The following is a 144179-nucleotide window of genomic DNA, read 5'->3' as shown; positions in this document are numbered from 1 at the left end:
ATCCAGGTTGATCTCATCTCGAGATCCTTACCTCAATTACATTTGCAAAGACCCCCATTTGCAAATAAGATCACATTCGCAGGTACAGGAGTTAGGACTTGGACATATCTTTTTTGGGGACACGGTTCAACCCACTACATTTGCCCTTGGGCTCATAATCTTCAACATCAAATCCTCTGGTAGAAACAAATGGGGCTAAATTTATTCTTCGGTTCATTAAACATATATGGCCCCAGCCCTGTGCTTTGTTTGGAGGTCCATAAATGAAGGCTCCGGTCCTGCCCTCAAAGAGCTCATAGTCTTTCTGAGGGAGGAGCAGTCACCCGCCTCGTTTATGTGGAGGCTAAATGTCACGGGATGAGGATGTAAGTGTGCACTAACGGACTTGGAGAGAGAGGAGCCCTCAGGGTGCCTGAATTTGTGCTGCCTCCTAAAAGTTAAAAAGAAAAAAAATGCTGATTTGACCTCAGACTGACTAACATTTATTATGAATCTACTAGGTGTATTGAGCTAAATGAGTCCCTTACCTCAAGGGACTGTTTAGTGGGTGACGGGCATTGAAACAAAAGGAACATGCAAGATTATAAGTGGTACAAGGTGCCATCGCGTTTTGTTTAATTGGAACTACACTGTTATAAGGCCGTGGTGGTTCAGTGGTAGAATTCTTTCTTGCTTTCCATGTGGGAGACTGGAATTTCCTTTCCCAGCCAACGCACCTCATACACAGCTACCACCCGTTTGCTAGAGGAAGCTTGCATGTTGCTAAGACGAACAGGTTTCAGTGGAGCTTGCAGGCTAATACTGACTAGGAAGAGAGGCTTACACATATACTTCTGAAAATCAGCCAAAGAAAACTCAATGGATTACAATAGTCCAATCCCCAACTAATTATGGGGACGGCGCAGGACTGGGCAACATTTTCTGTTTTGCACGAGGTCATTATGAGTCAGTGGCCAACTCAGAGGGCAACTAACAGCAGCAACATACTCTTTTATAGTATTTTATGCATTGACCAGACAAATTGAAGACGTCCTCTGAATGGAATAGCTTTGTCCAGTATATATAGACAAAAATGTTGAAAATTAAAGCTCATTTTTTTTTAATAACTTTTATTAAGCTTCAAGTGAACGTTTACAAATCCAATCAGTCTGTCACATGTAAGTTTACATACATCTCACTCCCTACTCCCACTTGCTCTCCCCCTCTTGAGTCAGCCCTTTCAGTCTCTCCTTTCTTGACAATTTTGCCAGCTTCCCTCTCTCTCTATCCTCCCATCCCCCCTCCAGACAAGAGTTGCCAACACAATCTCAAGTGTCCACCTGATATAATTAGCTCACTCTTCATCAGCGTCTCTCTCCCACCCTTTGACCAGTCCCTTTCATTTCTGATGGGTTGTCTTCGGGGATGGTTCCTGTCCTGTGTCAACTGAAGGTCTGGGGACCATGGCCGCCGGGATTCCTCCAGTCTCAGTCAGACCATTTAGTTTGGTTTTTTTATGAGAATTTGGGGTCTGTATCCCACTGATCTCCTGCTCCTTCAGGGGTCCTCTGCTGTGCTCCCTGTCAGGGCAGTCATCGATTGTGGCCAGGCACCAACTAGTTCTTCTGGTCTCAGGATGATGTAGGTCTCTGGTTCATGTGGCCCTTTCTGTCTCTTGGGCTCTTAGTTGTCGTGTGGCCTTGGTGTTCTTCATTTTCCTTTGATCCAGGTGGGTTGAGACCAATTGCTGCATCTTAGATGGCCGCTTGTTAGCATTTAAGACCCCAGACGCCACATTTCAAAGTGGGATGCAGAATGATTTCATAATAGAATTATTTTGCCAGTTGACTTAGAAGTCCCCGCAAACCATGTTCCCCAGACCCCTGTACTTGCTCCGCTGACCTTTGAAGCATTCATTTTATCCCGGAAACTTCTTTGCTTTTGGTCCAGTCCAATTGAGCTGACCTTCCATGTATTGAGTGTTGTCTTCCCCTTCACCTAAAGCAGTTCTTATCTACTGATTAATCAATATAAAACCCTCTCCCACCCTCCCTCCCTCCCCCCCTTGTAACCACAAAAGTATGTGTTCTTCTCAGGTTTACTATTTCTCAAGATCTTATAATAGTGGTCTTATACAATATTTGTCCTTTTGCCTCTGACTCATTTCGCTCAGCATAATGCCTTCCAGGTTCCTCCATGTTATGAAATGTTTCAGAGATTCGTCACTGTTCTTTATCGATGCGTAGTATTCCATTGTGTGAATATACCACAATTTATTTACCCATTCATCCGTCGATGGACACCTTGGTTGCTTCCAACTTTTTGCTATTGTAAACAGAGCTGCAATAAACATGGGTGTGCATATATCTGTTTGTATGAAGGCTCTTGTATCTCTAGGGTATATTCCGAGGAGTGGGATTTCTGGGTTGTATGGTAGTTCTATTTCTAACTGTTTAAGATAACGCCAGATAGATTTCCAAAGTGGTTGTACCATTTGACATTCCCACCAGCAGTGTATGAGAGTTCCAATCTCTCCGCAGCCTCTCCAACATTTATTATTTTGTGTTTTTTGGATTAATGCCAGCCTTGCCGGTGTGAGATGGAATCTCATCGTAGTTTTAATTTGCATTTCTCTAATGGCTAATGATCGAGAGCATTTTCTCATGTATCTGTTGGCTGCCTGAATATCTTCTTTAGTGAAATGTGTGTTCATATCCTTTGCCCACTTCTTGATTGGGTTGTTTGTCTTTTTGTGGTTGAGTTTTGACAGAATCATGTAGATTTTAGAGATCAGGCGCTGGTCGGAGATGTCATAGCTGAAAATTCTTTCCCAGTCTGTAGGTGGTCTTTTTACTCTTTTGGAGAAGTCTTTAGATGAGCATAGGTGTTTGATTTTTCGGAGCTCCCAGTTATCGGGTTTCTCTTCATCATTTTTGGTAATGTTTTGTATTCTGTTTATACCTTGTATTAGGGCTCCTAGGGTTGTCCCAATTTTTTCTTCCATGATCTTTATCGTTTTAGTCTTTATGTTTAGGTCTTTGATCCACTTGGAGTTAGTTTTTGTGCATGGTGTGAGGTATGGGTCCTGTTTCATTTTTTTGCAAAGGGATATCCAGTTATGCCAGCACCATTTGTTAAAAAGGCTATCTTTTCCCCAGTTAATTGACACTGGTCCTTTGTCAAATATCAGCTGCTCATACGTGGATGGATCTATGTCTGGGTTCTCAATTCTGTTCCATTGGTCTACGTGTCTGTTGTTGTGCCAATACCAGGCTGTTTTGACTACTGTGGCTGTATAATAGGTTCTGAAGTCAGGTAAGGTGAGGCCTCCCACTTTCTTCTTCTTTTTCAGTAGTGCTTTGCTTATCCGGGGCTTCTTTCCCTTCCACATGAAATTGGTGATTTGTTTCTCTATCCCCTTAAAATATGACATTGGAATTTGGATCGGAAGTGCGTTAAATGTATAGATGGCTTTTGGTAGAATAGACATTTTTACTATGTTAAGTCTTCCTATCCATGAGCAGGGTATGTTTTTCCACTTAAGTATGTCCTTTTGAATTTCTTGTAGTAGAGCTTTGTAGTTTTCTTTGTATAGGTCTTTTACATCCTTGGTAAGATTTATTCCTAAGTATCTTATCTTCTTGGGGGCTACTGTGAATGGTATTGATTTGGTTATTTCCTCTTCGGTGTTCTTTTTGTTGATGTAGAGGAATCCAAGTGATTTTTGTATGTTTATTTTATAACCTGAGACTCTGCCAAACTCTTCTGTTAGTTTCAGTAGTTTTCTGGAGGATTCTTTAGGGTTTTCTGTGTATATAATCATGTCATCTGCAAATAGTGATAACTTTACTTCTTCCTTGCCAATCCGGATACCTTTTATTTCTTTGTCTAGCCTAATTGCCCTGGCTAAGACTTCCAACACGATGTTGAATAAGAGCGGTGATAAAGGGCATCCTTGTCTGGTTCCCGTTCTCAAGGGAAATGCTTTCAGGTTCTCTCCATTTAGAGTGATATTGGCTGTTGGCTTTGCATAGATGCCCTTTATTATGTTGAGGAATTTTCCTTCAATTCCTATTTTGGTAAGAGTTTTTATCATAAATGGGTGTTGGACTTTGTCAAATGCCTTTTCTGCATCAATTGATAAGATCATGTGGTTTTTGTCTTTTGTTTTATTTATGTGATGGATTACATTAATGGTTTTTCTGATATTAAACCAGCCTTGCATACCTGGTATAAATCCCACTTGATCAGGGTGAATTATTTTTTTGATGTGTTGTTGGATTCTATTGGCTAGAATTTTGTTGAGGATTTTTGCATCAATGTTCATGAGGGATATAGGTCTATAATTTTCTTTTTTTGTAATGTCTTTACCTGGTTTTGGGATCAGGGAGATGGTGGCTTCATAGAATGAGTTGGGTAGTATTCCGTCATTTTCTATGCTTTGGAATACCTTTAGTAGTAGTGGTGTTAACTCTTCTCTGAAAGTTTGGTAGAACTCTGCAGTGAAGCCATCCGGGCCAGAGCTTTTTTTTGTTGGGAGTTTTTTGATTACCATTTCAATCTCTTTTTTTGTTATGGGTCTATTTAGTTGTTCTACTTCTGAATGTGTTAGTTTAGGTAGGTAGTGTTTTTCCAGGAATTCATCCATTTCTTCTAGGTTTTCAAATTTGTTAGAGTACAATTTTTCATAATAATCTGAAATGATTCTTTTAATTTAATTTGGTTCTGTTGTGATGTGGTCCTTCTCATTTCTTATTCGGGTTATTTGTTTCCTTTCCTGTATTTCTTTAGTCAGTCTAGCCAATGGTTTATCAATTTTGTTAATTTTTTCAAAGAACCAGCTTTTGGCTTTGTTAATTCTTTCAATTGTTTTTCTGTTCTCTAATTCATTTAGTTCAGCTCTAATTTTTATTATTTGTTTTCTTCTGGTGCCTGATGGATTCTTTTGTTGCTCGCTTTCTATTTGTTCAAGTTGTAGGGACAGTTCTCTGCTTTTGGCTCTTTCTTCTTTTTGTATGTGTGCATTTATCGATATAAATTGGCCTCTGAGCACTGCTTTTGCTGTGTCCCAGAGGTTTTGATAGGAAGTATTTTCATTCTCGTTGCTTTCTATGAAATTCCTTATTCCCTCCTTAATGTCTTCTATAACCCAGTCTTTTTTCAGAAGGGTGTTGTTCATTTTCCAAGTATTTGATTTCTTTTCCCAAGTTTTTCTGTTATTGATCTCTAGTTTTATTGCCTTGTGGTCTGAGAAGATGCTTTGTAATATTTCGATGTTTTGGACTCTGCAAAGGTTTGTTTTATGACCTAATATGTGGTCTATTCTAGAGAATGTTCCATGTGCACTAGAAAAAAAAGTATATTTTGCAGCAGTTGGGTGGAGAGTTCTGTATAAGTCAATGAGGTCAAGTTGGTTGATTGTTGTAATTAGATCTTCCGTGTCTCTGTTGAGCTTCTTACTGGATGTCCTGTCCTTCTCCGAAAGTGGTGTGTTGAAGTCTCCTACTATAATTGTGGAGGTATCTATCTTGCTTTTCAATTCTGTTAAAATTTGATTTATGTATCTTGCAGCCCTGTCATTGGGTGCATAAATATTTAATATGATTATGTCTTCCTGATCAATTGTCCCTTTTATCATTATATTGTGTCCTTCTTTATCCTTTGTGGTGGATTTAAGTCTAAAGTCTATTTTGTCAGAAATTAATATTGCTACTCCTCTTCTTTTTTGCTTATTGTTTGCTTGATATACTTTTTTCCATCCTTTGAGTTTTAGTTTGTTTGTGTCTCTAAGTCTAAGGTGTGTCTCTTGTAGGCAGCATATAGATGGATCGTGTTTGTTTATCCAGTCTGTGACTCTCTGTCTCTTTATTGGTGCATTTAGTCCATTTACATTCAGGGTAATTATAGATAAATAAGTTTTTAGTGCTGTCATTTTGATGCCTTTTTATGTGTGTTGTTGACAATTTCATTTTTCCACATACTTTTTTGTGCTGAGGCGTTTTTCTTAGTAAACTGTGAGATCCTCATTTTCATAGTGCTTGACTTTATGTTAGTTGAGTCGTTACGTTTTTCTTGGTTTTTATCTTGAGTTATAGAGTTGTTATACCTCTTTGTGGTTACCTTATTATTTACCCCTATTTTTCTACGTAAAAACCTAACTTGTACTGTTCTATATCGCCTTGTATCACTCTCCATATGGCAGTTTAATGCCCCCTGTATTTAGTCCCTCTTTTTGATTATTGTGATCTTTTACCTATTGACTTCCATGATTCCCTGTTATGTGTATTTTTTTTGTTTTAATTAATCTTAATTTGTTTGTTTTTGTGATTTCCCTATTTGAGTTGATATCAGGACACTCTGTTTTGTGACCTTGTGTTGTGCTGAAATCTGATATTATTGGTTCTCTGACCAAACAATATCCTTTAGTAGTTCTTGTAGCTTTGGTTTGGTTTTTGCAAATTCTCTAAACTTGTGTTTGTCTGTAAATATCTTAATTTCGCCTTCGTATTTCAGAGAGAGTTTTGCTGGATATATGATCCTTGGCTGGCAGTTTTTCTCCTTCAGTGTTCTGTATATGTCGTACCATTCCCTTCTTGCCTGCATGGTTTCTGCTGAATAGTCAGAACATATTCTTATTGATTCTCCCTTGAAGGAAACCTTTCTTTTCTCCGTGGCTGCTTTTAAAATTTTCTGTTTATCTTTGGTTTTGGTGAGTTTGATGATAATATGTCTTGGTGTTTTTCTTTTTGGATCAATCTTAAATGGGGTTCGATGAGCATCTTGGATAGATATCCTTTCGTCTTTCATGATGTCAGGGAAGTTTTGTGTCAGGAGTTCTTCAACTATTTTCTCTGTGTTTTCTGTCCCCCCTCCCTGTTCTGGGACTCCAATCACCCGCAGGTCATCCTTCTTGATTGAGTCCCACATAATTCTTAGGGTTTCTTCATTTTTTTAAATTCTTTTATCTGATTTTTTTTCAGCTATGTTGGTGTTGATTCCCTGGTCCTCCAGATGTCCCAGTCTGCATTCTAATTGCTCGAGTCTGCTCCTCTGACTTCCTAGTGCGTTGTCTAATTCTGTTATTTTATTGTTAATCTTTTGGATTTCTACATGTTGTCTCTCTATGGATTCTTGCAACTTATTAATTTTTCCAGTATGTTCTTGAATAATCTTTTTGAGTTCTTCAACAGTTTTATCAGTGTGTTCCTTGGCTTAAAGCTCATTTTAATACTTCAGTTACAGTACAAACCCTCTTAACTGAGAGTTCTGACTGGTTTGTTGGTTAACTGAAAAGGTTATGAAAGTTAGGAATGATGAGAAGAAAGATATAAAAATATCCTGTTTAAATTTCAAACAGAGAAATATTCCCCCCCCCCTTTTTTTTTTAATGTAGGGTCATAGCTTTTTCCTGGAAAGTGGGTTCACTGACTGGGGTTCTCTGCCCTTTGTAGTATGAACCACATCCATGATGACGGTCTAGGGTTTCCAGTTTGGGTCTCTTTCAAGTGGAATGGCCATCAAGTGAAGGGTGAGAATGATGACAAGTCCTAGGGGGTGAGAGGTACTATTAAGGGGGAGTAGAGAGCTTTTCAGGGTGCTGGAAATGGATGATATCTTGACCCTTGTGGTGGTTAGAGGCATCAGAATCCATCAAGCTGCACACTTAAGATTAGTTCTGTGAATGCTATGACTCAATAGGAAATTAAAAAAAGGATTGAGAACTAAAGACACAAAGTAATCTGAGCGTTGAATCCTTCCAGGTTTTTACGACCTTTTTTCAGTCTTCACGCTTGTCTTGCCCACAGCTAATACAGTAGCAATTTTTTAAGAAGTACTCTTTATTGACTCCTTGCAAAGTAGTTCAACTTGGTTTTCATAGGCACAATGACTGTTTTTATGTTCTAATTTCATCTCTTGCTGTATTGCTTAATTAAATCACATAATTACAGTAAGTTTTAGGACAAACATGACTAAGTCTTGGGAAGCACAGAGCTGGCTTGGTGCAGCAGGTTGATGAGTGATGCAGGTCCTAGCCCATGGCATTCAGCAACCATCGAGGCTCACAGAGAGGCCAAGGAGGTCCATCCATCCCACCAATCAGACCAGAGGGGCCAGTGAAGAGAAAGTCAACTCCAAATGAAGAATCCTTGGGGGAAATCTTTTGAGTAAAAAATAATCAGCTCCCTAACTTCTTCTCACTTTTGTAAATCTAGATCCTTATTTTTTTCTAATTTGGCAACAGAGCTTCTGTGGAAGGGCGTGAACTTGTCACCTTGTTACCATTTATATTGCTCTGCCTCATGAGCCTTTGTTATCTGTGTATAGCTCAAGGATACAGGCACTGTCAGCTGTGATTGGGCTTTCCCATTAAATTATGATGCGACCTCTGCTGAGTTACTTCATTTTGCCTGTTTATTCACCTGTTAAATGGAAATATGAGCTTTGCCCTACCGCAAATAATTGCAGTGAGTGCCTAGTAATAAAACTGACCTCCCCAGGCAGCCCTGGGCCTCATCATCACTTTAGGATCATCAGCATTAGGGGGTCACTGACACCTCCATCCAATCAGCAGGGGAGGGCAGGGTATTGATGCAGAAAAGGTTCTTCAGTGTCATTTCATTTCTCCCTATTGAGGCCTTAGTGTTGTGGACTTGTCCAGGAATTGAGCTTCAAGGGCAACACTGTGATGAATCAAAGAGGAGAAAGATGAGAAGGTGGGAAGGTGAACCAAAGTACTAATTGGCACTGAATGTGGCCTCTCTGAACCCACTGCCTTAGGTGTGACTATTTACTTTCCAAAGGATTCTTCACAGTCCTGTCCCCAAATAGAGTTTTCCCTAATTTATTCAATGACGCTTTCATTCAAAAAAACAGAACAAAACCCAAACAAACAAACCAACAACTACATACAGAAACACAGCTCTTGTATAAGGTATGGGCCACCTTAAAAAAAAAGAGTACGTCAATCATACTGCACACATCAGTATGTAGAGAAGACGTGCTAGAACCAAATGGTTTGGTGGAAACCACAGGGGGTTGGAACTTTGGACTCAGGCGTTTCAACATTAGAATTCTGTTCCACCAAAGTGTAAGAACTCGGCACACTCTTTATCCCTATTTTATTGTTAAAGACCCTGTGCCTCCAAGGCTAGGCACAGAATCTTGGAGCTTCGAGGGGCTGCTGTGAGGATAAGATGAGTGAAGTTAGTAACAGGTTGGGCTCAGAGGAATTGCTCAGTAAATGCTAGCATTCCATCTCCTCTCTCCTGGCTCTTTCCCCTCAGTGAAGTGGGGTGGCAGATACATTAGGGGACTGGGTCTAGGTGTTTAGCGCAAATCAGAATTGCCAAGGAGCCCTTGTGAAAAACAAACATTCCCGGCACTACTGCAAGACAGCCTGATTTAGCAGGCCTTTGGGGTGGGGCCTAGGCACCTGTAATTTTCACAAGCTCCCTGAGCAATACAACATCAAGAAACAGGCCCTGAGAGTGGGCACTGGCTTGCACCCCTCTGGGAACCTGTCTCTTCCACCTGCTGCTAACACCATGTGCTAAGCTCCATGTCTCAATTCCTGCCCCATATCTCCTCACTGGGCTTACAAAAGTATACAGCATTAAAGAAGGCACAGTCTTGGTAGGACTGCTCTGTCCTCAGCCAGTGCGCATGCTTTCTCTCCTTGGGTCCTCCTCCGTGTCTCCAACCAGGCACCCCTGCCTCACCCAGGACCCCAAGCTACCGAGCCTATCTTTGGCCTGAGAATGTGCCCTGTAGTCCTAGCCCCTGGGGAGGTGGCTGTCCCTGCTTCATTGCACCTGTAAAGAAGCAATTGTTATTGCAGTTATCAGTCTGAGTCAGGGATGGTGGGCCAGAAAGAAATCCAAAAATCGACAATGGAGGGGCTGGTAACCAGAGAGGAAGCGCTGAGGGAATCTGCATGGTTGTCATCCTGATGTGCAGAAAAAATTGCCACATTTCTGAGGTGACCATGTCACAAAAAGCTTACTAGCCTGAAGTGTCAGGGTAATAATTCACATTTCTGTACCAGTTCTCCTTGGGTGTAATTTCTCATTAAAGTGCTCTTTGAATGAGCAAATTTTTTTTTAAATAAGGTTTTATACTTAGGGACTGTAGTTTCCTGAGGAGGAAAGGCAGACAGCTGCCACAGCTGCGGAAACAATGCACAGAGAGCAAGGAGATGCAGAACCAAACCACAGGGTGACCGCAGTGGGCGTTACCTGGTCCTCTCTGAAGCTTGGGGGAAGAGAGCTGTGGGCGGCCCCTTGTCTGGCAGACCATACAGATGTGGGGAGATTCCCCTCCCTCCACTCCCCTCATTCCATTCGGATCTGGTGCTGTTCTCAGGCATGTCTGTGTGGACACCCTAGGCCTCTTTGATTTTCTCCTCCTTTTACTTTTTCTAATTTGAGCAGCTCTAGGGTCTCTGTGGGTTAGAATTGACTCGATGGTGTTGGGTTTGGTTTTTGGTTTTTGGACACATTAAAAACGAACAGTTGCTGTCTAGTCTATTCTGACTCATGGCGATCCCATGTGTGTCAAGAGCAGAACTGTGCTCCATAGGACTCTCAGTGACTGATTTTTCAGAAGTAGGTCACCAGGCCTTTCTCCTGAGGCAGCAAATGAGTCTGAAATGCCCTCAATGTGTCTGAACTGCCCTCAATGAGTCTGAACTGTCATTCAACAGCCAACCTTTTGGTCAGTAGTGGAGTGCTTAACTGTTTGTGACACCTGGTACAGACACTTAAGTGGGACCAACTGGGCAGGTTCCATTTCTCCTTCTCCCACCCCCAACAAGCTTTCCTTATTTCTTGTTTGTGCTTCCCGTAATTTTAATTCAAATTGAGATAAAAAGCTGAGGTTCCTCCCTCAAGGAGGAGTAAGCCTGAGCTGGAGGTGGCTCCAGGGGAGAGAATGGTGGGAAGGGCAGGTATGTGCTCTCAGGTAAGAGTGGGCAGTCACAGGTAGTTCGCTGTGGCTGCACGTGACCCAGTGCTGAAGAAGGAAGTGAGGAGATAAAGGTGCTGAGGGCTGTGCCTGTGTTCTCATGGGTTTGGAATTCATCCGTAGGTGGTAAAATGCTGTCGAAAGGTTTTAAACCAAATCACATGAGGAGTTTCCAGCTCTTTCAAGCTCCTTTGCCTCTGGGCCTTTGAACCTTACTTTCTTTTTTCCAGGGCACATTACCCCAGGTCCAGACATCCTGATAGGCCCCACCCCAAGTCAGTAATAACCCGCCCTGCTTACCTAGTGGATATCACCTGCCTGTCCATAGGCACTAGTCCTGTCCTTGCCCCTCACTTCATTTTTACAGAAGATTAGGTCCCATAGTTTTCTCCTAGGAATTTCATTGTTTTAGGTTTGACATTTAGGTTTTTGATTCATTTTGAGTTAGTTTTTGTGTTTGGAGTAAGGTATAGATCCTGTTTCAATTTTCTGCAGGCGGATATACAGTTTTGCCAACACTGTTTATTAAAGAGACTGTCTCTGTCCCACTGGATGGACTTTGACCCCTTGTTGAAAATCAGTTGCCCATAGATTTTTGGATTTAGTTCTGAGTTCTCAGTTCTTTTTTTGTTTGTTTGTTATTGAGGTGGAAGTTTACATAACAAATTCATTTCTCATTAAAAAGTTAATACACAAATTATTTTGTGACATTGCTTGTCAATCCCGTGATATGTCAAACAATCTCCCCTTTTCCACCCCAGGTTTCCTGTTTGCATTTGTCCAGTTTTCCTATCCCTTCCTGCCTTTTCATCTTTGCTTTTGGGCTGGTGTGTTCAATAGTCTCATATTCATAATTGAACTATGAAGCATGTGCCTCACGTGTGTTACTGTTGGTCCTATACTAAAAAAAAAGCCCATTTCCCTCTAATCGATTCTGACTCATAGCAACCCTAAAGGACAGAGTAGAACTGCCCCATAGGGTTTCCAAGGAAAGCCTGGTAGATTAGAACTGCTGATCTTTTGGTTAGCAGCCATAGCCCTTAAACACCATGCCACCAGGGTTTCCATTGACCCTATGAAATATAGACCTGTCTAATCTTTGACTGAAGGGTAAACCTCAGGAGTGACTTCAGTACTGAGTTAAAAGGGTATCCAGGGGCCATACACTGGGGGTTTCTCCAGTCTGTCAGACCAGCAAGACTGTCTTTTTTGTGTGTGTGAATTTGAATTTTGTTCTACATTTTTCTCCTGCTCTGTCCAGAACCCTCTATCGTGATCCCCGCTAGAGCAGTTGGTTGTGGTAACTGGGCACCATCTAGTTGTTCTGGGCTCAGTCTGGTGGAGGTTGTGGTAGTTGTGGTCCATTAGTCCATCTTTCCCTTCGTCTTTGGTCTACTTCATTCTTTGGTCCAGCTGGACTGGGACAAATAGAGTATTGCAAATGGCTGCTCACCATCTAAGACCCCAGCTAATCACCAGAGTCAGATGTAGAACATTTTCTTTATAGACTATGTTATGTGAATTGAGCTAAGTGTCCCCTGAGACTCTGGTCCTCAGCTCCTGCCCAGTAGCTCAGTGTCTCAAGGAGATTGGATGTGTCTGTGATGCTTCCATGACTTTGCCCTGGTCAAGCTGTGCTGACCTCCCCAGTACAGTGTACTGCCTTACTGAGTTTTCAATTCTATTCCACTGGTGTATTCGTCTATCATTGATTATAGTGGCTGTATACTGTGTTTTGATATCAGGGAGTATGAGGCCTCCTGTTTTGTTCTTTTTTTTTTTTTCAATATTGCTTTGGCTATTTGGAGTTTCTTTCCTTTCCATATGAAGTTGGTCATTAGTTTTTCCATTTCAGTAAAGAATGTTGTTGGGATTTGTATCGGGATTGCATTGAATCTGTAGATCGCTTTGGGTAGTATTGACATTTTCACTATGTTAAACCTTCCTATGCATGAGCATGGGATGTCTTTCCATTTTTATAGGTCTATTTTAGTCTCTTGTAGCAATGTTTTATAATTTTCTTGTATAAGTCTTTTATGTCTGTGGTTAGATTAATCAGTAGGTATTTTATTGATTTGGAGCTATTGTAAATGGTATTGTTTTCTTGATTTATTTTTCAGAGCAGTCTTTGTTAGTGTAGAGGAACCCAGCTGTTTTTTGTGTGTTGATCTTGTATCCTGAAACATTATTAAGTTTTTCTATTAGTTCCAGCAGTTTTCTTGTGAAATCTTTAGGATCTTCTACCTATAGGATTATGTCATCTGCAAATAGTGATAATTTTACTTCTTCTTTTCCAATTTGGATACCTTTATTTCTCTTCCTTGTCTTATTGCTCTGGCTAGGACTTCCAGTCAATGTTCAATAAGAGTGATGTCTTAGGCTTGGTTCTCTAGAGAAGCAAAACCAGTAAAGCATATAAATATATATACATAGAGAGAGATTTATATCAAGGAAATGGCTCACATGGTTGTAGAGGCTGGAATGTCCCAAGTCTGTGGGTCAAGGTAGAGGCTTCTCCTGATTCACGTAGCTGCAGGGGCTGGGGAACCCAGGATTGGTAGGTCAGAGAGCAGGGCTCTTGCAGATAGGGGTTACCAGCCTCCTACCCTCTTCACCCATGGTCAATGATGTCCCAGAAAATGCCCAATGTTGTATGGATTTTTTCCATAAAGTTTTAAATGAAAAAATTTTTTTCTGAAATTGTCCTAATTTTTGGTGTGAAAATGCCCTTTTGTTTAATTCAGTACTGGTAATACCCCAATAGTTGTTGCTTTTTAAAAGTCCTTACTTGGCAAAAGAAAAAGTTGACCACTCCACATTGGTCCCCTAAAGTGTTCTAGAATATTCCTGGTCTACACACTCCCAGGGGCTGTGAATCACAGTTCTGAAGGCATCTGGCCCAGACTCCCTTCCCTGCTTCCTTGATTCCTCCTTTGGAAGGTGGCTTTCCCTAGCTCTGTGATGTTGTTTCTCTGTAGTGGCCACCATTCATGCAGAGCTGGTCACATCCCCAGGGGTCCTTTGCCTCACAGCAGGCACTCTCTGGGGCAAGCATGGCCTCTTAAGTTTTGGGGAAGTCAGTCACAGCTGCCTTGGAACTTGGAGAAAATCTTGGGCTGCCACTGTTATGTCTCAGTAACTGATAGAACAGAGACCAACAGAGCAGGGCCTGCTCTGTCACTTCAAACCACTGTTCAAAGAGCCACACTAAGGGCTCTTCTTGAAGGAGTAATCCCTCCACTGAGGAATCCAGGGTAGGGAACCATTGACAGGGGCTCTGGTGGGCCTAGGTACACTTTGTTGTAGGTACACTTTGTTGTCCTTTTGCCTGGTTGTCAGTGGAGGCCACCTGGGTGCACATCATGGTATTCACCTTCTGAGTTTTCTTTTCTAATAGTTCTCAGTGGTGGGAAAGCCATGGGCTCTCACCCTGTCCTCAGAGGGTCAAGCTGAACTCTACCTCTAGTCTTGTAACTCTAAGCCCCACTTGTCTAGTTAGGATAAGCCATCCTGGGTCCCACCATCTGAACCCAAAAGTGGCTCCCAGCAGCTCTGCCAACCTTCTCTTTCTCTTCTTCCTTCATTCTCACCCTGCCCCAGCTCCACCCTATGAATCACCTCAAGGCCATGGATCCCCTAAGTGAGCCTGTGATGGTGTCACCTCATCTGTAGTAGCGAGTGGTGCCTGGGGTTCTGAGTGAATCGTTGGACTCATTCTCACAAAAACCCAACACCTATGGCTAGGGTCCACACCTCAGACACTCTCATTAAGTAGGCATTGGTGGACTCTACCTATGGTGTAATGTTTATGGCTTTGTTAACAAATGAATATTAGGAATAAAACTAGTTGGTAAATTGGGGCCATCCAATATAACAAAATAATAACTGAAAAGGAAGAATAAAACCTTTTAAAACTAACTTACAGATTCTTAGGGTCAGCGCAATTACAATGATAACAAATTAAATAGACAAGAATAACAATGATAATAATAGCTAACCTTTATCTGGGTGCTAAGCATCATCGCTTGGATTTACTCCTCACAATACTCCTTTGAAGTAGGTATCTTCACTTTACCAATGAGGACATGGATGGTTATCTTCTAACTAGCTCAGACTCACACAACCAGTACATAATAATGAAGTAGGGTTCAAAACCAAGCTTATCTGATTAGCACTAATTATCACTGGTCTAGTAAGGTAGGGAAGTGCTGGTCAGTGAAGTAAAGTAAAAAAAAAAAAAAAAATGGCTAAAGTTCAACAAAAAATAGTAAAACACACAAAATCACAAGAGAAGGGCCAGTCAAAAGCAAAACATGAAGAAGAGGAAATTTCTCCTATGGAGGCCAGACTAACACAAGGAATTGATAATTTCCAGACTATGGTGCTAAATATGTCTAAAGAAAGCACAAAGCACACAGGAAAAAAACTAGTGAAGATCAGGAAACAAATGGAGGAACAAAATGAGAGACTCAACAAGGAAATTGCAAACATCAAAACAAAAGCAAAACAAAGAGAACAACTGGAATTGAAGAATAAAGCAACCAAATTAGAAAAAGCAAGAGAAACACTCAGCAGTAGAATGGAACAGACAGAAGATAGAATAAGTGAACAATAAAACAAAGACAAAAAGGAAAAAAGAAAAGTGAACAAACTGAAAAGGAAATGTGGGATTCAATTAAGAAATCTAATGTTAGAATTAATGGAATCCCAGGCCACTATGACAACATTAAAGGCATAGAAACAATTTTCCAAGAGATAATTTCCCAGACCTAAACAGAGAACCAAGCTCACAAATACAGGAAGCTACACAAACCCCAATCAGAAGAGACACAAAAAGATCAACTTTACACTATATCATAATGAAATTCTTGAAGACAAAAGACAAGGAGAGAATTCTGAAAGCAGCAAAATAAAAATGTAATATACCAAGGGTCTTTCATAAGAATCAGTGCGATTTCTCCCCAGAAACTCTTGAGTCCAGGAGACAAAAGAGTGACATACAAAAAATACTGAATGAAAACAATCACCAACCAAGAATTCTTTACCCAGCAAAGTTGCCATTCAAAAAACTAGGGGGAGCCCTGAAGCTATGGCCCCTGGATGCACTGTTAACCCAGAACTGAAACAATTCCCAAAGCCCACCCTTCAGACAAAGATTAGACAGGACTATAAAACAAAAAATAATATATGTGAGGAGTGTGCTTCTTAGTTCAATCAGATATACGAGACCAAATGGGCAGCTCTTGTCCAAAAGCAGGATGAGAAGGCAGGAAGGAACAGGAACTGGTCAAATGGACATAGGGAACCTGGAGTGGAAAGGGGGCGTGTGCTGCCACATTGTGGGGATTGTAACTAATGTCACAAAACAATATGTGTATAAATTTTTGTATGAGAAATTAACTTGAGCTGTAAACTTTCACCTAATGCACAATAAAACAAACAAACAAAACAAAGGGTAAGTCAAGACATTTGCAAACAAACAGAAGCTCTGGGAATTTTTCACTACCAGACCACCTTTGCAAGTATTACTCAAGGGAGTACTCCAAACGAAAAGGCAAGAACATTAAATAAATACTTGTCTATAAGCGAGAAAATAAATAAGAGGAAGGGAGATCTCCAAAAAATGCATCAATACAGGCAATCATAAGGACCAAGTATATGACATTTTTAGGGAATAAACTCAATAATTAAATCCTGCAAGCAATATAACATTGGGTTTGTAAGAAATAAGCATAAAGTAAACTTATTGAATATAGGTTGTATATTGATGTTAATAGAGACACATCAACAGAAATAGGGGAGGAAGGAGCATATCCAGAATAGATTTATTATGTTAAGATTGTATGTTCTTCATATGTTAAACATTGTTCAATTTTAAGTTGTGTAATGTGATATATGTGGTAATCACTAAGAAATCACCAAGAAAAAACATTCAGAAGAAAAGAAGAGATGGCAGGGGCAGGGCCAAGATGGCTGACTAGGCAGAAGCTTCTGCTGAACCCTCTTGCAACAAAGATCCGAAAAAACAAGTGAATTGATTACATATATGACAATCTACAAACCCTGACCATCAAACACAGAACTAAGGAATCAACCTGAGTGACGGGGGAGTGAGAGACCATGCAGAAGTAGCAACTAGTTGCCAAACCAGGGCAGTGCCCCAGCTCCAATTCCTTGGTGCTGTTCTTTGGCGTGAATGCAGTGGGGCTGATGGTAGTTTCCTGACACATGGCAAGCACAGGACACAGCCCTAACCCCTGGGGGCAATATCAGCGGGGGACCCAGCCAGCGTGCACAGGCTACACACACCTCTGGAATCTCAGATGAAACAGCCTCTCAACACAAGATAAGTGATTTTGTCTATTTTACCTCACTACTGTCTCCTTTCTATCTGATCGATCCCTCCCTGCCTGCTCAGCCACCAGTGAAAGGGGTCTGAGGATAGTGGTGTCTACCAGTCTTTGCAGGTACAAACATCTGGGTGCCTAAGGTACACCCACCAGAGCACTCTAGAGAACAGAGGTGCTCCTTCCTCACTAGCACTTGGGGGAAGGCTGTCAGCACCCTGCCCTCCTCAGAGTGTGACCCCCTGCTACTACCAGAAACCAGTGCATACAACCATCACCACTACTTCTCTAAAACAGTAGGTGAGAGCCTACACCACACACTAGCTGTCTGACTATCAGGACACCTGAGCTGATTCTGTTCAAGAATAGTGAATGGACTCATAAGCTCATATACCTGGTGACAGCTCTAACCATCTGGTAACAGGACATTAGTGCTTCAAAGGCTCTAATAATCAAGTTAGCACACTGTAGTAGCCCATCTGGGTATATTGAAACAAAGCAAAACAAGATACAACTCCGTGAGCAAATATAAAATAAATTATTACAGTAACTTATAGATGGCTCAGAGACCACAGTCAATATCAAATCACATAAAGAAGCAGACCATGATTGCTTCTACAAAACCCCAAAACAGAGAATCAAGATCTCTCCCAGATGAAGATATATTCCTGGAATTGCCAGAAGTAGAATACAAAAGATTAATGTACAGAATGCTTCAAGACATCAGGGACGACATCAGAAATGAAATCAGGCAAAGTACAGAAAAAGCCAAGGGATGCACAGATAAAGCAGTTGATGAAATTAAAAAGATTATTCAAGAATATAATGAAAAATTTAAGAATCCATAGAGAGACAGCATTCAGAAATTCAAAAGATTAACAGTAAAATTATAGAACTAGACAACTCAATAGGAAGTCAGAGTAGCAGAATTGAGGAATTGGAATGCAGAATTGGGGAGATGGAGGATAAGGCAATTGGCACCAATGTAGTTGAAGAAAAATCAGATAAAAGAATTAAAAAAAAAATGAAGAAACCCTAAGAGTGATGTGGGACTCTATCAAGAAGAACAACTTGCATGTGATTGGAACTCCAGGACAGGGAAGGATAACAGAAAGCACAGAGAGAATTACTGAAGATTTGTTGGCAGAAAACTTCCCTGACATCATGAGAGATGAAAGGATGTCTATCGAAGATGCTCATCAAACCCCATACAAGGTAGACCCCAAAAGAAAATCACCAAGACATATTATCATCAAACTTGCCAAAACCAAAGATAAAGAGAAAAATTTAAAAGCAGCCACGGATAAACAAAAAAGTCACCTACAAAGGAGAATCAATAAGAATAGGTTTGGACTACTCGGCAGGAACCACGCAGGCAAGAAGGCAATGGGATGATAAATATAGAGCACTGAAGGAGAAAAATTGTCAGCCAAGAATCATATATCCAGCAAAACTCTCTCTCAAATATGAAGGTGAAATTAAGTCATTTAGAGGTAAACACAAGCTTAGAGAATTTGAAAAAAACAAACCAAAGCTACAAGAATTACTAAAGGAAATTCTTTGGTCAGAAAAGCAAAAATATCAGATAACAACACAACACAAGAACACAGAACAGAGCATCCTGATAGCAACTCAGACAGGAAAATCACAAAAATAAAATAAGACTAATAATAAAAAAAGCTGAAAATAGGGAATCACTGATGTCATTATGTAAAAGATGAAAATAATCGATAAAGAGGGACTAAATGCAGGAGGCATAGATCTTCCATATGGAGAGGAAATCAATGCCATATACGGAGATACAAGTTAGGTTTATACTTAGAAAAATAGGGGTAAATGTTAAGGTAACCACAAAGAAGACTAACGATCCCATACTTCAAAATAAAAACCAAGATAAACATAAAGGCTCAACAAAAACAAATTCAACTACAATGAAAAAGAGGAACACACAATTTACAAAGAAAAACTCAGCACAAAAAAGTAAGTGGAAAAGTGAAATTGTCAACAACACACCAAAAAAGGCGTCAAAGTGACAACACTAAACTCATACCTGTCTATAAGTACGCTGAATGTAAATGGACTAAATGTACCAATAAAGAGATAGAAAGTTGCAGATAGGATAAAAAAACACAATCCAGCTATATGCTGCCTACAAGAGACACACCTTAGACTTAGAGACACAACGAACTAAAACTTAAAGGACAGAAAAAAATGTATCAACCAAACAACAATCAAAAAGAGGAGGAGTGGCAATATTAATTTCTGCAAATAGACTTTAAAGTTAAATACACCACAAAGGACAAAGAAGGGTACTATATAATGATTAAAGGGACAATCAACCAAGAAGATACAACCGTATTAAATATTCATGCACCCAATGACAGGGCTGCAAGATACATAAAACAGGCTCTAACAACATTGAAAAGTGAGATAGACAGCTCCACAGTTACAGTAGGAGACTTGAACACACTACTTTCGGTGACGGACATGACATCCAGTAAGAAGCTCAATAAAGACATGGAAGATCTAAATGACACAATCAACCAAATTGACCTCGTAGACATATACAGAACACTCCACTCAACAGCTGCAAAGTATGCTTTCTTTTCTAGTGCACATGGAACATTCTCTAGAATAGACCACATATTAGGTTATAAAGCAAGCCTTTGCAGAATTCAAAACATCAAAATATTACAAAGCATCTTCTCAGACCATAAGGCCATAAAAGTAGAAATCAATAACAGAAAAACCAGGGAAAAGATATCAAATATTTGGAAACTGAACAATACCCTGCTCAAAAAAGATTGGGTTACAGAAGACATTAAGGATGGAATAAAGAAATTCAGAGAATACAATGAGAATGAAACACTTCCCGTCAGAACCTTTGGGACACAGTGAAAGCAGTGCTCAGAGGCCAATTTGTGTCAGTAAATGCACACATACAAAATGAAGAAAGGGCCAAAATCAAAGAACTGTCCCTACAACTTGAACCAAGAGAAAGAGAGCAGCAAAAGAAACCCTCAGGCACCAGAAGAAAACAAATAATAAAAATTAGAGCAGAATTAAATGAAATAGAGAACAGAAAAACAACTGAAAGAGTTAAGAAGACCAAAAGCTGACTCTTTGAAAAAATTAACAAAATTGATAAGCCATTGGCCAGACTGACAAAAGAAAAACAGGAAAGGAAACAAATAACCCCAATAAGAAATGAGATGGGTGATATCACAACAGACCCAACCGAAATTAAAAGAATCATATCAGATAACTACGAGAAATTGTACTCTAACAAATTTGAAAACCTAGAAGTGGATGAATTCCTAGAAACATATTACCTACCTAAACTAACACAAACAGAGGTAGAACAACTAAATAGATCCATAACAAAAAAGAGGTTGAAAAGGTAATCAAAGAACTCCCAACAAAAAAAAGCCCTGGCCCTTATGGCTTCACTGCAGAGTTCTACCAGACTTTCAGAGAAGAGGTAACACCACAACTACTAAAGGTATTTCAGAGCATAGAAAAGGACGGAATACTCCCTAACTTATTCTATGAAGCCAGCATATCCCTGATACCAAAGCCAGGTAAAGTTACCACAAGAAAAGAAAATTACAGACCTATATCCCTCATGAACTTAGATGCAAAAATCTTCAACAAAATTCTAGCCAATAGAACTCAACAATGTAACAACAACAACAAAAAATTCACCATGACCAAGTGGGATTCATACAGGTATGCAGGGATGGTTTGACACTAGAAAAACAATTAATGTGATCCATCATATAAATTAAACCAAAGACAAGAACCACATGACTTTATCAATTGATGCAGAAAAGGCATTTGACGAAGTCCAGCACCCATTCATGATAAAAACTCTCAGCAAAATAGGGATAGAAGGAAAATTCCTCAACATAATAAAGGGCATTTATACAAAACCAACAGCCAACATCACCCTAAATGGAGAGAGCCTGAAAACATTCCCTTGAGAATGGGTACCAGACAAGGATGCCCCTTATCACCACTTTTATTCAACATTGTGTTGGAGGTCCTAGCCAGAGCAGTTAGGCTAGATAAAGAAATAAAGGGCATCCAGACTGGTAAGGAAGAAATAAAAGTATCTCTATTTGCAGATGACATGATCTTATACACGGAAAACCCTAAGGAATCCTCAAAAAAAACTACTGAAACTAAGAGAAGAGTTCAGCAGAGTATCAGGATACAAGATAAACATACAAAAGTCAGTTGGATTCCTCTACACCAACAAAAAGAACATCGAAGTGGAAATCACCAAATCAATACCATTTCCAGTAGCCCCCAAGAAGATAAAATACTTAGGAATAAATCTTACCAGAGATGTAAAAGGCCTGTACAAAGAAAACCACAAGACACTACTGCAGGAAACCAAAAGAGACCTACATAAGTGGAAAAACACACCTCACTCATGGGTAGGAAGATTTAACATTGTAAAAATGTCTATTCTACCAAAAGCCATCTATAGGTACCATGCAATTCTGATCCAAATTCCAATGACATTTTTTAATGAGATGGAGTTCCATTTTTTAATGGAAATCACCAACTTCATACGGAAGGGCAAGAGACTCTGGATAAGTAAAGCATTACTGAAAAAGAAGAACAAAGTGGGAGGCCTTACTTTACCTGATTTTAGAACCTATTATACCGCCGCAGTAGTCAAAACAGCCTGGTACTAGTACAACAACAGATACATAGACCAATGGAACAGAATTGAGAATCCAGACATAAATCCATCCACATACAAGGAGCTGTTATTTGACAAAGGCCCAAAGTCAGTGAATTGGGGAAAAGACAGTCTTTTTAACAAGTGATGCTGGCATAACTGGATAGCAATCTGCAAAAAAATGAAACAAGACCCAAACCTCACATCATGCATAAAAACTAACTCTAAATGGTTCAAAGACCTAAACATAAAATTTAAAATTATAAAGGTCATGGAAGAAAAAATAGAGATGTTAGGAGCCCTAATATACGGCATAAACACTATGCAAAACATTACTAAAAACACAGAAGAAAAACCAGATAACTGAGAGCTCCTAAAAATCAAACACATGCTCATCCAAAGACTTCATCAAAAGAGTGAAAAGACTACCTACAGACTGGGAAAAAGTTTTTAGCTATGACATTTTCGATCAGCGCCTGATCTGTAAAATCTACATGATTCTGCTAAAACTCAACCACAAAAGGACAAATAACCCAAATAAAAAATGGGCAAAGGATATGAACAGGCACTTCACTAAAGAAGACATTCGGGCCGCTAACAGACACATGAAGAAATGCTCACAATCATTAGCCGTTAGAGAAATGCAAATCAAAACTACAATGAGATTCCATCTCACTCCAACAAGGCTGGCATTAATTCAAAAAACACAAAATAATAAATGTTGGAAAGGTTGTGGAGAGACTGGAACACTGATACGCTGCTGGTGGGAATGTAAAATAGTACAACCACTTTGGAAATTGATTTGGTGCTTCCTTAAAAAGCTAGAAATAGAACTACCATATGATCCAGCAATCCCACTCCTTGGAATATATCCTAGAGAAATAAGAGCCTTTACATGAACAGATATATGCACACCCATGTTCATTGCAGCACTGTTTACAATAGGAAAAAGTTGGAAGCAACCAAGTGCCCATCAATGGATGAATGGATAAATAAATTATGGTATATTTACACAATGGAACACTACACATCGATAAAGAACAATGATGAATCCATGAAACATTTCATAACGTGGAGAAATCTGGAAGGCATTATGCTGAATGAAGTTAGTCAGTTGCAAAAGGACAAATGTTGTATAAGACCATTATTATAAGAACTTGAGAAATAGTTTAAACAGAGAAGAAAATATTCTTTGATGGTTATAAGAGGGGCGAGGGAGGAAGGGAGGGAGAGGGGTATTCCCTAATTAGATAGTAGACAAGTTTTATTTTAGGTGAAGGAAAAGACAATACGCAATACAGGAGAGGTCAACAGAACTGGACTAAACCAAAAAGAAAGAAGTTTCCTTAATAAACTGAACACTTCTAAGGCCAGCGTAGCAGGGGCAGGGGTTTGAGGACCATGGTTTCAGGGGACATCTAAGTCAATTGGCATAATAAAATCTACTAAGAAAACATTCTGCATCCCACTTTGGAGAGTGGCGTCTGGGGTCTTAAATACTAGCAAGTGGCCATCTAAGATGCATCAACTGGTTTCAGCCCACCTGGAGCAAGGAAGAATGAAGAACACCAAAGACATAAGGTAATTATGAGCCTAAGAGAAAGGACCGCATAAAGCAGAGACTACATCAGCCTGAGTCCAGAAGAACTAGATGGTGCCTGGCCACAACTGATGACTGCCCCGACAGGGAACATAACAGAGAACCTGTGAAGGAGAAGGAGAGCAGTGGTATGCAGACACCAAATTCTCACAAAAAGACCAGACTTAATGGTCAGGCTGAAACTAGACCATGGTCCCCAGACCTTCTGTTAGCCTAAGACAGGAACCATTCCCAAAGCCAACTCTTCAGACAGGGATTAGACTGGAATATGGGATGGAAAATGATACTGGTTAAGAATAAGCTTCTTGCATCAAGTAGACACATGAGACTATGTTGGCATCTCCTGTCTGGAGGGGAGATGAGGGCACTGAGGGGGCCAGAAGCTACCCGAATGGACACAAGGAGAGAGAGTGGAGGGAAGAACTGTGCTATCTCATCAGAGTGTATGGCAAGGTGTATGTAAATTTTTGCATGAGAGACTGACCTGATTTGTAAACTTTCATTTAAAGCACAATAAAAATTAATTTTAAAAAAAGAGAAGGAAGAAAGCAAAAAGGCTCATCACAAGAAAGCAGCCAAAAAAAAAAAAAAAAAACAGAAAAAAATCAGAATAAGAAAAAAACACTCAAAAACAGTAAAATGAAAGAGATGGACACATCATTTTCAGTGATAAATGTAAATGGTCTAAACACCTCATGAAAAAGGCAGAGAGTGGCAGGATGGATAAAACAACGTGATCCATCCTTTGCTGTCTACAAGAAACATGTACATAAGGAAACAGACTGAAAATAAAAGTATGGAGAAAAATATTCCATGCAACCAGTAAACAAAAAAGAGCAGGTGCTATGATTATTTCTCTTCATTGGATTAACAGACCCAAAATGAGAACCTGCTGCCAGAAATTTCAGAACTACCAAATTAAGCTTGTGTATTTCCAAGAATACTGACAAGGGACCCCACTCAACATTGCTGAAGGAGGCAGACACGTTGGCTAACATGTGTGCCACTGTTCACAAATGACAGAGGTCTTTTAGCTCAGATCAAAACAACAAAGACTGGCCTTTTGGCAGTTGTTTCCTGGCGTCTTTTTAGAAAAAGATGGTAGACATCTTAGGGGAAGGGATACCAGGTAAATGGGCATTGGGGGAAGAATGTTGTTGTAATTTAATTTATAAATATGTGTTACTTATTTCCTCATCCAAGTTTATCTCCGGAGCAAGTCATTCCTCTTCAGCAGGAAGCTCACACTGGGACTTGGTGGGTTGAGGTATTAAACCCCATTGCTAAAGAGCCAATTCCAACTCATAGTGACCGTATAGGACTTTCCAAGGATTTTTTTTTCCCTTCTTCTGCTTTTCATTGTACTTTAGATGAAGGTTTACAGAACAAACTAGTTTCTCATTAAACAGTTAGCACACATATTGTTTTGTGACATTGGTTAACAACCCCACGACACGTAAACGCTCTCCCTTTTCAACCTTGGGTTCCCTATTACCAGCTTTCCGGTTCCCTATTACCAGCTTTCCTGTTCCCTCCTACCTTCTAGTCCTTGTCCCAGGGCTGGTATGCCCCTTTAGTCTTGTTTTGTTTTACGGGTTTGTCCAATCTTTGGCTGAAGAGTGAACCTCAGAAGTGACTTCATTACTGAGCTGAAAGGGTGTCTGGCAGCCATATTCTCAGTGTTTCTCCAGTCTCTGTCAGGCCAGCAAGTCTGGTATTTCTTTTTGAGTTAGAACTTCGTTCTACATTTTTCTTCAGCTCTGTCCGGGACCGTCTATTGTGATCCCTGGCTCAGAGCGGTCATTGGTGGTATAGGGCACTGGCTAGTTGTATTGGACTCAGTCTGGTGGAGGCCATGGTACATGTGGTCCATTAGTCCTTTGGACTAATCTTTCCCTTATATCTTTAGTTTTCTTCATTCGCCCTTGCTCCCGAAGGGATGAGACCAGTGGAGCATCCTAGATGGCCACTCACAGGCTTTTAAGACCCCAGATGCTACTTACCAAAGTAGAATGTAGTACATTTTCTTTATGAACTATGTTATGCCAATTGAGCTAGATGTTCCCCGAGACCATGGTCCCCACAGCCCTCAGCCCACAAATTTGGTCCCTCAGGGAGTTTGGATGTGTCTATGGAGTTTCTATGACCTTGCCTTGTACAAGTTGTGCTGGCTTCCCCAGTACTGTGTACCTCTTACCCTTCACCAAAGTTAGCACTTATCTATTGCCTATTTAGAGTTTTTCCATCCCCACCCTCCCCTCCCTTGTAACCATCAAAGACTATTTCTTTTTGTGATTGACTTATTTCACTCAGCCCAAGACTGTAATCTTTACTGAAGCAGATTGCCTCATCTTTCTCCATGGAGTGGCTGATGAGTTCAAACCATTGATATTTCAGTTAGTAGCCAAGATACTAAAAAAAAAAATTGCTATAGAGTTGATTCTGACTCATAGTGACCTCACAGGACAGAGTAGAACTGTCCCATAGGGTTTCAAGGAGTGGCTGGTGGATTCAAATTGCTGACCTTTAGGTTAGCAGCCAAGCTCTCAACCACTACACCATCAGGGCTTCCAAGCTGAGGTATTAGGGCAGCTTAAACGGGGGAGAGGGACACAGTTTGGTCCAGTGGCCCTCCATCTTTAGACTGCTAGAGAGTCAATTCTCTAAGCTAAAATGTGGAAACTGGTTTTTAGCATGAATATCTGTCTTGTGTCTAGAATCTCAAAATTAGGAAATGATGTATACTTGGAAAGACTCATGTTTACTTTTCATGAAGAAAATTAATCAGGACCTTCCCTGATGGCTAAGAGTCCCTGGGTGGTGCAAATAGTTATGAGCTCTGCTACTAACCGAAAGGTTTGAGGTTCGAGTCCACCTGAGGTACCTTGGAAGAAAGGCCTGGTGATCTACTTCCAAAAAATGAGTCATTGAAAACCCAATAGAGCAGTTCTATTCAGACACAAATGGGGTTGCTATGATTTGGAATCGACTCAATGGCAACTGGCTTGGTTGTGTGTGTGTGTGTCCTGTTGGCCAGGAGCCCTGGTGGCACAGTGGTTAATAGCTTGGCTGCTAACCAAAGGGTCAGCAGTTGAAATCCGCCAGCCACTTCTTGGAAACCCTATAAGGCAGCTCTACTCTGTCCTATAGGGTCATTATGGGTTGGAATCAACTCGATGGCATCAAGTTTGTTTTTTTTTGGTTCTGTTGGCCTGGTTCCTAAGCTAATCCATCTGTCTTCTGCCAGGTTCGGTATGTGGAGAGCTACAAGGTGGGCCTGTCTCTGGCTCCCTGTACACCAGAAGCCAGAGGTGCAGAGGTCCAGGTGGAGCCGATCCTGAGTGCTGTCTGGTGAACAGCCTCAACTACCAGGTGGGCCTCTACCTGTCGGCTCTCCCCCACCGAGCCTTTGGAGCTACCAGCTGCCTACCTTGGACAGCCTAATACCCTTTCTGTCATTTTCCTTGTTTTGGTATTTCTGGCGCTGACCTCAGCCTGCCTCTTTGCTCCCTCCTAGACTTCCTGACCTCCTAGGCCTTGGGCAGGTCAGCTCTACCACACCGATGCTGTCTACAGGGTACTCCCATCAGCTAGCTTCCAGGGCCTGGCCTTCCGGCCCACCCCACCTGGACCCCTGCGCCACTGCCAAAGGTGGCCTCGTGATCCCAGTACATCTGGTTAGTCAGGGCTGTTTCCGCTTTTACATTGTTTCCCAAAACTGCTTTGTATCTTAAAGGAAAAAAAAAACTAGTATTAAAAATTCTGCCCTCATCCTATTGTATCTTACCAGAAACCTCTTTTTTTTTTTTTAAATCACATTGACTGGAGCTGGCAGAATCGGCACCATAGAGATGAAGGTTCTGGGGAGAGCAGGGAGGGTTAAAGACTGTGGATGGGTGCCTTCATCCCTATCGATGTAGGGATCCGCTGCTTGTCTGATTAATCAATTAGTCCAGAAAGTCAGCTGGTAATTCGCACAAAGGAAATGAGCGAGGGAGAAGATGCTGGAAAAAGGGACTGATTCATCTGAAGTAAATGTTCAGCCTGGGCTGTTCTCCCAGAAAGATGAAGAAGAACCGAAGTGCTCCGCCGCAGCGAGAAATCGTCCGGTCAAACTTGAGGTTCTAAATACAGTGGGAATTTCACAGTACTTCTCATATCAAATGCCTTTAAAACAAGTTCTGGCACCTATTTCTGGGGAAGTGGTTAAAGGAGGGAAGGAGGCGGAGATGGCGAAGACAGGCCATTTCTGAGAGATTCTGAGAGGCAACATTGACGCAGGGGAAGCAGGTGAACATCAGGGGGAGAACTGCCCAGAGTTGTCTTAGGGGGCTGCAGCTGGGCCTTAAAATCGGTGAGATCAGCTCTATGTTAAAGAGCTTGGAGCCCAGAAGAGAATGCAGATGTGAACCACACAACCAGGTCAGCCCAGGTGTTTGGGCCGGGGGTGGGGAGGCAGCTGCTGCCAGCATGGGTTGGTTAGGCTCCCCTCAGAAGGCAGGAGAGGGGTACGTGTTCACACACACTCAGGCTCTGGGGAGCTGACCGTCTGTTCGCAGTCAGAGGGGAACTGTGGGCAGAGTAGCTGGGCCTCAGGTACCAGCAAGCTCTACCACTCAACTGGGCGAGGGAGTGGGCGATCACTGGAGGAGGGTATGTCGACCCCTTCTCCCCATCACACTTATGAAGGTGACAAAGTTAAGATAAATTCAGTTGTAAACAGGTGGCAAGCAGAAACCACAGGAAGACAGCCAGCAGCTTGAGGGGGTCTGCTGCCCACCTTGGGTACACAGGCCTCAGGGTGCAAAAGTGTTGGCCCCCTTTCACTCCACTGTCTCCAAGTCACCACTGGTCCTCTCACCCCAGCACAAGCAGGCTCAGACGCCCAAATGCTGTATGGCCCTGCTGTGGGGGAAGAAGGGGAGGCTGGGGGATGGGGAGCCAGAGCAGGGCTGGGGGTTCACGAGGCTCCTCCTCCCCTGGCACCTCGCCAGTGGCAGGTGAAATGGGTGTGTGACCCACAGATGACTCTGCTGTGTTGCTGAGTGACTCAACAAGCTGCTGAAAACCACAATGAAGACCTTCTTCTTTTCTGCTGGGTGTGCTGGCAGGAGCGTGGGCACCGAGCAAGGTGGAGAAGGATACTCCAGGCTGAGGGAAAGGCAGGGGAGAGAGAAGATAGAGCAAGAAATGAAAAAGCAGCAAAATGGAAAAGTACACCTGGCACAACATTCATTAAAGAGCATCCAATTTTTTTATTACCAAAAGGAAACTCTTAGCTATCGATTCGGTTCCTACTAATAGCGACCCTGTGGGACAGAGTAGAACTGCCCCATGGAGTTTCCAAGGAGCAGCTGGTGGATTTGAACTGCTGACCTTTTGGTTAGCAGCTGAGCTCTTAATTACTGTGCCACCAGGGCTCCTTTCGTTACTATAAATATGTAAAAATGAACATGTGCATGGGTGGAACTAGAGGGCACTATGGACAAAAACATAGATTGGGACAGCAGGCAAAATTGAGGGAGGTTTTTGTCTTAGATTTCTGTTGTTTTTGCAATAACAACACAAAAAAAGGAAAGAAAGAAAAAGGAAGGGGGGAGGGGGGAGGGAGGGAGGGAGGGAGGGAGGAAGGAAGGAAGGAAGGAAGGAAGGAAGGAAGGAAGGAAGGAAGGAAGGAAGGAAGGAAGGAAGGAAGGAAGGAAGGAAGGAAGGAAGGAAGGAAGGAAGGAAGGAAGGAAGGAAGGAAGGAAGGAAGCTGGCTTGTGGAAGTGTGGAAAGAAAACCAAAAAGAGATGCAGGGAGCCGGTGCTGAAGCCATCTCTGAGAGGGGGCAGGGCAGAAGGGTGCCTCTTCCTGGGGTCAGGGGCCCTGGACCCCACCTTTAGACAAACACCTGACTCTTGGGTGCTTTGTGGAAGCACCCATTGTTGTCAGTGTATCCCTGCTGTCAAGAAGTGGAGTCTCTTCTCAGGGACTCTCACCCACAGGTGGGCAAAAGCAAGGCCAGTGCTGGGTGGGAGGAGAGAACACTTGTAATTCCTAGTATTTTCCTCCAAAAAATATAGATGGAATCCACCAATGTATTCACAACAGGCAGTTGCAAAGCAGACACACTACCCATTCAGTAGTGCAGCTGGATTCCTTTGGAGGAAAGTCAGCCAGACCAAGATGGGTGCAGAGAGTTTAAGAGAGAAGCAGGCTTCACCATTTGTTGGTGCCTCTGGATTAGCAGAGAGCGTGCTGAGGACACCAGGGAGCTTCAAGCCGGGTCAGTGTCTGATTCCCACGGACTCCCAGAATTAATGAGGTGCTTCTCTGCTGCCCCTGCCCTACTTGTTTTGCTTGGTTGTTATTTTTGAAATAACTTATTCTTTTTCTTAAGTAATGAACACTCATTGTGGAATACATGAAAACTGGAGATAAGCAAAAGGTGGTAAAATCGCCCCAATATCTGTATCCAGAAACTACTGACATTCATACTTTAGTGTGTGTCCTTCCCTGATTAGAAGGATAGCTGGCTTGCATGGAGAACATCACAATGTGCGGGGTGCAGCGCTAAGCACATGACATATTCACTAGGAATCCCCCAGCAACCCTCTAAGAGAGGCACTGTCGTTATTTCCATTATAAGAGGGGAAGCAGAAGCATGGAGGGGCTGTCACTTAGCCAAGGTCACAGAGCCAGCGAGTGGTGGTGCTGGGAGCTTATCTAACGTACAATAATGGGACCGTCTACGGAGTCTGCTTGTGCCCCACTCTTCTCTTGACAGAGCAAGTCCCTCATGCCTTAGAAGACAGATGGTTTGTTAAGGTCATACCATGTCAAGGTGAACAGGGTAAAAGGATGGCCTCACAGCTTCCCAAAGATGAGCAAAGGGAAGGATGGGGTGCACAGAAGACCAGGTTGGTCAATTTTGCCATTTTGTTGAGGAAGCCAAATAGAGCAGTTGGCTTTGCAGCCTGTGACAGATTGTGTGTTCCCCCCAAAAGATATGTTATATCCCTAAACCCCAGTACCTGTGAGCAGACCCTTATTTGGAAGCAGAGCCTTTGCAGATGTAATCAAGATGAAGTCATGCTAGAGTAGGGTGGGTCCTAGTCTAATAAGGCTGGTGTCCTTAGAAGGCGAGGAGACGCAGGGAGAACACCATGTGATGGTGGAGGCAGAGAGTGGGGTGATGTGCTTACAAGCCAAGGAACTTTAAGGATCACCAACAAGACCAGAAGCTAGGAGAGAGGCATGGAACAAAATCTTTCCTAGAGCCTTCAGAGAGAGCAGGGCCCTGTTTTACCTTGGTTTTGGACTTCTAGCCTCCAGCGCTATGAGAGAATAAGTTTCTGTTGTTTTAAGTCACCCAGTTTGTGGCTCTTTGTTACAGCAACCACTGAAAACTAAAGCACAGCTTTCATGGCTTTATTTCTTGAGAGAGACAGAGCCTGGACCATCCTGTGAAATCCACTGGTGCCTGTTGTCCCAGGACATGGGACCAAGACCCTTAATCTCCAAGGAGGAGGCCTCTCTGCAAGCTTTGGATGGGCAATGGCGTGAAAGGAGGAAGAAGATCCAGCCACATTGAGTGAAGAACCAGCCAGAACATGGTTTCCAGGGACTGTACTGAAAAGGCAGCAGGGAACTGATATGGTTTCGGTTGTGGGACATCTGGTCATCAGATGCCAAGCTTGGCATTTGCCAGTGTCTCTGGAAGGCAGACAAAGAGCATGTCACAAGTGTAATCTGCTGTGGCAAATTTTTCAAAGGGCGAGCAAAGCCTAAATCTTGCTTTATTCTCTGAAAACATCTATTCAATAGCTGGGGCATTTCATTTGTGTTTAACAGATTGTTATAGGTAATACGGTAAGACAAGCCAATATGGTAAAGTGAGCCAATAAACCAAAACCAAAAGCCAAACCCAGTGCCGTCGAGTCGATTCCGACTCATAGAGACCCTATAGGACAGAGTAGATCTGCCCCATGGAGTTTCCTAGGAGAGCCTAGTGGATTTGAACTGCCGACCCTTTGGTTAGCAGCCATAGTGCTTAACCACTACACCACCAGGGTTTACAGTGAGCCAATAAGTTAGTATGAAATTCAACAAAATTTACCCAGATTAATTGTTATAAGGACAAGACTTATTCCTAAGGAGAAGAGTAACATTTGCCCCTCTTCGTCTCTCCTTTTCTCGTTTGAAAATGTTCCCAAGAAGCACCCTCCAGCCCCTAAATCTGGAGAATAAGCACCAGCTAAGAGGAAGGCCATTCGTTTTAACACCAGTGTCCCATTTCTCACTCCTGGACCCCCAGCACACCTAAAGGCAGGGGATTATATGCATGTGGCGTGTCTTTGAAAGCCACAGGTAAATTGACGAAACTGGATTCCTGGAGAAGGAGAAAGCTGAGTTGTCCAACTTTGGAGATTCTAGCTGTTCAGGCTAAGCAGATGGTTGCTCATTTGGTGGACCTGAGGAACCTTCAAAGTCCCTCTTGACTGAAAATATCACCAGCCAGCCTACCATGCTGTCAAAATTCTCCCTGGCACTTTCCTTTCTCGCAGTGTTCCTGAAGGGGGAAGCTATTGTATTATGGTAGGCAGTTCTCCATTGTGGTGGGGGGGAGGGTCCCCTCACTGCAGGGTGAGTAGCATCCTGGCTCCCCCACCTCCCTCAACAAAAGGCGATAGTACCCTTAGTCATTGTGACTCCGTGATGGTTAAGGCTATGTGTCAACTTGGCTAGGCCATGACTTTCGGTGGTTTGGCAGATATTATGTAATCATCTTCCACTTTGTGATCTGATGTGAGCAGCCAATCAGCTGAAAGGGAATTTTCCTTGGGGGTGTGGCCTGCATCCAAATACATGAATGTTTTGCTAAAGGTCCCCTGGTGGCACAGCAGTTACGTGCTCGGCTGCTAACACAAAGGTTGGCAGTTTGAACCCACCACCTGCTCCCTGGGAGAAAGATGTGGCAGTCTGCTTTCGTAATAAAGACTTACAGCCTTGGAAACCCTCTGGGGCAGGTCTACTCTGTCCTATAGGGTCGCTATTAGAATCAAGTCGAGAGCAATGGGTTTGGGTTTGCTCTGGCAAAGCTTGCATTCTTTTGATCCTGCATTCAATCCTGCATTTGTCTCGTCACCCTCTGACTTGCCATTCCTGGAGCATGAGGCAGCAGCCTGCTGCCTGACCTGCACATTTTGGGCTTGTCAGCCCCTGCTACCATGTGAGTCAGGAGAAGCCTCCAGCCTGCCACCTGACCCATGGATTTGAGACTTCCCAGCCTCCACAATTATGTGAGCCATTTCCTTGAAATAAATATCTCTCTATATTTATATATACACTTCACTGGTTTTGCTCCTCTAGAGAACCCAGCCTAAGACAAATGCCTAAAATGACACCCCACACATTTTCATACTGCAGGAGAAAGTACCATGTCTGATTGAAAACCACTGAGTTAGAACATCAAAGACTGCTATTGGAATGCAAATGTCATTTGGAAAGGACAGGGGCTGGTGAGCATCCATAACTAATAATTTGGGTTTTAAGGCAGCATAACCTAGAGGGTAAGAGCATGGACTCTGAGTCAGACTGCCTTGGTTGGATCCTGACTCTGCCACTTCTTAGCTGGTGAGACCATGGGCTAGTTCCTCAACCTCTCTGAGCTTCATCTGTAAATGAGGGATAATATTAATATCTGCCTCCTCCCATTATATGAGGATCAAATGAGTTAATATTTGTGAAGGGCTCAGAATAGTGCCTGGAAAACAGTAAGCAGATGTGTTTGCTCTTATCCTGCCCTCCCCTGAGAAGCTCTGAGACATGGAACAGATTGGTTTGCTAGAAGCACTGGCAGAACAGTGATGGAGAGCAGGAATTCTCAAGCATTTTGTTCTCAGGAACTTTTCGCAGTTGTAAAAGCTATTGAAGACCCCAAAGAGCGTTTATTTATGTGGGCTGTATTTATCAATATTTATCATATTAGAAATTAAAACTAAGAACATTTGAAATATCTATTAATTCACTTAAAAATAACAATGATAAAACTTTATATTGTAATGAATACTTTATGAAAAATAACTATATTTTTTAACCCCCATTTTTGCAAATCTCTGGCTCAAGAGAAGATACTGAATTCTCATATCTGCTTCTGTGTTCCATCTGTTGTGATATGTTGTTTAGGTGGAAGAATATCTAGACACACACAGATATGTATTTGGAAAAGGGGGGAACTTGCAGATTCCCTGAAAGGGTCTCAGGGCCTCCTGAGGGTCCGGGACCAGTTGAGAACCTCTGGTGTGGAGTTTCACAGGTGCTCAGCAGAGCTGGGGCAGAGGAAGGGGGTGGAGGGAGTGGGGCTGAGTGGGCCTCCCATCCTCCAATGAGAACAGCTCTATTTTTACCAGGTGTACACCTTGGACTTCTGAGTGAACCATGAGTGTAGAATAAAATCAAATACAGTGGATCTAGGGCATGGGCTGATCATGAAGGTTAACTCCTGGGAGGGGTGCCCCAAAGGGAAATCAGTTGCCAGGCCAGGGACTTCCAGGTGTGCCCAGGTCATCAAGGCAGGGCTTCAGCCATGCCATTGGTCCAGTGCACATCAACTGAATCACCTCCTACATCAGACAGCAGTCCAGATGCAGACTTCTGGGAAATGCCACCAGCAGAAGGACCGGCCACACTGGAGCCTTCTGGAGCAAAGGTGGCTGGCAGCCATGAGTGGATGAGAAGGCAGCACAAACAGGTGGTGGCTGTCCCCAGGCATGCCACTCACAACCTGCTTCTGCAACACCACCTGCTCCTGTTCCCACGGTGCCTCAGAGCCCTGCAGGCACCCAGGGCACCCCATACCCCTGAGCACCCCTACGCAGTGTCCCACACTCTGGATGCACACAGGGAACTCACTGTGAACGTTCACAGCTGACTAATGTCTGGTGCTGACCTGCGGGAGCAGCTCCCAGGATGGGCAGTTATTCATGGTGTTGGGCCTGCTCTGACTAGCAGCACCCGGGGATACATTGACTCCAAAAGGTGGCCCTGCCTGATAAAAATAACCCCTGTGAAATGTAAACTCACGGGGATTTGAAAACTTGCTTCTAGGCTCTGATGGTCCTGTTGAAGCAGAACATCCTGGTAACAGTTTAGCCTCCCCTCATGCTCAGAGGACTCCCGCCACGTACAGAGTGGCCACTAACCTCCCTGCCAAACCCTGCCCCCCTTCATAGATATTCACCATTCGGTTGCTCAGCTCAGCCAACCAGCCTCCCTGCTCTTCTTAAAACACTCCAAGTCGCTCTCACCTCAGGGCCTTTGCTCTTACTCTGTCACTTCCTCTAGACTTCTGTATCCCTAGCTACTTACAAGGAGCAATTCCTATTACCAGCTCTCTGTTTTTTGCCTTCCTTTTCTCCATTCCAGTATTTGATATATTCATTTATTATTTATTTGCTGTCTGTCTATCCATAAGAGAATAAGCCCCAGGATGGCACAAGCTCCTTGGTTGGTTTACTTCAGTATCCCCAATCCTAGAGTAATGCCCAGCATATAGGAGACCTTGGGTTTGTTGAATGAATGAATGACAGATACCAGTACAAGGCCAATCTTCCCTTCCTGCTCTTTTCCTTCTATCACCTTCTTGCTTCTGTGGCTCCCCAGAGGCCCCATTTTTTCCTAGGACTCTCTAACGGGAACTCTTAGCTCAGTTTAAGCTGCTGAAACCTGTACCCTGCTGTTTCCGCAGAAGCAGGTGGGCAAGAGATGTCACACCTCACATTTTTCCATGTCAGTTTAAACCTGATTCTGAGCCACCTCACCTGCCCTCACTTATGATCCCAGAGGGCCCCAGAGAGCTCTGTCTGGGTCCTCACAGGGCTCCCACTGGCCTGAGGGCAGGGGGTCACTCATAGAGGCTTTCAGGGCCACACACCTGGGAGCCCCTTCCTCTCAGGCTCTGGCCGCCTCTGTGCCACCAGTGCACGTCCTGTTTCACTCTCTGTCAGGGCTCCGCGGGGGGACTATTTTTGAGGATGCTGGAGACTGAACACTGGGTCTCAGTGTGCAGTGTAGGGCCACCTGTGCACCCTGGCCCCCCAGGCCACTGTTGCCTAAGGGTTGGGTGCCAAGGCTCTCAATAAAATCCTCTCAGGCAGTGCCCCCAGCAGAACAGCCTTCCCCAGGCAGCGCGTGCATGACCCCAGGTGCCTGAAGCCACACAGTGCCCAGCCCCTTGGCTCTGAGGGAGTCCTGAGGCCTGCTGCTAGCTGCCTGCTCCATCCACTCCTGCCTCCTTCTCCCCCACAGCTGATTCTGAGTCGACCCATAAGCTTCCCACATGCTAGTCTCAGTCTCTGTTTCCAGGAGAACTTGCTACCCTCAGCTGGCCCCCCAAACCCACTGACCTCTGACCCCTGGCCTCTGACTCCTTACCACTTGGGGAAACATCTCCACCTTCAGCCATTCTCTCTCGCCGCCTCTCAGAACATCAGTGGCTAAAGGTGTCACAAAAGGAGGAACCGGCTTCCCGTAACTTTTATTTTTCATCAGGTAATGTTCTGGGGCGGGGAGATGGCAGGGCCTGGGACCCCTCGGGGGAGGTAGGAGACTCTGGGAAACCCACAGGAGTCACCTCATGAGGGACGTCCTGCACACACGCAGGCCTCCTGCTCCCCTCGCAGCGCAGATTGTAGCGATCGCTGTCCTTCAGAACTGGGAAGGAATGGTGAGATGACCCTCTTCCCTCGTTGACAAAGTGACCAAGGCGCAGAGCCCTGTGTCTTCGTGCACTCCACAAGTGCTCCCCCTCAGCTGCTGCTTTGGGCCTTCCCTCATCCAAGCCCAGCCAGCATCCCACCTCTTTGCAGAAGCCTCTCCTGGCGGCACCCTCCCTCAGCTCCTCTCCTGAAAGCCATGACTAGAAGCCTGACCTCGCGGGGCTGCACTGCCTCACAGGGCACATGAGGGACAGTGGAGGGCTCCAGGTCTGTTGTCATGGCAGTGAGCATCCCCTCACCTAGCCTCTGCCACCCACACTGGGCTAAATCCCCTACACAACCATCCTGTGAGGACAGTGCTCTTAATATCCCAGGACCTGGGGCTTGGAGAGGCTACATCACCCAGGATTCCGCAGGTAGTAGATAGCTGCACAGAGATTCAGTCCCAGGCTTGCTGGGTTCCAAAACCCGTGCCTTTGATCACTTTAGTACTGGGCATCCCCAACTAAGTGCCTGGAAGGCAGGGACCGAGGTGTTGCCTGTATTTCTCCAAGTTCCCTGCTCAGTGCTAAGCACTTGTCACCAAATCCTCAGCATCACTCCCTATTCACTGGTGCAGACAGAACCCTGGGTCTGTGCAGGCCTTTCTTGAAGCCCTGATTTGAACTTGAGTAATAACATATGATGTTTATGACTAAAGACCAAATGCTGGAAAGTTCCCTATTTGCCTCAAACCAGTAGATACTCTGAACTTGCTGGCAATTTGAGAACCCCTAGGCTCCTGCTGAGCAGCATTTTTGGTGGTCAGGAGATATCACTGTCACATCTTATGCAGAGCAGGGTCAGAAAGCACTTGAAGCTGAGAGCTTTAGACCAGTGAGCTGTACCAGCTTCTGCGAGCTACAGCCTGACGGCCTCTTGCCTTGCCTGGTGTTATTAACCCAAACCAAACCCACTGCCGTGGAGTCGATTCAGACTCATAGTAACCATATAGCACAGAGTACAACTGCCCCGAAGTGTTTCTAAGGCTCTAAATCTTTATGGAAACAGAATGCTACATCTTTCTCCCGTGGAGCAGCTGGTGGGTTTGAACTATAGACCTTTCAGTTAGCAACTTAGCGCTTTAACCACTGTGCCACCAGGGCCCCTCTGGTGTTATTAGTGTCCCTCAAAACATATGTTGAAGCCCTGACCCCTGTACCTGTGAATGTGATCTTGTTTGGAAACAGCATCTTTGAAGATGTTGTCTATCAGTTAACATGAGGTCACACCGGAGCAGGGTGGGCCCTAATCCAATCTAAGTGATGTCTTTATAAAACAGAAGAGCAGACAGACAGAGAAAGGATGGCTGTATGAAGATGCATGTACCTGCCAAGAAATGCTTAGGCTTACCAGAAGCTAGGAGAAACAAGAAAGGATATTCCCCTAGAGCCTTCAGAGAGGGTATAGCCCTGCCAACACCCCAAATTTGGACTCCCAACCTGCAGAACTGTGAGGGAATAAATTCCTGTCTTTCTAAGCTACCCAGTTTATGCTATTTTGTGTTGGTAGCTCTAGGAAACTGCTGCACCCTTAAAGACTGGCCTCCGCGGTGTGTTCGGGATCCAATGACACCGTGGCAGTAAAGGGCTAAGAGAAAACACACTATCCTGAGACAGCAAGGTACCTGATCACTGTCCCTGCTCATGAGTTGTGTTACCTCAAGCAAAATGCTTGGTATCCTCAATGTACATTGAGGGGTCACGTCTCCAGCTCTAATACTCCATGTACACCCTCAAGTGGTGTCCCTGGGTGGTGCAAATGGCTGAGTGCTTGGCGCTAACCAAAAGTTTAACAGTTTGAGTTCACCCAGAGGCACCTTGGAAGAAAGAGCTGGCAATCTGCTTCTGAAAAAATCAGACATTAAAGCCTTCACCGTTCTACTCTGACACACATGGAGTTGCCATGAGTTGGAGTTGATCAGAGGTCAACTTTTTTTTTTTTTAACCCTCAAGTATCCTCCAGTGTTGTACTGCAGTGGTGGGAGTCGGTTTGGGCCCCTTGTAGGCTGCTATGGTGTGCTGACACAGTGCTCTGTTCTTCAGCAGCTCCTGTGGGGCTGAGAGGTAGGTTCAGGGAACATAGCACACTCCCTCACCTTGATTCTGACTCCTCACCTTGATTCTGGCTCTCCAGAGAGGCCTGCCCAGGAGAAACACAATCCTTGGATAAGACCACCCGTCCTTGGTCCTGGTTTTAAGGACCATCTATTGTTTTCAACTCTCCCCAGAAATGTGTTTCTAACCAGTTGACTGAAATCAATGCCAAAATTCATCCCAAATGAAAAGCCATGCTTTATTTTCTTGGTTTTACCACTCACAAAGCATGTGGCTTTAGGCAACTCATGCAACGATGGAGCTATCAAATGTCTTCTTAAGTATGCAACGATAGAGCCATCAAATGTCAGCGATGAAGGAACCTCTGGACCCTTCCAGAGAACTAAGGCCCAGGGAGGAGAAACGAAGCCCTAAAAACTCTTTCCAAGACAGTGGGTCTATGAATTTTCCCTCCAACCAAACGCTGTCCTCTTCCCTGAGCTATAGGATGAAAGGTGGGTAGTAAACTCTAAGCAGATATCAATGTCACTTGAGATAAACATCAAGCTTTATTGACTTAAGAGGTAAATATTGATGAAACTTAAATACCAAATCAATATTTACCTCAAGAGACAAGATAGTCTGAAATGGAAGTTGGGATATGCGTGCTTAAACACATCTACAAATTCACAATGTCTTCATTAGGAGTGTCTGGCCAGTTCAGTACTACTAGTGTACTAAAACTGGAAGGAGTGGTTATATCGGGTTTCTAAAGAGATCATTAACATAAGCCATAAAGGGCAGAATTTGACAATTGCATAGCTATCACAGAAAAAAAAAATCACAGAACCAACTAGCAAACCAATTTGCTTATGTCTTTTGATCTGTTCACATGACAGAAAATAACTTTCCAGCCAGAAGTTCACTGTGATGATTAAGACTGTGTGTCAACTTGGCTGGGCCATGATTCTCAGTGTTTATATGTGATCGCCCCCATGATGGGATCTGCTGTGAGTAGCCAATCAGTTGAAAGGAATTTTCCTTGGACATGTGTCCTGCATCCAAATATAAGTGGCCATTCTGTGTTTTGCCTGTTCTGGATCCTGCAGCTGCCTCCTGTTCATCTGATCTCTGATTCTTGGGACTTGAGCTAGCAGCTTATCTGCCAAACTTCGGGTTTGTCAATCTTCACAGCCCGTGAGCAAGAGCTCTGCTCTCCAGACCTGCCGATCTTGAGTTGGCCAGCCCCTGCAGCTACATGAATCAGGAAAAGCCTTGCAGTCTTGCCTGCCAGTCTTGGGATTTGTGGATCTTCACAGCCTGTGAATAAGAGCCCTGCTCTCCACCCTGCCAATCTTGGGTTTGCCAGCATCTGTGGCTATGTGAATCAGGAGAAACCTCTATCCTGATCCACAGACTTGGGGCATTCCAGCCTCTACAATCACGTGAGCCATTTCCTTGATATAACTCTCTCTCTGTATATATTTATTTTTTTACTGGTTTTCCTTCTCCAGAGAACCCAGCCTAAGACATTCACTGAAGACATATTTGTCAGTGGTGGTCTTGTCAATAACAGCCAATTTTATGTGTTCAGTGATTTACAGCATACAAAGCAGCCCTGTGGATTGGGGATGACAAAGCTCTATAGGATGCCATCTACCCCTCTAGTCTCCTCAGCCACGGGGAAAATAATCTTGGTTGGGACAAAAACAATGTTGATTGTTTGCTTAGAAAGAGAAGTTGTATCAGGTGTCAAGGCTTAAGAAAAGATTATCAGGGAAAAGAAAACTTGAAATTGGGTAATACTTTCCATTAACCCTCCCTCCTCCCCGCCCCGCCTGTGAATTGGGAAAATACTGACATAACTTAATAGCCCGCCAGAGTCCCTGGGAGGGTACCTGTAGTCCCTGCTGTAGTCCAACCTTCCAGGTTACAAACACCTTCCTTTCCTGCTTCTAAGTTGTGGTAGACAGAACAAGAGCTCCCTACAGGTGTCCATGTCCTAGTTTCAGAAACCCGTATGTGACCTTCCATTGCTAAAGGGACTTTGTAGAAGTGATTACATGAAGGGTTGTGAGATGGGGGAGATTATCCTGGATTATCCAGTTGGGCCAAATATAATTACAAGGGCCTTTACCAGAGAGAAGTAGGAGAGTCAGAGAGAGAGCAATAAGAAGATGTGATGATGAAAGCAGAGGTCAGATAAACGGAGGTACGTAAAGATGCTAAGTTACTGGCTCGAAAAATGGAGGAAGGAGCCAAGGGGCCTAGAGGTGGGCAGTCTCTAGAAGCTGAGAAAGGTAAGGAAACAGATTCTCTCCTAGGGCCTCCAGAAGGAAGGCAGCCCTGCTGACACCTTGATTTTAGGACTTCTGACCTTCAGAACTATAATAAATTTGTTTTTTTAAGCCATGAAGTTTGTAATAATTTGTTATAGCAGTGATAGGAAATTAATACATGTTGTTGTTGCTGTGGAATCGGTTCTCACTCATAGCCGCCCAATGTACAACGGAATGAAACACTGCCTGGTCCTCACAGTTGTTGTTATGCTTGAGCCCATTGTTGCAGCCACTGTATCAATCCATCTCATTGAGGGTCTTCCACTTTTTTGCTGACCCCCTACCAAACATAATGTCCTTCTCCAGGGAGTAGTCCTCTCTGATAACATGTCCAAAGTACATAAAATGAAGCCTCGCCATACTCGTTTCTAAGGAGCATTCTGGCTGTACTTCGTCCAAGACAGATTTGTTTGTTCTTCTGACAGTCCATATTCTTCACCAACACCATAATTCAAAGGCATCAATTTTTCTTCGGTCTTTCTTATTCATTGTCCAGCTTTCACATGAATATAAGGGAATTGAAAACACGATGGCTTGGTTCAGGCACATTTTAGTCCTCAAAGTGACATCTTATTTTTTAATACTTTAAAGAAATCCTTTGCAGCAGACTTGCCCAATTCAATGCATCATTTGATTTCTTGACTGCTATTATCATGGGCGTTGATTGTGGAGCCAAATAAAATGAAATCCTTAACAATGTCAGTCTTTGTTTATCATGATGTTGCTTATTAGTCCAGTTGTGGGGATTTTTGTTTTCTTTATGTTGAGGTGAAATCCATACTGAAAGCTGTAGTCTTTGATCTTGGTAAGTAAGTGTTTCAAGGCCTCTTCACTTTCAGCAAGCAAGGTTGTGTCATTTGCATATCGTAGGCTGTTAACGAGTCTTCCTCCAACCCTAATGCTACGTTCTTCTTCGTGTTGTCCAGCTTCTCGGATTATTTGCTCAGCATACAGATTGAATATGTATAGTGAAAAGATACAACCCTGATTTACACCTTTCCTGATTTTAAACCATACGGTAGGTATTCCCTAGTTGTATTTGAATGACTACCTCTTGGTCTACGTATAGGTTCCTCATAAGCACAATTAAGTGTTCTGAAATTCCCATTCTTTGCAATGTTACCCATAATTTGTTATGATTGACACAGTTGAATGCCTTTGTATTGTCACTAAAACACAGGTAAACATCCTTCTGAATCCAACTTGAACTTCCGGCAGCTCCTTGTCAATGTATTGCTGTAATCGCTTTGAATGATCTTTAGCAAAATCTAATACATAAGGAAAAAACTAGTACATAAGCCTCGTAAATATTATATAAAAGCAGTGACTCACAACCTGGTTGTACATTAATGAACTGGAGATTTAAAAAAAAAAAATGTGATGCCGAGGCCCACCCCAATCGGTTATATCTGAATATTAGCCAGTGAATTCTGGTTATGGTCGTAGTTTAAAAGTTCCCCAGGTAATTTTAATATGTAGCCTTGGCTGAGAAAGAGATCATGCAGAATGTCCTCTAAGATAAAAAAGGGGCTATTTTTCAATGCCCATTAGCTTTATTTGTAAAGCGAGTGTTTTGTTGAAGGTCTTGAAACTCTATAAGTCTTTAGCTAAAACTTGTCGAAACTGAGAGTTGTCTGGTCACTTAGGGAAGATTTCTAGCGTTTGGAATTTGGGTTACCCTCAAGAATGTTTGCCAGTGAGGGGGACCCTGCGCCGTATGCAATTCAGGGAATATCAGGTTAAAATGAACCTAATTTGGTGTGTAACTGTAGTGGATGCTGTGGTGTGTTGCCCAGATTTCTCCTTCAGGACTGAAACCTTCATCCTGCCACCTGATGGGACTTGACTGCAGATAGCCTAGTCCCTCTCTGCAGTTGTCATCAGTCAAAGGAGCTGCCTTACTCAAGATTATGCCCCCTCTGAGGGGCAGCTCATGATGATGCCTTTTCCATGAGAGGTACGAAAAACTTTCTTTAGGTTCTTTTCCCTCTGCAGGGATATCCTAGCCCCAGAACCTCCTGTAGGACCAGCTAAGGCCTCTGTTGCAGCTGTATCACAGCCCAACATATTCATCTCCAAATCCTCCTTCCCTTACTTGCTTACAGGTATTGTTTTTTTTTTTTTCTTTATTGTATATTTAGTGAAAGTTTACACAGCAAATTAGATTCCCCATTAACAATTTCTATACATATTGTGCAGTGTCATTGGTTACATTTTTCACAATGCATCAGCATTCTCATTATTTTCATTCTTGTTGTTCTGTTTCCATTAATCTAGCTTCCCTGTCCCACTTTACCTTCTCACCTTTGCTTTAAGGAACTGTTTTGTCGCATAGAGATGATTATTTAAAAGGAGTACAGTGCTCATGGATGATATCGTTTATTTATTTATTTATTGGCTGAAAGGTAACCTTCAGGAGTGGGTTCAGTTCCAAATTTAAAGGGTAAATCAGGGATAGTGTTGGGGAAATCCTCTTGTCTGTGCTGGTCCAGTAAGTCTGGCCTTTTTTTTTTTTTTAAAGGAATTTGAGGTTCTACATTTTTCTTTCATTCTATCCGAGACCATCCATTGTGTCCCAGGTCAGAACGGTTGTTAGCGGTAGCTGGGCACCATCTAGTTCTTCTGGTTTTAGGATAGATGAGGCCCTGGTTCATGTGAGCTGTTAGTTCTGTAGGCAGGTTTCTTCTTTGAGTCTTTGTTTTCCTTTTTTCTCTTTTGCTACAGATGAGTACAGATCAATAGTTGTATCTTAGATGGCCACTTGCAAGCTTTTAAGACTCCAGATACTACTCACCAAACTAGGGTATAGAACAATATCTTTATGAACTATGTTTTGCCAGTTGACTGAGTTGTTCTCATAGACTATGATCCTAAGCGTCAAATGTAGTAAACCAAACATGCGAGGTGTTTGGTTATATCTAGGAACTATCTGCAACTGTGCCGGATATGTGCTTTATTATATATATGAATATATATGCAGAACACACATATATGTACATATGCCTATAGACACAAGTATACATGCAAACCTGTATACTCACATATGCCTTCCTATATATGCATACATCTCCACCTATGTAATCATACACATAGGTTTTGGTTATTGCTGTTGTTGCAAAATTGTATGTGTCATAGCATTTACCAAAATTGTCCCTTTTCTTGTGTACTTCGTAGTGTCCTCATTTACCTTGGTCAAATTGTGCAAACTTCACCCATATTGGGTATTACCTTTCCCATCACAAAAAATTACATGTGTCTATTATCTAGAAAGCGATTCTCCCTTACTCCCCCTCTCACTCTTGGTAACCACCAAAGAATGTTGCTTTTTATAAAAGTGAGACCATGCAATATTTGTCCTTTTGTGATTGACTTATTTCACTCCACATAATGTCCTCCAGAATTATCCATGTTACAATATCTTTGGAGAATTCATCATTATTCTTTCTAGCTGGATAGTAGTCCATTGTATGTATGTACCATAATTTGTTTATCCATTCGTCTGTTGGTGGGCACTTAGGTTGTTTCCATCTTTTTGCTGTTGTGAATAATGCTGCAATGAACGTAGGTGTGCATCTGTCTATTTGTGTCAATGCTGTCTGATGTCTAGGGTATATAGCTAGAAACGAGATTGCTGGATGATAAGGTATTTCGATTTCTAGCTTTTTGAGGAAGTGCCATACCTTTTTCTATAGTGGTTGTACCACTTTATAATCCCACCAGCAGTGTATGAGAGTTCCAATCTCCCCCGCAACCTTGCCAGCATTTGTTGTTTTTTGATCAGTGCCATTTTTGCAGGGGTGAGATGGCATCTCATTGTAGTTTTAATTTGCATCTCTCTAATAGCTAATGATTGCAAACATCCTTTCATGTGTTTGTTAGCTGCCTGAATGTCCTCTTTGGCATCTGTTCATGTCCTTTGCCCATTTATTTGATTGGATTATTTTCCTTTTTTGTTGTTGAGTTGTTGAAGTTCTCTAAATATTTTGGGGATTAGACCCTTATCAGATATGTTGTTCCCAAATATTTTTTCACAGTTTGTAATTTGTCTTTTTACTCTTTTCATAAAGTCTTCCGATGAGTGTAAGTATTCATTTTTAGGAGGTCCCAATTATCTAATTTGTCTTCTGTTGTTTGTGCATTTGTAGGTGTGTTTGATAGTCGATTTCTGCAAAAAATTAGGTCGGATAGTTTTATCCCTATGTTATCTTCCAGGAACTTCATAGTTTTAGCTTTAACATTTAGGTCTTTGATCCATTTTGAGTTAGTTTTTATGTATGGTGTGAGATATGGATCCTGTTTCATTTTTCTGTCAATAGATACTCAGTTTTGCCAACACCATTTGTCAAAGAGACTGTTTCTTCCCCAATGAATGGACTTTGACCCCTTGTAGGAATCAGCAGTCCATAGATGGATGGATTTATTTCTGGATTCTCAATCCTATTCCACTGGTCTGAGCATTTGTCACTGAACATACTAGGCTGTTTTGATTACTGTGGCCGTATAGTTTTCTTGATTTCCTTTTCAGAGTTCTCTTTGTTAGTGTAAAGGAACCCAACTGATTTCTCTGTTGTTGATCTTGTGCTGTGCCACTTTACCAAATCCTTCTGTTAGATCCAGTAGCTTTCTTGTGGAATCTCTCAGGTTTTCTACATATAGGATCCTGTCATCTGCAGAAATAGTTTTACTTCTTCCTTTCCAATTTGGACACCCTTTATTTCCCTTTCTTGCATTATTATTCTTTGCTAGGACTTCCAGTACAATTTTGAATAAGAATGGTATTAATTGGCATCCTTGTCTCATTCCCTTTCTCAAGGGCAAGGTCTCAGTCTTTTTTCATTGAGGATAATGTTGGCTGTTGGTTTTGCATATATGCTCTTAATTATGTTGAGGAATTTCCCTTCGAATTCTATTCTGCTCATTTGCTTGAGCCATCTTATTCTGTTTCTTCATATGATTTGTTATTGTCTCCTGTCTCCGAGGCAATAAGGTATTATTTTATTTATTTATGTATTTCTTTACTGATTGTATGTTTATTTTGTTCTAATTTTGTTTTGTTTTGTTTTGATATATCAGGAGCTTTGTGTCTTCTTTTTCTTTTTAGAATATCTTTCTTCCTTTGTTTTATTTTAATTGGTTTGTGGTACTAGTCTATGTATGACTTTAGTGGTGTTAGTTGGCTGAACGTTATTTCCTCTTATTAGTGGGTATGGTGGGTCACGCCTACATGTGAGTCCTCTGTTGTTAGACACTTATGTCTTCCTTGCAGGATTGAGTGGACGTGTGAGAGTAGGCCCTTTCCCTAACCTAAGGTGGCAAGTGTTGGGTTTTCAGGGTCCCTCCACAGCTCTTGTAGGACCACGTGTTCCTTCTGGGTTGGTGCTAGCAGTTATTGCATCCACTGGTCTTCATAGCCAGTAGAAAGCAGTGCTAACCAAAAGGACAGGATAGACCTGTTGAACATGCACTAATTGGCATCTCAGTACTTGGGGAAAGTAAGGGGTCTCAATACATGTGAGGTCGGCCTGTGGGAACTGGCTGGGTGTGGGATACTGCTGCTAGTAAGGTGGTGTGTCTGCCTGGCCATTCGCCAGGCTGTGGGCAGAGTAAGTGCACCTGCTGGTCACCAGGTAGGAGGTACGGGGAGTGCACCTCGGATAACTGGGCATGGGGTATGGGAATATGCAGCCGTCGCCTGAGGGGCAGAGCAGGAACCTGCCCAGAGTCTCCAGGTGGGAGGTGCAGGAGTGTGCTACCAGTTTCCATGAAGGAGGCTCAGTAGCGTGCCCCTGGTCATGGGGCAGGAGACGTGGGGAGTGCCCTGTCTGTTGCCAGGTGTGTTGCTCGGGAGTGTGCTGCTGGTCACTGGGTGGTTGGCATGGTGGGCTTGCTCCTGGCAGCCTGTCCCAAGTGATGGGTCTCGGCCTGATTAAAGGTGAGGTAGGGGAGCTGCACAGAGACTGGCTGGAGGGGGGGGATCTCTAGTTGTTAGTGTATGGTTTTGCTATTTAGTGAACATTTCCTATTCAAATGGTCAGGCAAAGCTGCTGGCAAGTAGTCCCTTCCCTAGTTCTTGGCTCCCTTCCTGCTCTGTGGTCATCAGGATCACTGGAGCTCTCGCCTGCCTTCCTGTACTCTCCCTTTTTAGATCCAGCTTAAGTCCTGATCACTTTGTTTCATTCCAGGTTTGTTACACAGCATCTCTGTCTCTTGCTATGCCTTCCTGTGCTCCTCATACAGAGAAGGGTTGTCTCTCTTGCCTCAAGATGGGCATGCTGTGCCAGGCTGGCAGACCAGGTGCCAAGGAAACATAAATCTCCTCCTCTACTGTTTTCACTCAGTCTTTCCTTCCAGTAGGTAATCTAATTCTTCAACGTTACATTTGAAGCTCGGGATTCCAAGGTTGTCATCTGTATCCATTTCACTTGTTTTCTCGAGTCTTTCTTGTGGGAAGATTTTATGGTATGTCTTACTAAACTGCCATCTTCCCAGTCTCCCTCACAGGTGTTGTTCTTGAAAGTACTCCCCAACAAACTCCCTCAAATATGTGCCTCTGAGTTTTTCCTGGAAAGCCTGACCTAAGACAGCAACCTTGGGAGATAGAGGGATGCAAAGGGCATTGCTGCTGAAGTGGAAGGGAATAGAGGTTGACTGGGTATGTAATGTCTGCCATTCCTTTAAAAACCATTCCTTTAGACTGTGCATTTTTTGTGAACAGGAGGCATGTTTCTCTTGTTCATTCTTATATTCCAGCATCTAGCAGTGGGTCTTAATAAATGTTTTTGACCAATTAATTGAAAAATTAGTGAATTGGTGAGAAAAGGAGAATGCATGTATCTTGCTTGAAATTCGGGGCCTTTTTTTGGTTTTGTTTTTATTAATCATACTTTAGATGAAGGCTTACATAACAAACTAACTTCTCCCTAAATAGTTAGTACACATATTGTTTTATGACATTGGTTACCAACCCCACGAAATGTCAACACTCTCCCTTCTTAACCTTGAGTTCCCTATTACCAGCTTTAATGTCTCTTCCTGCCTTTTAGTCCTTGTCCCTGGGCTGGTGTCCCCCTTTAACCTCGTTTTGTTCTATGGGCCTGTCTAATCTTTGGCTGAAGGCTGAACATAAGGAGTGACTTCATTACTGAGCTAAAGGGTGTCCAGGCACCACACTCTGAGGGTTTCTCTAGTCTCTGTCAGGCCAGTAAGTCTGGTCTTTTTTTGTGAGTTAGAATTTTGCTCTACATTTTTCTCCAGCTCTGTCTGGGACCCTCTGTTGTGATCCCTGCCAGAGCAGTCAGTGGTGGTGTCGGGGCACCATCTACTTGTACTGGACTCACTCTGGTGGAGGCTGTGGTAGTTGTGGTCCGTTAGTCCTTTGGACTAATCTTTCCCCTGTGTCTTTAGTTTTCTTCGTTCTCCCTTGCTCTAGACAGGGTGAGACCAGTCGAGTATCTTAGATGGCCACTCACAAGCTTTTAAGACTTCAGAAGCCACTCACCAAAGTAGAATGTAGAACATTTTCTTGATAAACTATGTTATGCCAGTTGAGCTAGATGTTTCCTAAGACCATGGTCTCCACAGCCCTCAGCTCAGTAATTTGGTCCCTCAGGGGGTTTGGATGTGTCTATGGAGTTTACATGACCTTGCCCTGTACGAGTTGTGCTGTCTTAACCTTCACCAAAGTTACCACTTATCTATTGTCTAGGTAAGTTTTTCCATCCGCCCCCCACCCCCGCCCGAATCACCAAAGTTTTTTTCTTTTTGCATGTAAACCTTTTCATGAGTTTTTATAGTAGTGGTCTCATACAATATATATCCTTTTGTGATTGAATTATTTCACTCAGCATAATGCCCTCCAAATTCACCCATGTTGTGAGATTCTTCACAGATCCATCATTTTCTTTATTGTTGTGTAAGTACTCCATTGTGTGTATGTACCATAGTTTGTTTATCCATTCATCTGTTGATGGGCATCTGGGTTGTTTCCACCTTTTTACTATTATGAACAATGCTGCAATGAAGATGGGTATGCATATGTCTATTTGTGTGATGACTCTTATTTCTCTAGGATACATTCCTAGGAGTGGAATTGTTGGATCATATGGTATTTCTATTTCTAGCTTTCTAAGGAAGCACCATATCATTTTCCAAAATGGTTATATCGTTTTGCATTCTCAGGGCCTTTTTTAAAAAGCTCTTTAGTATTGTTCCACTTTCCTAAAACTTCTTAGGGCCATGACCAAAACCAGAGTCTCACAGCAAAACAAGGATCACGAAAAGGATTTTAGGTATGAAGAGGAATTCTATGATGATGAAGGGGAATATATTATGGCTAGTTTTCTAAAAGAGATTATACCATGTCAAACAGAGCTCATCCTAGGATTCAGCAAAGTGGAGCCTACCCCCTCAGACTTATGTATGTCCATCTCTGAAGAAAAGAAGACATCAGTCTCTTTGGGGTCAAAAACCAAACCTATTGCTATTTAACCAGTTCTGACTCATGGCAACCCCACATGTTACAGAGTAGAACTGTCCCCTAGAATTTTCTTGTCTATAAACTTTAGGGAAGCAGATTGCCAGACCTTTTTTCCACAGAGCTTCTGGTGGGTTCGAGCTGCCAACCTTTAGGTTAGTTAGCAAGTGGTTGCAAACTGGTTGTGCCACTTACTTTGTACCATGCTCTCTCTCTCTGTGTAATCAAGAAAATACACACTAAGGGAACTCTTAGGCCAGTGAGACTTGCACCTATGCATCATTTCATTTACTTGTTGAGCCCCTTGTATGTGTTGGGGAGAGTGTTAGGTGGTGGGGTAAAAAGATGAACAAGATGAACAAGGCTGGTCCCCGCTCCCAGGGTTATTCACAGCCCAGGAGGAGGAGCAAGTGAGCACAGGGTCATGATACAGAAAGTGGTGGTGTAGTGAGGGTGTAACCCAGCGTGTAAACCAAGGAAGTGCTGAGGAGTGGTGCTTGACTGACTGGGTCCCCAGCCAGTCCAAAGGTACCTGGACCCCAGCAGATCACCTGGAATTCCTGGGAGTATTTGGTTCCAGAAGCATGCTCTGTAAGGCAGTGCTGTCCAGTGGAAAGGATCCCTGGTTTCAGTTCTGATTCTCTAGCTTGTGCCGTTGTTAAGGGCACTGGCATCCAAACGGTACAGACCCAGTTCAAATCCTGTCTCCACCACTTACTAACAGCCTGATCTTGGGCAAGCCTCAGGTTTTTCTCATCATAAAATGGGAATAATAAGACGGTACTGCAAAGGGTTGTTCTGGAGGTTAGTTGCATGACGTGCAGAAAGTACAGAGGCAAAGGCAGCTATTACCATCATTATCATTGTCAGCATGGGTGGTTATCATTAATTATGATTAATTAAATAATAATGTCTTCTTGCTTCCGTATTCCTGTCTGTGAAATGATGACCTCTAAGGCCCTTTCTGTTCCTCTGTGCTATAATTATGACTGATCAGACCAGTTTGTGGTTACCATGGTAATGAGGTTGCTATGGTGATGCTGCAAAATTTTTTTTTTTTTTTTTTAGACTCTTGGTTCTGGTTGAAGGCTGGAGCCACTCGCCTGAAGTGATCTACCCTTCCTGCAGATACATGCATGCATGTCCATAGAAAAATGTCTGGAATGGTCCTCAGCACCCTGGTAATTCGCGGTGAAGAAGGTGGATGGGGGAAGTGATTTAGGGAGACTTTCGCTTTTCTCCCTACTTTTGTCTAAGCCTAAGTTTTCTCATCTATGAAAGAGTCATGATACTTCCTACCCTCACAAGCTTGTTATAAAGATAGTATATTTGAGGCTCTTGGTACCAGGCATGTTCAGACAGAAGTCAGTTTTTACCCATGGACTCTGGTGCACACCCTCATGACTCCTTCAGTGACCAGATCACATCTGAAGACCCTCTGAGTGGGGCTCTCTAATGTGAGCATGCTGCACACTCCTTTGGAGCTGGTTAAAATACAGATGTCAGGGTCCCACCTAAACCAACTGAGATGCAGACCTGGCATCTGAATTTTAAAGAACCACGGTGTGAAGCTCATGTGTCAGTGTTCCCATGGGAAGACTTTCACAAGCTCTATATTACTGACTTGTCCGGCTGCTACTCTTTGCCTGGTTTGCAAAGTCTCCCTGTCTTAGGTTGGGTTCTCTAAAACAAAAAACGAAACCCACTGCTGCTGAGCTGATTCCAACTTATAACGACCCTATAGGACAGAGTGGAACTGCCTCATAGGGTTTCCAAGGAGTGGCTGGTGGATTCAAACTGCTGACTTGTGGTTAGCAGCTGAGCTCTTAACCTCTGTGTCACGAGGGCTCAAATATACATATATGTTGTTGTCGTTTGGTGCCAATGAGTCAGTTCTGATTCATAGCAATCCTAGGTAAAACAGAACGAAACACTGCCGGGTCTTGCACCATCCTCACAATCCTTATTCTTGAACGCATTGTTGCAGCCACTGTGTCAATACATCTCGTTGAGGGTCTTCCTCTTTTTTTGCTGACCTTCTACCAAGCATTACATCCTTCTCCGGTGATTGGTCCCTGTTGATAACATGTCCAAAGTACGTGAGACAAAGTCTTGCCATCCTTGCTTGTAAGGAACATTCTGACTGTACCTATTCCAGGACAGATTTGTTCATTCTTCTGGCAGTCCATGATTTCTTGGCTGCTGTTTCCTTGGGTGTTGATTGTGGATCCAAGCACAATGAAATCCTTGACAACTTCTATCTTTTCTCTATTTGTCATGAGGTTGCTTATTTGTCCAGTCGTAAGGATTTTTGTTTTCCTTATGTTAAGGTGTAATCTATACTGAAGACTGTAGTCTTTGGTTATCATAGGTAAGTGCTTCAAGTCCTCTTCACTTTCAGCAAGTAAGGTTGTGTCATCTGCATATTGCGGGTTGATAATGAATATTCCTCCAACCCTGATGCCCCATTCTTCTTCATGTAGTCCACCTTCTCTGATGATTTTCTCAGCATACGAGGTTGAATAAGTATGGTGAAAGGATACAACCCCAACACACACCTTTCCTGGTTTTAAACCATGCAGTATCCTCTTGTTCTGTAGGAATGACTACCTCTTGGTCTATGTACAGTTTGCTCATGAGCACAATTAAGCGTTCTGAAATTCCCATTCTTTGCAATGTTATCCATAATTTGTTATGATCCACATAGTCAAATGCCTTTGCGTAGGCAATAAAACACAGGTAAATCTCTTTCTGGTATTCTCTGCTTTCAGCCAGGATCCATCTGACATCAGCGATGATATCCTTTGGTCCATTTCCTCATTTGAATCTGGCTTGAATTTCCGGCAGTTCCCTATCAGTATATTGCTGCAAGCACTTCTGAATAATCTTCAGCAAAATTTTGCTTATGTGTGATATTAATGATATTGTTCAATGATTTCTGCATTCTGTTGGATTACCTTTCTTTGAAATGGGTACAAATATGGATCTCTTCCAGTCGGTTGGCCAGGTAGCTGTCTTCCAAATTTCTTGGCATAGATGAGTGAGCACTTCCAGTGCTGCATCCATTTGTTGAAACATCTTAACTGGTATTCCATCAATTCCTGGAGCCTTGTTTTTGCCAATGCCTTTAGTGCAGCTTGGACTTCTTCCTTCAGTACTATCAGTTCTTGATCATATGCTACCTCCTGAAATGGTTGAATGTTAACCAGTTCTTTTTGTTACAGTGACTCTGTGTATTCCTCCCAACTTCTTTGGATGATTCTTGTGTCATTTAATATTTACCCCATAGAGTCCTTCAATATTCCAACTTGAGTCTTGAGTTTTATCTTCAGTTCTTTCAGGTTGAGAAATGCCAAGCATGTTCTTCCCTTTTGGTTTTCTAACTCTAGGTCTTTGCAAATTTCTTTATAATACTTTACTTGTCTTCTCAAGCTGCTCTTTGGAATTTTCTGTTCAGCTCTTTTACTTCATCATTTCTTCGTTTTGTTTTAGCTACTCTACATTCAAGAGCAAGTTTCAAAGTCTTTCCTGTCTTTTTAATGACATTTTCCTTTCTTTTAATAGAATGTCCTTGATGTTATTCCACAACTCACTAGGTCTTTGGTCATTAGGGTTTAATGAGTCAAACGTATTTTTGAGATTGTCTCTAAATTTGGGTGGAATATACTCAAGGTCATACTGTGGCTCTTGTGCCTTGTGCATTCCATTTCATTTTTGACAATTCCAATTTTCCTAGATTCATACTTTGTACATTCCACATTCCAATTATTAATGGGTGTTTTCAGCTGTTCCTTCTCATTTTGAGTCATGCCACATCAGCAAACGAAGGTCGCAAAACCTTGACTCCATCTATGTAATTAAGATTGACCCTACTTAGAGTAGGCATCTCTTCCCCAGTTGTATTTTGAGTGCCTTAACCTGAGGGTATCATGTTCTGACACTATATCAGACAATGTTCCACTACTATTCATAAGATTTTCACTGGCTAATTCTTTCAGAAGTAGACTGCAAAGTCCTTCTTCCTAGTCTGTCTTAGCCTGGAAGCTCAGTTGAAAGCTGTTCACCATGGGTGACCCTCCTGGTATTTTAAACACCGGTGGCATAGCTTCCTGCATCACAGCAACATGCAAGCCATCACAGTACAACAAACTGACAGATGTGTGGGGAATATATATATATATATCAAAGAAATGGCTTACACGGCTGTAGAGGCTGTCAAGTCCCAAGTCTGTGAGTCAGGTGTCAGGCTGTAGGCTTCTCCTGACTTACATCACTGACAAACCTAAGATGGACAGGTTAGACAGCAGGCTGCTAGCACACAGACTGCATGGGATGACAGATCCAAGATTGGCAGGCAATATGGGAGGCCACTAGCTCAAGTTCTAAGAACTGGAGGTAAGATGATGATGAGGGATCCAGAGCAAGTGAGCTAGTTTTGCCACAACATCTACACATATTGGATACAGGCCACACCCCTGAGGAAACTTCCCTTACAATTGATTTGTTGATCAGATCACATCATGGAGGATGACTACATCATTACCCAGATCCAGTGGGATCGAGTTGATTCCAACTCAAAGCGACCCTATAGGACAGAGTAGAACTGCCCCATAGAGTTTCCAAGGAGTGCCTGGTGGATTCGAACTGCCAACCCTTTGGTTAGCAGCCATAGCACTTAACCACTACACCACCAGGGTTTCCAACATCATTACATAACTGCCAGATCACACATTACATAACTGCAGACTACATTCTTACATAGCTGCCAAAGTATATCATTATATAACCCCCAAACTACTGAGAATCATAGCCCAGCCAAGTTGACATACAACCATAACCATCACAGTCCATCCCTTGTCAAATTAACACCTGTACACATTTCCTTAAACAACACATGATATCTAAATAAAGACAATTACTGAGTCATACTTGTGCCTAACATGATACAACTACATGCATACAACCAAAAACACACTAGTCCTGTTTACATCTTATACTTTATAAGTGAAGGAAACAAAGGTATTTTATGTACACATACAAGGAGGAAATACTCACCAGTTTTAGTCCTTGTTTCTGCAACTGGTCGTGTGGTCATAACTGGTATTTAGAACTACCTTCTTCTGCCACCCATTCTGTGCTCTCTTTACCCTCAGCAAGCTCCTCAGCTGGTTGTGGTTCATTGCTGGTGGGGTGACCCAAACTTTCATTCCTGAAGGTCTAGGCCATTTGTAGTAGAACACGGTCCCAACCCTGTAAACTATTGCTACCTGGCTGGCACTGTAATTGTGTTTTTAGGAGGCTGTTCCATCATTCTATCAAGCCAGCTGCTTCAGAGTGATGCAGGACATGTAAGGCCAGTGAATTCCATGAGCATGGGCCCATTGCTAAACTTCCTTTTTTGTGAAGTGAGTCCCTTGATCCGAGGCAATGCTGTGTGGGATACCATGGTGGTGGATAAGGCATTCCTTCAGGAAAGGCAAATCCGTATCCAGAGTAAGTGTCTATCCCAGTAAGAATGAAATGCTGCCTTTGCCATGATGAAAGCAGTTCAATGTAATCAACCTGCCACCAGGCTGCTGGCTGATCACCTTGAGGAATGATACCATATCACCAACTCAGTGTTGGTCTCTACTACTGAAAGACTGGGCACTCAGCAGTGGTTGTAGCCAAGTTGGCTTTGGTAAGTGGAAGCCCATGTTTGTTTCTGAGCCCATACATAACCTCCATCCCTGCTACCATGGCCACTTTGTTCATGAGCCCAGTGAGTAAGCGTGAGAGTGGCTGGGGAAAAAGAAAAACTGGCTTCCACAGAATGTGTCATCTTATCCACTTTATTGTTAAAATCCTCCTCTGCCGAGGTTACCCTTGGTGAACATTCACATAAGACACAAATATCTTCACTTCTCTGGCCCATCCAGAGAAGTCTATCCACATACCTCTTCCCCATACATTCTTGTCTCCAATTTTCCAAGCAAGTTCCTTCCAAGCCTCTGGCCATCCAGAAAAATCATTGGCCATAGCCCATGAGTCAGTATACAATTACACATCTAGACATTTCTCCTTCCAAGCAAAGTGAACAATCGGGTGCACTGCTCAAAGGTCTGCCCATTGGGAGGCTTTTCCTTCACTATTGTTTTTCAGGGATGTCCCAGAAAGAGGCTGCAGTGCTGCTGCTCTCCACTTTCGAGTGGTGCCTACATATTCCACAGAATCATCTGTAAACCAGGCACAAGTGTTCTCTTCTGCACTCAACTAATCTTAAGGAACTTCCCAGAAGGCCATAGGTGTAGACTGGGAGATGACAGGTAAGATGACAGAAGTGGAGACCATGGGCATTTGGGCCACTTCGTCGTGCAACTTACTTGTGCCTTCAGGACCTGTTCTGGCCCGAGCTTCTATATGTTGCTTTCATTTACTGATGGAGTGCTACTGTGCACATCCGAATTTATGGCTCTGTGGATCAGACAACACTTTGTTCATGACGGGAAGCTCAGATCACAAGGTAACTTGGTGGCCCATTGTTAAGCGTTCAGTCTCTATTATGGCCCAGTAACAAGCCAAAAGCTGTTTTCAAAAGGAGAGTAGTCATCTGTAGAGGAAGGCAGAGATTTGCTCGAAAATCGTAAGGGTCTGTGCTGTGATTCACCAATTGGGGCCTGCCAAAGACTCCAAACAGCATCTCTATCTGCCACTGACGCTTCAAGCACCATTGGATAAGCCAGATCATATGGCCCAAGTGGAAGAGTGGCTCGCATGACAGCATGAATCTGTTGCAGAGCCTTCTCTTGATCTGGGCCCCACTCAAAACTAGCAGCTTTTCAAGTAGCTTGATAAATAGGCCAGAGTAACACACCCAAATGAGGGATATTCTGCCACCAAAATCCAAAGAAGCCCAGGAAGTGTTGTACCTCATTTCTAGTCATAGGAGAGGTCAGATGTAACAACTTATCCTTCACTTTAGAAGGAATATCTCTATATGACCCACACCATTGGGCTCCTAGAAGTTTCACTGAGGTGGAAAGTTCCTGAATTTTTGTGGGATTAATTTCCCACCCTCTAGCACACAAAGGTTTTACCAATAAAGTCCAGAGTCATTGACGCTTCTTCCTTACTGGATCCAGTCAGCATAATGCCATCAATGTTTGGACCAGTGTGATGTCTTGTGGAAGGGAAAGGTGCTTAAGTTCCCTGCAGACTAAAATATAAGAGCTCATATACCTTTGAGGTAGGACACGGAAGTTGTATTGCTGGCCTTGCCAGCTGAAAGCAAACTGATTCTGGGGCAGTTCTACTCTGTCCTATAGGGTTGCTGTGAGTTGGAATCGACTCGATGGCACTGAGTTTGGTTTTTGGTTTTCGTGTGGTAAAATGTGCATCCTCTGGCCACTCCATGTGTGGCTCTATGGGTCTAACCTGATAAATCCACTCTAGCATGCCAATTATCCTAATCCTCTGGATCCCTTCTTCTACAGTATACCAAGGCAGGTCTGGTACTTCAGCTCGACTTAGTGTAGGCCACCGAGTAATCCATTGAACCAACCAAATAAATTACTAGATCCTTTCCTGACCTCTAAAGCTGAAATGGAAACCATGGTGGCATAGTGGTTAAGTGCAATGGCTGCTAACCAAAAGGTTGGCAGTTTGAATCCAGCAGGGCTCCTTGGAAACTCTATGGGGCAGTTCTACTCTGTCCTATAGGCTTGCTATGAGTTGTAATCGTCTCACCGGCAATGGGTTTGGTTTTTGGTTTAAAGCTGAAACACTGAATGAAGAATCTGTGCTTAGTGGGCCCATATCAATAAACTCAGACCAACCCAACTTTATATTCCTTACACCATTATTCCACACCCTTAATTGCCATTGCCACACATATTCCCTAGGTTTCTGTCTGTACATATTAGAAAAGTCAAGCAGTCACACTTTATACTTCCAATTTTTGGAGCTCACTGAGACTTAAGTCTAGTTATAGGCCTCGCATAAAAAATGTATTGTGGGTGGGAGTTCTGTCAACATTCAGCAATGTCTTGTAAGGCACCTACCCCGGGTGATGCCCCAGGCAATGACTCAGCCACTGCCCCAGACAAAGCTTCTTCAGACACAGCTGGGTTAATCTCATCAGACGCATGTATAGGGGATAATGGTTTTACTGGGGAGGGTGGCTTGGCAGACAAAGATGGAGTAATCTCTTCAGATGGAAGTCAGAGGGCTGGTCTTGTTAGCAGAAGTGATTCAATGAATTTAAGAGCTTGATATCCCCAGATTCCTGATTATTTGCCCATATGTTCCCGTCCCAAATTTCAGGATCCCATTTCTTATCAATTAATGCCCTCACTTTTAACTTCAGACACTATTCATGGTTGGAAATTCAGTTAGTGTTATAATTCAGCCACTTTTTTTTTTTCTTTTGCAATTTCTAGTTCTTTTTTTTTTAATGTAAGGGAAATGCATTTTAATGAAAAACACATTATAATCATGAATTAAAGACACTGACATTCTTGTCCCAGTTGCACCATTAAGCTTTGAACTTTGGAGCAAATGACTTAGTCTTCCTATCTTCATTTCCCTCAATGGCAATTTTTTTTTAATTTTTCTTGTGCTTTAAGTGAAAGTTTACAAATCAAGTCAATCTCTCATACAAATATTTATATACACCTTGCTATATGCTCCAAGTTGCTCTCCCTCTAATAAGACAGCACACTCCTTCCCTCCACTCTCTCTTTTCGTGTCCATTCGGCCCCCCTCTGCCCTCTCATCTCCCCTCCAGACAGGAAACGCCAACATAGTCTCAAGTGTCTACTTGACCCAAGAAGCTCACTCTTCACCCGTATCATTTTCTATCCCAAAGTCCAGTCCAATTCCTGTCTGAAGAATTGGCTTTGGGAATGGTTCCTGCCTTGAGCTAACAGAAGGTCTGGGGACCATGACCTTTGGGGTCCTTCTAGTCTCAGTCAGACCATTAAGTCTGGTCTTCTTATAAGAATTTGGGGTCTGCATTCCACTGTTCTCCTGGCTCCCTCAGGGGTTCTCTGTTGTGTTCCCTGTCAGGGCAGTCATCGGTTGTAGCCAGGCATCATCTAGTTCTTCTGGTCTCAGGCTGATGTATTCTCTGCTTTATGTGGCCCTTTTTGTCTTTTGGGCTCGTAATTATCTTATGTCTTTGGTGTTCTTCATTCTCCTTTGCTCCAGGTGGGTTGAGATCAATTGATGCATCTTAGATGCATCTTGCTAGCGTTTAAGACCCCAGATGCCACTCTCCAAAGTGGTACGCAAAATGTTTTCTTAATAGATTTTATTATGCCAATTGGGTTAGATGTCCACTGAAACCATGTTCCCCAAACCCCTGCCCCTGCTATGCTGACCTTCGAAGCATTTAGTTTATTCGGGAAAGTTCTTTGCTTTTGGTTTAGTCCAGTTGTGCTGAATTCTCCTGTATTGTGTGTTCTTTCCCTTCACCTAAGATAGTTCTTATCTACTGTGTAATTAGTGAAAACCCCTCTCCTTCCCTCCCTCCCCACTCTCATAACGATCAAAGAATATTTTCTTCTCTGTTTAAACTATTTTTTGAGTTCTTACAATAGTGGTCTCATACAATACTTGCCCTTTTGCAAATGACTGATTTCACTCAGCATAATGCCTTCCAGATTCCTCCAAGTTATGAAATGTTTCATGGATTCATCATTGTTCTTTATCGATGCGTAGTATTCCGTTGTGTGACTATACCATAATTTATTTATCCATTCATCCATTGATGGGCACCTCGGTTGCTCCCATCTTTTTGCTATTGTAAACAATGCTGTGATGAACATGGGTGTATATATATCTGTTTGTGTAAAGGCTCTTATTTCTCTAGGATATATTCCAAGGAGTGAGATTTGCTGGATCGTATGGTAGTTCTATTTCTAGCTTTTAAAGAAAGCTGATTTGGAAAATTGATTTCCAAAGTGGTTGTACCATTTTACATTCCCACCAGCAGTGTAGAAGTGCTCCAGTCTCTCCACTACTTTTCCAACGTTTATTATTTTGTGTTTTTTAGATTAATGCCAGCCTTGTTGGGGTGAGAGGGAATCTCATTGTAGTGTTGATTTGCATTTCTCTAATGGCTAATGATTGTGAGCATTTCCTCATGTATCTGTTAGCTACCTGAATGTCTTCCGTAATGAAGTGCCTGCTCATATCCTTTGCCCATTTTTTAATTGGGTTATTTGTCTTTTTGTTGTTGAGTTTTTGAAGTATCATGTAGATTTTAGAGATCAGACACTGATCAGAAATGTCATAGCTAAAAATTTTTTCCCAATCTGTAGGTATCTTTTTACTCTTTTGGTGAAGAGTTTGGATGAGCACAGGTGTTTGATTTTTGGGAGCTTCCAGTTATCTAGTTTCTCTTCTGATTTGTTAGTAATGTTTTGTGTAGTTTGTGCCATCTATTAGGGCTCCTAGCATTGTTCCTATTTTTTCTCCCATGATCTTTATTGTTTCAGATTTTATATTTAGGTCTTTGATCCACTTTGAGTTAGTTTTTGAGCATGGTGTGAGGTATGGGTCTTGTTTCATTTTGTTGCAGGTGGATATCCAATTAACCAGCACGGTTTGTTAAAGAGACTGTCTTTTTTCCCTATTTAACTGATTTGGGCCTTTGTCAAATATCAGCTGCTCATATGTGGATAAATTTATGTCTGGATTCTCAATTCTGTTCCATTGGTCTATGCATCTGTTGTTGTACCAGTACCAGGCTCTTTTGACTACTGTGGTGGTATAATAGGTTCTAAAATTGGGCAGAGTGAGGCCTCCCACTTTTTTCTCCTTTTTCAGTAATGCTTTACTTATTTAGGGCCTCTTTCCCTTCCATATGAAGTTGGTGATTTGTTTCTCCATCTCATTAAAAAATATAGTTGGAATTTGAATCAGAATTGCATTGTATCTATGGATGGCTTTTGGTAGAATAGACATTTTTACAATGTTAAGTCTTCCTATCCATGAGCAAGGTTTGTTTTTCCATTTATGTAGGTCTCTTTTGGTTTCTTGCAGTAATGTCTTATAGTTTTCTTTGTATAGGTCTTTTATATTTCTGGTAAGATTTATTCCTAAGTATTTTATCTTCTTGGGGGCTACTGTAAATGGTATTGATTTGGTGATTTCCTCTTCAATGTTCTTTTTGTTGGTGTAGAGGAATCCAACTAATTTTTGTACGCTTATCTTCTATTCTGATACTCTGCTGAATTCTTCTCTTAATTTCATAGTTTTCTTGAGGATTCTTTAGGGTATCCTGTGTATAAGATCATGTCATCTGCAAATAGGATAATTTTACGCCTTCCTTACCAGTCTGGATGCCTGTTATTTTTTATCTAGCCTAATTGTTCTGGCTAGGACCTCCAGCACAATGTTGAATAAGAGCAGTGATAAAGGGCATCCTTGTCTGGTTCCCGATCTCAAGGGGAATGCCTTTAGACTCTCTCCATTTAGAATGATGTTGGCTGTTAGCTTTGTATAAATGCCCTTTACTATGTTGAGGAATTTTCCTTCTATTCTTATTTTCCTGAGAGTTTTTATCACGAACTTTGTCAAATGTCTTTTCTGCATCAATTGATAAGATCATGTGGTTCTTGACTCTTGTTTTATTTATATGATGGATTAGATTAATTGTTTTTCTACTGTTGAACCATCTCTGCATACCTGGTATGAATCCTACTTGGTAATGGTGAATTATTTTTTTGATATGTTGTTGATTCTATTGTCTAGAATTTTGTTGAGGGTTTTTGCATCTAAGTTTATGGGGGATATACGTCTGTAATTTTCTTTTTTGTGGTGCCTTGACATGGTTTTTGTATCAAGGATATGCTGGCTTCATAGAATGAGTTTGGTAGTGTGCCATCCTTTCCCATGCTCTGAAATACTTTTAGTAGTATTGGTGTTAACTCTTCTCTGAAAGTTTGGTAAAACCCTGCAGTGAAGCCCTCCAGGCCAGGGCTTTTTTGTTGTTGATGTTGGGAGTTTTTACATTACCTTTTCAATCTCTTCTTTTGTTATGGGTTTATGTAGTTGTTCTGCTTCTGTTTGTGTTAGTTTATGTAGATATTGTGTTTCTAGGAATTCATCCATTTCTTCTAGGCCTTCAAATTTGTTAGAGTACAATTTTTCATAGTAATCTGATATGATTCTTTTAATTTCAGTTGGGTTTGTTGTAATATTGCCCATCTCATTTCTTATTTGGGTTATTTTCTTCCTCTCCTGTTTTTCTTTTGCTAGTTTGGCCAGTGGTTTATCAATTTGATGAATTTTTTCAAAGAAGCAGCTTTTGGTCTTGTTAACTCTTTCAATTGTTTTTCTGTTCTCTGTTTCATTTAATTCTGCTCTAATTTCTATTATCTGCTTTCTTCTGGTGCCTAAAGGTGTCTTTTGTTGGTCTCTTTCCATTTGTTCAAGTCGTAGGGATAATTCTTTGATTTTGGCCCTTTCTTCTTTTCGTATGTGTGCATTTATTGGTATAAGTTGACCTCTGAGCACTGCTTTCACTGTGTCCCAAAGGTTCTGATAGGAAGTGTTTTCATTCTCATTGGATTCTATAATTATTTTATTCCATCCTTGATTTCTTCTATTACCCAGTCATTTTTAAGCAGGGTATTGTTCAGTTCCCAAGCTTTTGATTTCTTTTCCCTGCTTTTTTTGTTATTGATTTCTACTTTTATGGCCTTATGATCAGAGAAGATGCTTTGCAATATTTCCATGTATTGGATTCTGCTAAGGCTTACTTTATAACCTAATATGTGGTCTATTCTAAAGAATGTTCCATGTGCACTAGAAAAGAAAGTATACTTGGCTGCTGTTGGGTCGAGTGTTCTATATATGTCTGTGAGGTCAAGTTAGTTGATTGTGTCATTTAGATCTTCCATGTCCTTACTGAGCTTCTTTCTGGATGTTCTGTCCTTCACTGAAAGTGGTGTGTTGAAGTCTCCTACTATAATTGTGCAGCTGCCTGTCTCATTTTTCAATGCTGTTAGAGTTTGTTTTATGTATCTTGCAGCTCTGTCATTGGGTGCATAAATATTTAATATGGTTATAACCTCCTGGTATATTGTCCCTTTAATCATTATATATTGTCCTTCCTTATCCTTTGTGGCAGATTTAAGTTTAAAGTCTATTTTGTCAGAAATTAATATTGCCGCTCCTGCTCTTTTTTGATTGCTGTTTGCTTGATATATTTTTTTCCACTCTTTGAGTTTTAGTTTGTTTGTGTCTCTGAGTCTAAGGTGTGTCTCTTGCAGGCAGCATATAGACAGGTCTTTTTTTTTTTTTCCATTCTGCCACTCTCTGTCTCTTTATTGGTGCATTTAGTCCATTTACATTCGGCGTTATTATGGATAGGTATGAGTTTAGTGCTGTCATTTTGAGGTCTTTTTTTGTGTGTTGTTGACAGTTTTTTTTTTTTCCCACTTAGTTTTTTGTGCTGAGTAGCTTGTGTTTATATATTGTCTTTTCCTCTTATTCGTTGTAGTTGATTTTGTTTCTGCTGAATCTCTAGTTTTTTCTTGTATTTCATTTTGATGAGTAGGATTGATAATCTCCTTTGCGGTGACCTTAATATTTACCCCTATTTTTCTAAGTTTAAAGCCTAACTTTTATTTCTTTATATTGTCTTGACTTCCTTTCCATTTGAAAGATCTATGACTACGTTTCTTATTCCCTCTCTATTGTTTTAATGTTGTCTTCTTTTACATAATGACATCGCTGTTTCCCTGTTTTGAGTGTTTTTTTTATCATGATTTATTTTTGTGATTTCCTTATCTGGGTTGGCACCTGATTGCTCTGTTCGGTATTTTAGTCTTGGGTTGATATCTGATATTGATTTTCTAACCAGAGATCTCCTTATAGTATTTCTTGTAGTTTTGGTTTGGTTTTTACAAATTCCCAAAACTTCTGTTTATCTGGAAATGTCCTAATTTCACCTTCATATTTGAGAGACAGTTTTGCTGGACATATGATTCTTGGCAGGCAATTTTTTTTCTTCAATGCTTTATATAAGTCATTCCACTACCTTTTTGTCTGCGGTTTTTGTCTGAATAGTCTGAGTTTATTCTTGTTGACTCTCCTTTGTAGGTTACTTTTCTTTTATCCCTAGCTGCTCTTAGAATTCTCTTTTCTTTGGTTTTGGCAAGTTTGATTATAATATGCCTTGTTGACTTTCTTTTAAAATCTACCTTATGTGGAGTTTGGTGAGCATCTTGGATAGATATCTTCTCATCTTTCATGATATCAAGGTAGTTTTCTGCCAACAAACCTTCAACAATTCTCTCTGTATTTTCTGTTATCCCTCCCTGTTCTGGTACTCCAATCACTCATAGGTTATTACTCTTGATACAGTCCCACATAATTCTTAAGTTTTCTTCATTTTTTAAAATTCTTTTTTCTGATTTTTCTTCAAGTATATTCGTGGCAATTGCTTTATCTTCAATCTTACAAATTTTGCCTTCTACTTTCTCAATTCTGCTCCTCTGACTTTCTATTGAGTTATCTAATTCTGTAATTTTATTGCTAATCCTCTGAATTTCTGATTGCTGCGTCTCTTATTAAATTTTTCAATATGTTCTTGAATAACCTTTTTAATTTCTTCAACTGCTTTATCTGTGTGTTCCTTGGCTTGTTCTGCATATTGCCTGATCTCATTCCTGATATCTTGAAGAGTTCTGTATATTAGTCTTTTGTATTCTGCATCTGGTAATTCCAGGAAGGCACCTTAATCCAGAAGATCCCTCGATTCACTGTTTTGAGAGCTTGTTGAAGCAATCATGGTCTGTTTCTTTATGTGATTTGATATTGACTGTTGTCTCTGAGCCATCTATAAGTTATTGTATTAGTTTATCATGTTTGCTTACTGTGTTGTAGCTTCTTGCTTTGTTTTGTTTTGATATGCCCAATAGGTTGCTTGAGTGATCTAGCTTGATTATTTTTGCCTTTGAAGTTCTAACATCCTGTCACCAGATGGGTAGACCTGTTACCAGGTATATAAGCCTAGGAGTCCATTCACTTTTCTTGTATGGATTCAGCTCAGGTGTCCAGGTAGTTAGTTATCAAGTGTGTGGTTCAGGCTCTGTCCTACAGTCTTAGGAGGGCAGGTGTGACAGGTGTAGGTACCAGTATCTGGTTGCAGCAGGGGGTCACACTCTGAACAAGGCAGGGGGCTGACAACCATTCCCTGAGTATGAGAGAAGTGTGTCCCTGTTCTCTAGAGCACACAGATGGATGGGCTCTGCACATGGACTGTGGGCACCCAGTGTTTTTGGTTGTAAGGACTGGAAGGTACCAGTTATCCTTGGACCCCAGTTGTGGGTGGCTGGGTGACCTGAGTGGAGACCAGTCCTTAGACCCCTGATGTGGATAAGTGAGGACCCTGTTTAATAGGCAAAGCAGTGTCAAAAATCAAACACCCACCTATCCACCACACAGCTGAAACTGTTGCAGTCTGCCAACAAGGGCCTATTCTCCTGAAAACAGGGGAGAAAGGTATTCAAAGTCCACAGGCCATTTATGCCTGGACAGGAGCTGCTTCTGTCCTGAGCTCCCCAGGTTAGTGAAGCTGGCAGATATTCTTTTCCCCAATTGTGAATTTATTCCCTCTCCAAGGCCAGGAGAATGGCTCAGGTTGTGCAATAAGACCTATCTCAGGCCCAGGAAAACCAACAGCCATTGAAGCTGGCTTCGTGGTGGGAGACATGGTAAAATATACACAAGTACTTAGATTTTGCCTACAGCGCCATTCTTCTCTGGTTCCAGAGGTGTGAGTAGGCTGTGTGGCTGGATGTTTCTCCCTGAGGATACTGCGGCCGAATGCTACCACAGCCTGACACAGCTGCTCCTGGAAATGGTACCTGAGGTTTCCTGGTGATTCAGGTCTGGCAACTCCTCTCCACTTCTGAACTGTCTCTCCCTGACACTCAGTCTGTTTTCTAACTTTGCCTTTGATGTTCAGGGCTTCTAGCTTGTCATAAATATAACCTTTTCACTTGTTTTTCAGGTCTTTATTGTAACAGGATTCACCAGTAGCGTCTGACTAGTCCACCATCTTGGCCCCACCCTCCTCAGCCACTCTTATGATAAAACTCCAGGTTTGGTTTTCGCAAACATCAGCTCTGTTACTACAAGAAATAAGGCTTTCTTTTGGGGCACAAGTGGCTACTTTCAGATATTTTATGCAGTGCTTGAGCTGTGACTCTGAAATCTTGAGCTCATTTCTTTCTTTCACCTTTTTGTCTTGTGGAAGTAGAACCAACTAACCAGCTTTCCTATACTTCTCATCGTGACATAATTGTAGAAAAGTATCAGACATGTGATCACCCAGAGCCTCATTTCTCAACAATACTTGATCAATTTGTGGTGATATTTTGCATATTAATATTGCTACCTCATGCCATGGATTAGCAGCACCCTCTTTAGTATTGGAGGTAGAGTCATCAGCACCTTTAAGACTAGTCAGACTTGAGAATCAAATTAGAAAACTTACCTTACTATTTTGTTCCTCTAGAACCACTCATCAGACAGTGATGAATTGGTTACAGGATCCAGATGCAGAGAGAGAGCCCTGCTAGAGCACTCACATATGTACCTTGGATGCAGGCCATACCCTGGGGAAGGGCATGACTTGAGTAAGGATGGATTTGAGTCATGCTCTCCTACAAGGCTGTAACTGAAGATACGCCCCACACTGAGCCTACCTTTTTGACGTATGTTGTTGCTGCTGTGTGCCGTCAAGTCAATTCTGACTTATAGTGACTCTATAGGACAGAGTAGAACTGCTCTGTAGGGTTTCCAAGGAGCAACTGGTGGATTCGAACTGCCAACCTTTTGGTTAGCAGCCTGAGTTCTTAACCACTTCATCACCAGGGCTCCATTGCTGTTCGTCTTGGTGGCACAGTGGTTAAGGGCTAACCAAAAGGTCAGCAGTTTGAATTCACCAGCTGATCCTCAGAAACTCTATGGGGCAATTCTGCTCTGTCCTATAGGATATCTAGGACTTGGAATCTACTCGATGGCGGGTCTATTAACACATAGAGTTTAGGATTTACAACACATGATTAGGATAATTATATCAGATCACAAAATGGAGGACGTCCATACAATACTGGGAATCATGGCTTAGCCAAGGTGACACATAACTCCAACCATTACAGTTTCTGTATAATTTGTGTCATGGATTGAATTATGTTCCCCCCAAAATGTGTGTCAACTTGGTTAGGCCATGACTCCCAGTATTGTGTGGTTGTCCTCCATTTTGTGATTGTAATTTTATGTTAAGAGTATTAGGGTGGGATTGTAACACCATTCTTACTCAGGTAACCTCCACAATCAAATATAAAGGGAGTTTTCTGGGGTGTGACCTGCACCATCTTTTATCTCTTAAGAGATAAAAGAAAAGAGAAGCAAGCAGAGAGTTGGGGACCTCATACCACCAAGAAAGAAGCACCAGGAGCAGAGCCAGTCCTTTAGACCCTGGGGTTCCTGCCCAGAGAAGCTCCTTGTCTGGGGGAAGATTGACAAGAAAGACCTTCCTCCAGAGCTGACAGAGAGAGAAAGCCTTCCCCTGGAGCTGATGCCCTGAATTTGGACTTCTAGCCTACTAGACTGTGAGAAAATAAATTTGTCTTTGTTAAAGCCATCTACTTGTGGTATTTCTGTTATAGCAGCACTAGAAGACCAAGACACCTTGTTTGCATCATCTGACTAGATTATTGTGTGTGAGCAACAAGGCCATGGTTAGAAAGGCCATATTAAGTAATTCATTGCACCACACACAGTGACTATGAAGACTGTGCTACGATACCTGCAATGACTCTAGTTTTGCATCAAACCATGCAGCCATGACATGAAAGAGCCTTACATGTGGGCTTTTAAAATTAAAATCTGAATGATTTCAGGTCCTCATTTACTCTGTTGAAATTAAAAACAAAAAACAATGCCTACCAGCACTACCTGTTAGTAACCTGCAGTTTCCACATTCAATTTAGATCAATTAAGTAACTAAAATCCAGCAGCCTCTCATGAGGAAAGGAAGCAATTCTAGTTTAAGATACAGCCAGATAAATACTAATAATAGAGTTCTGGGTGATCACATCCTGAGAGTGGAGGAGGGCCTAGAATGCAGTTTTTAGATGGACAACATCCATGGTTGATGCCTGTTTTCTCTTCAGGGAATATCACAGGCTTATAAGGGAACCCTGAACATTGTGTCCTCAAGACTCTGGATTTCAGAGCAAATTTCAGTAACCTTGTATAATCCTCAGAGTAATCTGGTTGGGTCTGTATTATCATCTTCCATTTTGTGGATGGAAAAACTGTCACTTATAGCTGAATAAGTTTAACCTTAATAAGTTTCTTATTTGGTCTGGGAATATCCAAATGTGGGCTTGGACAGCAGGCTTTCTCAACCTTGGCACTTTTGACAGTTCTGACCAGATAATTCTTGTTGAGGGGGCTGTTCTGTGCATTGTAGGATGTGTAGCAGCATTCCTGGATTCTACCAACTAGATGCCAGTAGTACCACCCCCGCCCCCAGATTTTAACAATCAACAATGTCTACAGACATTGTCAAATGTCCCCCAGGGGGAAATTGCTTCTGGTTGAGAACTACTGGCATAAAGCAGTGAGCCTGTGTTTAGTAAGCAAGAGGAAGTCTCTACTTGAGGCAGGACTAGGGGATGAGAAGTTGGGAAAAGTTCCACCTAACTCCCCCAACCACACACTGGAGGTAGAATTTTTCTATCTCAGTGAGATAAGAGATTCAATATATGAGATGAAAACCTGTTCCCAGAAGAGCTTTTGATAGATGGGAAGGAGAAAGGCTCAACTGCTCAGGAGCTACCCATTGTCGTTATTGTTAGCTGCCATTGAGTCGATTCCAACTGATGGTGACTCCATGTGTGCAGACTAGAACTGCTCCATACGGTTGTCAAGGCTGTGACCTTTCAGAAGCAGATCACCAAGCCTATCTTCCAAGGTGCCTCTGGGTGGGTTTGAAACCCCAACATTTCAGCTAGTAGTTGAAAGTTTAACCATTTGGCCATCCAGGGGCTACCCGTGGACCTGAAATTGGGGAAGAATTAGGGACGGTGGGAGGTATTCAGAGGAGAAGGTTGATCTTTTATCAATAACTTTCAGTGATTCCGGGTTCTTGCAAGAGCCTGTTTTCCTGCTATTGGTAAAACTGGGACTTGAACCTGGTCTCCTGACTTCACAAGAGGAGTTTCACCTATCTGTGATGGTTAAGTTGTGTGTCAACTCTAATGAGCCATGATTCTCAGTGGTTTGGCAGTTACATGATGTGATCACTTCCATGATGAGATTTGATACAATGTGATCACCTCCATGATGGGGAGTTTCCTTGGGCATGTGGCCTACTTTGAACATAAGTGGACATTCTGGCAAGGCTCGCATGCATTTGCTCACTCTGAATCCTGCATCTGACTCCTGTTCATCTGACCTCCAGCTCTTGGGACTTGAGTTGACAGCCTACCTGTGGTCTTGCCTGCCAATCTTGGGATTCATTGATCTTCGCAGCCTGTAAGCAAGAGCCCTACTCTCTGACCTGTTGATCTTGAGTTCATCAGCCCCTGAGGCTATGTCAATCAGGAGAAGCCTCTATCGTGACCAACTGACTTGGGACATTCCAGTCTCTACACCCGTATAAGCCATTTTCCTTGATATAAATCTCTCTGTATATATACTTGTACATTTTACTGGTTTTTCTTCTCTAGAAAACTCAGCCTAAGACACTAACAGGCTTTTTAGTGCACCTTTGTCTAACACAATGGGAGGGAATAGGTGTTCAAGGGAAAGACAAAGCCCAGAAATATTGGTTTTGGAAAAAGTATTGATAGAAAAGCCATTAACCCAGTCAATAAGCAATCTGTGTGTCTCTGTGAAAGTCACTTCACCTCTCTGAGCCTCAGTTTCCTCATTTGTAAAAAGGGTGGGTTGAAGTATGATGGTCTTTAAGGTCCTTCCAGTCACAACAATCTCTATGTTTCTTTTCTGTCCTTCCTAATTTCTCCCTCATAGTGATAATGTGGTCCTGGTAAAGTGAGCAGGGCATTTTGTTTGCCTACTCCTGAGCAAAATAGGAGAGTTGAGATAGGATCTACTATCAACATTGGAAGGGTGAGGCAGTGGAAGGAATATCAAACTTGGCCAAAGACAACTTGGGTTCAAACCCCACCTGTCCTTGTCATTTAGCACTGCTATAACAGAAATACCACAACTGTGTGGCTTTAACAAAGAGAAATTTATTCTTTACAGCCTAGGAGGCTAGAAGCCCAAATTCAGGACACCAGCTCCAAGGAAAGTCTTTCTCTCTCTGTCATTTCTGGGGGTAGGTCCTTGTTGTCAATCTTCCCCTGCACAAGGGGCTTCTCAGCACAGGGACCCTGGGTCCAAAGAACACACTGCTCCTGGTGCTTGTTTCTTGGTGGTGCTGAGGTCACCCTGTCTTTCTGCTCACTTCTGTCTTGTATCTAAAAAGAGATTGACTTAAGATAGAACCTTATTTGTAGATTGAGTCCTGCCTAATTAACATAATTCCACTAATCCCACCTTATTAACATCATAGAGGTAGGATTTACAACACATAGGAAAATCAGATCAAATGACAAAATGGTGGACAATCACACAATACTGGGAATCATGGACTACCCAAGTTGACAGATATTTTGGGGGGACACAACTCAATCCATGACATCTATCATGTTGTTAAGTGACCAACAACAAGAAAGGGCATTAAATTACTTAATATTTTTCTAGACCAATTTCCTCTTCTCTAAACTGGGGATAGCAAGTACGCTTCTGTCTATTTCCAGGTTTTTCTAGCCAATCAAATGAGCAAGAAATAGTCTCAGAATATGTACCATCCTTCTTTTTGACTCCCTTCTTGTTATTCCATGAGAAAGAAGCAGGGCTGTGTAAATGGAACAATGAATAGGTGCCTTTCCCCTGATGTTTGTGTACACTCTTGGATTTAAGTGGTCCTGGTCCAAAAGGGTAAGAAGTGCTGAGATGACCTCACTGAGAGACAGGGCCATCCCAGATCAAAGTGATCTGGCATTGACACCTGCACCCAACCCATCATTAACATCACTCAGAAGACTCTAGCATCACAACATTATGGCATTAGCCTGAGGACCTGGGTATGTGTCCCTGCTCCACATTACTTGATGTGAAACCTCAGTGAGTCAGAAAACCTTGAGCCTCATATTCTCACTTATAAAGTGGGAATAAAAATAATAGCAATAATACTCACCATTATTGGATTGTTGTAAGAGTAACTGAGATACTATATATGAAGTATTTAGCATAGTACCTATTGGTTATATCCTCCTTGACATTTCTTATTTTGTTTTTAAAAGTTATCGTTTTTCCATGTATCAGCTTTGTGATTTATCTACAATAATATTTATTGATTATTTTTTCTGCTTTCCTTCAGTTTATTATGTTGTTATTTTTCCCACATTTTGAGGAGATGATTAATTTCTTTTTAGTTGATATAAATATTTAAGGCTATGAGCATGCTTTGTTTGTATTCCATACGGTCTAATATCTAGTGTTTTCATTATTAGTTGTCTTAGTCATCTAGTTCTGCTATAACAGAAATACCACAAGTGAGTGGTTTTAACAAAGAGAAGTTCATTCTCTCAGTCCAGTAGGCTAGAAGTCTGAATTCAGGGTGCTGGCTCCAGGGGAAGGATTTCTATCTCTGTTGGTTCTGGAGGAAAGTCCTTGTCATCAGTCTTCTCTTGGTCTGGGAGCATCTCAGCGAAGGAACCTCAAGTCCAAATAGACCCACTCTGCTCCTGGCACTGCTTTCTTGTGGTAGGAAGTTCCCATGTCTCTCTGCTCACTTCTCTCTTTTATATCTCAAAAGAGACTGACTTAAGACACTACGTAATCTTGTAGACCTCAACAATATAACTGCTGCTAATCCATCTTATTACATCATAGTGATACAGCTTACAACACATAGAGAAATCACATCAGAAGATAAAATGGTAGACAATCACACAATACTGGGACTCATGGCCAAGCTAAGTTGACAGACATTTTGAGGGGACACGGTTCAATCCATGACTTTGGTGTTTTCCAAAAAAGTCTGTAATTTCACTTCGTATTTCCCTATAAATTTAAAAGTTGATTAAAAGAGAATATTAAAATTTCTAGGTGAAGGTCTTTCTTTTTGTTTTCTGATTTTCTTAAATTTTTTTTAATAATAATAATAAATGCCTAATTAACATAACTGCTGCTAATCCCACCTTATTAACATCATAGAGGTAGGATTTACAACACATACGAAAAATCGGATCAAATGACAAAATGGTGGACAATCACACCATTTAGTCATTATTATTTTGTTTTAGTTATTATTTTGTCTTATCATTATTATGATTAGAAAATAGTATCTGCATTATTTCTCCTTTTTTGGAATTAATTGGTTATTTTTGTGGTTTATTATTTGGCCAATTTTTCTGTAAGTTTTATGGCCACTTGAAAAGATGGTATAATCTTTATTTTGGGGATTCAAAGTTTAGTACATATCCTTCAGATATACTTTATTTGTTATGTCATTTAGGTCTTTTATATTACTATTTATTTTTATACACTTGCTTTGACTTGAACTGAGAGAGTGAACTAAAATTTCCTGTAATTGACTTCCAGGGCCAGCTAAGATGGAGTAAGCCCACTGTAGCTTATCTGCCCTGCTGACTACAACTGAAAATTCCAGACAGAATATGCAAAGTAACTACCCGGTACTCTAAAAAGTACTGTAAACAAAGATGGTAGAACTGGGGACTAACGTCAAAAGTGGAATAATGACTTAAAATAGGAGTTAGTTTTTCTCTTCTTTTTTGTCTCTTGGCTTTGACTTGAGGCTGGGTTGAATCCCATAACTACACCATGGGTCCAGAAGTCAAAAACTATGGAAGAAACCTCCTATTTCTACCCAGGAGTCAAGGAAGGGGGCCCCTGCATGTTGTAGAGTGTGGGTGGAATCTCCGTCTTCCCCTCTTTTCTCTCCTGCCAGCTCCACTTGTGGAACTGCTATGGTGGTGGTGGTGATGATAGTCTAGGTACCTAAAACCCTGAGAGAAAGCCCAAGCCTCTGGCCAGAGAAACTAGTAAAAAGGGCCTTTGTCTGTAGGGTGTGAGTAAATCTCTGTTTATTTTCTCTCTTTACTCTTCCCACCCTATCCTGAAGGTGACCCCAGTTACGTGGAACTGCACAACACAAGGAACTAAAACTCGGTGAAAAAATTGATTTTCTGGTTAAGAAATTGGGAATAGAAGCTCCATTTTTCCAAAGAATGTGGTGTAATTGCTGTTAATTTTTTCTTTTCTTTTGTTATTTCACCTCAAACTGGTTTCAGTCATGTGAACTGCATGACAATGTGGGAAGCCAAAACTCTGAGTCAATCACTCTTTCTGATCATTAGAAGCAGGAAAAGAGACCTATGAGAGTATGGGAAGGATCCTAGAGAAAGTGATTCCCTAATTCTGCTCATGAAGCAACACAACACTCTCTAGGTATATTAGCACAGAACAGAACCAAAGAAATTTAACAAGTCTTTGAGAACTGAACTATGATATAAACCAGTATTTAAGTCCCGGACTAGTTCTAGAGTGGCACACATGCTAGGCAGACCCAAAGAGCTTAGCAAAGACTTTGAAAACTGAATTGACGTTAGAATCACTGCCCAGAAAATGTGAGCTAAACTTGTAGTCTAAACATAGCTGAGTTGATTATCTGCTAAGGAGAACAACAAACTCAACATAATCCAGAGAATTTAAACAGTACCCAGAGTCTCACAAGACAATATTTAAAAAGTCTAGAATGCAATCCCAAATCACTAGACATGTAAAAAACAACAAAAAAAAATCCAAACAATTTGCAGTCGATTCCTATTCACGGTCACCCCAAGTGTTGCAGAGTAATAGTGCACTGTATAGGGTACAACCTTGAGTGTACCCCACCTGAATTTAGAGACCACTGCAAGAGTAGATTTGACACATTGAACCCTAATGACTGAAGACTAGACGAGTTGTGAAATGACATCAAGGACATCATACATGTAGAAAGTAAGAGATCATTAAAAAGACAGGAAAAGACCAAAATGGATGTCAGAAGAGAGTCTGAAATTTGCTCTTGAATATTGAGTAATTAAAGCAAAAGGGAGAAATGATGAAGTAAAAGAGCTGAACGGAAGATTTCAAAAAGCAGCACAAGAAGACAAAGTATTATAATGACATGTGTAAAGACCTGGAGATAGAAAACCAAAAGAGAAGAACGCGCATGATATTTCTCAAGCTGAAAGAACTGAAGAAAAAATTCACTCCTCAAGCTGCAATATTGAAGGATTCTATGGGGAAAATATTAAATAACAAAGAAAACATCAAAAGAAAATGGAAGGAATACACAGAGTCACTACACCAAAAATAACTGGCCAATGTTCAACCATTTCAGGAGGTAGTATATGACCAGAAACTGATGGTACTGAAGGAAGAAGTCCAAGTGCACTGAAGGCATTGGTGAAAAATGAGGCTCCAGGAATTAACGGAATACCAATTGAGATGTTTCAACAAATGAGTGCAGCACTGAAAGTGCTTGCTCATCTATGCCAAGAAATTTGGAAGACAGCTACCTGGTCAACCAACTGGAAGAGTTCCATATTTATGCCTATTCCCAAGAAAGAGGATTCAGCATAATGGGGAAATTATCAGCAATGTCATTAATACCACGTGCAAGCAAAATTTGGCTGAAGATCATTCAAAAACGGTTGCAGCAGTACAGCAACAGAGAACTGCCAGAAATTCAAACCAGATTCAGAAGAGGGTATGAAACCAAGGATACCATTGCTGATGTCAGATGAATCCTGGCTGAAAGTAGAGAATACTAGAAAGATGTTTACCTGTGTTTTATTGACTATGCAAAGGTATTCGACTGTGTGGATCATAACAAATTATGGATAACATTGCGAAGAATGGGAATTCCAGAACACTTAATTGTGCTCATGAGGAATCTTTACATAGACCAAGAGGCAGTCATTGGAACAGAAGAACAAGGGCATACTGATTGGTTTAAAGTCAGGATATGTGCACATCAGGGTTGTATCCTTTCACCATACTTACTTATTCTGTATGCTGAACAAATAATCTGAGAAGCTGGGCCATATGAAGAACAAGGCATCGGATTGGAGGAAGACTAATTAACAACCTGCATCACAATCTTGCTTGCTGAAAGTGAAGAAGACTTGGGGCACTAACTGATGAAGATCAAAGACCTCAGCCTTCAGTATGGACTACACCTCAACATAAAGAGAACAAAAATTCTCACAACTGGACCAATAAGCAACATCATGATAAACAGAGAAAATCTTGAAGTTTTCAAGGATTTCATTTTACTTGGATCCACAATCAATACCCATGGAAGCTCAGTCAAGAAATCAACCATGCATTGCTTTGGGCAAATCTGCTGCAAAAGACCTCTTTAAAGTGTTGAAAAGCAAAGATGTCACCTTGAAGACTAAGGAGTGCCTTGACCCAAGCCATGGTGTTCTCAATTGCCTTATATGCATGTGAAAGCTAGATGATGAATAAGGAAGACTGAAAAAGAATTGACGCCTTTGAATTGTGGTGTTGGTGAAGAATATTGAATATACCATGTACTGCCAGAAGAATGGCCAAATCTGTCTTGGAAGCAGTACAACCAGAATGCTCATTAGAAGCAAGGGCGGCAAGGCTATGTCTCACATACTTTGGACATGTTACCAGGAGGGATCTGTCCCTGGAGAAGGACTTCATGCTTGCTAAAATACAGGGTCAGCGAAAAAGTGGAAAACCATCAAAGAAATGGATTGACACAGTGGCTGCAATGATGGGCTCAAGTATAACAGGGATTGTGAGGTTGGCACAAGACCAGGCAGTGTTTAGTTCTATTGTACATGTCACTAAGAGCTGGAATTGACTTGACAGCACATAACAGCAACAACAACAACAACATAGGGTTTTCAAGGCTGACCTTTTAAAAACAGATCACCAGGGTTTTCTTCTGAGGAGCCTCTGGGTGGGTTCAAACTGCCAACCTTTTGGTTAGTAGTTGAGTATTTAACTCTTTGTACCACCCAGGGACTGGGTAATCTGACCAAATTTCAAAGAAGATCATCAACAGATACCAAACTTGAGATGACCCAGATTTTGGAATTATCAAATAAAGACTTTAAAGCATCCTTTATAACCTTGCTCAGTGACGTAGGGGTGATAAAGGCTTGAAATGAATATAAACATAAAAGTTCTCAGAAAAAAAACAGATGGAAATTTTGGAAGTGAAAAATACAGTATTGTTGAGACACAATTCCCCATGGAGCTCTCAGATTTCTATGCACGTTGAGAACAAGGCTATAAATTTGCTTTGTTCTGGACTATATTTTCTTTACTTTTTATTAGACCTTAGATGAAATTTTACAGAACAAACTAGTTTCTCATCAAACAGGTACTACACACATTGTTCTATGACATTGGTTAACAACGCCTTGACATGTCAACACTCTCCCTTCTCAACCCTGGGTTCCCTATTATCAGCTTTCCTGTTTCCTCCTGCCTTCCAGTCACTGCCCCAGGGCTGTTGTGCCCCTTTAGTCTTCTTTTGTTCCATGTTGTTGTTGTCGTTAGGTGCTGTCAAGTCAGTTCCGACTCATAGCAGCCCTATGCAAAACAGAATGAAACACTGCCCAGTCCTGCACCATCCTTACAATCATTGTTATGCTTGAGCTCATTGTTGCAGCCTCTGTGTCAATCCACCTCATTGAGGGTCTTCCTCTTTTCTGCTGTCCCTGTACTCTGCCAAGCATGATGTCCTTCTCCAGGGACTGATCTCTCCTGACAACATGTCCAAAATATGTAAGACACGATCTCGCCATCCTTGCCTCTAAGGAGCATTCTGGCCGCACTTCTTCCAAGACAGACTTGTTTGTGTTTTGGCAGTCCACAGTATATTCAGTATTCTTCGCCAACACCACAATTCAAAGGCGTCAACTCTTCTTCGGTCTTCCTTACTCATTGTCCAGCTTTCACATGCATATGACGGTATTGAAAATACCATGGCTTGGGTCAGGCACATCTTAGTCTTCAAGGTGACATCTTTGCTCTTCAACACTTTGAAGAGGTCCTTTGCAGCAGATTTGCCCAATGCAATGCATCTTTTGGTTTCTTGACTGCTGCTTCCATGGCTGTTGATGGTGGATCCAAGTAAAATGAAATCCTTGACAACTTCAATCTTTTCTCCATTTATCATGATGTTGCTCAATGGTCCAGTTGTGAGGACTTTTGTTTTCTTTATGTTGAGGTGTAATCCATACTGAAGGCTGTGGTCTTTGATCTTCATTAGTAAGTGCTTCAAGTCCTCTTCACTTTCAGCAAGCAAGGTTGTGTCATCTGCATAAGGCAGGTTGTTAATGAGTCTTCCTCCAATTCTGATGCCCGTTGTTCTTCATATAGTCCAGCTTCTCGGATTATTTGTTCAGCGTACAGATTAAGTAGGTATGGTGGAAGAATACAACCCTGATGCACACCTCTCCTGACTTTAAACCAATCAGTATCCCCTTGTTCTGTCCGAACAACTGCCTTTTTCTATGTAAATGTTTCTCATGAGCACAAGTAAGTGTTCTGGAATTCCCATTCTTCGCAGTGTTATCCATAGTTTGTTATGATCCACACAGTCGAATGCCTTTGCGTAGTCAATAAAACACAGGTAAACATCCTTCTGGTATTCTCTGCTTTCAGCCAGGATCCATCTGACATCAGCAATGATATCCCTGGTTCCACATCCTCTTCTGAAACCGGCCTGAATTTCTGGCAGTTCCCTGTCGATGTACTGCTGCAGTCACTTTGAATCATCTTCAGCAAAATTTTGCTTGCATGTGATATTAATGATATTGTTCTATAATTTCCACATTTGGTTTTGATATTGTCTGCTGTCTTTGGGACATTCAGTAGTTATTTTCCTCTTTTCTTGATTGTAGGTTTGTTTGTTTCATCCTGTTTTTTTTTTTGTTGTATTTGGTTATGTCTGAGTAGGCGGGCTGTGCATTCTTTGTTGTTTGCTTATCTGTAGTTGTGATTCTTTTCACCTCATTGTCCAATGGGCAGGGCCAGTCACTCAGGTATGGTGCAGCAGGGCAGGTTCAGCTGAAGGGGAGGGGCTGGGATGGGTTGCTTGTGGCAAGTACTAGGGCCAACAGGGCGGGCCAGCAATCAGTGCTGGGCAGGTTCCAGTAGGCCTTGCCTGTGATGCTCCAGGGTGTGATGATCAGCACATGGTGCAGGTAGGCAGGAAAGAGGAGGGAGGTTGTGAGGTGTGGAGATAATATGGGTATGAGAAAGAGGAGACAGAAACAGGAGCCCAAAACAATCAAATAAACAAAGGGGAAAAAAATAAAATGAGTGCTAAGGGAGCTTGCTGTTGGAGTGAAGAGATGAGAAACTGAGACATGGAGAAAAACGGAAAGGAAAAAAAGAAAAAGGGCACAAGAAAAACAAATCTAGATAAAAGTCTGGAAAAGAAAAGCCCCAGAGGTCCCACTGGAGTAGCCACAAAGAATGGGAAAGTGCCTCCCAGGCTGCGAAATTTAGCCTGAGTAGAGGGGGTATAGATGTCACACAACACCAGGTATTCAGGCAACAGGAAAAGAAGGCATGTATAGACAGATGAGAACTGAGAAATGATGAAAGACATAAAGGGAAAAAAAGCAAAAAAAAAAAAGAAAGAGAAAAAAAAATGCTCACAGGGATTCCACCTACACAGCTGTGCAGATTGGGGGAGTGGCTCTTAAGCTGTGCAGTGCAGCCCAGCTAGAAGATGCTCCCAAGCCACGAAAAGAAAAAGAAAATAAATAAAACAGAACAAACAAAACAAAACAGGAAAAAAAAATCTTAGGGATCCCACCAGTGTGGTGTCCCAGGCTGGGGGAATGGTCCCCTAGTTGAGCTGGGCTTCACAACCTTTCAAAAAGAAGCAAAGATGGCACACAGAGCCAGGTGTTTGAGAGAAAGGATGGGGAGGTGGTGGGAGGCATAGAACAAACCAAAAGAAATGGAAAGAAGCAACACCAGCTCAGGGACATGGCCAATGTGGGTGGGACAAACCCAAACAGCCCAGGGTGGAAGCAGTTGCCTTCCAGCCAAGACACTGCATCTGGCGGGAAGAAGAGGAGGCCAAAGGGGGAGCAGGGTGGAGGTTAGGAAAGCATATGTCACTCATTACCGGTTGCTCTGTTTCCTACTGGGAACTTCGTGAAGCTGTTTTCCCATTTTCCACATCCACCGACCTGTGATGCGGTAGGGTGAATCCAAGCAGCACAGACACTGTACTTCCCCGCTGGTGGAGCCACTGCAGCCATCCAGGAAACTTGGAGGTAGAGCAGTGGGGAGATGATGGGGGGTGGGAAAGTGTGTATCACTGGTTACCAGGTGCTCTGTCTCCTGCTCGGAGCTCTGTGAAGCTGATTTTCTGTGCTCCCTGTCTGCCAATCCCTGACAGAAGTCCAAGAGGGTGAATCTTGCTTTAGTTGATAAGGAACTTCTGTACATATCTCTCCTCACCCTCTGTCTTCTGTCAGTTTCTTATTCCATCTGGTGTTTGGCTGAGTTCTTTATCTCTTCATTTGACTCTTCAGGTTCCAGGAATGATGTCTATCTCTGTTTTACTTAGTTTTTCAGGTCTTTGCTGTGGCGGGACAGTGTGGTGCTTCTGTCTATGGTGCCTTGTTGGCCAGAAGTTCTTGGACTATATTTTCAAGAATATTTATACAGCGATCAGCCTCCAAAGATAGAAAGAGTGTCTTCCTCCAAAGTAAGGGGCAGGTAAACTTATTCCCTATTATAAGATTCGGAGTTCTGTCTTGTAATACAACCATACCATGTGCAAGCATCATCTGGCCTTCTTTGGATTTCCCTGTGGGAAACTGAGCTCAGGGAACTAGTGCAAAAATTGTGATACTCTGGTTACTCTTACTGCTGTGACTAATAAACTGTCTTTTGTCTCTGACTCAGGAGTCTTATGTCTTCTACCAGCATCCGTGTCAGGTTAATTTGTTAACTTGCAAGTAGGGTAAAAATCTCAGATGCTTCACAGTTCTTGGCAAATATCTTAAATTAACAAAAAATTCACCACTTAGTATCAGAATGGAGATGTCAGAGGAATGAATCAGTGCACTTGGAGATAGATCAAAAGAAATTCTGAAGAACAGAGAGAAAAAAAATTTTTTTAAAAGAAGAACAGAATCACAGAACCACAATAACCTGTGGGACAATATCAAAATGTCTAACATTTGAACAGCCTCTTCTATAACTAGTATTGGGAAAACTGGATTTCCACATGCTGTAAAATGAAACAGAATCCTTGTCTCACACCATGCACAAAAACACATTCAAAATGGATTAAGGACCTAAATGTGAAAACTAATACCATGCAATTCTTAGAAGAAAATGCAAGGCCAATGCTGTCAGGCCTAACTTTTAACAATGAATTACATAATAACAAAAGCACAAAGAGCAAAAGACACAATAAAATAAACAAATGGGACCTCATAAAAATTAAAAACTTTTGTTCATCGAAAGACTTTATCAAAAGAGTGAAAAGACAAGCCACCAACTAGGAGGTTATCTTTGGAAACCATATATTTAATAAGAATCTAATTACCAAAAAATATATAAAACTTTGACACTTAACACCAAAAAGATAACCTGACTGTAAAATGGGCAAAGAATTTGAATAGACATTTTACCAAAAAGGGCATTCAATTGGCCACCAAACACATGAGTAGATGCTCAGCACTATTAGCCATGAAAGAGGTGCAAATCAAAACCACGGTGAGATACCATTTCACTCCCACTAGGATAGCTAAGACTAAAAAAAAACATACAAACAAATAAAGGAAAAACAGAAGATAAAAAATGTTGGCAAGAATGTGGGGAAATTGGAACCCTTTACCATTGTTGGTGGGAATGCAAAAAACTAAAAATAGCTCTACCATATGACTCAAAAATTCCACTCCTAGACATATACCCAAAAGATTTGAAGTCAGAGACCCAAACAGATACTTGTATGCCAGTGTTCACTGCAGCACCATTCACAATAGCCAAAAGGTAGAGACAACCTAAATGCCCATCAGTAGATGAATGGATAAACAAAATGTAGTATATACATACAATGGAATACTAATCAGCCAGTAAGAGAAATGAAGTCTTGATACATCCTACAATATGGATGGAGCTGTAAGACATTATGTTAGTGAATAAGTCAATCACAAAAGGGCAAATATTGTGTGACCTCACTTATATAAAAAGACAAGAAAAGGCAAATGTATAGAGATCAAAGTTTCTTTGTGGTTACCAGAGGTAGGAGGGAGGGAGGGAGAAGGGATTATTGCTTATGAAGTACTGAGGTTTGGATTATGGTGATGCAAAAATCACGTTGATTAAGGGTAGGGTTCATAGCCAATTAATGTAACTGCTGTCAATAAGGTATTACAATACTTAAAGTTGAATTGGCGAAAGTTGTGTGATAGATATTTCTAAAACAATGACAAAAAAAAGAGAGTAGCTTCCGAGGCTGCTTGTGTCCAAACATCTCACGGGATTTGGTTCTTTGGTTTGGAGGTTTAGGGTCATGGGTTCATGATACATCCCTGTTAATTGGCCTAATAACATGTTCAGTGCTTCTGTTTTACCTCCTAGTTGTTGCATATTGCCTGGGGTCTTAAAAGCTTGTAAGTGGCCATCAAAGGCACAACAATTGGTCTCTATTTGCCTTGAGCAACAGGAAAAAAGAGTCGGGGATAGGAAGAGGATATGGAATGTGTGGTTATTTGCCTCCACAAAGAACTGCCTCCTTTGCCATGAGACTAGAAGAACTGGATGATGCCCAGCTACAATTATCGAACATTTTTGATGAAAGATTCCATAGAAGAATCCTGATCAAAATAGGGAAAACACAGAACAGAATTTCAAATTCTCATGGACTCTAGACTTTCTGAAGCCATGAAGGATGACTGAACCCCTGAAACTATTGCCCTGTGTTAATCTTTAAATAAAAAATACCCCTTGAAGTCATCTTAAAACTGAACTTTCCCTTAACTAGTAAAAAAAAAAAAAAATACCTTGAGCATTATGCTCTTTTAAAAACTATATGAGATCAAACTGACAATAGCAATTCAAAAGATTAGAAAGGCAGCTTAGGGGGCAGTGAGTTTATGTTAATGAGGGAGGGACAACTCAGAAAAGGAGGGTCAGAATGGCTGCACAACTTGAAGAATATAATCAATGTCACCAAATGGTACATGGAAACCCTGGTGGCATAGTGGTGAAGTGCTACAGCTTCTAGCCAAAGTGTTGGCAGTTTGAGTCCCCCACGTGCCCCTCAGAAACTCTATGGGGCAGTTCTAGTCTGTCCTATAGGTTCTCTATGAGTCAGAACTGACTCGACAGCAATGGGTTTAAATAGTATATATAGAAACTGTTGGATTGGTGTGTGTTTTGCTGTGTATATTATCAATAAGAACAACAAAGTAAAATTTAGGGAGAAAGTTGTTGAAACGAGGATTAAAGCAACTCATCATGTTATTAACCTTCTTTTTTTTTTTTTTTGCTACCTAGCAGATGACATATAGGAAAAATACGTTGAGGCTTAGGTAGTGTCTGGAGCCCTGGTAGCACAGCAGTTAAGAGCTCAGCTGCTAAACAAAAGTTGGCAGTTCAAATCCACCAGCTGCTTCTTTGAAAACCTATGGGACAGTTCTACTTTGCTTGAGTGAAGTGTCCCAAACTAAACCCAGGAGACCTATGTACTTGTTTGTCAGTTATCTTCCATTAACTTTTACCCAGGGAAGCCCTCTGAGTTCCATCCACCCTCTGCCATGGTCCCCATAGTGTGGCAGCAGCCTATTTTGCACTGACTATCAGGGACAATTAGTCCAGCCAACATCATAGCGTCCTTGTCCTTCCCTTCACAAAGTAATGTTGTGAAAAGACAAGCAATTTGTGTACTGGATTGATTCCAGTGACTCTCTAGATTAATGACCTGGCTGGAACCAGAAGCTCTTCCTCACCCCAGAGGGAAAGGTTGCACACGATCTCAATTTCTCACGAACTTTCTCAGTATAATCGGCACAGGGCGATGTCTCTGAGTAGCTGGCACCCAAACTCAAATCTACCTCCCTACTTCCTACAAAACTGCTTTCATAGGAGCCTTATAAAAAGAGAGAGAATCTGCCAATAAATTCATGAAAAGATTTCCAACCTGATTAACAATGAGAGTAATAAAACTAAATGAGAAACCATTGTCACCCACCAGATTGAAGAATGGGTCATTTTAGCATGATTTAAGGTAAATAGGCACTTTCATTACTGCAGGAAGTATAAATTGGCCCAGCCACTTTTGTGAGCAATTTGGCAGTGTCTCTAAGGCTAAATGCATATCATTTGACGCAGCATTTCTTCTCTTAGGTGCCTGCCCTAGAAAAACACACCGTGGCACAGACAGGTGGATGTTCACTGTAGCATTGTTTATAATAATGAAAATCTGGAAAAAGATCCTAAAGGCCATCAGTAGGAAAACAAATAAAATGGGGTCTTTTCATTCAATAGCTAAGAATGAACTAGATCTACATATATAAACAGGGATCTAAAAACTGGATGAGGAGGTGCCAACATGGCACTATAGACAGAATAACCATGCTATCCATCTGTGGCAAAGACCTGAAAAAGTAAGCAAAACAGATTCAAACACATCTTAGTCATCAAGTGCTGCTGTAACAGAAATACCACAAGTGGATAGCTTTAACAAACAGAAGCTTATTCTCTCACAGTCCAGTAGGCTAGAAGTCCAAATTCAGGGTGTCAGCTCCAGGGGAAGGCTTTCTCTGTGGGCTCTGGAGGAAGGTCCTTGTCATCAATCTTCCCCTAGACTAGGAAATTGTCTGTACAGGAGCTGCAGGTCCAAAGGATGCACTCTGCTCCTGGCACTGCTTTCTTGGTGGTATGAGGTCCCCATGTCTCTGCTTGCTTCTCCCTTTTATATCACAAAAGAGATTGTCTTAAGACACTATCTAATCTTGTAGATCTCATCAATATAACTGCTGCTAATCTATCACATTAACATCATAATGATAGTATTTACAACACACAGGGAAATCACATCAGATGATGAAATGGTAGACAATCATACAATACTGGAAAACATGACCTAGCCAAATTGATACACATATTTTTTGGGGACACAATTCAATCCATGACAAAACATCAATTCTGGAACCCTAAGCATCAAACGAAGGGATAAAGAACTAGATCAAACACCCTAATGGAAAAAGAAACCGAGAGAGAACAGAGGACGAGGAGAGCTACAGATTGGAGCTCCCCTGCTAGCTAATATGGCATGGATCTTGGAGGACAGCCAGCAACGACCCCAGACAGTGAGTGCAGGAAACAACTTTACAGAGCTCCCAACAGGAGACAGACCACCCAATAACCCCCATCATCCTGCCCTGTACGCTACTTCCAACTTTCCAACAGGCCATGGTCATTTGGCCAGAGAGACACTGGCTCACTGCCACCTCAGGTCTACGCTGTACCCAGCGGCTGGTTGCCTCAGTGCCATATTTTTTTTATTGTTGTTTTGTTCATTTCTTTTCTCTCTTTCCCTTCCCTCTTTTCCTTTCTCCCACCCACCTAGCTCTGCGTGCCATCCCTGCCTCTTCTTGGGAAGCTGTGCTGTACCACTCAGCTAGAGAGTCATCGGCAAGAGGCCTCCACAGGTTTGCCCAGCCCCCACCCAGTGGCTCCCTCAGTGCTATATTTTTTATTTTTCTTTATCTTTCTCCTGTAGTCACCACACTGCCTAGACACTTTCCTGACAGGCTGTGCCACACCACCCAGTGAGAGAGGCACCAGCTCGCCGCCACCCTGGTTCTACCCCGCCCCCAATGGCCAGTTCCTTCAGCACCGTATTTTGTTTTTTGTTTCTTCTTTCTCTCCCCCTTCCTTCCTTTCTTTTCTCCCACCCATCTAGTCTATGTGCAACCCCCACCCCCTCTCAATGGACCATGCTGCACTACTTGGCTAGAGAGGCACTGGCACGAGGCCTCCATGGGGTTGCCCTACCACAGGCTCCCTCAATGCCACATGTTTTATTTTTCTTTCCCTTTCTCCCTTTCCTTCTCCCTCCCACTTAGGCCCTATGCTGCCTTCTCACCTTCCTGACAGGTCATGCCACACCACTCAGCAAGAGAGACACCAGCTTGCCACCACCCTCGTTCTCCCCTGCCTTCAATGGATGGTTCCTTCAGCACTATATATATATATATATATATATTTGTATTTTTTCCTTCTCCTCTTTCCCTTCCTTCCTTTCTTTTCTTCCTCCCATTTAGCCCCATACGCTTCCCCTGCCCCTTCCCAATGGGCTGTACTGCATCATTTGAATAGGGGGCCACCAGCACACAGCATTTCCAGGTTTGCTCCACCTCTACCCACCAACTTTCACCATGCCGCCATTTTATTGATTTATTTTTATTTATTTCTTCGTTTCTTTGCTTCTGCTCATCTCTCTTCTTTGTCTCCCACTTAGCTTTGCATATCACATCCCTTCCCTTCTCTTCTGCTTCTGTGCACCCTGTGTGGAGATCCATGTCCCCAGAGGCATTTGCGTGCACCTCTGGACCAATGGGCCTGGCCCTGCCATACTGAGTGCCACACCCCTGAGCAGCACTACTGCAGATCTCTAGACTCTGCTGTACACCACCCCAAACCTGCCCTGCTGAGCACCATGTCCCCAGAGCACTGGCACAGGTCCCCAGAAACCACCCCATGCTGCCCCCGGCCCTGCCCCACTGAGCACCATGCCCCTGACCAGAACCTGCTCAAACCTCCAGACCACTCTCTGCTGCCCCCAGGCCCACTCCACCAAGTGCTTGTACCCGAGCAGGACTGGCTAATACATCCAGACCCCTGGCCCTCACTCTGCTTCTCCTAGCCCCACCCTGCAAAGTGCGGTGTCCCCAAATGGTACCAGCCCAGTCCTCTGGATGTTTAGGCCCCATACCAAGGACCCTGCCCTGTGCCACGCCCTCAAACAGGACTGGCCTGGACCTCTGAACCCCTAGACCCTGCACAGCTGACCTCTGGCTCCACCCTGCTGGCCCCAGTTGGGGCTGCAAAAAACAACCCATCCTCACCCCTCACCCCCACTGGACTTGCCCTGCTGCACCATAGCAGAGTGACCAGACAAATACAAAGAAAGAATCCTGAGATCAGATAGAGAAAAATGAAAAGTCACATACAAAAGGGAAACAATAAGACTAAACTCTGATTACTTGGCAGAAACCATGCAGGCAAGAAGGCAGTGGGATGACATATATAAAACCTTGAAAGAAAAAAATTGCCAACCAAGAGTAAAATATAATGCAAAACTCTCACTGAAATATGATCACAAAACTCGAACATTTCCAGATAAACAGAAATTAAGAGAACATGTAAAAAAAAAAAAAAAAAAAACTAAATTTACAAGAATTATTCAAGGGAGTCCTTCATTTAGAGAACCAAACACCAGAAAACAACCTGAATCTAGGACACAGAACATAATCAGCCAGACATCAACCTAGGTAATGAACTCTCAAGGATAAAACAAAACTGAAAGACTTACAACAGGGAACCAGAGATGTCAATTTGTAAATGGCAACATCAGAACAATACAAGGGGGAATAAATGGTGTTGATATAGAACTTTCAAGTAGAGAAGTCATGGTGATATCAAATAATAAAAAACTGGTTCAAACTTAATCATATAAGGGTAAGTTTCAAGATAACCCCAAAGAATGTTAACAAACCTACTCAACAAAATAAAGACAAAAAACATAAAGTTTCTGTAAACATAAAACCTGCAAAAAAGAAAGAAAGAAAAAGAAAGTCCACAAAGGGAACTCAGTGCAGGAGACTAAGAGGAACAAAGAAAACATCAGCTCCACAAAAAACAAACAAAAACAGCAACAAAAAAACCCTACAAAATGAAAACAATAAACTCACACCTATCGATAATCACACTGAATGTAAATAGCTTAAATGTACCCATAAAGAAACAGAGAGTGACAGATGGATAAAAAAAAAAAATTGTGACCCATCAATATGGTGTCTACAAGAGACACACCTTAGAAACAAAGACATAGATATATTAAAAATCAAAGGATGGAGAAAATATATCAAGCAAACAACAACCAAAAAAGAGCAGAGTGGCAATACTAATATCAGATAAAATAGACTTTAAGTCAAAATCCACCATAAAAGACAAGGAAGGACATTATATAATGATTAAAGGGACAATCTACCATGATGACATAACCATAATAAATATCTATGCATCCAAAGACAGGGCTCCAAAATACATAAGGGCTCCAAAATACAAACTCTAATAGCACTGAATAGAGAAACTGACAGTTACGTAAATAATAGGAGACTTAAACACACCACTCTCGGTAAAAGGAAGGAATATCTAGAAAGAAACTCGACAAAGGTACAGAAGATCTAAAGCCCACAATCAACCAACTTCACCTCATAGACATTTATAGAACACTCCACTCAATGGCGGCAAAGTATACATCCTTTTCCGACGTACATGGAACATTCTCCAGAATAGACCACATCTGTCATGGATTGAATTGTGTCCCCCCAAAATATGTGTCAAGTTGGCCAGGCCATGATTCCCAGTATTGTGTGGTTGTCCTCCATTTTGTGATTGTAATTTTATGTTAAAGAGGATTAGTGTGAGATTGTAACACCCAGGTCACATCCCTGATTCAATCTAAAGGGAGTTTCCCTGGGATGTGGTCTGCACCACCTTGTATCTTATAAGACATAAAAAGAAAGGAAATCAAGTAGGGAGTTGGGGGCTTCATAAAATCAAGAAAGCTGTACGAGGAGCAGAGCGCATCCTCTAAACCCTGGGTTCCTGTGTGGAGAAGCTCCTAGTCCAGGGGAAGATCGATGAGAAGAACCTTCCTCCACAACTGACAGAGAAAGAAAGTCTTCCTCTGGAGTTGATGCTCTGAATTTGGGCTTTGAGTCTACTAGACTGTGAGAAAATAAATTTCTCTTTGTTAAAGCCATCCACTTGTGCTATTTCTTTTATAACAGCACTAGATTACTAAGTCAGAATTTGGTACTGAGAGAGTGGGGTGCTGCTCTAACAGATACCTAAAATGTGGAAGCGGTTTTAAAACTGTCAATGGATAAAGACTCAGAAGGAAGTGAGGAGAACTGTTAACACCAGAGAAGGCACAGATGGTGAGAAACAGCAGCAGAAGACCAGCAGCAGCAGTGAACTAGCAGCAGCAGAACTAGGAGACCAGTGCCAGACAGCACTTATCAGTTCCTCCAGAGCTGACAGAGAGAGAAAGTCTTTCCCTGGAGCAGACACCCTGAAGTTACACTTCTAGCCTACTAGACTGTGAGAAAATAAATTTCTCTTTGTTAAGCCATCCACTTGTAGCATTTCTGTTATAGCAGCACTAGATAACTAAGACAATATCTTAGGCCACAAAGCAACATGCAACAAAATCCAAAACACCGTGATAATATAAAGCATCTTCTCTGATCACAATGCCATAAAAGTAGAAATTAATAACAGGCAGAGCAAGGAAAAAAAATAAAAAATATGAAAACTGAATAATACCTTGCTTAAAAACCAGTGGATAATAAATAAAAATGATATAAAAAATTCCTAAAATCAAACTAGAATGAAAAAACATCATACCAAAACCTTTGGGACACAGCAAAGGCAGTGCTTATAGGTCAATTTATAGAAATAGATGCACAGATCAAAAAAGAAGAAACAGATAAAATAAAAATGTTAGCTTTACAACTCGAACACATAGAAAGAGAACAGCAAAAGAAGCCCATAGCCACCATGAGAAAGGAAATAATAAAGATCAGAGAAAGAATAAATGAAATAGAAAACAGAAAAACAATAGAAAGAGTCAACAAAACCAGCAGTTGGTTCTCTGAAAGGATCAATAAAATTGACAAATCATTGGCCAAATTGGAATCAAATAACCCAAATAAGAAATGAAACGGGGCATTACAACAGATCCAACTGAAAGAAAAAGGATCAGAGCAGAGTACTCTGAAAAACTGTACTCTGACAAATTTGAAAACCTAGAAGAAATGGACAAATTTCTAGAAAAACACTATCTACCTAAACTAACACAAACTGAAGTTGAAAATCTGAACAGACCCATAACAAGAGAAGAGATTGTAAAGGTAATAAAAAAAAAAAAAAACAACTCCCAACAACAACAACAAAAGCCTTGGCCAAGATCGCTTCACTGGAGAATTCTAGCATACACCAGTACTACTTAAACTATTTCAGAATATAGAAAAGTAAAGGATACTTCTGAATTCATTCTATGAAGCCAGCATAACCCTGATACCAAAAACAGGCAAAGACACCAGAAAAAAAGAATATTACAGACCAGTATCTCTCATGAACGTAGATAAAAAAATTATCAACAAAATTCTAGGCAATAGAATTTAGCATCATATATATAAAAAAAAATACACCATGACCAAGTGGGATTCATACCAGGTATGCAAGGGTGGTTCAACATTATAAAATTAATTAATGTATCCCACCACATAAATAAAACAAAAGAATCACATGATTCATCTCAATCGATGCAGAAAAGGAATTCGACAAAGTTCAACATCCATTCCTGATAAAAACTCTCAATAAAACAGGAATCAAAGGAAAATTCCTCACCATAATAGACATCTACACAAAACCAACAACCAACATGATTTTCAACAGCAAGAGGCTGAAAACATTTCCCCTGAGAACAGGAACAAGCAAGGATGCCCTTTATCACCATTCCTATTTAACATTGTGCTGGAAGTCCTGGCTAGAGCAAAATGGCAAGAAAAAGAAAGAAAAGGCATCCAAATTGGTAAGGAAGAAGTAAAGCTATCTCTATTTGCTCATGATGTGATATTATACCTAGAGAACCCTGAAGATCCCAGAAAGAAACTATTGGAACTAATAGATGCAGCAGAGTTGCAGGATACAAGATAAACATACAAACACCAATTGGATTCATATACATCAATAAAGGGAACTATGAAAAGGAAATCAGGAAAGCAGTAACATTTATAATAGCACCTAAAATAATAAAGTACTTAGGAAAAAATCTAACCAGAGACGTAAAAGATCTATAAAAAGAAAACTACAAAACACCACTGCAAGAAACCAAAAGAGGCCTACATAAATGGAAAAACATACCATGCTCATGGATAAGTGACTTAAAATTGTGAAAATATCTCATTTCTACCCAAAGCAATCTACAAATAAATGCAACCCCTCTCCAAATACGAACAGCATTCTTTAAAGAGATGGAAAATGATATGCCACTTCCTTAGAAAGTTAGAAATAGAAATACCATATGATCCAGCAATCCCACTCCTAGGAAAGTATCCTAGAGAATTAAGAGCTGTTGCACGAATACACGCATGCACACCCATGTTCATTGCAGCGTTATTCGCAATAGCAAAAAGATGGAAGCAACGTATGTGCCCATCAACAGATAAATGGATAAACAAACCATGGTACATATACAATGGAACACCGCCAAATGATAAAGAACAAGGATGAATTTGCAAACCATCTCACAACTTGGATTTGGGGGGCATTATGCTGAATGAAATAAGTCAATCACCAAAGGACAAATACTGTATGAGACTACTATTATAAAAATTCATGAAAAGGTTTACAAACAGAAAGAAAAAATCTTTGATTGTTAAGAGGGAGGGGAGGTGTGGGAAGGGAAAAAACGCCAAGAGGTTGGCAGTTCAAATCCACCAGCCTCTCCTTGGAAACCCTATGGGGCAGCTCTATTCTGTCCTATAGGGTTGCCATGAGTCAGAATCTACTTGATGACAACGAGTTTTTTGTTGTTATTGTTAGACAATAGATAATTTGTAACTTTGGTGAAGGGTAAGACAGTACACAGTACTGGGAAAGTCAGCACAACTTGACCAAGGTGAAGACATAGAAGCTTCCTAAACACATCCAAATTCCTTGAGGGACCTGATTACTGCGCTGAGGGCTGGGACTATGGTCTTGGGGGACATCTATCTCAACTGGCATAATATAGTTTTTAAAGAAAATGTTCTACATCCTACTTTGATGAGTAGTGACTGGGGTTTTAAAAGCTTGTGAGTGGCCATCTAAGATACATATACCGTCCCACACTGACTGGAGCAACGGCGAATGAAGAAAACCAAAGACACAAGGGAAAGATTAGTCCAAAGGACTAATGGAGCACAACTACCACGGCCTCCACCAGACTGAGTCCAGTACAACTAGATGGTGCCCGGCTACTGCCACCTACTGCTCTGACAGGGATCACCATAGAATTTCCCAGACACAGCTGGAGAAAAATGTAGAACAAAATTCTAACTCACAGAAAAAGACCAGACTTAATTGGTTTGACAGACACTGGAGAAACTCTGAGAGTAAGCCTCCTGGACACCCTTTTAACTCAGTACTGAAGTCACTCCGGCAGTTGACCCTTCAGGCAAAGATAAGGCAGGCATGTAAAACAAACAATAACACACATAGTTCAACCATGTATACAACAATAAATGGGCACACCAGCCCAAAAGCAAAGGCAAGAAGGCAGGAAGGGACAGGAAAAGTGGATGAATGGAAATGGGGAAACTGAGGCCAAGAAGGCGAGAGTGTTGACACATTGCAGGGTTGGCAACCAATGCCACAAAACAATTTGTGTATTGTTTGATCAGAAACTAATTTCTTAGTAAACTTCACCTAAACACAATAACAACAACAACAAAAAGAATTTGAATTCTGTTCTACATTTTTTCCCCTTTCCATCAAAATCCAGCTATTGTGGCCCTAATCCAAACAGTCCATAGTGGTAGTTCTTCTAGTTCTAGTTCTTCTGTTTTCAGGGTAGATGAGGCCCTGTTTCATGTAGACTATTAATGTTGTAGACTACTTTCTTCTCTGAGTCTTTGGTTTCTTTGTTTCCTTCTGGACCAGAAGAGACCAATAGCTGTATCTTAGATGGCTGTTTGCAAGCTTTTAAGAACCCAGATACTACTCACCACATTAGGACGTAGAACATACACTTTATAAACTGTATTATGCTAATTAACTGAATTGTCCCAGGAGACTATTGTCCTAAGCCTTCGAACCCAGAAAACCAATTGTTTGAGCTGTTTGCTTATGTCTAAGAAGTATCCATAACTGTGCCCCCTATGTGGTTTATTATGTATATGGATACACATGCATGCACACACATGCCTGTATGTACACATCTTAAATATCTAGTGCTGCTATAACAGAAATATAACAAACCAATGGCTTTAACAAACAGAAATTTATTTTCTCAAAGTTTGTTGTTGTTGTTAGGTGCTGTTGAGTCAGTTCCAACTCGTAGCAAATATACACAACAGAACAAAACACTGCCTGGTCCTGTGCCATCCTCACAATTGTTGCTATGCTTGAGCCCATTGTTGTAACCACTGTGTCAATCCATCTCATTAAGGATCTTCCTATTTTTTGCTGGCCCTCTACTTTACCAAGCATGGTGTCCTTCTCCAGGGACTGATCCCTCCTGATAGCATGTCCAAAGTATGTGAGATGTAGTCTCGCCATCCTTACTTCTAAGGAGCATTCTGGTTGTACTTCTTTCAAGACAGATTTGTTCATTTTTTTGGCAGTCCATGGTATATTCAATATTCTTCACGAACACCACAATTCGAAGGCATCCATTCTTCTTTGGTCTTCCTTATTCATTGTTCCTCTTTTGCATGCTGTCTTAGTCATCCATCACAAGTGGATGGGTTTAACAAAGAGAAATTTATTTACTCACAGTTCAGTAGGCTAGAAGTCCAAATTCAGGGCATCAGCTCCAGGGGGAGGCTTTCTCTCTGTTGGCTCTGGAAGAAGGTCCTTGTCAGCAGTCTTCCCTTGGTCTGGGAGCATCTCAGTGCAGGAACCTCAGGTCCAAAGGATGCACTCTGCTCCTGGTGCTGCTTTCTTGATGATATGAAGTTCCTACTCTCTGCTAGCTTCCCTTTCCTCTTACATCTTGAGAGATAAAAGGTGGTGCAGGCCACATCCCAGGGAAACTCCCTTTATATTGGATCAGGGATGTGACCTGGTAAGGGAGTTACAATCCCACCCTAATCCTCTTTAACATAAAATTACAATCACAAAATAGAGGACAACCACGCAATACGGAGAATCATGGCCCGGCCAAATTGATACATACATTTTTGGGGGGATATAATTCAGTCATGACATTGCACCCTTTGGCCACTAAAAGATCAGATCCTTGCAACATGCAAAACATGTTGATTCCACCATATCATAGCAAAAGTCTTAACTCCAAGTCCAAAATCCAAAAATTCCTCTTCATCTGCGAAATCTAGAATTCAAGTTGTCTGTTTCCAAAATACAAGGGAGGAACAGGCGCAAGCTAGACATTTCCATTACAAATGGGAAAGCTGGAGGAAAGGAAGGGATAACCAGCGCCAAGCAAGTCAGCAGAACACATTATTTTAGCCCTCAATCTTGAAAATAATCTTCTGTTCTCTGCGGCAATTTACACAATAGCCCTGCCCTCCAAACTCTAGGTATTGTCCACACTCTCCAGATTCTGAGTGGAGGCCCCTTGGCCCTGGGCTTCAGCTCTGCCTTCCAGGCCGAGTGGGACAGCAACTCTGCTCCCTTGGCTTTAGACACACAATTCTTCTAGGCCATATGAGTGGCAACTCCACCCTTAAAAACACTAGAGGCCATGGCTCCACCCTTTGAAACCCAGGAGGTTCAGGCCATACCTTTTGAGAGTGAGGCAGTTCAGCTTCCTGTGTTCCTTGATTCTTAAGCTTCTGCTTCCTGGTTTCTTGGCCTCTTCACTCCTTGGGTCTCATGTCCGCATCTACCCTGCTGGGGTAAGTGCTCCAAAGCTCTGAAGCCATTTCAGGAGGTAACATATATTCAGGAACCAATGGTACTGAAGGAAAATGTCCAGGCTGCACTGAAGGCATCAGCGAAAAACAAGACTCCAGGAATTGACTGAATACCAACTGGGATGTTTCAACAAATGGCTGCTGCTGCTCTGGAAGCGCTCACTTACCTATGTCAAGAAATTCAGAAGACAGCTACCTGGTCAGTTGACTGGAAGAGATCCATATTTATGCCTATTCCCAAGAAAGGTGATCCAACTGAATGCGGACATTTTTGAACAATATCATTAATAGCACATGCAAGTAAAATTTTGCTGAAGATCATTCAAAAGCAGCTGCAGAGGTATAATGACATGCACCTGCCAGAAATTGTCACAATTCAGAAGGCTAGAAGTCCAAGTTCAGAGTGCAAACTCTAGAAGGAGGCTTTCTCTCTCTGTCAGCTGTTTCCTGGTTCCTTGGAGATCTCCATGTGCCTGGGCATCAGTCTTCCCTAAACTCTTCTTCCTAGCTTGCTTATTTAATCTCTTTTATATCTCAAAAGACATTGACTCAAGACACTGTCCATTAATATAAGAAAGACAATCCATTCCCAAATGGGATTATAACCACAGGCATAGAGGTTAGGATTTACAACACGTATTTTTGGGGGACACAATTCAATCCATAATAGTACATATGCCTATAGATACATCTATCTGTGCATACATATGTACCCACATATTCCTACCCATACACAAAAATGCCTATATACACATTTGTGAAACCGTGCTCTTCATCTGCATTCAATGCTACCTTCCTCATCACCAAAAATAACAACTGTCAACTATCTGGAGAGTACTTTCCCCTCCTCCCTCATCCCTGGTAAGCACTAATGAGTGTTGGTCTGTATATACATACATATATATGTATATACATATAAAACCAAAAAACAAAACTTTTTTTTTACATGTATATATTCTTGTCTTCTTATTAAAGGGTGATCATACAGTAATCGTCCTTTTGTGATTGACTTATTTCACCCAGCATAATGTCCTCCAGATTCATCCACATTGTAATATGTTTCAAGGACACACGATTATTCTTTATGGCCGTGTAGTATTCCATTGTACATATGTACCACATTTTGTTTATCTGTTCATTTGTTGATGGGTGCTTAGGTTGGTTCTATCTTTTTACTATAGTGAATAATGCTGTAATGAACGTAAGTGTACATATGTCTATTTGTACCACTGCTATTAGATCTCTAGGGTATACACCTAGAAGTGGGATTGCTGGATCATAAGGTATTTCTATTCTAGCTTTTTGAGCTAGCACCGCACTGTTTTCATAGTGGCTGTACCATTTTACAATTCAACCATCAGTGTATAAAAGTTCTAATCTCCCCACATCCATGCTAGCATTTGTTGTTTTCTGTTTAAATTTTTTTTTATCAGTGGCACTTTTGCAGGGGTGAGATGGTATCTCCTTATAGTATCGATTTGCATTTCCCTAATGGCTAATGGTTTCGAGCATTTTTCATGTGTTTGTTGGACCTCCTCTTTGGTGAAGTGTCTGTTCATCTCCTCTGCCCATTTTTTGCTTGAATTATTTGCCTTTTTGTTTTTGAACTGTTGAAGTTTTCTGTATATTTTAGAGATTAGACCCTTAGTGGATATGTTGTTCTGAAGATTTTTTCCCAGTCTATAGATTCTCTTTCTACCCTTTTGATAGTGTGTTTTGCTGAACATAAGTATTTAATTTTTAGGAGGTCCCAGTTATCTAATTTGTCTTCTGTTGTTCGTGCATTTGTAGGTGTGCTTGATGATCTATTTTTAAAACTAAGTCCCATAGTTTTGTCCCTATGTTATCTTCCAGGAACGTTTGGTTTTTTCTTTAGCATTTCTGTATTTGATCCATTTTGAGTTAGTTTTTATGTATGATGTGAGGTAAGGATTCTGTTTCATTTTTCCGCAAATGGATATCCTGTTTTGCCAGAACCTTTTGTTGAAGAGACTGTTTCTTCCCCATTGAATGGACTTTGACCCCTTGTCAAAATCAGCTCCCCATAGATGGATGGATTTATATCTGGGTTCTCAATTCTATTCCATTGGTCTACATGTCTGTTGTTGAACAACTACCAGGTTGTTTTGATTACTGTGGCTGTATATGTTTTGAGATCAATAATTGTGAGGGCTCCTTCTTTGTTCTTCAATATTGTTTTGGCTATTTGGGGCTTCTTTCCTTTCCATGTAAAGCTGGTGATTAGTTTTTACATTTCAGTAAAGCATGTTGCTGAAATTTGGACTAGGATTGCATTATACCCATAGATTGCATTGGAGTAGTATTGACATTTTCACAGTGATAAGTCTTCTAATCCATGAGCACAGTATGTTCTTCCATTTATGTAGGACTCTCAGTTTCCTGCAGTAGTATTTTACAGTTTTCATTGTACAGGCCTTTTACATCCCTGGCTAGGTTTATTCCTAGGTATTTTATCCTTTAGGGGGCTGTTGTAAATGGTATTGTTTTCCTTTTTGAAATACCCCTTGTTAGTGTAAAGGAACTCAACTGAATTTTGTGTGTTGATCTTGTACCCTGCCACTTTGCTGAATTCTATTAGATCCAATAGCTTTCTTGTGGAATTTCTGGAGTTTTCTATGCATAGGATCATGTCGTCTGTGAATAGAGATAGTTTTACTTCTTCCTTTTCAGTATGGATCCCCTTTATTTTCCTTTCTTACCTTATTGCTCTGGCTGAGACTTCCAGTACAATATTGAATAACAGTGGTGATAATGGGCATCCTTGTCTCATTCCTGTTCTCAAGGGGAAGACCCTCAGTCTTTCTCCATTGAGAATAATGTTGGTTGCTGATTTTGCATATATGCCCTTAATTCTGTTAAGGAATTTCTCTTCTAATCCTATTTTGCTGAGAGTTTTTATTAGGAAAGGGTGTTGGATTTTATCAAATGCCTTTTCTGCATTGATTGAGATGATCATGTGATTCTTTTTTTTCGTTTTATTTATGTGGTGAATTACATTGATTTAGTTGCTAATGTTGAACCACCCTTGATTTCCTGGTATAGAATGTATACTTTTCTTAATATGTTGTTGCATTCTGTTCTCCAAATTTTTGTTGAGAATTTTTGTGTCTCTATTCATGAGTTGTATTGGTCTGTAATTTTCTCTCTCTCTCTTTTTTTTTTTTTTTTTTTGTGATGTCTTTTATACCTGGCTTTGGTATCAGAGTGATGCTGGCTTCATAGATGAGTTAGGGAGTATACTTTCCTTTCTTGTGTTTTGGAAGAGTTTGAGTAGAACTGGTGGCAACTCTTCTCTGAATGTTTGGTAAAATTATCTAATGAAGCCATCTGGGCCAAGACTTTTTTTTTCAATCTCTTCTTTTGTTTATGGGTCTGTTTAAGTTTTCTATCTCTATTTGTGTTAGTTTAGTTAAGTAGTGTGTTTCTAGAAATTTCTTCTAGATCTTCCAAATTTTTTGGAGTACAAGTCTTCATAGTATTCTGTTATGATCCTTTTTATTTTAGTTGAATCTGTTGTAATGTCTTCAATTTCGTTTCTTATTTTGCTTATTTGCGTATTCTCATTTTTTTCCTTTGTCATTGTAGCCAGTGGTTTGACAATTTATTGATCCTTTCAAGGAACCAACTTCTAGTGTTGATTCTATTGTTTTTCTATTTCATTTATTTCTGCTCTGAGCTTTCTTATTTCCTTTATTCTAGTAACTTTGGTATTTTCTTTCTTTTCCTTTTTTATTTGCTCAAGTTGTCTTGTTAAGTTATTGATTTTGCATTTAATTCATTTACATTTGGTGTGACTATCAATAGGTAAGAATTTACCGCTGCCATTTTATTATGCTTTTTTGTGGAGTTAATGGTTTCTTTGTTCTTCTTTACTTTCTGTGTTGAGCTCTTTTTCTAAATGGCTTTTCTTTTCCTTTCATTTATTATTGTTTTTGTGTTTACTGAGTATTTTTTATTTTCTTCTTTTTATTTTGATGAGTAGATTTATTAATTTTCTGTGTGATTACCCTGCAGTTTACATTTATCATCCTATATTTAAAACAGTCTATTAGATCTTGAAATTGCCTCAACTTCTTTTGCACATGGAAGTTCTATAACTATACTTTTTTATTTTCAAGTTGTTGTTAATTACAACTTTATATCTCAGGTTACCTGTAATCAACTTCGTAACTTTATTTTACTTTTGTAAAGTCTTTACGTGGCTCGGCATCTGGGTGATGCTGCTGTGTGTCTTTATCTCAGGTTGTTGTCTGATGTCATTGGTTTTCCATCCGAAGGACTCCCTTTAATATTTCTTGTAGGGCTTGTGTGGTGGTTACAAATTCCCTTAATTTGTGCTTATCTCTGAATGTCCTAATTTCGTCATTATTTTTGAAAGATGCTTTTGTTAGATATATAATTCTGGTAGTTCTTTTCTTTCAATGCTTTCTATATGTTATCCCATTGTTTTCTTGTCTACATGGTTTATGATGAGAAATCAGCACTTAGTCTTATTGATGCCCTTTGTAAGTGATATTTTGCCCTTCATGAGCTGTTCCCAAAATTGTTTCTTTGCCTTTGGTTCTGGAAAGTTTGATTACAATATATCTTACTGAATTTATTTTGAGGTCTATCCTGTGGAGGGTTTGTTGAGCTTCTGGGATGGAAATCTTCCTGTCTTTCATGATATTTGGTAAGTTTTCTGCCATTATAAAAACCTCACTGTACTCTTTTTCTCTCTTCCCTTTCTAGGATTCCTACTATGCATATATTGTTCCTGTCGATGCTCTCCCACATAACCTTTAGGCTTTCTTCATTTTTCTTCAATCTTTTTCTGTTTGTTCATCACACAAATTAGTATCAAGAGATTTGTCCTCTCTTGGAAAGAATCTACTGATTCTTTCTTCCCTTGTTTTCATTCTACTTCCATGTCCTTGTATGGAGTTGTTTATTTCTGGTATTTTATTGTTAAGCTTCTGAATTTTTAATTGTTGTTTTTGTATGGTTTCTATTCTTTGCTGAGTTTGTCATTTTATTGTTGTATTGTTTTCCTGAATTCTTCTAGGCTTTTTCTGTGTTTTCTTTGCTCTGTTTGAGGAGACTTAATACTAGTTTTTTGAATTCCTTATCAGGTAGTTTCATTATCTGTTCTTCCTCAGAAAAGTTTTCTGTCTCTTTACTTTGCTCATTTACTTGAGCCATCTTATTCTGTTTTTGTTTTTTTCATATGATTTGTAATTGACTGCTGTCTTTGAGACATTAAGGTTCTATTTGGTTTATATATTTCTTTATTGATTTATGTTTGTCTTTTTTGTATTCTTTTGCTTCTGCTTTGATATATCTGAAGTTTAGCTTGTTCCTTTTCTCTTTGTATTGTGTACCTTCCTTTGTATTATATTAATTCTTGTTTGGTAATATTGGTCTGTATGTGGCTGTGGTGCTGCTGGTTGCTTGGGAGTAATTTTCTGTCACTGGTGGGTATGATGGGCCACAATCACTTGGGAATCCTCTGTCATTGGCCACATATGTCTTCCCTTATAGGAGTGTGTGGAGGTGAGCAGGTCTCTTTTCTGATGTGGGACTCCAGGTGTCATGTGATCAAGATCCCTCCACAGCTCCTGTGGAGCCAGATGGTTCTTTTGCATTGGTGCATGCTATGAGTGTGGCCTCTGCAAAGCAGGGTGGCTCATCTTCACACACCTAGGGAGGCAGTACTACTCTCATTTCTTTTCAGGTTTATTTACTCTGTCTGCCTTCATCTGTGTTTTCTGTGAAGATGGCTTTCTTGGCTCCTCACCTGAGAATGTTGTTTGCTGCTGTCTCAAAATTTCCACACTTTGCTGGGCTGACCATTTGACCATGGATGCTCTGAGCTACATTCCTACTGATTTTGTTCTAACTCTTTTTCCAGTTGGTGTTCAGTCCAATTCTTCAACCTTCTGTTTATTGGTCAGAGATGTGGGATCATTGTTTCTATCAGCTTTACTTAGCTTCTCAAGACTTTGTTGTAGGGAGACCTTAAGGTGCATCTTTCTAAGTCACCATCTTAACCAGCAACCCTCATATAATTTTTATGGTATTTCTTATTTGTAAAAAAAAAAAGATGCTGCTTTTATACTTTTTTCCCAGTATTTTATGGTGGATGCTTTTTTTTTCCTCCAGTTTTTAAATTTACATTTTATGAGGTAGAAGGTTCCTGTACAAGTAGAAAAGTCCCAGGGTAACTGGCTAAGAGTCATAACTCAAGGGCTCCCTCTTCTGTTCCTTATTGTTGATATTGTACAGTTGCCATGAGGAGAAATATGAAGATTCAAAACTAAGCTGCCACCATATTCCCTCAGAACATGAAGTCTCATTTATCAAATCTGAATGCCATCCAATATTTTCTACAGTTTTTCTAATTCTGCTTCTTTCAGAAGTAAAACATTATAAATATACTTGAGCCCTCTGTGTACCCTGTCCCCATGCCAGTCCTCTCCCATTTTCCTTCCAATTACAGACACTTATTTTCTTAGAGTCCCTGGGTGGTCCAAATGGTTAAATGCACTTGGCTGCTAACCAAAAGTTTGGAGGCTCAAGTCCACCAAGACGGACCTTGAAATAAAGGCTCAGAAGTCAATTTCCAAAAAAATTAGTCATCGAAAACTACAGAACAAAGTTCTAGTCTGACATACAAGGAGTCACCGTGAGTAAGAATCAACTCAATGGCCACTGGTACTGGTAAATTTTCTTAAATCAAATTGGCTCTCAGTTCTAAGATCTAGTCCAATCAGATTGGCAAAAAATAGAACACAAGTCACTCTTGGAGCTCTTCAGGGTTTCCCAGAGTTCTGGGCTCCTATGTCATGCCAAGCCCTTGGAGATGCCCTTTGGTCATCAGTCATCAGTTCTCACTGGTACTACTGGTCCCCAATTCTCCTGGCTCAAGTGCTCCAATAGCTCTGGTGCTTCTGGGCCACGTCCTGAGCTGGGAATCTCTAGCAAGATTGGTTGTTTGTCATCCTACACAGATCCTTGTTACTGCAAAGTCCACAGATTTTCTTTTCCCCCCAGCTCAACAGGACCTCTTTTTCATTTCTGGAGCATGATTCCCTCTCCTGTTTTTCCCTCTCTCTCCAAGGACACCTGTGGCAATCTCCTCATTTGGCCTGGACTTTTGGAATACAAATCGCAGCAAAAGCAGCATAATGAAGCTGCCATAATCCTCCTTTTAGGCAAATCAGCGTATCGCTGGGCTAGTTGCTTGAATGGGAAAGATAAAAGGGCAGAAATACACAAATTAATGACAAAACTTATTCTGTTACATTTATTTGTTTTCAAATTGTGTGTTTCAATTTACAAATAGCTTGATTAGGTTATTATATAAAGTAAATAAATACTTAAATTATTTATTTAAAGAGTGTCACAACTCATCAGGTGGTTTAATCCTCCTTCTACAGATGGGGAAATGAGTTTGGAAAGGTTAGTAGTTGCCACCTGGGTTCTCCAGCATTGAGAAAAAGGTCAGGTGCCTGCTTATAGCAAATCAGGGTTGACATCAGCTGCTTGTGCTTTCTGTGTGAAATATAGCCAAAAGGAACTCAATATCCTTAATAGACATGGTCTTAGTGTTACCTGAGTAGAACAGAAGTATCCAGGGTAACACAAGCAGTTTGCAATCAGCTGCTAATCTAAAGATTGGCAGTTTGAATCCCACCAGTGGCTCCATGGAAGAAAGGCCAGGTGAATTGCTTTCATAAAGATTACAGCCAAGAAAATCCTATGGAGCAGTTCTATTCTGTAACAGATCAGGCCACCAGGGGTCAGAACAGACTTGATGGCAATGGCTTAGTTTTTGGCACGCAAGTGGAATGGAGAAACAAATTATAGACGCAGCTGTAACTCTGAATGTAAGCGTGTGAAGAGAGAAAAAACAACAACAGACAACTCATAGGGTTGTATTTAATATCAAAAAGTTGAAAACTAAATGCTATATAACAGGGGTTGATTAAATTAATGTTCAATCATATGGCGTGATTTTATGTAGCAAACAATGCTCTAGAAGAATTTGAATTACATTGGAATATGATCATACATATTGTTACATCAAAAAGTGTGATTGTATGATTTTATGCGTAGTATGATCCCAAATATATTTATGTATTTGTACATGTGTAGGTGGATATACCTACACATGTACAAATACATAAATATATTTGGGATCATACTACACATAAAAGGTGGATATATATTATACATATATAAAGAGAGAGAGAAAGAAACAAGAACAAAGACTATAAAAATATGCACAAAATATTAATGGCATTTTTCTGTGGGTGGTGGAACTATATTTATTTAATTTTGATTGTGTGTGCTTTCTAAAATGGCTGAAAAATAAATGTAAACTTATGCCCCTTAAGTCTCTGATTCACTAGGATTTAAGCCAGTAGTTTCCTATTGCTACCACAGTGAGCTGTTATTTGTGGACTTAGCTGACGTTTTCCTACATAAAGGGGAGATGTTCCAAGCTGAGAAAGCTTTTCTCCTCCAGGTAAACCCCCAAACCCAGTAAACCCACTGCCATCGAGTTGATTCAGACTCATAGCAACCCTATAGGACAACCCTTTAAGAGTAGAACTGCCCCATAGGGTTTCCAAGGCCGTAAAGCTTTATGGAAGCAGACTGCCAAGTCTTTCTTCCAGGCAAGCCCCAGTGTTGGCTAAATCAGTAAGGGGTCTATAAGGCACGCAGTATACCAAAGCACCTTGCTGGCCTATGGGGAAAGAGCACCCATTGCACACATTGTATCTCAGACTACCACCGAGAGGAAGCTCCCTGTTGTACATGATCTGTCCTGGAACTCTGGTCATAGTGGGAAGAGCATGGAATTTGGAATAAAATACCTTGTTTCCAAACTCAGCTCTGCTACTATGTATAGTCTTGGCAAGTCATGTCACTTCCCTAAGCCTTAGTGTTCTTATCTATAAAACGGGCTTAACAATACTACTGCCCTCTCTATTCCACAGATTTTAGTCTTATGACGTAAGCTAATGTACACAAAAGTGCTCTGTAAAACACTGTCCAAGATTCAGATATTATTGCTATATTCAAATAGCTGCATTTACACTTATGTTCTCTTCACTAAGCTGCCAATGTTTGTGAGTGAGGAGTAGGTGAAGAAAGGGACTGGGGTCGGAACTCCGTCAGAAGAATCTTTTCCAAGGCTGGCCTTGCCTGCTCTGTGCCAGAATGATTGATGTCAGCACCAAATATAGAATTTCACATTTGTCCTTGTTAAGTTTCACCTTATTGGTCTTAGTCTATATGTGGCATCTCTCCAAGTTTTGTCCAATTAGAACATTTCATTAACTTTGACACTGAATCTTTATTCAGGTTATTAGTACAACTTTGGCCAGTTCAGGGCTCAGGACAGAGCCCTGAGAGACAGACCTTCTCTTTAGGGTGACAGCCACCAGTTACTACAGGTACTTATTCCCACTTTGGTTGCAATCACTTAACCAGTTACAAGTCAGCCTAATTGACTCTGGTGCCTTCCACACTCATCCACCAGCCTGTCTTGCCTCCTTGACAGTTTACTCTTATGACTCCCACCTTGAAGTTAATTAAGGTCTCTATTTCTCATTGTCTTTGGCAGTAAGTTATAGACTGTAACGCTCACAGTCTCTATCTCACATGGTTGTTGTGAGATGAAAAGTGATAATACAGGTCAAGCAGCTAAACCAGGCTTTCTTAACCTCAATAATATTGACATTTGGGGCCAGGTGACTCTCTGTTGTGGGGGCTGTCCTGTGCATTGTAGGATGCTTAGCAGCATCCCTGGCCCCCACCCATTGGAAGCCAACAGCACCCTCCCAATTTTGACAAACAAAAATGTCTCCAGACATTGCCAATTGTCTGTGGGGGGTTAAAATCACCCTTGTTGAGAATCACTGACCTAAACAATGCCTGGCATGTGGTTAGCACTCAAAAGTGTGAGCTGCCATCTCCAATATTGTTGTTGTTGTTAGCTGCTGTCGAGTCAGCCCCCAAGTCATGGTAACACATGTACAGTGGACCAAAATGTTGCCCGGTCCTGCGTCATCCCCATGATCAGCCGGGGATCAGACTGTTGTGATCTGTAGGGCTTTCATTGGCTGGTTTTTGTTCATCTTAGTCTGGAAGCTCTGCCATAACCTGTTGATCATCATAGCAACACACAAGCCTCAACTGACAGATGGGTGGTGGCTGTGCTTGAGCTGAAATGGCTGGGAATTGAGCTCCGATCTCCTGCATGGAAGGTGAGAATTCTACCACTGGACCACCAATGCCTCATTTGAACCACCAGCAATGCTACGACATGGCATATAGCATTCCAGTCCTCCTCCTGATATGACAGTGTTGATGTTCACATGTTTCCATGTTTTCTGCCAGGCTGTCACGAATCATTAAACATCTTGCTAAATTCAAGATTTAGCCTCTGTAGCATCTCCCATCTATCACTCCACTGACCCTACTGAGCAGAGAAATGAGGGCAGCCCACTTTGATTTATTCTCAGGGAGCCCCATCCTTCACAAGGGGCTGAGTAGAGGAAATGAGATACTGGATTTGAAATTGTTTTGTAAAGCACAGAGCACCACTCAGAAGCGAGGATTACTATCCTGTACCCATGACAGCACGGAATGTATTCAGGAGCAAAGATAAACTGCTCTACTCTCGCAAATCTGGTCTCTGGGTCATATTTGTTTCTCCATGAAAAATGTAGGCTGTCCTCCAAACATTTCCAGCCAAGAATATCCTGGGCAAACCAGTTAACCTCTCTGAACCTTGGTTTCTTCATCTTTAAACATGGGGGCAATACTGCCTTCCTCACAGTGTTGAGGGACAATTTAGGCAGCACCGGTGACTTAGTAAACTGGAAAACACTGAGCAAATATGAGCGACCACGTTGATGATGATACTCTAAAGCTCTGGATTAATTCTCAGAAAGGATCCCCCACATTTTCTGATCAATAATAGCCTTGCTTCGGTAAGAGTTCAGCTTCCTTAGAATATGGAAGTTGGAGAAGATTTGTGAAAAGTTTTTTGTTGCTTCATGACTATGCCCCATATTATAAGTCATACCCAAACTAGTTTTAATAGAACTTTATTAAGTTCTCTAAAAAGAAGGAGTAATGAACTTAGGGCTCAGCTGTGGAGTAACAAAGCATGCACTGGTCCCCACTGGGTGGAGGTGGTATGATCCTGGCAGAGCGTGAGGAGGGAGGAGGGAGACATAATTTAGCGTTTTACCCCCTTTACTTCCTAAGTGTTTGCTTCTCACTTTGCTCTAGTTTTGCAATTCTACCTTTATTAGTCTGTCTCCTTATTCAATGTTTGCAGCTTTTCTGTGAACATGGTATTACCACATTTTCTCTCACGTCCTCTAGAAATTTATATGCATGTGTGTACACACACACAGACATGAAGAAAAAACCTGAAAGAAAGTAATTTTAAATATTTGTTAAGTTACTCTCTGGGCTTTGAGTTTGTTTCACACATCCATGTTCTTAAAGGATTCTGGACACTACAACTTAACACTGAAATTTAGAGGTGAGGATGTGAAGAAGTGGCCCACTGAGATTTGTGGACAGTCTGCCATCAGGAAAGCCGAATGACAGTGATATGACCACTGGTGTCTGCCTGGCATTTGCCTCACAGAATTGGTCGGTAATCACAGAGGGGCCTGAAGGAAAGGAGCACCCCCACGTATTTCTTGTGGTGGATTATTTGCCACCCCTTCTAAGGAGAGGAAGAGTCATTTCCCTGCCCCTAGAGCCTGGGCTGGCTGTAACTGCCCTGGGGAGGAAGTGGCACTGTGTAACTTCCAAGCCTGTGAGTGGTCTACACCTTCTGTTTTCCTACACTTGGACTACTTCTTCTTGGGGGCCAGTGACTATTTGTGAAGTCTGACTGCGTTGAGACCACCATCCCATTAAGGAGCTCAAGATAGTCACATGGAAATAGTGATTTGTCCAACCAGCCCCCAAGGTTTTTTCTGTTTCAGATGAGGCACCAGACAGGGGAGCCATGAAGCCATCTCGGATGCTCCAGGCCCATGAGACATCAAGTGAAGCAGAAAAACCATCCAGTGGAGCCAAGCCCAAAACATAGCATCCTGGAAAATAACACATGGTTGTTGTTGTAAGCCACCATATTTTAGGATAGTTTATCACACAGCGATATCTGAGACAACCCTGAACATAACACAATAACAATCATAACTGCAATGATAATAACAGTGCCTGAAGTTTACTGAACCCTGCACTGTGTGCTTTACATGCATTATCTCATTTGACCCTCTCCTCTGCCCCAAGAAGTAAGTGGGACAGCATAGAGCATGGTGAGAGGCCTTGCAAGCAGACTGCTGGACTCAAAGGGGACTCTGCCACAGATGAACTGCATGAACTTGGCCAAGTAACTGACTTTTCAGACCCCCAGATTCCTCACCTATAAAGTGGAGTTATTAATAGATGTTAACTACCTCTAACCTTGTTAGGATTAAATCAATTCATTCGCAGAAAGCAGCAAGAACCATAAATATTAGCCCCTATTAGTGGTACCCCCATTTTGCAGAAGAGGAAACTGAGGCTTACAGAAGATAACCAAGTAACCTGACCAGGGTCACACAGTAACTGGAGGAACTTGTTGTTAGGTGCCATTGTGTCAGTTCTGATTCATAGTAACCCCATCTATGTACAACAGAAAGAGACACTGCCTGGTCCTGTGCCATTCCCACAATCTTTATGCTTGAGTGCATTGCTGCAGCCGTTGTGTCAACCCGTGCCATTGAGGGTCTTCCTCTTTTTCTCTGACCCTTTACTCTACCAAGCATGATGTCCTTCTCCAGGGATTAGTCCTTCCTAATAACATGTCCAAAGTATGTGAGATGAAGTCTTGCCACTGTCGCTTTTAATGAGCACTCCAGATGTACTTCTTCCAAGACGGATTTGTTCATTCTTCTGTTAGTCTATGGCATATTTAATATTCTTTGCCAACACCGTAATTTAAAGGCGTTGATTCTTCTTTGGTCTTTCTTATCCATAGGCGGAGCTTAAGTTTGCATAAAGATTTGCTGGATCAAAATTTGTATTCGAGGTATAATTATTTCTTAAAGTGCTTTGGGTGTGGTTTTTCAAAGGAATTTTCCTGAGAACCCTGAGGTGAAGCTGAGGCAGGCGTTATTCGCATTTTGCAGAGCAAGGGATGGAGGCCCAGGAAGCTGACTTCACTTTTTCCTAGTTCATAAAGGTGATGAGAGCTGAGCTGAGACTGTCTGTGGCTACTACCTTCTGGCCCTCTTTCTGTGAGAGTGGTCTGGCTCATGTAGGGATTGGTGGGTAACAGAGCATCTTGTCGAGTTTATTTAGCGGGGTCTTAGGAATGACCAGGTGGGAGCAGATTTGGCCAGAGGCTTTTGGAAGGAGGGTGGGGGACCTGCCCCTCACCTCGGAGAGATCCTATCAGACTCACTGAAACTGTTCAGCACAACTGTGAGACTTTCAGAAAAGGCTCCTCAGTGTGTCCTTTCTCTGTCCTTGGCACTGGTAATAGTTCCGTGTACCCACAGATCCATGCCCACTTTTGGGGGCATCCCAACAGTTGTCCCCCTCAGTGTGATTGTGCACCATGGGCTCCTGTCCCATCCGTCTCCAAAAGAGAAATGCAGGCTCTGACTTCTATAGAAAGAAGTACAGACATTGGTCTGAAATCACACCAGAGAATTAACTATTCATCTGTCCTTAAAAAAAAAAAAACGCCATTGAGTCACCTCGGACTCATAGTGACCCCGTGGGTGTCAGAACAGAACTGTGCTCAGTGGGGTTTTCAACGGCTGATTTTTCAGAAGCAGATTACCAGGTCTTTCTTCTGAGGCACCGCTGGGCGGACTCGGACCTCCCAGCCTTTCAGTTAGAAGCCGAGATCGTTAACCACTTGCACCACCCAGGGACTCATCCCTCTGTTATATCATTAAAGTTACCCCAAACTTGGAACTCAGGCCAAAGGAGACGGCGTGTCTCTCAGCTTCGCCGTGCAGCACTGTCTAACTGCAGGGCCACTCGGTGGCCCTTTAACTCTCCAGGGGAAAGGACCTTCGTTTGACTAGCTACTTGCTATTGATTTGGCCCCAGATTCTGTGAAGTTACATGTTAATTTGTAGTTTTTTTTTTTTTCTTTCAGTAGAGATGCAAATGATTTCTGCCTGGTAGAGAAGAAGGCTCCAAAGGCTACCGTGCTATTTCCCTGTAGGACATCAATCATTTTTGTCTTTAACTTAGCAGACTTAGTTTAGCCTACACTGACCGCATCTAACTCTGGCCCTCAATCTCTCTTTGGACCAACTTTACCATGTTCCTCGTTGTCACTAATACATTAAACTAATATTTGATGCATGCTCATTCTATATTTGTATGAGAGTCTCGTTTTTAACTTTGAATAATCACACTCTGACATCTAAGACTGGCTCCACCAGTTCACTGAATCTGGAAGAAAACTGATCTCTGCGATGAGTGTGAAGTTAACCTCTGGGAAAATTATGGTCACACCATCACAGAAAGGGATTCCAGCAGGACTGAGCCATGCAGATGAGGACAGGAGGAAAACTTCTCAATTCTTTCATCCAGAAAGATGAAGGCTGTGAGGAGAGAAAGGTAACATTTATAAAATCATGGAAAGCATCAAAGAAGTGAATGTAAGCTTGTCACGAAATCCTGCAAGTATAAATCCCTTGGGGGTGAAAAGGCCTGCTTACGGAGGAGGGGGAGGAAGGTTTTCTTTAAACGGCATCGGGAGTGTTTGGTAAACAGTTGATAAATGCTTGTTGAGGTGATTTGTTTACAGTGTGCTCAGCTTAGTCTCTAAGGGAATAGATAAGATCCTTGGCTTTAGTGAACTTATAATTCAGTTGTGCTCACAGAAGCAAGGCCCTCCCAAATTTAACGGTATAAAATATATGTAAGGAAAGTGAGAAATAGCTTCAAGCCAGCAGGGCAAACAGCCAGAACTCAGAGGAGGAAGTGGCAGTGGGGCCAGGGTCTCAGGCAGCCTGCCTGGAAGAGGTGGAATTTGAGCTGGTCTCTAAGGAGTAGAATTCAGAAAGGCAAGCAGAGTGGAGAGGGGTACTACACGAGCTCCCCTAAGGGCCTAACCCCGGGGTGACTCTCCACTAAGCAAAAGCCCCGGCCAGTCAGAGAGGACTCAGGTCTAGCACTGAGATAACCAGTGCTAACTCTGTTTACAGGATTGTGGGGTGGTCTGGGGGTCAGGAGGAGGATATGTGGGCAGCGGGGGTTATTGGAGGGCTAGAGGCATATTAGCTAAATACCAGTCCTGCTTCAGGTTGAAGAGGGAAGGAGGTGTGGGGAGGTTCGAGGAGCTGTGGGGATACACAGGACATCCTGGGGAGGGGGGGCACCAGGCACCTCATAGACCACCTACTGTGGGTTCTCTCTGGTTCACTTGGTGGGCTTGGCTCCTCCACCTGGCTGGATGGCACACTGTGCTGGCTTCTGACTTCTGATGGCTTCCCACCATCTCAAGCTGGACAACAGCTGTTCTCAGAGTGTAGTCCAGGGACCCCTGGGGTCCTGAGAACCACCCTACCCCCACTACTTCTGCAAGGTTAAACTTATTTCCATAACCATACGAAGGCATTGTTTGCTTCTTCACTCTCATTCTCTCCAGAGTGCATGCTGAAATTTTCCAGAGGCTCCATGACATGTGCCATCGCAACAGGCTGACTTCTGAGAACCCAGATATCAAAAAAGTGGTGTTAATGAGATTTACAAAAGGTAAAGCAGTTCCAAAAAAGAATTGAAGAGAAAAAAATATATATTTAGGTCAGAAAATATTGAAGAGAAAAAAATATATTTAGGCCAGAAAATAAGAGGTAGGAGTAGAAAATTCATAAGGTCCCTCATAGTCCAACACTTCTATATTCCCTGGCTTAAGACCAGTCAGTAGAAATAAATGATGTTAAGAGAAAAAAAAAAAGGTAAAGCAGTCCTGTTCTTTTTAGTAATTTTTTTTTTTTTTGGAAAATGTAGTTATTTTCCCTAAAATGTTATTTATGTTGACAAATAATGGGTCTTACTGGTTTTTTAAATGTATTAATATATAAGCATTTTTTCTTTTTTTATTGTGTTTCCAGTGAAATTTTACAATTCAAGTCAGTTGCTCATACAAAAACTTATGCACCCATTGTTATGTGGCCCTAGTTGTTCTCCCTACAATGTGACAGCACACTGCCTCTCTCCACCCTGTATTTCCCGTGTCCATTCAACCAGCCCCTGTCCCCCTCTGCCTTCCCATCTCGCCTCCAGACAGGAGCTGCCCACATAGTCTCCTGTGCCTACTTGGGCTAAGATACACGCTCCTCCTCACCAGTACCATTTTATGTCTTATAGTCCAGTCTAATCTTGGTCTGAAGAGTTGGCTTCGGGAATGGTTTTGGTTTTGGGTACATAAGCATTTTTTTTTTTTTTTTTCGCAATTACGGGGTTTATTAGGGAAGCAACAGGTTACAACTCAGGCTCCGGAACAATTAGGATACAGTTCTTTCTTCAGAACAGCCTCTCCCCAGCTGTGCTTGCAGGCACATCTCTCCCTGGCCCTCAGCTTCTGCCCGAAGTCACTCAGCTTTCTCTCTCCATGGGCTGGGAAGCCCACTGCGCTATCTCCTGCTGCCAGGTCTCTGCTGCCAGGTCTCTCTCTCTTTTTTTTTTTTAATAATTTTTATTGAGCTTTAAGTGTACATTTACAAATCAAGTCAGTCTGTCACATATAAGCTTATATACACCTTACTCCATACTCCCACTTACTCTCCCCCTAATGAGTCAGCCCACTCCCTCCTTCCAGTCTCTCCTTTCATGACAATTTTGCCAGTTTCTAACCCTCTCTACTCTCCTATCTCCCTTCCAGACAGGAGATGCCAACAGTCTCAAGTGTCCACCTGATACAAGTAGCTCACTTTTCATCAGCATCTCTCTCCAACCCATTGTCCAGTCCCTTCCATGTCTGATGAGTTGTCTTTGGGAATGGTTCCTGTTCTGGGCCAACAGAAGGTTTGGGGACCATGACCGCCGGGATTCCTCTAGTCTCAGTCAGACCATTAAGTCTGGTCTTTTCATGAGAATTTGGGGTCTGCATCCCACTGATCTCCTGTTCCCTCAGGGGTTCTCTGTTGTGCTCCCTGTCAGGGCAGTCATCGGGTGTGGTCGGGCACCATCTACTTCTTTTGTTCTCAGGATGATGTAAGTCTCTGATTCATGTGGCCCTTTCTGTCTCTTGGGCTCATAGTTATCGTGTGACCTTGGTGTTCTTCATTCTCCTTTGATCCAGGTGGGTTGAGACCAATTGATGCATCTTAGATGGCCGCTTGTTAGCATTTAAGACCCCAGACGCCACATTTCAAAGTGGGATGCAGAATGTTTTCATAATAGAATTATTTTGCCAATTGACTTAGAAGTCCCCTTCAGCCATACTCCCCAAACCCCCACCCTTGCTCCACTGACCTTTGAAGCATTCAGTTTATCTCGGAAACTTCTTTGCTTTTGGTCCAGTCCAGTTGAGCTGACCTTCCATGTATTGAGTATTGTCCTTCCCTTCACCTAAAGTAGTTCTTATCTACTAACTCATCAGTAAAAAACCCTCTCCCCCCCTCCCTCCCCCTCTCAAAACCACAAAAGTATGTGTTCTTCTCAGTTTATATTATTTCTCAAGATCTTATAATATTGGTCTTATACAATATTTGTCTTTTTGCCTCTGGCTAATTTCGCTCAGCATAATGCCTTCCAGGTTCCTCCATGTTATGAAATGTTTCACAGATTCGTCACTGTTATTTATCGATGAGTAGTATTCCATTGTGTGAATATACCACAATTTATTTATCCATTCATCCATTGATGGACACCTTGGTTGCTTCCAGTTTTTTGGTATTGTAAACAGAGCTGCAATAAACTTGGGTGTGCATATATCTGTTCGTGTGAAGGCTCTTATTTCTCTAGGGTACATTCCGAGGAGTGGGATTTCTGGGTTGTATGGTAGTTCTATTTCTAACTTTTTAAGAAAACGCCAGATAGATTTCCAAAGTGGTTGTACCATTTTACATTCCCACCAGCAGTGTTTAAGTGTTCCAGTCTCTCCACAACCACTCCAACATTTATTATTTTGTTTTTTGGATTAATGCCAGCCTTGTTGGAGTGAGATGGAATCTCATCGTAGTTTTAATTTGCATTTCTCTAATGGCTAATGATCGAGAGCATTTTCTCATGTATCTGTTAGCTGCCTGAATATCTTCTTTAGTGAAGTGTGTGTTCATATCCTTTGCCCACTTCTTGATTGGGTTGTTTGTCTTTCTGTGGTTGAGTTTTGACAGAATCATGTAGATTTTAGAGATCAGGCACTGGTCGGAGATGTCATAGCTGAAAATTCTTTCCCAGTCTGTAGGTGGTCTTTTTACTCTTTTGGTGAAGTCTTTAGATGAGCATAGGTGTTTGATTTTTAGGAGCTCCCAGTTATCGGGTTTCTCTTCGCCATTTTTGGTAAAGTTTTGTGTTCTGTTTATGCCTTGTATTAGGGCTCCTAAGGTTGTCCCTATTTTTTCTTCCATGATCTTTATTGTTTTAGTCTTTATGTTTAGGTCTTTGATCCACTTGGAGTTAGTTTTTGTGCATGGTGTGAGGTATGGGTCCTGTTTCATTTTTTTGCAAATGGATATCCACTTATGCCAGCACCATTTGTTAAAAAGACTATCTTTTCCCCAATTAACTGACACTGGGCCTTTGTCAAATATCAGCTGCTCATATGTGGATGGGTTTATATCTGGGTTCTCAATTCTGTTCCATTGGTCTATGTGCCTGTTGTACCAGTACCAGGCTGTTTTGACTACAGTGGCTGTATAATATGTTCTAAAATCAGGTAGAGTGAGGCCTCCCACTTTCTTCTTCTTTTTCAGTAATGCTTTACTTATCTGGGGCTTCTTTCCCTTCCATATGAAGTTGGTGATTTGTTTCTCCATCACATTAAAAAATGTCATTGGAATTTGGATAGGAAGTGCATTGTATGTATAGATGGCTTTTGGTAGAATAGACATTTTTACTATGTTAAGTCTCCCTATCCATGAGCAAGGTATGTTTTTCCACTTAAGTAGGTCCTTTTTAGTTTCTTGCACTAGTACTTTGTAGTTTTCTTTGTATAGGTCTTTTACATTTTTGGTAAGACTTATTCCTAAGTATTTTATCTTCTTGGGGGCTACTGTGAATGGTATTGATTTGGTGATTTCCTCTTCAATGTTCTTTTTGTTGATATAGAGGAATCCAAGTGATTTTTCTATGTTTATCTTATCACCTGAGACTCTGCCAAACTCTTCTATTAGTTTCAGTAGTTTTCTGGAGGATTCCTTAGGGTTTTCTGTGTATAAGATCATGTTATCTGCAAATAGAGGTAATTTTACTTCCTCCTTGCCAATCTGGATGCCCTTTATTTCTTTGTCTAGCCTAATTGCTCTGGCTAGGACCTCTAGCACAATGTTGAATAAGAGCAGTGATAAAGGGCATCCTTGTCTGGCTCCGATTCTCGAGGGAAATGCTTTCAGGCTCTCTCCATTTAGAGTGATGTTGGCTGTTGGCTTTGTATAGATGCCCTTTATTATGTTGAGGAATTTTCCTTCAATTCCTATTTTGCTAAAAGTTTTTATCATAAATGGGTGTTGGACTTTGTCAAATGCCTTTTCTGCATCAATTGATAAGATCATGTGGTTTTTGTCTTTTCTTTTATTTATATGGTGGATTACATTAATGGTTTTTCTAATATTAAACCAATCTTGCATACCTGGTATAAATCCCCCTTGGTCGTGGTGGATTATTTTTTTGATATGTTGTTGAATTCTATTGGCTAGAATTTTGTTGAGGATTTTTGCATCTATGTTCATCAGGGATATAGGTCTATAATTTTCTTTTTTTGTAGTGTCTTTACCTGGTTTTGGTATCAGGGAGATGGTGGCTTCATAGAATGAGTTGGGTAGTATTCCGTCATTTTCTATGCTTTGAAATACCTTCAGTAGTAGTGGTGTTAACTCTTCTCTGAAAGTTTGGTAGAACTCTGCAGTGAAGCCGTCCAGGGCTGGGCTTTTTTTTATTGGGAGTTTTTTGATTACCGTTTCAATCTCTTTTTTTGTTATGGGTCTATTTAGTTGTTCTACTTCTGATTGTGTTAGTTTAGGCAGGTAGTGTTTTTCTAGGAATTCATTCATTTCTTTTAGGTTTTCAAATTTGTTAGAGTGCAGTTTTTTGTAATAATCTGATATGATTCTTTTAATTTCAGTTGAGTCTGTTGTGATGTGGCCCTTCTCGTTTCTTATTAGGGTTATTTGTTTCCTTTCCTGTATTTCTTTAATCAGTCTGGCCAATGCTTTATCGATTTTGTTAATTTTTTCAAAGAACCGGTTTTTGGCTTTGTTAATTCTTTCAATTGTTTTTCTGTTCTCTAATTCATTTAGTTCAGCTCTAATTTTTATTATTTGTTTTCTTCTGGTGCCCGATGGATTCTTTTGTTGCTCACCTTCTATTTGTTCAAGTTGTAGGGACAGTTCTCTGATTTTGGCTCTTTCTTCTTTTTGTATGTGTGCACTTATCGATACAAATTGACCTCTGAGCACTGCTTTTGCTGTGTCCCAGAGGTTTTGATAGGAAGTATTTTCATTCTCGTTGCAGTCTATGAATTTCTTTATTCCCTCCTTAATGTCTTCTATACCCCAGTCTTTTTTCAGGAGGGTATTGTTCATTTTCCAAGTATTTGATTTCTTTTCCCTGATTTTTCTGTTATTGATTTCCACTTTTATGGCCTTATGGTCTGAGAAGATGCTTTGTAATATTTCGATGTTTTGGATTCTGCAAAGGTTTGTTTCATGACCTAATATGTGGTCTATTCTAGAGAATGTTCCATGTGCACTAGAAAATAAAGTATACTTTGCAGCAGTTGGGTGGAGTGTTCTGTATAAGTCTATGACGTCAAGTTGGTTGATTGTAGCAATTAGGTCTTCCGTGTCTGTGTTGAGCTTCTTACTGGAAGTCCTGTCTTTCTCCTAAAGTGGTGTGTTGAAGTCTCCTACTACAATTGTGGAGGTGTCTATCTCACTTTTCAGTTCTGTTAAAGTTTGTTTTATGTATCTTGCAGCCCCTCATTGGGTGCATAAATATTTAATATTTAATATGGTTATATCTTCCTGGTTAATTGTGCCTTTAATCATTATGTAGTGTCTTTCTTTATCCTTTGTGGTGGATTTAAGTTTAAAGTCTATTTTGTCAGAAATTAATATTGTTACTCCTGCTCTTTTTTGCTTATTGTTTGGTTGATATTTTTTTTTCCATCTTTTGAGTTTTAGTTTGTTTGTGTCTCTAAGGCTAAGGTGTGTCTCTTGTAGGCAGCATATAGACGGATCGTGTTTCTTTATCCAGTCTGAGACTCTCTGTCTCTTTATTGGTGCAATTAGTCCATTTACATTCAGCATAATTATAGATAAGTATGTGTTTAGTGGTGTCGTTTTGATGCCTTTTTATGTGTGTGGTTGACAATTTCATTTTTCCACTTACTTTTTTGTGCTGAGACGTTTTTCTTCGTAAATTGTGTGTTCCTCATTTTCTTAGTATTTGACTTTATGTTTGCTGAGTTGTTATGTTTTTCTTGGTTTTTATTTTGAGTTATTGAGTTGTTATACCTCTTTGTGGTTACCTTAATATTTACCCCTATTTTTCTAAGTAAAAACCTATCTTGTATCGTCCTATATCGCCTTGTATCCCTCTCCATATGGCAGTTCTATGCCACCTGTATTTAGTCCCTCTTTTTGATTATTGTGATCTTTTATATATTGACTTCAATGATTCCCTGTTTTGAGCATTTTTTTCTTTTCAAAATTAATCTTAATTTGTTTTTGTGATTTCCCTATTTGAGTTGATATCAGGATGTTCTGTTCTGTGACCTTGTGTTGTGCTGGTATCTGATATTATTGGTTTTCTGACCAAATAATTTCCTTTAGTATTTCTTGTAGCTTTGGTTTGGTTTTTACAAATTCTCTAAGCTTGTTTTTATCTGTAAATGTTTTAATTTCACCTTCATATTTTAGAGAGAGCTTTGCTGGATATATGATCCTTGGCTGGCAGTTTTTCTCCTTCAGTGCTCTATATATGTCATCCCATTGCCTTCTTGCCTGCATGGTTTCTGCTGAGTAGTGTGAACTTATTCTTATTGATTCTCCTTTGTAGGAGACCTTTCTTTTAACCCTGGCTGCTTTTAAAATTTCGTCTTTATCTTTGGTTTTGGCAAGTTTGATGATAATATGTCTTGGTGATTTTCTTTTTGGATCAGTCTTATATGGGGTTCGATGAGCATCTTGGATAGATATCCTTCGTCTTCCATGATGTCATGGAAGTTTTCTGTCAGTAGATCTTCAACTATTCTCTCTGTATTTTCTGTTATCCCTCCCTGTTCTGGGACTCCAATCACACGCAAGTTATTCTTCTTGATAGAGTCCCACATGATTCTTAGGGTTTCTTCATTTTTTTAAATTCTTTTATCTGATTTTTTTGCAGCTATATTCGTGTCAATTCCCTGGTCCTCCAGATCCCCCACCCTGCATTCCAATTGCTCGAGTCTCCTCTCCTACTCCCTTGTCTAATTCTGTAATTTTATTGTTAATCTTTTGGATTTCTGAATGCTGTCTCTTTATGGATTCTTGCAACTTATTAATTTTTCCACTATTTTCTTGAATATTCTTTTTGAGTTCTTCAACTGCTTTATCAGTGTGTTCCTTGGCTTTTTCTGTAGATTGCCTTATTTCATTTCTGAGGTCATCCCTGATGTCTTGAAGCATTCTGTAAATTAGTTTTTTATATTCCACATCTGGCAATTCCAGGATTGTATCTTCATTTGGGAAAGATTTTGATTCTTTAGTTTGGGGAGCTGTAGAAGCAATCATGGTCTGCTTCTCTATGTGGTTTGATATTGACTGCTGTCTTCTAGCCATCTCTAAGATATTGTAGTTATTTATTTTATATCTGCTCTCTGAGTCTTATCTTGTTTTGTTTTCTTTCAAAATACGTAGATGGGCTACTAGACTGCGCTGTCTTGATTGTTGTAGCCCTTGAATCACTTATGTCCTATTACCAGCTGATTTGGGCTGTTACCAGATATATAAGCCTAAGAGTCCATTCACTATTCTTGAGTAGAATCTGATTTTGGGTCATCGAGTGTGTTGTGCAGACTGTCACCTATCCACCTTGTGAAGTAGTGGTGCTAGTTGTGTGCACCAGATTCTAGTAGCAGCTGGGGTTCACACTCCAGGGGGGGCAGGATGCTGACAGGCTTCCCCCAAGTGCCAGTGAGGTAGGTGTGTCTCTATTCCTAAAGCACTTTGGTGGGTGGGCTCTGCAGCTGTACCTTAGGCCCCCAACGCAAGTACCTTTACAGATTGGTAGGTGTCACCCTCCTTAGACCTCTAAGGCACGAGGCTAGGTGGTCTGGAGGGAGCTTCCACCCTCAGTTCCCTGTCGTGGGTCAGTGAGGGCTCTGTTGAATATGCAAAGATATCAGACCTGGGAAACTTGTCTTTCCAGTAATTCGCTAAAACAATTATAGTCAGATCCCTATCAGAAGTGTCTTTGCATTATAATAGCCACCTTGTTCCCTGTAGGGATGAAAGCCCAAGATTGTAGATCACATATGTTTGGTTGGAGCTGGTTCTGTATTTTTAGTCCAATTAGGGAAGGATTTTTGGTCCCTGGGTTTTTTGTAGCTGCTTCTCTCAGGCCAGGAGAATAGGTTAGGAAAAGATCAAAAAAAAAAAAAAAAGAAAAGAAAAACAGCATTGCCCTTCTCTCTCTTGCTCAGGAAATTCCAATGTTAATGAAGCCGCCTGGGAAGGGGAGGGGAGGGTTCAGATAAATAGGAGAGAGTAGCACCCCGGAATATAGACAAAGTTACTTATCTTGCTTGGGATGACTGTTTTATCTGAGATTCCCGAGGGGGGCTTTACTGTATGCGCTGGCTGGGTAGAGATTGCCCCCGAGGGTCAGGCCCACGTCTCGTGCATAAGCATTTTTTAATGTCTCAGTTTTCATTTCTGATATGGGAAATATTGTTGAATAAAGGGGCCCGAAGACCAAAAACTGTGAGAACCACTGCCCCAAAAGTTTGTGTCATTCCCAGAAAAGGCCATAGCATGGCTCCCATCTCATCTTCCAGAAGTGAATCTGAGGTCCAGGGAGGGAGGCCAGTGTCTCTCAGAGGTGCTAGCCCTGGGCGAGAGCGGCCCGCTCGTGGGGGAGGGTAAGAGGGGAGCTGGGTAGCTTGGGAGTTGTGGAGAAGTGGCCCAGGCTGAGCCTCCAGACTTGAACTGAGTCATGCCCAGGTTTTGCGTCCCCCCCATCTCCTTGGTGCCTGGGCACAGGAGCCCCCTGGGCAGAAGCACCTCCCCTGGTGCTCACAGGCTGGGCCTGCCCCATCCCTCTCTGGTCCGTTAGGCTCATCAGTGTGCCCCTCCCTTAAGCATAGGGTCTCTAGCTCCTTAGCATGGGCGCACGGCCCAGGGTACCGTGAGTGCTCAGTAAAGTAGGTAGAATCAGTGAAGCCCCCAGCCCATAAACAGAGGCCCAGGATGAACCCTTTGCTACACACAACTTTAAAAGACTGGCGGAAGTCAGAGCCCAAGCACCTGCACCCTGAGCAGAGGCGCATTGTTCCCCCTCTCTGGGCTTCTGCCTTCTCATGCAGCACCAAGGGATGGTCGGTCTTGATTCCTAAGACCCTCCAGCTTTGCCTTCATGTGCTTCTAGCTTCTCCTGGCTGAGCAGTGGCCTCCTGAGTCCTCACCCTGTCAGATCAGATGAACAAAGACCCCAATGGCTCTTGAGATCAGCACCGTCCCATAGAAATTTAACTTGAGCCACGTAGGTAATTTAAATGTACTAGTTAACCACATTCCACCACTGCTGGTCAGTGTGCTGTGGTGGTTTGTGTGTTGCTGTGATGCTGGGAGCTATGCCACAGGTAGTTTAAATACCAGCAGGGTTACCCATGGTGGACAGGTTTCAGTGGAGCTTCCAGACCAAGACAGGCTAGGAAGAAAGGCCTGACAATCTACTTCCAAAAACCAGCCAATGAAAACTTTATGAATCACACCAGAACATTGCCCAGCTCCCTTTGGACACATCATCAGGAGAAATCAATCACAGGAGAAAGACACCATGTTTGGTGAAATAGAGGGCCAGCGAGGGCTGGGGAGACCCTCAGTGAAATGGATTGACCCGATGGCAGCAATGATGGACTGAAACACACTGGTAATGGTAAGGATGACACAGGACTGGGCAACTTTTTATTCTGTTGTACCGAAGTTCTCCGTGAGTCGGAGTTCACTCGAAGGCATCTCTCTGTCTAGTTAACCACGTTTTAAAAAGTAAAAACAAATAGGTGAAATTAATTTTAGCAGTATGTTTTTTATTTACTCCAGTGTAACCAAAATATTATCATTTCAACATGTAATGAATATAAAAATTTATTGAGATATTTTACATTCGTTTTTCATACTGTCTTCAAATCCAGTGGTTATAAAAAAAAAAAAATTATAGGAGGCATCAATTTGGATGCTGAATTTTCAACCATTAAGCAAAATTAGTCCTATCAAAACGATAATGTTGTGCTTAAAGGAAAAATAATCTACACTGCTTCCGCTTTTACATTTAAATTAATTAAAATTTAAAAAGTCAGTTTTCAGTTGCACTAGCCACATTTCAAGTGCTCAGTAGCCAGATGCAGCCAGCGGCTATCAGACCGGGCATCTCTAGGTTCTGTGTCCGCCGAAACGCAGCCCTGCTACCCGTGGCGGGTGTGACAGCGGCACCTAGTGGCGCTGCTTGGTAATGCAGGGTCCCGCCCAGGGATTTGAAAACATTCCTGCTGAAACGCAAGGCGGATGGTTTCTTGCTTGAATTTCTATCAATATTTTTTGCAAGAAAGAAGAGATACATAGCAAAGGAGAGTGGAAAGAAGAGATGAAGAATAAAAGGTGTGCGTGTTCTCTCCAGTTCCAATTCACCAAATCACTGCAGGGACTGCCAACAGTCTTCGCAGGGGAAATCCTGTAGTTGCCATTGAGCGGATTCTGGTCCATGGCGACCCAGGTGTACACAGCAGAACTGCACTCCAAAGGCTGTGACCTCTTGGAAACAGATCACCAGGGCTTTCCTCGGAGGTGCCTCCAGGTGGGTTCCAACCGCCAGCCTTTCCAGTTAGCAGTCAAGTACTGAACCACCTGCACCATCCAGGGCCTCCATTCTGTACTGTAATAATCACTATGATTTACTGGACACCTAGAAGGCAGTCAACAATCTCCCAACAACATCTAAGCAGGATTACAGCAGGATTGCAAAGCTGGTGGCAGTCATTCCATTTTACAGCTAAGCAACTGAGGGTCAGGGAGGTTTGTGACTTGCTCTAGGTTATACAGTGCTGACTGGCAGGGCCATGCGGACCCAGGCCCACTGCCTCAGAGCTTCCTCTCTGCCCGCAGCCACCTCCCCTTGTGTCCGCAGCCTCTTTTTCCCCTCTGTTCTCTTTCCCTGACATGCTCAGTAGCCTCTGCCTCACATCTCCATTTCTCCAAGTCCTTCCTCCTTCCTCCTTTCTCCTTTAAAGCTCTGGTTTCTTCTCCCATGGGCTGGGGAAAAGGAGGAGAGGGACCCTAAACCAGCACAATGTCAAACCCTATTACTGACTTTACCAGTCTTGCTCTGTGAAACTCAGTTCACCGTCACAGATTTGACTGTGTCGTGTGGAGGTTACTGCACAAGCTAGTTGGTGGTGTTAAGGATAGCACATTGTGCATAAGCTCAGCACGCATTCACGCAGAGCACTGTCAGCTGTGTTTGACTGGGCACGCAGGCCATCGGTCTCAAGTGTGTGCGTTGTCACAGCTGGGGACAGGTGTGCCCAGCTCTAAAATGCCTGCTGTGACTTCATTTGTAAACGTGGAAAGTGTTTCCACTGCAGACATTCACTTACTGGCTCAAATATGTTAACTCAGATTATTCCCACTATAAAGTTGAACAAGAGAATGTGTAATATCTCCTGAAGGTGATGGTTGGCCTTGGTGTGGATGGAAGTAGACCACCCCATTGCTCAGCTCACCCCAGAAAGCTACTCTACTACCGCTTTTGGGATCTAAGAAGAGATTATATAGAAAATTGACGGTATGTTGCTTACAAACTGGTTATAATTACTTGCTGGTAATAAAATATATTTCTTTTTAAAAAAAAATTTTATTGTGCTTTAAGTGAAAGTTTACAAATCAAGTCAGTCTCTCATACAAAAAATTTATATACACCTTGCTATGTACTCCTAGGAAACCCTGGTGGCATAGTAGTTAATTGCTACGGCTGCTAACCAAGAGGTCGGTAGTTCGAATCCGCCAGGTGCTCCTTGGAAACTCTATCGGGCAGTTCTACTCTGTCCCATAGTGTCGCTATGAGTCAGAATCGACTCAACGGCAGTGGGTTTATGTACTTCTAATTGCCCTTCCTCTAATGAGACAGCACACTCCTTCCCTCCACTCTCTCTTTTCATGTCCATTCAGCCAGCTTCTGACCCCGTCTGCCATCTCATCTCCCCTCCAGACAGGAGATGCAAACATAGTCTCATGAGTCTACTTGACCCAAGAAGCTCGTTATTCACCAGTATCATTTTCTATCCTATTGTCCAGTCCAATCCTTGTCCGAAGAGTTGGCTTCGGGGATGGCTCCTGTCGGGCTAACAGATGGTCTGGGGACCATGATCACCAGGGTCCTTCTAGTCTAAGACCATTAAGTCTAGTCTTTTTAAGAGAATTTGGGGTCTGTATATCCCACTGCTCTCCTGCTCCCTCAGAGGTTCTCTGTTGTGCTCCCTGTCAGGGCAGTCATCAGTTGTAGCCAGACACCATCTAGTTCTTCTGGTCTCAGGCTGATGTAGTCTCTGGTTTATGTGACCCTTTCTGTCTCCTGGGCTGATAATAACCTTGTGTCTTTGGTGTTCTTCATTCTCCTTTGCTCTATGTGTGTTGAGACCAGTTGATGCATTTTTTTTTCTAGTGTTTAAGACCCCAGATGCCACTCTCCAAAGTGGGATGCAGAATGTTTTCTTAATAGATTTTATTATGCCAATTAACTTAGATGTCCCCTGAAACCATGGTTCCCAAACCCCCGCCCCTGCTACGCTTGCCTTTGAAGCACTCAGTTTATTCAGGAAACTTCTTTGCTTTTGGTTTAGTTCAGTTGTGCTGACGTCTCCTGTATTTTATGTTGTCTTTCCCTTCGCCTAAAATACCTCTTATCTACTTATCTAATTAGTGAATACCCCTCTCCCTCCCTCCCCCATCTCATAACCATCAAAGAATATTTTCTTCTCTGTTTAAACTATTTCTCGAGTTCTTATAATGGTGGTCTCATGCAATATTTGTCCTTTTGCAACTGACTAATTTCACTCAGCATAATGCCTTCCAGGTTCCTCCATGTTATGAAATGTTTCACAGATTCATCATTGTTCTTTATATTCCGTTGTGTGAATATACTATGATTTATTTGTTCATTCATCTGTTGATGGTCACCTTGGTTGCTTCCATCTTTTTGCTATTGTAAACAGTGCTGAAGTGAACATGGGTGTGCATATGTTTGTTCATGTAAAGGCTCTTATTTCTCTAGGATATATTCTAAGAAGTGGGATTGCTGGATCATATGGTAGTTCTATTTCTAGCTTTTTAAGGAAGCGTCAAATCGATTTCCAAAATGATTGTGCCATTTTACATTCCCCCAAGCAGTGTATAAGTGTTCCAGTCTCTCCACAACCTCTCCAACATTTATTATTTTGTGTCTTTTGGATTAATGCTGCCTTGTTGGAATGAGATGGAATCTCATTGTAGTTTTGATTTGCATTTCTCTAATTGCTAATGATTGTGAGCACTTCCTCATGTATCTGTTAGCTACCTGAATGTCTTCTTTAGTGAAGTGTCTGTTCATATCTCTTACCCATTTTTTTAATTGGGTTATTTGCCTTTTTGTAGTTGAGTTTTTGAAGTATCATGTAGATTTTAGAGATCACGGTGCTGATTGGAAATGTCATAACTGAAAACTTTTTCCCAATCTGTAGGTAATCTTTTACTCTCTTGGCGAAGTCTTTGGATGAGAATAGATGTTTGATTTTTGGGAGCTCCCAGTTTTCTAGTTTTTCTTCTGCATTGTTAGTAATGTCTTGTATACTGTTTATGCCATGTATTAGGGGTCCAAATGTTGTCCCTGTTTTTTCTTCCAACATCTTTGTTGTTTTAGATTTTATATGTAGGTCTTTGATCCATTTTGAGTTGGTTCTGTGCGTGGTGTGAGGTATGGGTCATGTTTCATTTTTTTGCAGATAGATATACCAGCTCCATTTGTTAAAAAGGCTGTCTTTTCCCCCATTTAACTGACTTACGCCTTTGTCAAATATCAACCACTCGTATGTGGATGGATTTATGTCTGGATTCTCAATTCTGTTCCATTGGTCTATGTATCTGTTATTGTACCAGTACCAAGCTGTTTTGACTACTGTGGTGGTATAATAGGTTCTAAAACCAGGTAGAGTGAGGTCTCTCACTTTGTTCTTCTTTCTCAGTAATGCTTTACTTACCCGTGGCCTCTTTCCCTTCCATATGAAGTTGGTGATTTGTTTCTCCATCTGATTAAAAAATGTCATTGGAATTGGGATGAGAATTGCATTGTATCTATAGATCACTTTTGGTAGAATAGATATTTTTACAATGTTAAGTCTTCCTATCCATGAGCAAGGTATTTTTCCACTTATGTAGGTCTCCTTTGGTTTCTTCCAGTAGCGTTTTGTAGTTTTCCTTGTATAAGTCTTTTACAACTCTGGTAAGATTTATTCCTATGTATTTTATCTTCTTGGGGGCTATTGTAAATGGTATTGGTTTGGTAATTTCCTCTTCGAAGTTCTTTTTGTTAGTGTAGAGGAATCCAACTGATTTTTGTATATTTATCTTGTATTCTGATACTCTGCTGAACTCTTCTATTAGTTTCAGTAGTTTTCTTGAGGATTCCTTAGGGTTTTCTGTGTATAAGATCCTGCCATCTGCAAATACAGATACTTTTACTTCTTCCTTGCCAATCTGGATGCTCTTTATTTCTTTATCTAGCCTAATTGCTCTGGCTAGGACCTCTAGCACAATGTTGAATAAGAGTGGTGATAAAGGGCATCCTTGTCTGGTTCCTGATCTCAAGAAGTATGCTTTTAGACTCTCCATTTAGGATGATGATGGCTGTTGGCTTTGTATAAGTGCCCTTTATTATGCTGAGGAATTTTCCTTCTATTCCTATTTTGCCGAGAGTTTTTATCATGAATGAGTGTTGAACTTTGTCAAATGCCTTTTCTGCATCAATTGATAAAATCATGTGATTCGTTTTTTTTTATTAACTTTTATTGAGCTTCAAGTGAACGTTTACAAATCAAGTCAGACTGTCACATATAAGTTTATATACACCTTACTCCCACTTGCTCTCCCCTTAATGAATCAGCCCTTCCAGTCTCTCCTTTCGTGATAATTTTGTCAGCTTCCAACTCTCTCTATCCTCCCATCCCCCCTCCAGACAGGAGATGCCAACACAGTCTCAAGTGTCCACCTGATATACTTAGCTTGCTCTTCATCAGCATCTCTCTCCAACCCACTGTCCAGTCCCTTTCATGTCTGATGAGTTGTCTTCGGGAATGGTTCCTGTCCTGGGCCAACAGAAGGTTTGGGGACCATGACTGCCGGGATTCCTCTAGTCTCAGTCAGACCATTAAGTATGGTCTTTTTGTAAGAATTTGGGGTCTGCATCCCACTGATCTCCTGCTCCCTCAGGGGTTCTCTGTTGTGCTCCCTGTCAGGGCAGTCATCGATTGTGGCCGGGCACCAACTAGTTCTTCTGGTCTCAGGATGATGTAAGTCTCTGGTTCATGTGGCCCTTTCTGTTTCTTGGGTTCTTAGTTATCGTGTGACCTTGGTGCTCTTCATTCTCCTTTGATCCAGGTGGGTTGAGACCAATTGATGCATCTTAGTTGGCCGCTTGTTAGCATTTAAGACCCCAGACGCCACATTTCAAAGTGGGATGCAGAATGTTTTCATAATAGAATTATTTTGCCAATTGACTTAGAAGTCCCCTTAAACCATGGTCCCCAAAAGCCCGCCATTGCTCCGCTGACCTTTGAAGCATTCAGTTTATCCCGGAAACTTCTTTGCTTTTGGTCCAGTCCAGTTGAGCTGACGTTCCATGTATTGAGTATTGTCCTTCCCTTCACCTAAAGCAGTTCTTAGCTACTAATTAATCAGTAAAAAACCCTCTTCCCCCCTGCCGTAACCACAAAAGTATGTTTTCTTCTCAGTTTATACTACTTCTCAAGATCTTATAATAGTGGTCTTATACAATATTTGTCCTTTTGCCTCTGACTAATTTCGCTCAGCATAATGCCTTCCAGGTTCCTCCATGTTATGAAATGTTTCACAGATTCGTCACTGTTCTTTATCGATGTGTAGTATCCCTTTGTGTGAATATACCACAATTTATTTACCCATTCATCTGTTGATGGACACCTTGGTTGCTTCCAGCTTTTTGCTATTGTAAACAGAGCTGCAATAAACATGGGTGTGCATATATCTGTTTGTCTGAAGGCTCTTATTTTTCTAGGGTATATTCCGAGGAGTGGGATTTCTGGGTTGTATGGTAATTCTATTTCTAACTGTTTAAGATAACGCCAGATAGATTTCCAAAGTGGTTGTACCATTTTACATTCCCACCAGCAGTGTATAAGAGTTCCAATCTCTCCGCAGCCTCTCCAACATTTATTATTTTGCGTTTTTTGGATTAATGCCAGCCTTGTTGGAGTGAGATGGAGTCTCATCGTAGTTTTAATTTGCATTTCTCTAATGGCTAATGATCGAGAACGTTTTCTCATGTATCTGTTAGCTGCCTGAATATCTTCTTTAGTGAAGTGTGTGTTCATATCCTTTGCCCACTTCTTGATTGGGTTGTTTGTCTTTTTGTGGTTGAGTTTTGACAGAATCATATAGATTTTAGAGATCAGGCACTGGTCGGAGATGTCATAGCTGAAAATTCTTTCCCAGTCTGTAGGTGGTCTTTTTACTCTTTTGGTGAAGTCTTTAGATGAGCATAGGTGTTTGATTTTTAGGAGCTCCCAGTTATCTGGTTTCTCTTTGTCATTTTTGGTAATGTTTTGTATTCTGTTTATGCCTTGTATTAGGGCTCCTAAGGTTGTCCCTATTTTTTCTTCCATGATCTTTATTGTTTTAGTCTTTATGTTTAGGTCTTTGATCCACTTGGAGTTAGTTTTTGTGCATGGTGTGAGGTATGGGTCCTGTTTCATTTTTTTGCAAATGGATATCCACTTATGCCAGCACCATTTGTTAAAAAGACTATCTTTTCCCCAATTAACTGACACTGGGACTTTGTCAAATATCAGCTTCTCATATGTGGATGGATTTATATCTGGGTTCTCAATTCTGTTCCACTGGTCTATGTGTCTGTTGTTGTACCAGTACCAGGCTGTTTTGACTACTGTGGCTGTATAATAGGTTCTGAAATCAGGTAGAGTGAGGCCTCCCACTTTCTTCTTCTTTTTCAGTAATGCTTTGCTTATCTGAGGCTTCTTTTCCTTCCATATGGAGTTGGTGATTTGTTTCTCTATCCCCTTAAAAAATGACATTGGAATTTGGATCGGAAGTGCATTGTATGTATAGATGGCTTTTGGTAGAATAGACATTTTTACTATGTTAAGTCTTCCTATCCATGAGCAAGGTACGTTTTTCCACTTAAGTAGATCCTTTTTAGTTTCTTGCACTAGTACTTTGTAGTTTTCTTTATATAGGTCTTTTATATCTTTGGTAAGATTTATTCCTAAGTATTTTATCTTCTTGGGGGCTACTGTGAATGGTATTGATTTGGTGATTTCCTCTTCAATGTTCTTTTTGTTGATGTAGAGGAATCCAAGTGATTTTTGTATGTTTATCTTATAACCTGAGACTCGGCCAAACTCTTCTATTAGTTTCAGTATTTTTCCGGAGGATTCCTTAGGGTTTTCTGTATATAAGATCATGTCATCTGCAAATAGAGATAATTTTACTTCTTCCTTGCCAATCCGAATGCCCTTTATTTCTTTGTCTAGCCTAATTGCTCTGGCCAGGACCTCTAGCACAATGTTGAATAAGAGCAGTGATAAAGGGCACCCTTTTCTGGTTCCCGTTCTCAGGGGAAATGTTTTCAGGCTCTCTCCATTTAGAATGATGTTGGCTGTTGGCTTTGTATAAAATAAATTTGTATAGATGCCCTTTATTATGTTGCGGAATTTTCCTTCAATTCCTATTTTGTTGAGAGTTTTTATCATGAATGGGTGTTGGACTTTGTCAAATGCCTTTTCTGCATCAATTGATAAGATCATGTGGTTTTTGTCTTTTCTTTTATTTATATGGTGGATTACATTAATGGTTTTTCTAATATTAAACCAACCTTGCATACCTGGTATGAACCCCACTTGGTCGTGGTGGGTTATTTTTTTGATATGTTGTTGAATTCTATTGGCTAGAATTTTGTTGAGGATTTTCGCATCTATGTTCATGAGGGATATTGGTCTGTAATTTTCTTTTTTTGTGGTGTCTTTACCTGGTTTTGGTATCAGGGAGATGGTGGCTTCATAGAATGAGTTAGGCAGTATTCCGTCATTTTCTATGCTTTGGAATACCTTTAGTAGTAGTGGTGTTAACTCTTCTCTGAAAGTTTGGTAGAACTCTGCAGTATACCCATCCGGGCCAGGGCTTTTTTTTTGTTGGGAGTTTTTTGATTACCGTTTCAATCTCTTTTTTTGTTATGGGTCTATTTAGTTGTTCTACTTCTGATTGTGTTAGTTTAGGTAGGTAGTGTTTCTCCAGGAATTCATCCATTTCGTCTAGGTTTTCAAATTTGTTAGAGTACAATTTTTCGTAAGAGTCTGATATGATTCTTTTCATTTCAGTTGAGTCTGTTGTGATGTGGCCCTTCTCGTTTCTTATTCGGGTTATTTGTTTCCTTTCCTGTATTTCTTTAGTCAGTCTAGCCAATGGTTTATCGATTTTGTTAATTTTTTCAAAGAACCAGCTTTTGGCTTTGTTAATTCTTTGAATTGTTTTTCTGTTCTCTAATTCATTTAGTTCAGCTCTAATTTTTATTATTTGTTTTCTTCTGGTGCCTGATGGATTCTTTTGTTGCTCACTTTCTATTTGTTCAAGTTGTAGGGACAGTTCTCTGATTTTGGCTCTTTCTTCTTTTTGTATGTGTGCATTTATCAATATAAATTGGCCTCTGAGCACTGCTTTTGCTGTGTCCCAGAGGTTTTGATAGGAAGTATTTTCATTCTCGTTGCATTCTATGAATTTCTTTATTCCCTCCTTAATGTCTTCTATAACCCAGTCTTTTTTCAGGAGGGTATTGTTCAGTTTCCAAGTATTTGATTTCTTTTCCCGAGTTTTTCTGTTATTGATTTCTACTTTTATTGCCTTGTGGTCTGAGAAGATGCCTTGTAATATTTCGATGTTTTGGATTCTGCAAAGATTTGTTTTATGACCTAATATGTGGTCTATTCTAGAGAATGTTCCATGTGAGCTAGAAAAAAAAGTATACTTTGCAGCAGTTGGGTGGAGAGTTCTGTATAAGTCAATGAGGTCAAGTTGGTTGATTGTTGTAATTAGGTCTTCCGTGTCTCTATTGAGCTTCTTACTGGATGTCCTGTCCTTCTCCGAAAGTGGTGTGTTGAAGTCTCCTACTATAATTGTGGAGGTGTCTATCTCACTTTTCAGTTCTGTTAAAATTTGATTTATGTATCTTGCAGCCCTGTCATTGGGTGCATAAATATTTAACATGGTTATATCTTTCTGATCAGTTGTCTCTTTTATCATTATGTAGTGTCCTTCTTTATCCTTTGTGGTGGATTTAAGTTTAAAGTCTATTTTGTCAGAAATTAATATTGCTACTCCTTTTTTGCTTATTGTTTGCTTGATATATTTTTTTCATCCTTTGAGTTTTAGTTTGTTTGTGTCTCTAAGTCTAAGGTGTGTCTCTTGTAGGCAGCATACAGAAGGATCGTGTTTCTTTATCCAGTCGGAGACTCTCTGTCTCTTTATTGGTGCATTTAGTCCATTTACATTCAGCATAATTATAGATAAGTGTTTAGTGTTGTCATTTTGATGCCTTTTTATGTGTGTTGTTGACAATTTCATTTTTCCACTTTTTGTGCTGAGACGTTTTTCTTTGTAAATTGTGAGGTCCTCATTTTCATAGTATTTGACTTTATGTTTGTTGAGTCGTTACGTTTTTCTTGGCTTTTATTTTGAGTTATTGAGTTGTTATACCTCTTTGTGGTTACCTTAATATTTACCCCTATTTTTCTAAGTAAAAACCTAACTTGTATTGTCCTATATCGCCTTGTGCCCCTCTCCATATGGCAGTTCTATGCCACCTGTATTTAGTCCCTCTTTTTGATTATTGTGATCTTTTACATATTGACTTCAATGATTCCCTGTTTTGAGCATTTTTTTTTAATTAATATTAATTTGTTTTTGTGATTTCCCTATTTGAGTTGATATCAGGATGTTCTGTGACCTTGTGTTGTGCTGGTATCTGATATTATTGGTTTTCTGACCAAACAATTTCCTTTAGTATTTCTTGTAGCTTTGGTTTGGTTTTTGCAAATTCTCTAAGCTTGTGTTTATCTGTAAATATTTTAATTTCACCTTCGTATTTGAAAGAGAGTTTTGCTGGATATATGATCCTTGCCTGGCAGTTTTTCTCCTTCAGTGCTCTATATATGTCATCCCATTGCCTTCTTGCCTGCATGGTTTCTGCTGAGTAGTCTGAACTTATTCTTATTGATTCTCCCTTGAAGGAGACCTTTCTTTTATCCCTGGCTGCTTTTAAAATTTTCTCTTTATCTTTGGTTTTGGCAAGTTTGATGATAATATATCTTGGTGTTTTTCTTTTTGGATCAATCTTATATGGGGTTCGATGAGCATCTTGGATAGATATCGTTTCATCTTTCATGATGTCATGGAAGTTTTCTGTCAGTACATCTTCAACTATTTTCTCTGTGTTTTTTGTCCTCCCTCCCTGTTCTGGGACTCCAATCACACGCAAATTATCCTTCTTGATAGAGTCCCACATGATTCTTAGGGTTTCTTCTTTTTTTTTAATTCTTTTATCTGATTTTTTTTCAGCTATGTTGGTGTTAATTCCCTGGTCCTCCAGATTTCCCACTCTGCATTCTAATTGCTCGAGTCTGCTCCTCTGACTTCCTATTGCGTTGTCTAATTCTGTAATTTTGTTGTTAATCTTTTGGATTTCTGCATGCTGTCTCTCTATGGATTCTTGCAACTTATTAATTTTTCCACTATGTTCTTGAATAATCTTTTTGAGTTCTTCAACTGTTTTATCAGTGTGTTCCTTGGCTTTTTCTGCAGTTTGCCTTTCATTTCTGAGGTCATCCCTGATGTTTTGAAGCATTCTGTATTAGTTTTTTATATTCTGTATCTGATAATTCCAGGATTGTATCTTCATTTGGGAAATATTTTGATTCTTTTGTTTGGGGGGTTGTAGAAGCTGTCATGGTCTGCTTCTTTATGTGGTTTGATATTGACTGCTGTCTCCGAGCCATATAGTAGTGATTTATTCTATATTTGCTCACTGAGTCTTATCTTGTTTTGTTTTCTTTCAATATACGTGGATGGGCTACTAGATTGTGCTGTCTTGTTTGTTGTAGCCCTTGACTTACTTATGACCTATTACCAGCTAGTTTGGGCTGTTGCCAGATATATATGCCTGAGTCTATTCACTATTCTTGAGTAGAATCTGATTTTGGGTCATCACGTGTGTGCTGCACCCTAACACCTATCCACTTCGAGAAGTAGTGGTGATAGTTGTGTGCACCAGATTCTATTAGCAGCTGGGGTTCACACTCCAGGCGGGGCAGGATGCTGACAGTCTTCCCCCAAGTGTCAGTGAGGTAGGAGTGTCTCTATTCCTAAAGCACCTTGGTGGGAGGGCTCTGCAGCTGTACCTTAGGCCCCCAATGCAAGTACCTCTACAGATTGGTAGGTGTCACCCTCCTTAGACCCCTAAGGCAAGAGGCTAGGTGGTCTGGGGGGAGCTTCAGCCCTCAGTTCCCTGTTGTGGGTCAGTTAGGGCTCTGTGGAATAAGCAGAAATATCAGACCTGGGGAACTTGTTTTTCCAATAAATCCTCTAAAATAAGTGCAGTCAGATCCATATCAGAACTGCCTTTGCATTATAACAGCCACCTTGTTCCCTGTAAGGATGAAAGCCCAAGATTTGGATCATATATGCTTGGCTGGAGCTGGTTCTCTGTTTTTAGTCCAATTAGGGAAGGATTTTTGGTCCCTGGGTTTTTTGTGGTTGCTTCTCTCAGGCTGGAAGAATGGGTTAGGAAAAGATCAAAAAAAAAAAAAGAAAAGAAAAACAGCATTGCCCTTCTCTCTCTTGCTCAGGAAATTCCAATGTTAATGAAGCCGCCTGGGAAGGGGAGGGGAGGGTTCAGAAAAACAGCAGAGAGTAGCACCCTGGAATATAGCCAAAGTTGCTTATCTTGCTTGGGATGACTATTTTATCTGAGATTCCCGAGGGGCGTGTCGCCTATGTGTGCTGGCTGCGTGGAGATTGTCCCCGAGGGTCTGGCCCGCTGAAGCCGCGGTCAGATCCTCCGCTGCCAGTCCAAAGCCCAGCGTCAAGGTTCCCCTGCTGGGATGCTGCACTCCCGGCTCCAAAATCAGTCGCTGCCTCCCGGGGACTTCTCGTCCCACCAGCCACGTCGCCGTGCCGCCTCCGCGGACCGGCTGGGCCCCCTCCCGGGGTTAGTTCAGGGGAGTAGGGCTGCGCCCCGTGTTTGTGCCATGACCAGATGCCGCGTTCAGCTCCCTTGTGCCCAATCCAAAGCCCGGCGCCAAGGTTCCCCGGTTGGGAACGCTGCACTCCCGGCTCCAAAACCAGTCACCGCCTCCCAGGGACTTCTCGTCCCTCCAGCCGCGTGGCTATTCCACCTCCGCGGACCAGCTGGGCCCCCTCCTGGGGTCAGTTCAGGGGGCTAGGGCTGCGCTCCGTGTTTGCGCCGCCACAGATGTCGTGTTCAGCTCCCCTGCGCCCAGTCCTAAGCCCGGCGCCAAGGTTACCTGACCGGGACGCTGGCTCCAGGCTCCGAAAACAGTCGCTGCTTCCCCGTAGTTGTTCGTTCTCCGTCTCTGTCACTCAGGTCAACTCTTTAAATCTGTGTTTGTTGTTCAGGGTTTGTAGATTGTCATGTATGTGATCGATTCACTTGTTTTTCCGAGTCTTTGTTGCAAGAGGGATCCGAGGTAGCATCTACCTAGTCACCATCTTGGCCCCGCCCCCAGCTATTCCAAAATCATGTGATTCTTGTCTTTTATTCATATGATGGATCACATCAACCGTTTTTCTAATGTTGAACTATCCCTGCATACCTGGTATGAATCCCACTTGGTCAAGCTGAATTATTTTTTTGATATGTTATTGAATTCTATTGCCTAGAATTTTATTGAGGACTTTTGCATCTACGTTCATGAGGGATATAGGTCTGTCATTTTCTTTTTTTTTTGTGCTCTTTACCTGGTTTTGGTATCAGGGATATGCTGGCTTCATAGAATGAGTTTGGGAGTATTCCGTGCTTTTCTATGATCTGGAATACCTTTAGTAGTGGTGGTGATAACTCTTCTCTGAAAGTATGGTAGAACTCTGCAGTGAGGCCGTCTGGGCCAGGACTTTTTTTTTGTTGGGAGTTTTTTTCATTATGTTTTCAATCTCTTCTTTTGTTATGTGTCTATTTAGTTCTACCTCTGTTTGTGTTAGTTTAGGCAGGTAGTGTGTTCCTAGGAATTTATCCATTTCTTCTAGGTTTTCAGATTTGTTAGAGTACAATTTTTCATAATAATCTGATATGATTCTTTTAAATTCAGTTGGGTCTCTTGTAATGTCTCCCATCTCATTTCTTATTTGGGTTATTTGCTCCCTCTTCTGTTTTTCTTTTGTCAGTTTGGCCAATGGTTTATCAATTTTGTTAATTTTTTCAAAGAACCAGCTTTTGGTCTTGTTAATTCTCTCAATTGTTTTTCTATTTTCTATTTCATTTAATTCTGCTCCAATTTTTACTATTTGCTTTCTTCTGGTGCCTGAAGGTGTCTTTTGTTGCTCTCTCTCTCTATTTGTTCAAATTGCAGGGATAATTCTTTGATTTGGGCCCTTTCTTCTTTTTGTATGTGTGCATTTATTGGTATAAATTGACCTCTGGGTACTGCTTTCACTTTGTCCCAAAGGTTCTGATAGGAAGTGTTTTCATTCTCTTTGGATTCTATGAATTTCTTTATTCCATCCTTAATGTCTTCTATAACCCAGTCTTTTTTGAGCAGGGTATTGTTCAGTTTCCAAGTGTTTGATTTCTTTTCCCTGATTTTTCTATTATTGATTTCCACTTTTATGGCCTTATGGTCAGAGAAGATGTTTTGGATTCTGCCAAGGCTTGCTTTATGACCTAATATGTGGTCTATTCTAGAAAATGTTCCATGAGCACTAGAAAAGAAAGTATACTTGACTGCTCTTGGGTGGATTGTTCTGTATATGTCTATAAGGTCAAGTTGGTTGATTGTGGCACTTAGATCTTCTGTGTCTTTATTGAGCTTCTTTATGGATGTCCTTTTCCTTCATCGAAAGTGGTATGTCGAAGTCTCCTACTACTATTGTGGAGCTGTCTATCTCACTTTTCAATGCTGTTAGAATTTGTTTTATGTATCTTGCTGCCCTGTCATTGGGTGCATAAATATTTAATATGGTTATACCCACCTGGTATATTGTCCCTTTAATCACTGTATACTGTCCTTTGTTATCCTTTGTGGTGGATTTAAGTTTACAGTCTATTTTGTCAGAAATTAATATTGCCACTACTGCTCTTTTTTGATTGTTGTTTGCTTGATATATTTTTTTTCCATCCTTTGAGTTTTAGTTTGTTTGTGTCTCTAAGTCTAAGGTATGTCTTTTGTAGGCAGCATTAGATGGATCTTGTTTTTTAATCCATTCTGCCATGCTCTGTCTCTTAATTGGTGCATTTAGTCCATTTACATTCAATGTAATTATGGATAGGTATGAATTTAGTGCTGTCATTTTGATATCTTTTTTTTGTGTGTTGTTGACAGTTTCTTTTTCCCACTTAATTCTTTGTGCTGAGTAGTTTATATATTGTCTTTTCCTCTTATTTGTTGTTGTTGATTTAGTTTCTGTAGAGTCTCTATTTTTTTCTTGTATTTTATTTTGATGTATAGGATAGTTTGTCTCCTTTGTGGTTACCTTAATATTTACCCCTATATTTCTTAATTTAAACCTAACTTTTATTTCTTTGTACCACCTTGTCTTCCTCTCCATATGAAAAATCTATGACTACATTTCTTAGTCCCTGTTTATTGTTTTAAGGTTATCTTCTTTTGCTTTTAGCATTTTTTTATCTTGATTTATTTTTGTGATATCCCTGTCTGGGTTGACATCTGATAGTGTTCTAGTCTTGGGTTCATACCTGGTATTATTGATTTTCTAACCAGAGAACTCCCTTTACTATTTCTTGTAGTTTTGGTTTTGTTTTTACAAATTCCCTAAACTTCTGTTTATCTGGAAATGTCCTAATTTCACCTTCATATTTGAGAGACAGTTCTGCTGGATATGTGATTCTTGGCTGGCAATTTTTTTCCTTCCATACTTTGTATAAGTTATCCCATTGCCTTCTTGCCTGCATGGTTTCTGCTGAGTAGTCCAAGCTTATTCTTATTGATTCTCCTGTGTAGGAGACTTTTCATTTATCCCTAGCTGTTCTTAAGATTCTCTCTTTATCTTTGGTTTTGGCAAGTTTGAGTATAATATGTCTTGGTGACTTTTAAAATCTACCTTATGTGGAGTTCAATGACCATCTTGGATAGATATGTTCTCATCTTTCACGATATCAGGGAAGGTTTCTGCCAACAAATCTTCAACAATTCTGTCTGTATTTTCTGTTATCCCTGCCTGTTCTGGTACTCCAATCACTCGTAGGTTATTTTCTTTTGCTAGAGTCCCACATGATTCTTAAGGTTTCTTCATTTTTTAAAATTCTTTTATCTGAGTTTTCTTCAAATATATTGGTACCAAGTGCTTTATCTTCAAGTTCTCCAGTTCTGCCTTCCCTTTGCTCAATTCTGCTCTTCTGACTTTCTATTGATTTGTCTAATTCAGTAATTTTATTGTTAATCTTCTGAATTTCTCGTTGCTGTCTCTCTATGGATTCTTGCAGCTTATTAAATTTTTCATTATGTTCTTGAATAACCTTTTTGATTTCTTCAACTACTTCATCTGTGTGTTCCTTGGCTTGTTCTGCATTTTGCCTCATCTTCTTCCTAATTTCATTCCTGATGTCTTGAAGAGTTCTACATGTTAATCTTTTGAATTCTTCATCTGGTAATTCCAGGAAGGCACCTTCATCCAGAAGATTCATTGATTCTTCATTCTGAGAGCTTGTTGAGGTGATCATCATCTGTTTCTTTATATGACTTGATATTGACTGTTGTCTCTGAGGCATCTATAAGTTATTGTATTAGTTTGTCTTATGTTTCCTTACTGTATCATAGCTTCTTGCTTTGTAGTGTTTCAATATGCCCAAATGGGTTGCTTGAGTGAGCTAGCTTGATTATTTTCACCTTTGACACTCTGACGTCCTGTCACCAGATGGCTAGAGCTGTTATCAGGCATATCAGTCTAGGAGTCCATTCACTTTTTTTGTATGAATTCAGCTGAGGTGTCCAGGTAGCTGATCATCAAGTGGGTGGTACAGGCTGTGTCCTACAGTCTTAAAGTGGTGAGAGGGATTGGTGTAGGTACTGGTATCTGGTTGCAGTAGGGGGTCACACTTTGAACAAGGCAGGGAGCTGAGAATCATCCCCTAAGTGTCTCTGAGGAAAGCATGCCCCTCTTCCCTAGAGCGTACAGATGGGTGGATTCTGCAGACGGAACATGGGCACCCAATGTTTTTTGTTGTAAGGACTTGGAGGTACCAGTTATCCTTGGACCCCTGTCATGGGTGGCTGGGTGACCTGAGTGGAACCACCAGTCCTTAGGGCCCTGATGTGGGTAGGTGAGGACCCTGTTTAATAGGCAAAGTGGTGTCAAACATCGAACACCCGCCTCCCCACTGCACAACTGAAACAATTGTAGTCTTCCAACAAGAGCCTATTCTCTTGAAATAGGCCCACACAGGTCCATGCAGGGGGAAAGGTATTCAAAGTCCATGAACCATTTATGCCTGGACTGGAGTTGCTTCTGTCCTGAGCTCCCCTGATTAGTGGAGCTGGCAAATTATCTTTTCCTCCAGTTGCAAATTTATTCCTTTTCTAAGGCTGGGAGGATGGCTCCAGGTGCTTAACAGGGCCTATCCCAGGCCCAGGGAAATCAACAGCCACTGAAGCTGGCTTGGGGGTAGGGGGCAGGGTAAAATATATGCAAGTACTTAGCTTTTGCTGAGAGCACCATTCTCCTCTGGTTCTGGAGGTGTGAGTAGGCTGTGCAGCTGGCTGCTTCTTCCTGAGGAAACTGCAGCCGAATGCTACCACTAGTCCACCGCAGCCACTCCTGGGGATGGTGCCTAAGGGCTCCCGGCTATTCAGGCCTGGTAACCTCTTTCCGCTTCTGAACTGACTCTCCCTCCCCTTGCCACTCAGTCCATTTTCTAACTTTGCCTTTGATGTTCAGGGATCCTAGCTTGTCATAAATATAATTGTTTCACTTGTTTTTTCAGGTCTTTGTTGTAAGAGTGTTTGTAGGAAGTGTCTGGCTATTCCTCCATCTTGGCCCCGCCTCCCCCAAAATACATTTCTTGATAATACAGTATCAACTCTGTAAGAGTAGTGAGAAGTTGTTAGAGGTGCAAGTTTTTGGGTCTCACTCCAGAACTGCTGAGTCAGATACCCTGGGCAGGCCCACCAGTGTGTCAACCAGTCTGCCAGGGGACTCAGATGCAGCCTCAAGTTTGAGAAGAGCTTACCTATAGATCGAATCCCATTCCTTGAGCCTATGACTGCAACTTGTGGTCTTGACCTTCAATGCAGCCTCTCTGTATGGTAACTGGACAGCTGGAAATAGATAAAGAATATCTCTTGGCAATTTTGTGTGGCATTGAGACTCTTGTCTTGAGCCACACAGCAATGTTGGGACTGGACAGAGCCTACGTGAGGTAGGCTGTTTTAAGAGGCCTCTCCGAGAGCCCTTCATTACCTTGGGGTATTGCCCCAGTCAGGATGAACCCGAAGCCTCGAGTCATGGATTGAATTATATCCCCCCAAAAATGTGTGTATCAACTTGGGTAGGCCATGTGTGGTTGTCCTCCGTTTTGTGATTTCAATTTTATGTTAAGAGGATTAGGGTGGGACTGTAATACCACCCTTACTCAGGTCACCTTCCTGATCCAAGGTAAAGATAGGGGTCTCCACTCAAAATCCAGAGACTGTAGCCAATACCTAGAGGCTAGAGGACAGGGTTATTGTACAAATTGTCTCAGAAAACAGAGGATTATTTTCAAAGCTTTGAGGGCTAAAGTAACGTGTTCTGCTGCCTTGCTTGGTGTGTGTTATGCCTTCTTTCCCTAGTGTTTCTCCCATTTATAATAGAAATGTCTAGCTTATGCCTGTTCTGCCATTGTACCTTTAGAAACAGATAACTTGTATTCTAGATTTCACAAATAAAGAAAAATTTTTAGATTTAAGACTTAGAGTTAAGACTTTTGCTATGATATGATGAGATGAGTATGTTTTGCATGTTATAAGGATGTGATTTTGGGGGGGGCCAAAGGGTAGAATGTCATGGATTGAATTCTGTCCCCCCAAAAATGTGTGCATCAACTTGGGTAGGCCATGTGTGGTTGTCCTCCGTTATGTGATTTTAATTTTATGTTAAGAGGACTAGGGTGAGATTGTAACACTACCCTTACTCAGGTCACCTCCCTGATCCAAGGTAAAGGGAGTTTCCCTGGGGTGTGGCCTGCACCGTCTTTTATCTCTCAAGAGATAAAAGAAAAGGGAAGCAAGCAGAGAGCTGGGGACCTCGTACCACCAAGAAAGCAGCACCAGGAGCAGAGTGCATCCTTTGGACCCAGGGTTCCTGTGCAGAGAAGCTCCTTGACCAGAGAACGACCTTCCTCCAGAGCCGACAGAGAGAGAAAGACTTTCCCTGGACCTGACGCCCTGAATTTGGACTTTTAGCCTACTTTGCTGTGAGAAAATAAACTTTTCTTTGTCAAAGCCATCCACTTTTGGTACTTCTGTTATGGCAGCTTTAGATGACTAAGACACCTGGCATGCTCAGAAACATGATTTTGTCAGTGCTGGTGAAGGCACGCGCACCTCACATTAACCAAGTGTTTAAGACTGATGTATAAGACCAAATGCCAGTGAATGCCTCACACTAAGATGAGAAATAACTGTCATAAGGACCAGAATACTCAAAGTCCATATAATAATCAGCATTCCCTAAAGCCAGATCCAAATCATAATCAGAAAGCTGTTTAGGGAGGCTGGAATCAGAGCTTGGAAATGACACAAATATCTAGTGGATCAGACATTATTGTATGTTCAGGGTGGGAAATATGCCAGAGAGGAAAAGGTTTGAGGGACTGCTGATTTCATTTTATCCTTTTCAGAGACAAATTGTACAGCCTGAGACATATTTTTCTTTGCTCTAGAAAAGTATAGAAATAATGGACTTTTCATTAAGAAAGCAAATAAAAACTTCATATGACTACATCTCAGTCCCTTGTGGCTGGCAGTAGCATTGTCACGCTCCATACATGTCCATCTGGATTGGTAGAGACCCAACACAGACACTATGCCTGCTGATGTCAAGTCGATTCTGACTCATAACGACCCTATAGGACAAAGTAGAACTGCCCCAAAAGGTTTCCAAGGCTGTAATCTTTACAGAAGTAGATTGCCACGTCTTTCTCCATGACACAGACACTACTTAAATGAATTCACTTCTTTAAAGGCAACATAAGGGAGTCAGCAGGTCAGAACACGTGGCAGTGGAGGGGGAGGTGTGAGCACCTCTGTCTCCCTCAAAGGGCCTCCCGAGGGACACCAAGTGTGGAAAGTAAGTGTGAGCACAGATCACAGCAGACTTTCTGGAAGTTGAAGGAGGCCTCTAAACCTAGCCTGATACACACAAAGCTGGAGTGGTTCTGTTTGTTGGCTGGTCTGAAAATGTATGTGTTGGCGACTTTCTTAGGCTAGGTTCTCTAGAGAAGTAAAACCAGTAAAGAGTATAAAGGAAATGGCTCATGCGGCTGTAGAGGCTGTCCATGAGTCAGGATAAAAGCTGCTCCTGAGTCACATAGCCACAGGGGCTGGTGAACCCAAGAGCTCCTGCTCACAGGCTGTGAACAATGATAAATCCCAAGATCAGCAGGCAAGACTGCAGGTAAGCTGCTAGCTCAAGTCCCAAGAGCCAGAGGTCAGATGAACAGGAACCAGCTATGGGATCCAGAAGGAGCAAAAGCCCCTGAGCCCTACATACCAGAACATCTGCCCACACTCAATGCAGACCACATACCCAAGGAAACTCCTCTTCAACCAAATGGCTACTCACAGCAGATCCCATCATGTGGGTGATCATATATCAAATCTCAACAGGGAAGTGACCACAACTTAACATGACTGCCAAAACACTGAAAATCATGGCCCAGCCAAGTTGACACACAATCTTAACCATTACAGGGACCATCTACCCTGATCCCTGCATTTTGTCAATCTGAAGTTACACAGTAAAGCAAAATGGTTGAGGGTGTAGCATGTGACAACATGCCTAGTGTGGCACAGCCCTGCTAACCAGCCTCAATCTCCCCACACGTGTGTAGATGACGCTCAAGACTTCGGGAAGCAGACTCTTAGTTCTGCAACACTGTGACCAGGGAAGTGCCTGGGCCAGCTAACAGGCTCTTCCCAGCCTGCAGTCCCGGTAGGCATGATTGGCCCAATGGGGTTCTTGTGGTCCAACTACCTGAGTCCCCAGACGTAAGTTTGTGTCTGACATCCTCCCTTTTTGATGCTTCCAGAACAGAACAACTGCTCCCTTCCCACTGATAGTTCTGCTGCAGATGCCCCACTCTGAGCACACTCTCTTACCTGAGGGGTAGCTGTGCCCTGGGCAAGGGACCTGTGCTGGGGGCAATGGACAAGCAGCGCAGGAGTGCCCAGTGGAGGGCCATGATGCTCTGGGGGGTCAGCAGGCAGCAATCAGGAGCAGCTCTGGCCCGCCTCCAGGGACACATCTGAACTGTCGCTTTCCCCAGAGGCTGCAGCTGGAGAGCCCTGAGATCTGACTCACGGAAGAGCAGGTGTGTTTGTGAGGTTTCTCAGCAATGTTTGGGATGGACTTCCTGCTGGTTCAGTGAGTGGGGGCCGGAGACCATTTTAATTAGGGCATCACAAGAAATGTGGTCTTATTTCCCAGCCTCAGGCTAGTAGCAAAGGAAGTACCTTTTTTCTAGTCCCGGGCTGGACCTTTGGGCTACACTTGGATGAGCCAATGGCAGGGATAAGAGGTCAGGGTCCTGGAGTTTCCACCGAGGCTGCAGAAGGATGCAGGCCCCAGGCACCTCACTCCTTGGCCCCTGCTTGGGCTGCCCCATCGCCCTGGCCTCCTTTCCGAGATCTCTTCTGGGCCCTTTCTTCTTTCTGTGTTCCAATTTAAGGTGGAATAATTGGGAGCAGGGGGAGGGGGGCTTCCATTATTAATGGAGGAAAGAGCAAGCTCTAAAGCTGCCAACCCACTTGCAGAACACTGTAACATTGCTGTTTCCTATGAAAAGTAGGAACGAATGCTTCGTCAACCAGAAACGACCATTTCTGTCAACTCCAAGGGCCCAGCTGGCACTGCAGGGGCCAGAGCTCCCCAAGGCAGACAGAGGGAGGGCGTTGATGAGCACTCGCACAAGAGAGTGCTGCCCTGGAGCAGTTGCTGCTTTTGTTGCCTTGGGTTCACCAGAGTGATCAGGCCCTCCTTGCACAGCCACAAAGTGTGTCAGCACAAGAGAAGGCCTCTCCAGGGAGATGTGCCTGGTGCTGAGGCAACTGGTGTTTATGGAGAACCTGCCACCCTAGACTCTGCTGGTGCTTCAGGGGCAGAAAGGAAGTGCATGACCCAGTGGGGCTTTGGTGGAAGATACTGATTCTTAGGCAGAAAAAGCACGCAGTTAGGGAGTTTAGAACTGTACTCAGTGGTACAATGTTTACAGATTATCCGGACTGATTAGCCATTCACTTCTGTCTTGTTCTACAGGAGGTGCAGAGTGGGCTGGATGGGGGAAAGAGAAATCCGGGAAGGTTTCCTGAAGCAGGGCGTACTTGAACTGGCTTTCAGACATGGCTAGAATTTGTGTAGACTGAGAATGGATAAAGGCTCTAGAGTAATCACAGATAGTAATAGTCCATAGGTAGGGTAGGTAGGTAGACAGGTAGGTAGGTAGATAGGTAGGTTAGTAGGTAGGTAGGTACATAGGTAGACAGGTAGGTAGATAGGTAGGTAGATAGGCAGATAGGTAGATAGGTAGGTAGACAGACAGACAGATAGATAGATACACTTCACTGGTTTTATTTCTCTACAGAACCCAGCCTAAGATGGGAACAGGTCCGTAGGTCTTTCTACCACAGAGCAGCTGGTGCGTTTGACCTGCTATCCTTTTGGTTAGCATCTGAGTGCTTAACTGTTGTGCCACCAACACAGGGGGAGGGACCCCTTTGTTCCTTTGCACTACAGGTTCCTTCAGAGAAGCTGCTCTCCTGGAATCATGGAGGGACTCCTCAGTGAATGGGGTGGAACATGGCATGGGCCCTGAAGGCAGAGGAACCTTGACCCAGTACCAGAGCTCACTGCTCTCTAGTGTGACCCTGTACTTTCTAACCTGCAGTTCCCTGATTTGTTTAAGAGGGATTTAAAAGTGTATTAAAGTTACTCCTAAAAAAGAGGGGAAATGACAGGTTAGAAAGTATATGGTCGGGCTAGAGAGTCCCCAATGGTGCAAATGGTTAACACACTTTGCTGCTAACCAAAAGATTGGAGGTTCGAGTCCACCCAGAGGTGCTTCAGAAGACAGGCCTGGCAACCTACCTCCCCAAAATCAGCCACTGAAAACCCTACTGCTGACCTTTTGGAGTACACTTCTACCCAGACAGACATTAGCAGCACCATGAGCTGGAGTCAACTCACCAGCAACTGATTAGTTGGAGGGAAAGCTAGGCTGTTCTACAAGGAACTCAACAATACAGTGTCTACAGAACAAAGAAGTACTTCTTTTTGGGATAACAGTACCAAAGCAAGCAGTGGGGCAGCTCTGCTTCTCAGAGTCTATCAAAGACCCAGTTTCCTTCCAGCGTGTTGCCCTACCGCTCTCTTGAAACTGTCTGTGTGCCTGATGCCTCAGATCTGGGTTCCAGCCATCAGAAGAGAGAAGAGAGCAGGGAAGACAAATACTTGATGTTGTAAGTTAAATGAGTAATCCAAGAACCTAGCAGTTTCCATCCCATCATGGGTGCTCAGTAGATGTTAGCTTCCTCTCTCTCAACCATTTTTGGAGAAGACTTTGCTATGAATATTATAATTCTGAGGTGTCCTGCCCGGTGTTTTACCACTTGTGGTGGAGATGGCTTGTCTCTAGTGCATCTCTTTCCCCAGCCCCATGCACCCTATACCTGCTGCTATGACCCAGGCAAGACACTTTGACACAGCCATCCCTGATCCTCGGCACTTGCTGATAGCATATGTGATTCCTACCTGGGTTTGCAAAGGGACAGGGCTCAAGGATGAGGTGGGAATGTCTGTTTTGCACACATTACTGGATGATAATAATTTTGAAAAATGCATCCTCTGAATTGGCAAAAAGAAAGAAATCCGATACTGTCAAGTGTCGGGAGAAATAGGAGCAGCAAGCGCTCGAACGCACAGATGATAGATATGCAAACTGGTATAACTACTTAGGAAAAGAATTTGGCATTATCTAGTTAAGCCGAAGATGCGCAAACCTAGATCCGTCACACTCCCAGGTAAACGCCTAATCATTTGTGAGACGTGTCCAAGGTTATTCATAGTGGCGCTGTTTGTCATAGCTCCCTGTCTATTTCCAGAGAATGGACACCTGGGATATGTTCTTACCGCTGAGGGCCAATCAGCAGCGAAAATGGATGGACTCTCGTTACACACATCATCTTAGATGAATTGCAGGAGCATAAGAAGTAAAAAATGCGAGTTATCCAAGAATACACGTAAAGTTCAAAATACAGGAAACTCTACAATATACTGTTTAGGAACACATACATAGCGGTAAGACTATAAACAAAAGCAAGAAAATGGTAAACACAAAATTAAGAGGAAGAAGAGTGGGATCAAGGAAAAGTGACATGAGGAGGCCTAAGACATTGGTGAGGGTTTAGTTCTTAAGCCAGGTGGCGGGTATTGTATAAACTCATTATTTAGTACAAATAATTTTTTAAAATGAGAAGTACAAGGTCCATATTTCGTTTGTTTGATTGTTTGCCTTGGCTGTTTCAGATTGTTCCTAATGTCAAAATAGCTGTGTCAAAGCAGCCAAAACAAAGTGAATGAGTCCATGTGTCATATAAAAATACCTGATTTTTTGGCGGGGAGGGGGGCATCAAGAAATTGTTAATGGTAACTACCTTTTGGTACTGGGACTGGGGTGGGGCAGGGAAGGTTTTTTCTGTAACTTGCTATCTTAATTATCTAGTGCTGCTATAACAGAAATACCACAAGTGGGTGGCTTTAACAAACATAAATTTATTTTCTAGCAGTTTAAGAGGCTAGGAGCCTGAATTCAGGGCACCAGCTCTAGGGGAAGGCTTTCTCTGCCTGTTGGCTCTGAGGGAAGGTCCTTGTCTCTTCTCAGCTTCTGTTTCTTGGTTCCTTGGAGATCTCACGAGCTGTGGCACCTTCCCCGATCTGTGCTTTCTTGCTTGCTCAGCCTGCTCTGTTATGTCTCAAAAGAGATTGATTTAAAACCATCCTGCATTAATACTGCCTCATTAACATAACAAAGAAAATCCATTCCCAAATGGGATTATAACCACAGGTATACCCATACCCATTGCCTTCAAGTTGATTCCAACTCACAGCGACCCTATAGGATAGAGTAGAACTGAACTGCCCCATAGGGTTTCCAAGGAGCAGCCGGTAGATTCAAACTGCCAACCTTTTTTGGTTAGCAGCCAAGTTCTTAACCACTGCACTGCCAGGACTCCTGTCACAGGTATAGGGGTTAGCACTTACAGCCCATATTTTTGGGGGGACGCAATTCAATCCATAATTCTTGCTGTCTCATTTAGATTTTTTAGGCCCATAAATGTGTTATCATTTTTATTTTAAGTGTCTTTAGAGATTTCCCCTGTGTCAGAATAGTGGATCTTTTTTTTTCTTTATACTTATTTATATTAAAAAAGGAATTTAGAATGCTACATTTAGAAGATACAGACCCTACACCCTTGTTACACAGGGAGTCCATTAGCTCTACCCAGGCTCTGACATTTGTCTGTTTTACTGCTCTTCTCAAAACATTCTCATTTTCTGTGCCTGGCACGGATAGGAGGTTTCCTAGTGAATATTTGTGAATGAATGAACGCTGCAGTCCTCAGTGCTCTGTTTTTGCTTAAGGGCCATGCTGAGGTATTCATGGTTTCCGATGGCTTAAGGAGCATCCTTCTCTTGGTTTTGTTTAACAAGGCCTTTCAAAGACGAAGGAGTCCCTGGGTGGTGCA

This window comes from Loxodonta africana, chromosome 22, assembly GCF_030014295.1.
Source record: "Loxodonta africana isolate mLoxAfr1 chromosome 22, mLoxAfr1.hap2, whole genome shotgun sequence".
Lineage (NCBI taxonomy): Eukaryota > Metazoa > Chordata > Mammalia > Proboscidea > Elephantidae > Loxodonta > Loxodonta africana.
This window is presented reverse-complemented; position numbering follows the sequence as displayed.